Consider the following 142,396-nt stretch of genomic DNA (forward strand, 5'->3'; position numbering starts at 1 on the left):
CCGCCCTGGGAGCCTGATGGGGAGATGCTGGTGCCCAGGAAGACCAGTGCACAGGGAGCCGTCCAGGGAGGGCCAGAGGCTGGTGCTCGCTCTGTGGGGACACTCAACTCGAACACACGTGGCATGAAAGAATGGCAATGATGTTTTAAAAAATTAGGTTTATAAATATTTTCTCCATTGTACAAAGTTTTCCCAGCCCTGCCCACCCCATCACTGTTCACATTCCTCATGTTTTTTAAAATCCCAACTATATTTATTTTTTAAATCATAAAATATATTTTTTTCTTTGTTCATATTTAAAACTATTTACAGGGGGGCAGAGAGGCCAGGGTGGCCCGGCCAAGGTCAGGACGAGTCTGTGCAGGGGGACGGAGGGGGCGGAAAGAGGTGGAAATAGCTCCTCTCGGTGGCGGGTGAAGGGGGGCAGCTGTCCTCCGCCGACAGGTACTGGCTGTGGGGCGTGGGCGGGGGCGGGTAGGGGTCTGAGTCCGAGTTCAAATCCAGGTAGTACTTGCTGGCCTTCCAGCGGCTGGCGCTGTAGTCGCTGTCACACACGTCTGTGCTGCAGGGCGTCGTCGGGGGTGCCATGCCGCGGATGATGTAGGGCCTGGCGGGGACGAAGAATGGGAAAAGGGTCCTTGATTTAGAGTGGCCCACGTGCCTGTCCACCCATCAGGCTCTGGCGTGCCCCAGCTGTGCGGCCTCCCTGAGCCTCAACATCCCCACCTGTAAAGTGGGCACACCTGCACCTACCCTGCAAGGACTGCAGCCCCAGGCCAAGGTTGCCTTTATGGGGAACGAGGCCTCCACAGCCTACCTGGCTGATCTTGGGCAACTTCACCTCCCTGAGCTTCAGTTTCTCATGGTCAAAATGGGGAGGATGAAACATTATCCATTTCAAAAGGGGCTTATGAGGATTAATTCTGCATGGGAAGTGCTGGAAACAGTGCCTAACACCAGAAAGTGCTCAACAACCATTCCCCCTTCTCTTATTACTGTAATCACTGGAGACCAAGTGGCCTGGGATAGTCCCATCCTGAGTTAAAGAAACCTGATGCCCCAGGTGTCTCCCAACTGCCCCTCAAGATGAATCGCCTTTGGGCCTGAGTCCGAGGTGGGATCACAGTGTGCTGGAGCCATAGTGGGGCTCACAATGGGCAGGAAGGTGGAGTCAGCACCAAAGAGCCAGGGAGGGACACCTGCACTGAGGAAGCTGCAGCAGGAGCACACCTCCCGGAACCCTGGGAGCAAAAAGGGGGCCGGACAGACAGCACGGAGGGCAGAGGTTTTGGAGGTGAAAACAAATCAGGACAGAATGAGCAAAGCGTGAGGTAGACTGGAGGCCAAGGGGCCTGGCCTGGCTGGTGTGGATGTGACAGCCCTGGAGACAGACTGTGACACTGAGGCACTGGGGAGCCACGCAGTTTTCCTGAACAGGGCAGTGACCCAGTAAAGGGCCCAGCCCCTCTGGGATCGGCACAGCTGCCCTGCTCCCTTTCTAGGCCCTGGAGTTCCCAAACCAGCCACCAGATGGCAGGCGGCGCCGTTTGGAGGGTCCAGGGCTCCAGGAGGATGAAGGGCCCCAAGGCCCTGCTCCCCACGCAGCGGGCAGGCCTGGCAGGGACCCAGCCCCCACCTTCCCCATCAGGTAGCCCGCTTGGGGGCAAGGGACCCAGGGCACCTGGTGGGTGGGACCAGTTGGCCACGGCCACCAGGTTGAAGGGCCGCAGGTTCACCTCACCCACACCAGCTCTGACACAGCGGGATGCAGGCCAGGCACCCCACCCTGTTCACCCTCAACGCTCTCCAGGGGCCCCTCCCCACCAGGGAGGTGGGGCGTGCAACCCCAATATGGACAGCGTGGGGTGCTGAGCAGGCCTATGTGGTTTTTGGAGTCAAACAGGCCCTTGCAGTAAGGAGAGAGGATTGCCCCATCCAGGGCCCGCCTTGCTGCACCCCGCGGATGTGGATTTCATTCTTATGGGGACCGAGGAGTGGCGTCCCTGCCCGGGTCCCAGCATGGGATTCAAGCACAGGCAGGGCCCTGGGTCTGGGGCGGGGGGAGCCCTGGGGGCGTCCTTCAAGGGCACGACTGCCCTGGCTTCCAAAATACCACGGGGGCTACCTCCCGAGCCCCCTCCGCATGTGGGATCCCGGTGGTTTCCGAACTCAGGAGCAGGCTCTTTTTGGGAGGCAGCCAGGGTAGCCCGAGGGGCAGGAGGGCTGGGGAAGCAGGGTCCCCAGCGTAGAGCCTCCGGCGCTCCCCACCTCCCTGCTTTCTCCCCTAGGAAGCAGGGACCAGGCCCGGGTACCACAGGCGCCCGGCTCCGTACCTGTAGGGTCTGGCGGTGGCAGGAATGTTGGAAGAGTAAAACACGTCCACGTTGTACAAGGAGGGGTCCGTGGCGGGGGACGGCGGTGGGTTCAGGATCTGAGGGGAGCCAAGCAAGGTCACACTGAGCCTGCGGTCCCCGCCGCCCATCACCCCCTCCCAGTTTCCCCGCCCACAGGGTAGGGGTGCAGCTGGTGCCTCCCCGACCCCTCATGGTCCAGGAAGGGGAAGCAGCAGCTGGGCCCCTGAGGGTGGGCACGCGGAGGGGAGAGCAGGGTGGCCGCCAGGGCCCACCCACTGACCACTGGTGACCCCAGGCCTAGTTCTGGATACTTGGCTGTGGGCTCAGGGACCCCACCTCCGAGCAGGCCCTAGAGTGTCACCACCGTGCCACAGAGTGCCCTGCCAGTCTCCACTGGGACTTTTCTGCCGACTCCCCTTTTGGACTTTGTACTTCTCCATCCTCCCACGTGGTGCACAGTCTAATCCCTGTAATTCACTCCTTATTCTGAACACTCAGGGGACCTGTGCCAGGGGCTGCCATGCGGAGGGAGGGGCCCAGCCCTGCTGCCTGCCCTCCCCACCCTCTCAGCAAACCAGGAGAGGGTGCCCTTTTCTCAGTTCTATACTGCCCCAAAATGTGATAATAAATACACAACTCTAGCATGTGAACGTGCCTTCCAGAGCCAGGCCCCACAAAAGGGACAGAGTGACCTGGGGCCAAGGCACCCACCAAGTCTGCACTTTCCCCAGCAACCACTGCCACCAGCACCCCCACCTCCTCCAGCTGTCCCTGCAGGGGGCACCACCAGATTTCGCTTCTGGCACCCCTACAGCTGACAGAATAGGACTGTCCCATGTGCCCTGAAGGACTGAATTCCCCGAGGTCCCTAGGGCAGGGAGAAAGCATGGTGTGGATCCTGACAGGGGGCTGAGTCTTGTTTTATCACCTCCGTGGCAGCATGCCCCCTGCTGAGGGGCTTCACCTCTATAGGCCTCCGCATCCTCATCTCTAAGATGGGGCTAAGGAGACGGCTTCCCAAGGCTATCCTGACTCTTGGTGAGTAACATACACGAAGTGCCCACGCCTTCCTCCTGCCCCTTAGGAACTGGCATAGACTCCTCTCCTTATTCTGGGGGGGGGGGGTCCCTCTTTAGCACAAACAGCCAGCTTGGGGATTCCTCAGGATTTGACCCCAAGGTTGGGAGGGCACAATACTGGGGGGCGGGGTGCCGAGGGCGGTGTTCAGAGAGGGGAGCAGAAACCAGGCACAGAAGCCCAGCAGGAAGGGCCTCCCCCAGCTGCCCCTGTGCCCCAGCCTGTGGGGTCCCGTCTCTGCATCTGCCCATGAACTTGACTGGGTCTGGCTTCTCTTCACTTCTGCCTCCAAGGCGAGCTTGGGGATCCTGCCCAAATCCCTCCTCTGCAGCTGTCAGTGCCACTTCCCGCAGGGCACTGAGCAAGGCAAGGTCGAGGAGTCTTCCCATTACTGCAGTGGGCAGATTTCTAGCAAGTTCTGCTGGTACAGCACCTCAGCAACTTCTCAGTCATCTGGTGAGCAGCAGCTGGGGGCTCGTCCTCAGTCACTTCCTCTCAGCTGACCTGCCTTTCCTGTGTTCCAAAGAGTTCTCTTTACCTCTCATTGGCCAGTTCCCTGCAATTCCAATCCCTGCTAATAATTCTGTATATTAAACTTTCTCTGTTCGAATCACCATGTGGTTTCTGTCTCCTGATTGGACTTCGACTAATAAAGGCCACCTGGGGGAAGGGTATCGCTCACGTGGTAGAGTTTGTGCTTAGCATGCACCAGGTCCTGGGTTCAATCCCCAGGACCTCCATTAAAAAGTACACCTAATTACCTAATGAATAAACAAAATTATCTCCCCCGCAAAACAACAACAACAAACAAAAAAGTTGCTAAAAAAAAAAAAAGACTGCATTTAAAAAATGAATAAATAAAGGCTGCCTGGTAGCCATCAGCACAGAAATAAAGTTGGATGCCTCCCACCTCACCCAGTACACCTAACTGCATTCCAGGAGAATCAAAGTTCTCAATATAAACATGAAACCTTGAAAGCATTAAGAAAGAGGACATGGAAAGAAATTATTTCTTACAAGCAAATAAAGCCTTTCTGAGCATAACCAAAAAACCCCCAAATTCCCACGAAAGACTGATAGTTTCGTTGTATACACGGCAAAACACAACATAAACCAAACCAAAAGATAAAAAGTTTGGAAAAATATTTTCAACACATATCCCAGGCAATGGGCTGATGTTCTTACTATATCTCTCTCTATATACAAAAAACCCTTATGAATGAATTAAAAATACTGATAACCCAATAGAAAAAGGACATAAATTCACCATTCTGAGAAAATAAAACTACAGCGGTTATTAAACACACAAAAAGATATCTGATGCTACATGCAGTGAGAGAAGCATAAATTAAAATGACAGCACCACGCCATTTCTACCCTAAATTAGACCTGAAGAGAGTGTGTTTGGGAGGGACAGTCGTGCTGGTGTGGCCCTCTGCTGGCGGGAAGACGGACTATTCCCTCGCGAGGGCCACTTGGCAAGAGAGGTCAAGGTGACCAACACTCCGCCTCTGCAGCCAGCCTCTTCCTGCAGCCTCCCTTCAGGAGGGACATGAGGAAAGTGCAGGAGTCCCAGGCGGCCCTGGTGGAGTAACAAGATCCCGCCGGGGAGCGACCGGACACCCACTGGGGTGGCCCGGCTGCCCCAGCCAGCAAAGGGAGCTGCTTAGCCACCAAGCAAAAGAAACTTGAGGGTGCAGGAGAGGCATCGTAGGGAGTGGTCGGCTCCAACACAACCGCCTCAGGTGAGTAGTTACCACTCAGTTGCTTGGCCTCCTCATTTGCAAAATGGGACGGCGATGGCGCCCCCTTCTGGAGCCGGGGTGATGTAGCACAGGGAAAGTGGATTTTCTCAGTGGGGAGCCTCAGAAGTGCTAGGTCAATGCCAGCTTTTACTTATTGTTGGCAGCGAAAAGCAAAGCTCAGAAAGGAGCTACCATTACCTTCAGATGCTACCACGTGGGTTTTAAAAAGTTTATATGAAACTACTCTGTATGAGACTATAATGGATGGATATATGTCATCACACATTTGTCCAAACCCACACAATCATACACCACCACGGGCAAATTCCGATGTAAACTATAGACTCTGGGTGGTGATGACGTGTAGGTTCACGGACTGTCACAAATGTCTCACTCTGGTCAGGGATGTTGATCAAGGGGGGGAAATGGGTATTTGGGAAAATTTTTTAAAAAGCCAGCTTGAAAAAAAAAAGTGCAAATGTAAAACTGGTGAAATCTGAATAAAGCCGAAGGCTATCTTGTCAATGCCCTGATTAGGACACTGTACTCCTCCTGTAGACTGAACGTTTTGTGTCCCGCCCAAATTCATATGCTGAAACCTAATTCCCAACATGATGGTATTAGGAAGTGCAGCCTTTGGGAGGTGATTAGGTTCACAAGGGTGGAGCCCTGATGAATGGGATCAGTGCCCTTAAAGAAAAGAGACCCAGGGAGGGGGGGTATACCTCAGTGGTAAGGCACATGCTTAGCATGCACAAAGTCCTGGGTTCAATATCCAGTAAAAATAAATTAACAATAATAATAAATAATATAAAGAAAGAAAGAAAGAAACCTAATTACCTCCCCCCTCAAACATTTTTTTTAATCAATTAAAACAAGAGACCCCAGACAGCTCCCTCACCCCTTCCACCATTTACAGACAAGACAGCCACTATGAACTGGGAACCAGGCCTTCAACAGACATCAGTCGAACCTGCTAGAACCTTGATCTTGAATTTCCCAGCCTCCAGAACTGTGAGGAATAAATGCGTGTTTAAGCTGCCCAGGCTATGGTGTTTTGTTACAGCAGCACGAAGAGGCTAAGATAACCACCAGGGAAAACTGATGAAGGGGAGATGCAACCTCTCTGTATTATTTCTTACAACTGAATGTAAATCTACAATTTCTAGAAAAGTAAAAAGAAACAAAAATTCCTCTCTTTGCTGGGATAGTTAAGCCATTCTCTTGTATACCCGCTTATGCACAGATTTCCCTTGGGAGGACACACGGGAAACTCACCATAGGATGTGCCTCGGGGCAGGGGGGAGTCCTGACCGGGGTTGGGGGGGGGAGCTCTTTTCACTGTACGTTCTACTGCACCTTTTGAATTCTGCACCATGAACCTGTATTACTGATGCAAACCAATGTAGTTAATTTAAAAATAGCTGGCTCTGTGCAGGGTTTCTTTTGGGGATGATGAACATGTTCTAAAATTAACCGTGGTGCTGGCTGCATGACTCCAAATATACTAAAAACCACCGAATGGTACAATTCATGTGGGTGAACTGTATGGTATGTGAATTATATCTCAATAAAGCTGTTTCTAAAAATTGCTGGTCAGTGTCATCTCTTGCTGCCGAGTAGGGTTCCCCCAGCTCCCAGCAGGGGCTGGGGATGGAGAAGCCAGTTTCTCGAGTGTCCTCGTGGCAGCATGGGGGGCCCCAGGGGTCTGTCCTGAAGTAAGCTCGGTCTTACTCGGGGTCCTGGTGCTTCTAGCTGCTTACATGGGGCATCTGAGAGTCAGGAGACAGTAACAGCAGGGAGGAAGAGAGGAATGCCGGGGAGTATGGGGTTTTTTTGTGTGTGTATATGTGGTGTTGGGGATTGAACCCAGAACTTTGTGCATGCTAAGCATGTACTCTTCCACTAAGCTCTACCCCGACAACCCTGGCTGAGGAGAATTCTTAAACTCCAGGCTTCTGGTTCCTTGTGTCCTCTGTCTCCAAAGAACAGTCAAGCCCTGGAGCCTCCAGGAGACTCAGGTCCCATCCTGCAAACCCGAGATAATGACCCCTGCCGCCCGCTCCCTCCTAGGCCCTGCCAGCATCGGGAGCGCTAGGGAAGGACTACACCCTGGATGTGTAGACTACGCCCATAAGTACAGGAAGGCCCAGCCCTGGTGGCCCGAGAAAGCTCAAGGGGCTGTCTTCACTTTAGACAATCACACCATCACCAGAAGTCAGGTTTCAAAGAATTAAAAAGCACAGAAACACATGGAGACAGAACCTGACATTAACGTTTCCCCAGATTCACATCCATGCATCCAGCCTGCCCCAGTTACCCCACGGTCGTGCTTTTGGAAGTAGGGGTCTTTCCCAGCCAGCCCTGGGGAAAGGGTCCCCTCTTGGGATGCTGTGGTGTGGCTAGAACACTGGGGCTTCAGCATCTCATGCCCTGGACAAACATTTCATCCTAGAGTGCAGCTCGGCCAAGGGCCAGCCCTTCACCCCATGTGGGCTGCTGGAAGCTCCAGGGAGCAAGCATTTTCAGCCACGAAAGGCGCCCTGTGAGTGCCTGTCCTTGGAAAACAATCCAGCTGCTGTCTGGGAACAAGCAAGGCCTTGGGCAGGAAAATCGGGTGTTTCTAGTGGGGACGCTGAAGGGAAGCTGGCCCAGGCATCCCATCCAGACAGGCCCTGAGGATGGGGCAGCCTGTACAGGACAAAGACCGCCGCCCGGACACGAGAACGCCCAGCAGTAACACTGGGAGGTGGGAATTCTGGGTGAGACCTCCACTTTTTAGATATTTCTGTGGCTTCCAGATTATCCACAACAAATAGGGGAACTCTTTTCTAAGCAGACGATGATGTCATTAAAAGAGAAAACCTATAGGTCAGGCATTGCACCCACCATTCTAAGCAGTGGAACAGCTAATCTCTCCGGAAATCCTGAGGTCACGAGATATGCCCCCCAGCCAGGCCTCCTCCTGCCCCCACTCACCGGCGGGTACAGCGTGGCCTTGGTGCTGGACGAGCTGCTGGACGAGGCCCCAGTGACGTGGTTCCGGTCGTAGAGGGGCACCCCAGCCCGCCCCCCCATCAGGCTCACAGAGCTCATCATGGACTTGCTGCATGAAATGCCTGTGGGGGGAGGGGGACAGGGCAGGTCAGGGACCCGGTGCCCCACGAACACAGTGCACGTGCTCTGCTGCCCATGAGACCCAGATTCAGGTGAGGAAGTTCTATGTGAGATGTGTCCCCACCCAGCTCTCCCCAGCAGACAACTTGAGACACACCCCACGAGGACAGCTTCGGTCAAGTCCAAAGAGCACTCCTGACCCACTCACGCCACGTCCTGCCCAGGCTGCCACCCCCTCCTCTGCCCGGAGCCCTTGCACGTCTCAGGCTCCTACCTGGGAAGGGGCCATGCTGGGAGCCACCAGGGGCGATGAAGTTGAGGGGCACATGGGGGGTCCCACTGACATACTCATGCGGGAAGGGCCCATTGGCCCCTGCGTAGCGCTGACACACCACGCGCTGGCAGACGAAGTAGACCCCACCCATGACGAAGAGCGAGAGGATGATGCCAATGACCGGCCCGATGGCGCTGCTGTGGGCGGGGCTGTCATCCGAGGGCAGCTTGGTGATTTCTGCCAGAGGACGGGCAGGAAGAGATGGCGGGTGTGAACCAGAAAGGAGCAGACCCTCCTGCAGGGGGCCAGTCCTGTGTGCCCTGGAGGGACTGCTTCTGCCCTGCCAGGCACCCGCTGATGGAAGGCGGGAGGGATGGAGGCTGACATGAAGGTGCGAAAGTGCTTGGTGAGTCCCGTGGGGATCCATCCTTCTTCCCCACTCACTAGACTTCTCCATCCTGCAGTCAAAACTCTCAGCCCAGGTCCCTCTGCAGTGAATGAAGTGGCCATATCCCCACACACAGGGACATACTCCCACTTCCTGTCTGAATCAGACAGCCTTTCAAGAGCCACTATCTCCGGGAAGCCTTCCCTGACTGCCCTGGTTTCACATCCTCTGACCCCTGTATCCCTGAATATACAGGCCATGTCTCTCAAGGGGCATGCAGCATGTCCGTGTGTGTGTTTGCACGTGCGCATCACTCCTCCTCAGCCAGACAGCAGGCTGCCAGGGAAGGGGCCCACCCCCATTTCATTAGGGTGATCTTGCCTGACAGATGCCGAGTGAGGTCTCTGGGCAGAAGCACACTGCCCTACACGGCACAGTCAGTCCCACCAACCTATGCCTTCTCCAAAAGGGGCCTGTCTCTTTGCCTCTGTCCCAGCTGGAATGCCCCTCGGCTCATAGTCTCCCCTTCCCCTCCTCACAGCAGTCTCCAACTCCATGAAGTCTTCCCTGCCTCCCTGCCAAGGCTAAATACTCTCGACCTCCCAGCCTCCTCAGTACCCGCCATTTCCTCCCTCAAGACTGCACAGTCCCAGGCAGAACCCCAGCATGGGGTGACCCCCGCCCTGGTGAGCCCCCTGCAGAAGCCAGCTCACCACACAGGAGCTCATCGGAGCCGTCGATGCAGTCAGGAAAGGAATCGCACTGCTGTGTGATGAGGACGCACTGGCCGCTGGCGCACCGGAACTGGTTGGGCAGGCAGACGGCTGCAAGGAGGGGCCTTGCATTCAGAGAGGCTGGAGGGCATGACGCAGCCAGGAGCACTGAGCAGATAACCACAGACCAATGCTCCCTACCCTGCTCCCCGAGACCCAGCAACAAAGGTCTGGGCTCCGAATGCAGAGCAGACAAATGGGCCCTTTCTAGGACCAGGTTGGGGCACAGTCGCGGCAAATCCAGTCTTCACCCTCCCCTCGATGACCCCTGTTCCAAGGCCTGTGCACTGTTGGGGATGGGGCAGGGAAGAGATCTCAACGACCCAGGGAGGTATCCATTCACCAGGTTCCTACCATGGATCAGGCCCACACAGCACCAGGACTAACACCGCCCCTGCGCCCATGCTTTCCTGGGTTACAGGGAGGTGAGAGCCAATTAGAGGACCACCCACAAGGAGCCAGGCTCCCTAGATGGGGTGGGGCAGGGAATAGGTGATGTATCAGTGGGCTTTGAAGATCAGGAAGGCGGAGTAGAGCTCAAACGGGAAGGCAAAGACAGCCCCGCTAAGTAACCGGTGTAGCTCGCGGCCTTTGGGAGGAGGAGGAAGACTGGGTACTGATGGCTGCCTCTGCCTCCCTGCTCTGGAACGCTGACCTGGACAGGGCCATAGGCCATGAGGAAGGCTGTGGCCAGGTGGGTGGGGCTCAGCCATCACCTGGCCCCCAATACTTGCTGTCTAAGCTCCCTGCTGCTCTGCCCCAGGCACCTCGCTCTGGAAACTAGAGATAAGGGACCCTGTCCTTGCCGTGGGTGGGAAGATCTGCAGGAGAGGAGGGTGGAGCCCAGAGCCTGCACAAGGGCCTGCTGGCCTCCAGATGCTTCCTTTCACCAGGAGAAACATTCACAGTGGGAGGAGGAGGGGGTGGTTCCTATCTGGGCTCAGCAAACTTTTCTGTAAAGAGCCAGAGAGTAAGCATTTAGACCTTAAGGACCGAAAGTCTCTATTGTAACTACTCAACTCTGCTGTTTGAGGGCAAGATCAGCCACAGACAATATGTAAATGAATGAGCCTGGCTGTGTCCCAATAAAACTTTATCAAAACAGGTGGCAGTCTGGATTTGGCCATCAGGCCACACTGCGCTAATCCCTGGTCTACAGTCTCCATCAAATTCTCAAAGGGTCTGTGAGCTGGAAAGACTTAATGACTGCAGCTTTACAGAAATATCTGGGGAAATGACCCCTAAACAAGGCTGCTCATCACAAACAGGGTCAGTGGACAGTGATAAATAAACATCTGAATTATCCAAGAGCAGGACCCTGTGGGTAAGGGGGTGGCAGCTAGAACCACCCATTAACAGCTCAGTGTTAGTCATGGGGCCGTGGTGCTGATAATATGTCACAGGAACCAACTGAATAGGTCATTTACAAAAGGAAAATCCAGAGAGGGAACAGAGATACATGTTTCAACAGTCATGGTCTAAAGGGAAATCCGGCAGGTCAGAGTGGACCCAGGTAGACTAAGTAAATCTTTTTGCAACTCCTGGTTCAACGGGATGCTGGAAACCACCCAGGAGTGAGCATTATCCCACAGACTTCCCTTTGGATATGGCAATTACCCAGGGTGTAAACCAGGAAAATCCATCTGACTACTGGATTTCTGTAAAATTCTTGACTGAGTGAGGGAAGGCAAAATAGATTCTCACAGTCCACCTTCAAGCCAAATTGCTTGGTGGGCAGATGGCAGGGGTCCTCAGGGGCCTAAAACTAACATTTTTGCCTCCCAAGCTGAGGAGGCCTGGCAATTTCACTCCAGGCAAAGGTTCTACAGCGACCCTAACTGTGTGCGGCCAGATGGAGCCTAAGCTCCAGGGGCGATGAGCAAGTGTCTTGTGGGAATTGCTGGGCTCCCTAGAAGACCTGGGAGCCTAGGGGCGGGGCGGGGCCACACTGGGGCGGGGCCTGGGCAGGGAAGGGTGTGGCTGGGGAGGGGCCGAGGGCGGGGCCTCACCATCGCAGTCCGCCTCATCCGAGCGGTCCTGGCAGTCGGCCTCGCCATCACATCGCAGCCGCAGGTCCACGCACTGGCCCCGCGCACAGGGGAACTGGGCGGCCGAGCACACCGGGCAGCCCTCCTCGTCACTCTGGTCGTCACACTCTGGGAAGCCGTCGCAGCGCCAGGCCCCAGGGATGCAGTCGATCTCCCCAGTAGCACACGCGAACTGGTCGGGAGAGCACGTGGGAGGTTCTGAGGATGAGAGAAAAACCATCACAGGCCGGCCTGGCCAGGCAAAAGCTGGGTAAAGCACATCTGGGTTTCAAAACAAGAGACACACTCAATTCACCAGGAGAAACATGTACAGTGGGAGGAGAAGAGGGTGTACCCACAATGCTGTGCATCCTGTCTGCTGTCCCACCTCCAGCCCCCAGCATGTGACAAAGCTGTTAATCCAAAGCACAGGGACTGTGTACCTGGCCTGGCTACACCAGTGTCCACTGCACCCGCATCGGAAGTAGGAGGGTCAGAGAGCGAATGGTCAGCACCCACACTGTGACACATTAGGGGCAGCTGGAGCAGTGGAGCCAGCACTCTGTGGATGGCCAGCATACCCACAGGAACGCTGTGGGGGGGTGCTGGTAGCAGACCAGGCACCTTGCTGAGGAGTGAGCTGGGGAAAGCAGGCGGTGAGGATACCACAGGGGGAGCAGAGGGGGAGGGGCAGGGTTCCAAAGCTCCCTGGAGGAAGGAGTCCTGTGAGGGTGGTGAGCTGGGAGGGTGAAGGACAGGAGATCTGGGGCCGCCTTCTACCAGGTAGCCATGGCACATCACTCCACCCCTCAAGGTCAGCTTCCCCAGCGCAGGCCAGGTGGAGGCCAGACGCGCAGCATCGCTCAGTGAACAGCACTGTCCCAGGGGCCGGGACGTGGGCAGAGAGACACAGGAGGAGCCCCTCGGCCCCAGGCTGCCCCCACTGCCCAGGGGTCCTGTCATCATCTCTCCCCCGCATGGAAGGTCACAGAACACTAACCGTGGCCCAGAAACCCACTCAGACTTCGTTTTAATGTTTAAGGACAGTCCTCCACACCCTTGAACCCCAATTAAGGAAAAAAGTATGGACTTCACAGAAGTATCGATTTCCCTGTGCACTACGCCTTTCAGTATTTGGAGCCCAAAACTCCCAGGGTTCCACTGGGCTGAAGGGGGGTGTGGGTGGGCAAGGAGATGTGAGTAAAAATGAAAAGAGGGCTGGCTGTTCCCACTGGGCTCAGCCCCAGAGGCCACGCCAGGGACAAAGGAGCCCCGACACCCACAGTGTCTCACAGGAGCCAGTGATGGATGTGTACACACTGAGCCACCAACAAAGAACACGCGGACACTGGCCATGGAAAGGTGTGTGTGGACGACGGCCCACACCCTACTCTGCAATTCCAGCCCCAGAGGCCCTGGGTCTTTGTTCTTTCAACTGCCCGGCCTCCCACGGCCAAGCCAGGGAGAGGAGGGTCTGTGTGGGGCCACGCTCTGATTTTCCGCAGGCCCCAGTCCTGGAGAGTGAGGACAGGAGGGGTGGGTTGTACAGACCTGGGGTTGAACCCAGGCTCCCCCAGCAGCTGTGCAGCCTGAGGAACCCCCAGCCTCCCAGAGCCTCCACTTCCTCTTCCCTAAAACAGAAGTAGCCTCCCTCCATCGCAGGCTCCTCACAGGAGCAAAGGAGCAGCAGGGAAAACGCGCACGCGTGCGCGTGTGTGTCCACGTGCATGTGTACACCTTGGTGAGGCTCACACAGAACTGGCAGTGGTGCTGCTGAGAACGCTGAAGCATCTCAGGCTGCCCCCTGCCCATCTGGCTCCTGTCCCTGCATGAGGTACGAGGGTCCGTGTCACCTCCCGGGAGCCTCAGTGAGCCCTTATCCTTCTGGGGAGCAGAGGCCAGGGAAGAATGGAGACGGGGACAGTAGATACAGGCCTCTTGGGCTGTGAGGAAGGGCCTGGCAGCCGCAAGTCTGAGGGTCAGAGCCTGGGAGGGCAGGTGACAGAAGGGCATGCCCTCCTGTGGGGAGGCCCAGGGCTGGGGTCCGTGGGACAGCTGAGCGCTTTGTGCAGCCCCCTCTTCTCCAGGGCAGTGGGGGAGTCTGTGGGGGCTGCACAGTCACCCTCGGGCCATGAAGCCATAGGAGCCCTCTGGCTGGAACTCATAAAAAAACCACCAGGAAGCTCAGGAAGGTCAAGGCGGCCCCCACCAGAGGACAGTTATGAAATATCCCCTCTGTTTGTGGCCAAGCTCCCTGGGTTCACAGTGTGAGGTGGGGCTGGAGAAAGTTCCAGAAGGACAGGCTCACGGTCCTGCTCCCTGGGCTCCTGGGCACTGGCCACTCCAGGGGCAGGAAGAACGGCTGAGAACAGGTGTCATGCGCTGGTGGGCATGTGCTGAGCATCCGCTGGGGGTGGGACACGGCGTGGGGGTCATGGGAGTGCGGATGAGAAGGAAAGGTACAGGAGGAGGGGAGAAGAGAGCACAGAAACAACAGGGTCCAAGATCACCTGGGGGCCGGGGAAAGGAGAGGACGCGCCAGGGGCTGGGCTTCATTATGGTGATGACGACAATGATCGCTTTTTATTATGACTGCCATCCCCATGACTAAAAGCAGCTGGCATTCCCGTTAGGGACCATGCAGAGTGCTCTGTTACTTAATAACAACCCCATCAGGTAAGTGCTCTCAATTTCCCTATTTCGTAACGAAGGAAGTCGAGGCTCAGAGAGGCACATGACTAGCCCAAGGTCACTCAGCTGGGAAGTGGTTAAGCTGGGATTTGAACCCAGATCTCTTTGACCCTAAAGCTTACATTCTTGACCACTCCTAATGCAGCCTTAGGGAAGAAGAGGCTCAAGGGTAGAAGGAGGGGAAAAGACAGAACTATGAATAGACAAATCCACTATTGGAGACGTTAACACCTCTGTGAGTAACTGATGGCACAAGCAGACAGTCAGGAAGGATACAGACCACCTGAACAGCACATCTGTCAACTGGACCTTGCTGACATTTACAGAACACTCCACCCACCAACAAAAGAGGACACATTCTTCTTAAGCTCACGTGGAATATTCACCAAGGTAGACCACATGCTAGGCCATAAAACATACCTGAACAAAGTTAAAAAGATAGAAATCATACAAAGCATGGGCTCAAATCAGGCAAGGATGGAATTAAATTAGAAATCGGTAACAGAAAGATGGCTGGAAAATCCCCACCTATTTGGAAATTACACAACATACTTCTAAATAACACAAACACCAAAAAATTATCTCAAGAGAAATCTTAAAATATTTGAACTAACTGAAAGTGAAAATACAATTTATCAAAACTTATGGACTGCAGCAAAAGCAGTGCTTAGAGGGAAATTCATAGCCCCGAAGGACCCATATTAGAAAAGAGGACAAATAAAGAGACAGTCTGCTTTGGAGACTAGATGCCACAGGGACTACGTATTAATAGGATGCCAGGCAGCAACATGGCAGGCAGAGAATCAGGTCCCTGGTCAGTGTCCCAACAGAAAGTGCTGAGGTCACACCTACCACCACAGGTCAACAGGTTCTGCAGGAGCACGAGGTGGACTGGGCACGAGCACCGTGGCGTCCCATCACCCTTGGCAATGCAGATGTGGGAACAGCCACCATTATCCCGGGCACAAGGGTGGGCTGCTGTGGAGAGAAAAGGGGGAGGGGTTTGGGTTCTGTCTCCTACCTCAGGACTGCAGCCTAGAGGGTGGAGGGGATGAGGGCCAGGCAAGAATGCACAAGAACTGGCCCTCTTATAGGAGTGTAGTGGATCCTCACACTTAATTCTCAGGGCGGCCTATGGAGTCCATTTCTACTGACACTGCATTCTGCAGATGAGGAGACGGAGGCCAAAAGCATTTATAGAACCTTCCCGGCATCACACCCCAGCCCACCTACAGCAGCTGCTGCTGCGCCCACAGCCGTTACTGCAAGCTGCCCCTGTGTGTCTGTCTCTCATGGTGTAGAGGGCTGAGCGGTGGCCCCCAAAAAGATACGCCCACATCCTACCTGGAATCTGTGACTGTACTTGGAAAAAGGGTCTTTACAAATGTAATCACATGAAGGATCATGAGATGAGGTCAGTCATTCTGAATTATCTGGGTGGGCCCTAAATCTCCTGACAAAGTTCCTTATGAGGTGACATAAAAGGTGATGTCAGAGGCCATCCCAGTCACAAGGAGCGCCTGCAATCACAGGAAGTGGGCGGGGCAAAGAACCACCCCTCTCCCTGCCCGGCCCCAGCCTCCCGAGGGAGCGCAGCCCTGCCGACACCCTGACTTCAGACTTCTGGCCTCTAGAACTGTGAGAGGATACAATTCTGTTGCTTTAAGTCACCCAGCTTGTGGTAACCTGTTACAGCAGCTGCAGGAAACTAACACATGTGGGCATTAAAGTAACAAGGGTGCTGAGCCCCTGGGCAACTCGGATATTTCAATTCAACTAACCTCATGTGCCCAATGCCTGGGCAGCGGGAAGGACTAGGAAGGGTGGGTGACCTCCCTCAGGTGAGAGGAATGGCAGAAAGCCCTCTGCTCCTCACCCTGTCCCCAAGGACACATGACAGTTGCCTCTCCTCAACCTCAAGGATTAGGTAGTTTTAAAATGACAGGGTCAGGAAGGAAATAATCTTGACTTCATGGGCCAGGCCATCTGTCAGGACTCGGCAAGTCGGCCAGCTCAGTGCAAAGGCAGCCAGGATGACACAGTGACGGCCATGACCCACGGGCTGCAGGGTGTCACCTGGGTTTAGAGTTCAGCTGTGGGATCTTGTAGGGGAGCAGGCTGGGTGACCCACATCCCAGATAAACACAGCAGAGCTCACCCAAGGATTTCCTGCCCTCACCCGAAACCAGGAGCCTCTAGTGTCCACCTAGGCCCTACACGTTAGCGCTCACGGACACGTCCCAGTTTCCAACCTCACACCTGCTCACTGAACATTTCCTGCCCCTCCTGTCCCCTAGTTCCAAGGAGCCACCAGTCAGTGCACCTGGCTTTCTGCCAGTACCAGCAGGGAGAAGGTCTCAATATTCAGAGGCTCAGCGCCCACCATTCTGCCCTTCTGCTGGGACAACCAGGAACCCAAGGCTTTGCTGACAGTGTTGTAAAAGGCCAGGTAAACATAGGCATTCTTATTCACATGCATGGGGTGCCTCTGTTAACCAGAAGCTAGCTGACTGGTGACTGCCTTATCCAGGCCCCAGTTGAGGACACACAAGGACAGAAATTGCCACCTAGCAGCCATCACACAAGAGGCCAATTCATAGTGTCAGAGGTCCTGCCCCTGGTTCTGAGCAGGGAGCCCAACAGAAAAAAGTCCAGTGGCCAAAATGTGGGCTCTGGCTTCAAATCCAACCCCTATCTTGTTTATTGTCTGGGTGAGGGGGAAAATAATACCCTTTCTGGGACCTACTTCCCTCAGCTATAAATCAGAGTTACTGTGAAATAACATACAGTTCCAGTTGCAGACATCCCCCTCCCAGTCCTCTGGGCACAGCCAGGCTGTAGTAAGCAGAATCCTAAAATGCCCCCCAAATTTCCCACCCTACTTCCCAGCTGGGGAGGATGTGATGAGCCATCATGCTTGTGGTTTTGTTACTGTACTCGGCAGAAGGGAATTACAGATGAAATTAAGGTTACTAATCAGTTGGCTTGGAGTCAATCAAAAGGCAGACTAATCTAAAGGTGGGCAGAATCTAATCGCAGGCCCTTGGAAAGCAGAGTGGGTTCCAGCTGGAATAAGAGCACTCCAGAGAAGTTTGATCTGTTGCTGATGGAGGGGAGAACAGGGTGAGGACCTGAGGGTGGTCTCTGGGAGCCGAGAGTGGACCTGACCGACAGCCAGGAAGAAAACAGGCCTCAGTCCTCCATCTCTCACGTCGGCCCACCCTCCTGTCTTTCTCCAAGGGGGCCAGTTCAGAGGTCGCTGTGCTCTGTGCAGACACCCTCCCCTTGGCGACCCTGCACACACTGCTGCCCACCGCCCACCCCCTACGTACAGAACTCCTCCAGGCTGACATCCTCCACGGCGTGAATGCCGGTCAAGTGGGCGACACGGCCCTGGACTCGCATCCGCTCGGCCCCCATTGTCTTCTCCACGCGCTCAATCATCTGCTGCTGGCGGTCAATCCAGTAAAGGTGCCTGCCCAGCACCGTCAGGCCCACAGGCTGCACGATGTTGGCGTCCTCCAGGGTCAGGCGGTTGGCCCCTGCCAGGAGGGACGAGGACTCCCTGAGTCTGGCTGACCCCAAGAGCTCGGCCCACGCTCGACTTGGGAGAATGGAAGGCTGCCAGGGAGCCTGGGGGACTCTGGGCTCTGGCCAGGGCTGGGGGCTGGAATCAGGCAGATCTGAGACCAGCCCTCAGACAGTCCTGCTTCCACCAGGCTGGCCTCAGGACCAGAGCCATAGCCCCAGCCATGGGCCCCTGCAGTGGCTCCCTTGCCCCAGGCCACCCCATCTTCTGGAAGAAAAGCCCCTCTAAGCAATGACTCTCACCCCTCTCCAGCCCAGGGGCCTCCCGAACTAAGGCAGCCAAAGCAGCTGGGAGAGTGTGTTCTGGAGGTGGAGGCATCAGACTCCTGCTCTGCCCCACGCTGGGGGACCCTGGGCAGCTAGCACACCCTCGCTGAACCTCAGCTGCCTCTGCCACATAGGGATCATCTGGGACCTACTGCCTGGAACATAGCAGGGGACTCTGTGCTGGGTAAAGCCCCAGCACAGTGCCCGCTCGCAGTAGGTCTCCGACAGATGGGGCGGCTGCAACGCCATGACTGATGACAAGGAAGGCCAGGCATCCTGGCAGGTCAGACCTGGCAGCAGCAGAGGGACGGAACCCCAGGGAGGCCCCAGGGCGCATACCTGACAGGTCACAGCTTTCGATGCGCTTCAGGTCCGCGTCCACCCAGAAGAGCTTGCCCAGTGTGTTGTCCACCACGAGGGCCACAGGGCGGATGAGGCCCGTGGTGAAGAGGACCTCACGCTCGGTGCCGTCCAGGGCCGCGCGCTCGATTTTGGCAGCTCGGTCCTGCATGTTGGTGAAGTACAGGTACCTGCGGGAGGGCAGCAGGTGAAGGACAGGAGCTGTGTCCTGCCACCTCCCCAGCCAGGACCGAGCTTGCAAAACACCAGAGAGACCAGACCCCGGGCACCCAGAGGGGCTTTGGAAAGTGATCAGTCACACAGCCCTGGCCTCTAAGGACTAGCCCCCAAAGCTGAAAGGCCGTGCCCTGTAGGGGCTGGAGAGTGTCCCCCAAGACCTCCTATCTACCTGGGGCCTCGGAATGGACCTCATTGGGAAAGGTCTTTGCAGGTGTAATCAAGATGAGGCCACCTGGGTTGGGGTGGGTCTTAAACCAATGAGAGTGGCCTCAGAAGAAAGAGAAGAGGCCACACAGCCCAGAGAAGGAGCCAATGTGAAGGTGAAGGCAGAGTGAAGGGGTGTGGCATGAGTCAAAGAACCCCTGGGGCCAGAAGCTGAGAGGCAGGCAGGATCTAGAGAGATCCTAGCTGATCTAGGCAGGCAAGCCTAGAGCCTCCGGAGGGAGCGCGGCCCTGCCCACCCTTGATTTTGGCCCCTGGAACTGCGAGATGATAAACATCCACTGTTTTAAGCCCTCAGTTTGTGGTTACTGGTGGCAGTGGCCCCAGGGACTAGTACAGGCCTCCTCCTCTGGTTCCTGAAAACCCCTTACATAACTGAGCCCTCGTGTGCTGCAGGGCTGATACGCCTGCGGTCCTCACGAGGGAAATGAATCCCTGAGAAGGGAGGTCGCCTACCTGAGGCCACACAGGCAGTAAGGGATGGAGTCAGGATGTGAACTCGGGTCTGCCCAGCCATCCCACGCATGAGCTCCGGCACACAGCGCCTCGACGGGTCTGATTCCTGCCTTGAATGCCAGCCTTGCGGGGACCTGAGGTGGCACCGTGCTCCCGCCTCCTGCCCCCTGACCTTCAGGTGATTTGCTTTACTTCCACACCTCATGTCATGTGGCTTTGAAGCTCCCTCCCGCTCTGTCTTTCTTTCCCTTTGAGACCCTCCATGTCTGTCAACATATCCCAGGCACTCTCCCACCTTCCAGAGAACCTGAGGGCTGACTGTGTGAGCATCAGGGAGCTTCACGGGAGGAAGAAGCTCCCGGTTAGGCAGTGACCTCTCCATGGCAGAACACGTGCAACCGACATGACCCGCCACCACCTGAGATGCCGCGGGAGGGACGGCTGTATAGGGCTCGGGTGTGATGGGACAGTACGAAACCTATGAATCAGGACTCCATCCTGCCTGTGTCCCTCTGCAGAGCCCTCACACCTGCACTGGCTTTCAGTTAAGTCCATTCCTGGATGCCTCTGCTTCCCTGACCAGCAATGAGTTGGTGTTTCCTCGCCCTGCTTCAGCTGCGGTGGTGGGGGCCCCAGGGGAGCTCCCGATGGATGAGAAGACCCCTCCCAGCCCGAGAGGCTGGCATCCATGGGAGGGACGCCTGGCACGCCCCAGCCAGTGCAGCACCCCACCCCGCAGTGCCCGCTGCCCCTTTGGGCCCGCACCCTCGCTCGGCATTGACGACGATGGCCCTTGGCTTGTCGCGGTCCCCGCGGAGCACCACGCCCATGGCGTCCCCGTTCAGCCGGTGAACGTTGATGGTGTTGGTGGCCTCGCACGTCCAGAACAGTGTCCGGCTGTAGACGTCGATGCTGAGATCATGAGGCTGCCTGTCTGGGTTTTGGCTTTGGCTCGGAGAGGTCAAAACGAAGGGCTGTAAAAACAGTCAGGAGTGAGTACCGGCTACAGACTCAGGGAGGGCAGAGGCCTGAGTGCCCGAGTTCAGACCAAAAGTCAAAATCCCAGCCCTGCTTGAAGTACCTTCCTTTCAAACCAGCTCACCCACAAGTCCACCTGAGAGCGAAACTGATTCTTTCAACAGCCTCCAGAGAGCTCCCGCCCAGTAACTCAGATTCAGGCCCAGGTATCAGGGAATGCACTGCACCTGGCTGTCAGCAGCCCCACACAGACTGGCCGTCCTGGTCCCGCACATCCAGAAGGACTACCTGACGGCTGGACAGTCGGCCCAGGATCACAGCCCCCTCTCAAGACACTTTCTCTCTTCTTGTTTCCTTGGACTCAGGCTTTTGGATTAAGACCCTCAAATCTTACTGTTTGCTTTTTTTTTTTTAATGAGGATACTGGGGATTGAACCCAGAACCTCGTGCATGCTAAGCATAAGCTCTACCACTGACCTATACCCTCCCACCAAGTCTTATTGTCTTTTAAATTTAGGGTGTCAGGATAATAGGTGTCCAGGACAGAGGCCCACCTCTCACAGCCCTCTTCCCTGAGGGAGAGAGGCCAGGGGTACAAGGCCAGGTGAGGGTGCAGGGCTGCTCCACAGCACATCCTGGCAGCACCGGAGCCCACGTACCTCCCAGTGCCTGTTCTCCCTCCCACACTCCCTGCGGGTCTCCACCCCACAGCCTCCCCAGAGAGACTGGCCTGGCTCCGTGCCGCTCGCAATGTCTCCAGGTGAGCCCTGGCTTTCAGAGCCACCGACAGAGAATCTCTTCAAAGGGGACCCTGTTTCATTAACTGATGCAGGAGGAGGGAGCCCAGGTTCCCTCATCTCCCTCACAGGCCACAGCCTGTTTCCCTGGTGGATCTGGTTCTCTCAGGTTCTCAGGTGACCTTACCTGGCACAAAGGGGCTTCCCAAACACCTGGGCTGCCGCCACCAAATGTTTGGATAAGAGGTTCCTTTGTGTGAGAAGGGAATCATCTCAAAATGATGCTCTGATCACAGTTCCTTGCAGACTCTTTCTCTACCACCTTCCAGTGATTAATAAAACAAGAAGGCAGGCAAGAGGGGCTTTGCAGCCAAAAAGAAGCCCCCTTCCCCAGGCCCAGCCTCTCGGACCCAGCTGGAGAGGATTCCAGCCAGCCGGGGCCAGAGTCAGGCTCCTGATGTTGGGTGGTTATGTGGGAGCCGGGCACACAGTCCCCAGAACCACCAGCTGAGGGCGGGGCACGTGTAACGACACACTGCCAGCATCCCTCCCCAGGCGGACGAAAACGAGGAAGCAAACTACACGGCTGGCCAGCTTTATGGAACCCCAGCCCCATTTTAACCTAAGTCACAGTGCTCCAGCCAGTGTGAAATTTCGGAGCGGAATCCTACTCAGCATCACAACACCCCTCCTCCTCACCAGTACAGAGTGGTACTCGACCAAGTGGGAAAGTCTGCAGTAGCATACTCACAACGGCCCCAAGGTGGGTGCAACTCAGGTGGCCGCTGACGGATGGACGGATAAGCAAAACATACTCTGTACAGACAATGGACCGCTCTTCAGCCTTAAAGAGGATGAAAATTCTGACGCCTGCTATGATGTGGATGAACCGTGAGGACATAATGCTAAGTGAAGTAAGCCAGTCACGGAAAGACAAATACTGTGCAGTTCTACCCACATGAAGCACCTAAGAGCTGTCAAATTCAGAGAAACAGAAAGGAGGGTGATGGGTGCCAGGGACTGGGGGGCAGGGAATGGAGACGGGGTTTTTTTAAGTTTTTTTTTTTTAAATTGGAGGGCAGCAATAAGGTTTACTTATTTATCTTAATGGAGGTACTGGGGATTGAACCCAGGACTGCATGCATGCTAAGCACGCCCTCTACCACTGAGCTGGAGCGGAGAGTTAGTGTTTAATGGGGACAGAGTTTCATCTGGAGATGGAGGGTGATGATGGCCACACAACAATAGGAAAGTACTTGATGCCACTGAGCTGTACACTTTCAAATGTTTAAAATGGTAAAGTTTTATGTATATTTACCACAATAAAAGAATAAAAAAATTAAATAGGAAAAAACAACCAAGGAGATAATAATTAAGAACATTACCCTTGAGGCTGGTGTGGGGCCCCCAATCAAAGCCACCAAGGGATGGAGCTTAGCAGGGAGGGAAACGAACGTTTTCCAAATTAAGTGCTCCTGCAAGGGCTTTTTCTTCAAAGTCTTCCTCCCTCTTTTGCCAGATGCTATAAAAGAATGCAAAAAACGCCTCTCCGGGAGACTTAAAGGCAATTTGCGTCCAGCCATTTTCTCAGAGGGGAAGCCACGGTTCATCAATTATCACTTCCCATTCTCCAGAGGAGTGGAAGTGACTGTCACCTGCGCTGTAGGTGGGATGAAAGAAACCCATTTCCACCCTTTCCACCCGGCAGCTCTGCTCCCACAGAGAGGACGATCGCAGCCACCCAGGCATAGCCGGGACTTTTACCATCACCCAGGGACACGGAAGCCAAAGGATGACTTGTTAACTTTATGTCGTTGCTGGATGAAGGGCTCTGTCCAAAGTGAGGCCCAGCTGTACAGGCGGCACTAGCGCCCAGTTCAGGTTAGGGAACAGCAACAGCTATGTTATAGAAGAAAATCTCCACCAACGAGCATTCCTCTGAATCTCTGTTGTAACAGGATCAAGAATTCACCATGATGATATAAGCTGTTACACTGATCACTGGATTGAGAAAGAGACGTTTGGGTCCTGCAGCCTTTGTAAAAGGAGTCTTTAGAAACTGGCATGACCAGCCAGGCGTGTCCTCAAATTCTGTACTAATGGAATTCTGATCACTGTTCCCTGCCACACGGGTGGGTACCCTGGGTGCACCTCGAGGCTGCAGTCTCAATCTCCTTCCTGGAAAGGGTCACAAACACCTAACACAGAAAAGCAGTCAGTTCTGCTAGAACTCACATTTGGAAAACACGTATTTTTTCCAATGCAGGGCTGCCTCAGGGACAGTTTGAGCAGACCGCGGATTTCGTGTTTGCTGATGCACAGTTGCACCCGAGAGAACCACCAGGCAAGTGCAGAGCACGCACCCAGCACAGCGCGGGCAGGGGCACACGGCCGCGCACGCCCCTGACGGCCCCCAGCTCCCGCCGGTCAGGAGCCACGCCATCCACGCTGGAGTTACAGTACGTCCTGTCTCAGACAGTCCTCCTGTCCCTGTTCCATAAAAACCCACAAGCTGCAACCTTCCGAGCCCCACGTCCTCGGCCAACCTCAGATCTTTCCAAGGTCAAGCACCACATCCGCTGAAGCGTTTGTGTACCAAACCATTTAACACGTGCAGGAAGGTGCCCCTGTATCGCCCGGTTCCTCTCTTTCTTTTCAGTGTGTCACCGACGGGGTTTTGAGTGCTGCAGGCCGAGCCCCCCTTCTCCCACCAGCCTCACGGTCTGTACTGTGTGATGTTGCACAGCACTGTGATTTTCAGAAACATGTACATTGCATTATAGCAGAACTGACTCTACAACTCACGTGAAATAAAAGATAAATCTAGAATAACCAATAGCAACTAACCCTGCACAAAACCACTGTAGAAAGGAAAAAAATCCCATGGGGTCTGACATCCACCGCCACTACTTAAACAACTATCCGTTCCAGTTTCCGCATATAATCACACTCCAAGGGAGGCAAAGTGCTCAGGCTTACACCCACTGATGACAGAATCAGAGCCCAAATCATCGTTTACCCAAAACTGTGCTGTCAGCACCCCATCTACTAAGGGAGAGGGAGCCTGGAAACAGCCAGGGCGAGCTCCTCCTGGAAGTGCCCCGCCAAGCCCCCGCGCCCCCGACAGGCACACTTGCCTGGGTCCCATCGTCCTTGGCTCGTTTGATGTTCTGGCGCCCATCGACCCAGTAGATGAACTTGTCCAGTGGGTCATAGTCGATGGCCTTGACGTTCCTCAGCCCATGCAGGGGCAGGACAAGGTCTGGGCTGTGCTGGTCGTCCGGGATCATCCGGCTGATGGCACATTTCTGGCTGAACAGCAAGAAGGTGGTGGGCGCTGGAGTGAGGCAAACAGAGGAGGGGGCTGCAAGTCAGTGTCTGGGGGCCGAGGGGTGAGTGGGCAGGGAGGGCAGCACTCTATTTTACAGTAAAAAGTAGACTGGGGTGTATCTACTAGGTGTACATGGAAAAAGGCTGGGAAGACATAAAGCTGTTCTGTGGGGTGGACTACGGGGAACTGCATTCTCTATGTGACACGTGTCTCTATTGCTTCAATATTTTATAAGCGCATGTGTTATTCTAAAACTAGACATCCACAGAAAGGAAAATACCTATGATATCACTTATGTGTGGAATCTAAAAAAACAAAAGGATACAAATAAACTTATTTTACAAAACAGAAAAGGACTCACAGACATAGAAAACAAACTTAAGGTTACCAGCAGAGAAACAGAATGGAGAGGGATAAATTGGGGATTTGGGCTTTGTAAATATTAACTACTATATATAAAACAGACAAATGACAAGGCCCTCTTGTAGAGCACAGGGAACTATATCCAACACCTTGTAATAGCCTATAATGAAAAAGAACATGAAAAGGAATATATATATATGTATGTATGTATAATTGAATCACTTTGCTAAAAATACACAACACAATATTTCAGTTAAAAAAACTAGATGTCGGGGGAGGGTATAGCTCAAGTGGTAGAGCGCATGCTCAGCATGCATGAGGTCCTGGGTTCAATTCCCAGTCCCTCCTCTGAAAAAAAAACCAAAAAACTAGATGTCCATTTTGTTTTAGATTATCAAGACTTGAAACACAAGGAGGTAATGGCGGTGCACACCACACTCCCACCCACAAGTGTGTGCAATGCTTGAGTGGCTGTGGGATTTTCTGTGTGCTTCTAGGTGCTCCAGGGAACTGCTGAGAACCACACGAAGTGAACAGGGACCCCGGGTGGTGGGGATGCTCCTCAGAGCCGTCAGGGAGCAAAGCTGCCTAGGTTTAGACTGCACCACCCAGGATGTGTGAAGACACCTGCTGGAGTCACAGTTGGGCCATATGAATCCAAGTCATGGCCCCAGGTCCGCTGGCCGCAGGAGCTGGCACCCAAGTCACATCACTTCTGGGTGGTAGGTGACCTGCATCTCTGCCTGACCCTTCAAGGTTGTAACCCCTAGGGCAAGGCCAACAGGACCAAAGGGAGCCCAAGGGTAAGGAGTCCTAGGCTGTGGCCCCAGGCCTGTCACATACCAGCATGGGGCCGCGAACGAGCCTCTTAACCCTCTGAGGCCTCAGGTCCCTCAGCCACACAATGGGGCTAAGGGTGCCCAGTCCTCCTAATGCCCAGGGACGTGAGAGGCTCAGACAAGGCCCCGATGACAGGGAGCTCAATAAACTGCCTAGCGCTGCACAGAGGTTGAGTTATAACCAGCTCTCTGCTGAGGTCACAGGAGAAAATCCTGCCAACAGGACACAACTGTTCTCCCTGCGGGCCCGTGGGAAAGTCACTCTCAGGCTTCTGAACTACACTTTTCTTATTATTGAAATGAAAACAAAAAGGCCTATGTGATTTAGAGGGTCAGTGTGAGGGTTACGCAAGTGGACGTGAGGCCACACGGCAAGGGGTCAAGGGTGGGGATTCTAGGGCCAGACTGCCTGGATTCAAACCTGGTTCAAATCTTCCGAGCTGTGTGGCCTTGGGAGGGTCACTACAATTCTCTGTGCCCAGGGTCCCTGTCTGTGAAATGAGGACAGTGATACTCCCGACCCTGTAGGCTGGAGGATTAAGTGCTATCAAAAGCACAAGGAAAAAAAAAAAAGCACAAGGAACAGTGCCTGGCTCTAGAAGTGAGTGCTCACCCACAGAGACCATTTTTCACATCCAGAGAGGCCCCCAAGGAACGTGCTAGCTGAGGGCTTGGCCCACTGCTTGTGTCTTGATGAAGCAACAGGTCTTCCACCCAGCCTGAGCCTCCAGGTAACATTATGCAACATGTGCAGTGCACAACCTGCCCAACTGCCCATGTGCACCAAGGTGTCCCCAGATAGAAAGCTTCTTTCTCCCTTATCCACCACAGCTAACGTAGGAGGGAAGTGTTGGGAGAGAGTAAGGCACTTACGGCTGCAGTTGCGGCTGCTGGGGTCCAGGGTGTAGTGAGAGGCGCAGCTGCAGCGGTGGCCGCTGGGGACGGCGAGGCACAGCTGCCCACACTGCCCGTTGTTGTGCATGCAGTCGTTGAGGCCGTCCTGGCGGGACGAGTGGAACACCAGTATGTCCATCACGAAGTCCAGGTGACCCTGGATGAGGGTGCGGTTCCGGCCACTGGTCTTATCGGCCCGCTCGATGCTGTGCAGGTTCCAGTCTGTCCAGTAGATGTAATCGCTGTACTGAGTCAGGCCAAAGGGGTGCGGGAGGTCATCGGCAATCACGACCCGCTCCTGACCTACGTGGAGACACGTGGGTGTGGCGTCAGCAACGCACAGCCCGGGGCGGCCCGTTGGGTGACCCAGTTCGACCTGCAGCCTGGCAACCTGCGTCAGGTTCACAAAGTGTGTGACCACTTCGGGAAACCAGCAGGGTCCACTGAGGCTGGGTGCGCACTTACCCGGGGGGCACGCAATGCCCCTCCTAAAGTACAAGAGAAATGCATGCAGCGTCCACCCAGATAAAAGGCAGGAGGGAGCCCAGCAGCAACTGTTCGAAATAGCCACAAGCCGGCAACAACCCACATGTTCGTCAGTGGTCGGACGGATAGAAAAAGGGCAGGATCTTCATATGACAGGAATGACAGCAATGAGAAAGAATGACAATGTGGGGGACTCTCAGTCATTAGGCTGAGAAAAAGAAGCCGGACGCCGCATGGTCACACTGACAGAAAGTTCTAGAACAGCACAACCAGAACACGTAGCTTGAAGTCAGGGTTGCGATGCCCCCTGAGGAGGCTGACTCAGAGGCCGCGTAAGGGAACCTTCTGGGGCTGGAAGCGTCCTTGCTTTGATGTGTGCGGGAGCTCTGCAGGCTGCCCTTCTGTGAACACACACATCTCTGTGCATGAAAATTCCTCAACTCGTCCACTGAAGACTTTTGTACTTGACTGTATGTACATGTCAATAAAAATTCCAAATAAAACCTTCAGCCTAGCAGTCTACCACAGTGATTGGAGCCAGGCTCTGGGGTCGGACTGGGCACTCCCATCCCAATTCCTCCCCTGACCAGAATGTGACCTCAGGAAAGCTGTCTAAGCTCCCTGAACCTCAGTCTCCCCATCTGCAAAATGGGTATTCCTACAAGTGCCCTCAAGGGTATCCAGGATACTTAAATGTAATAAATTGTGATAAAACAATCAATGAGGTTTGTGATACCACTGTGATATTCAGTGAGATCACGCACGTAGAAGGGTCAAAATGCTGGCACAAAGTAAGTGCTTGGTAAAGGCTACATGCAGAATAACGTTCCCTCTCCCCCACCAGGAGGTCCACACCCAAACCTCCGGCATTCATGAATGTGCTACCTCTCGTGGCAAAAGGGGCTTTGCCAGTGTGGCTACAGGAAGGATTCTGAAACGGGCAGATTGGCCCAGATTATCCTGATAGACCCAGTGTAACACAAGAGTCCTTGTAAGACAGAGCAGGACCGTAAGAGAGGTTGGTAGATGCTTGTAACACTCCTGGCTTTGAGGATGGAGGGAGTGGTCACAAGTCAAGGATGTAGGAGGTCTCTAGAAGATGGAAAAGGCCAGGGAACAGATTCCCCTCTCGAGCCTCCAGATGGAAGGCAGCTCTGCTGCCACCTTGATTTTAGCCCATTTGAGACTTCTGGCCTCCAGACTGTGAGAGATTAAATGTGTGCTGTTAGAAGCCATTAGATTTCTGGTCAGGTGACACAGCAGCCCCAGGACAGGTGCACAAGCTGACAATGATCTGTGACACCCCAGCTCAGTCCTAGGGAAATCGGCCCAACAGGGCAGAGGCAGACATTGCACTCAGCATTGTCCCCGTGGAGCGCTGATGCCATTCCAACACCAGCAGCAAAGGACTTGTGAAATGAACTGTGGTCTGGTCACATGACCCATCGGGCAGCCAGGAGCAGAGCACACAGGCCTCTTGTAATTCACTGTGGGGCCGGGGTGGCAGTCTTGAAGACACATTCAAACCTTACTCTTGGCCTCATAAACCAGGGCAGTCACTGGGGTTCTCGCTCTGACTCTGTTTACATAGTACCTGGGATAAGCCATTCAGCCCACCTCTGCCTCAGTTTCCTCCTCTGGAAAATGAGTACAACCATGTGGCAGCAGCAGTGACTAGGAAGGAAGCTGAATTCTCTCAACTGCACAGGGCAGCCCCACCACCAGGCCTCACCCAAGAGACTTAGTATAACCACCTCCCTACCCCAGAAGCCCCAAGTCCAGAGTCACGTGTTCTAGGCTTAAATCCTGCCTTCACTGCTGGGTGACTTGGAGCAAAGGTTCTTTTTGCTTTTGTTTTCAACCTAGTCCCAGGGTGCTGAGCGTAGCCTATGAGTGGTCCCACAACAATGCTGTCTCCCAGTAGGTGTTCAGGGTCAGGTGGAGATGGAGCAAGTGTCCCCGGGGTCTGAGCAGAGCCCTGTGACGTTACACAGGTCCCATGACTTCCCTGGGCCTCGGTTTCTCCATCAATGAAAAGCTATGCTATGTGGTGTAAAGTCAAATTAGAATCCTGGCACAGGGTTAGCTGGGGCCCGGCTCTCAGTAGGTGTGTAGGAAATAGCTGTCATCGGGGCCTCTAGGGACACGTCTACAGCAACGACACCAGGGGCAGAAAGGAACAATCCCCGGAGAGGGTGAGGCTGGGTCAGCACCTGGGCGTGTCCACACCTCCTGTGGGCTTGGGCCTGGCAGGCCAAGGGCACAGAGCAGTGGGGGCCGAGGGTGGCCGTCGCCCCAGCAGGGATGCCCGTTCCCCACAGGCCCCTCTGTCCCTCACCCAGCATGTTGGATGACTCGATCATGTTGGTGTCCAGGTCCGTCCAGTAGAGACGCTGGTCAGCGTAGTCAATGGTCAGGTCGTTGGCCCGGCCCACCTTGTCCACCAGCGTGATACAGTTGGTCCCGTCCATGAAGGCCCGCACGATCCTGGGCCTGCCGCCCCACTCGGTCCAGTAGATGTAGCTGGAAGACACGGGAGAAGGGCAGGTCAGGGAACACGACTGCCGCCATCTCCCCGTCTCGGCCCCTCCCGCCCCGGAGAGCCGTGTCGATGACATCCCTTCAGGAAGCGGGGGCTCCACGGCCTTGCCCCCACCACCCCAGTGTCCCCCCAGGAGTGGTCACGGCGACCTCCTGCCTCTGGAAGTCCCACAGCAGCCGCCCTGCAAGCTAAGCGCTGATGTTCTCATTCACAGACACAAACCGGGACCGTGTAACAGGACGTCCAGGCTGGGACACTTTAGAGACAAACACTAAACTAGACAGGATGTGGGGTGATGGAGGAGCGGCAGGAGGAATGTGGGCAAATCAGGGCATACAGTCCCTTTATTCAAAGAAGGAAGAAAACGAGGCCCAGAGGCAAAGAGGCAATGGAATACCAGGATATGAACTTGGCTCTGCTGCCCCCACCAGCCGGTCCTCCTCCCTTGTCCTCAAGCAGTGGCTCCAGGGAAGGACTCCCCATTCTAGAATCATGTATGTTTCACTGGTCCTTTCTCTGTTCTGCCGTGCAGAAATATTTCCCTCCCTAACAGAGTACATGACAGGCAGAGTTTGGGGTGCTACAAAGACATCGCTGATGGTTTATGGGGTGAGCACTGTGTACAGAGGAAGACCCCACCCTGGCCCCTCTGGCCCCAGTGCAGGGCCCCCAGGCTGCCCGACAGAGAAAAGCATATGGATTTTAGACCTCAGCTAAGGGGCCTTCAAGAAGCCGGAGGGGAGAAGCCCAGGCCAGGAGCCTGGATGGAACTTCTCAGCCCAGCCCGGCTCCAACCAGTTAAGTGACCCTCAGTAAGTCACCTAACCTCTCTGAGCCTCAGTTTCTGCATCTGCAAAATCAGGTATAAAGATACCCACCCCCTGCAGCGCCCCAGCTGCCGAAATGAGATGACCCACCTGGAGCGCCCAGTGCAGTGCCTGATACAGGAGCTTCCCTTCCTGCCTTCTGCTCTGGGCCTCAGTTTCCCCTCTATGAAATGAACCAGATGACCTCCAAGGGTCCCGCCGGCCCCAGTCACCTGCCCTGGTCTAAGGCCATCACTGCCCTGGTTGGTGCAGAGACGTGATGGGGGACAGGGACATGCGTGCCAGACAAAAATGGCCCTTACCCTTTGGTGGGGTCTAGGGCCAGCGATCTCGGATTGTCTAAGTCCCTCCACACGAGGACCTGCCGGAACTGGCCATCCAGCCGGGCCACTTCGATCCTGTTGGTCCCGGTGTCCGCCCAGTAGAGGTTCTTGCCCATCCAGTCGACAGCCATGCCTTCCGGGTAGTCAAGGCCAAATTCAATCACGTGCTCCACAGAGCTCCCGTTCATGAAGGCTCGGCTGATGCTCTAGGAGCAGGTGAGGAGGAAAGGGCCACCGGTTAGAGACCAGAGTTTCTGCAGATGTCTAACCATGAGATCCTTGGCCTCCTGGCAACTGCTGACCACATTTGGGGCCAAACCACCAACATTCAAGTTTTTACTCTTTTTCTTTCTTTTCCAATTTAAACTTTTCCTCCAACCTCTGAGTTTTTAAATGAACAATTTGAAAAGCAGAAAATACAACCTTTTTAAAAGAAATGATTGGCTATATGTATGTTTTATTAAAATATGAAAAAATATATTTTATATAATAGAATATAATTATACCTGTTACAATGAGAAGTGAAAAAGCCCAGGATACAGAATTCTATGGAGCATGCGACTGTAATTATGAGAAACACTAATGGGAAAATTCAAAGGAAATACACTGAAATGTCAGCAAGGTTGGCTCAGGCTGGTGGAGTTAAAGAAGAACATTTCTATTTTCTTCTTTATACTTTTCCTGTTTATCTCTCTCTTTCTACAATGAACCTTACGTCTTTTAAAATCAGGAAAAAAAAAAAATAAAGAACCATGTAGTATCAATGGTAGAATAAAAGACAGATAATTAAACTGTTTCTGTTGGACCTGCCCGCCATAATCATTCAAGCTTACTGACTACACAGGATCACTAATATTTTATTGGCTTCAATCAAGTTACAATAAATATTATAGTTTTTTTAAAGTGCTGCTCCAATTTTACTGGACTTCTTTTTTTAATTTATTTTTCTTTTGGGGGGAGGAGGTAATTAGGTTTATTTATTATTACTTTTTTTTAAGAGGAGGTACTGGGGGTTGAACCCAGGATCTCATGCATGCTAGGCATATGCTTTACCACTTGAGCTATATCTTCCCCCAGTATTATAGTTCCTTTTTAAAAAACTTTTTATACACTGGAATACTATTCAGACATCAAAAAGAAGGAACTTCTGCCAATTGCAGCAACATGGATGGACTTGAAGGACACTCTGCTAAGTGAAGTAAGTCAGGCAGAGGACGACAAAGACTCTATGGTATCACTTCTATGTAGAAACTAAATACAGCAAAGTAGTAAATAAAACAAAAATGTAGCAGACTCACAGATTACGTAGAGAGCAAACTAGGGACAACCAGTGGGGAGAGGGCAGGGGAAATAAGCAGTACAGGGGTAAAGGATTGAGAGACACAAACTATCAAGTGTAAAATAAGCTATAAGGATATATTTTACCACATGAGGAATATAGCTCATATTTTATAATAACTATAAACGGAGTATAACCTTTAAAACCTGAATCACTGTATTGTATACCTTTAACATATAATATTGTACAAGCAACTATACTTCAGTTTTTAAAACCCTACAAAATAAAAAAATAAAGAAAAACTGAGGGTGAGGGTATATACAGCTCAGTGGTAGAGCACGTGCTTAGCATGCACAAGGTCCTGGGTCCTGGGTTCAATCCCCAGTGCCTCCATTAAAATAAGTAAATGAATAAACAAACCTAACTAACCATCCTCCCCTCAAATTTTTTTTAAATCAAGAAAAGCTTCTGTAAGCCTCTGAGGCGATACCGTGGCTGGCCAGGCGCAGGCAGCACAGGCGGGGACGTGCCGGGAGCACCCCCGGCCGCCGTACCTTCAGGCTGACGTCCGTCCAGTAGATGTGATTGTTGGACACGTCGAAGTCGAGAGCGGAGGCCTCCTTGACGCCCGTGAGCGGGATGGCCACGTCGTTGTTGCTGGTGTCCAGGGAGATCCTGTGGATGGCGGCCCTGCTGGTGAACACGAGGAAGGCCTCGGGGACGATGCAGGTCTTCATGTCGCTCAGCAGCTCCAGGCCGATGGGGCAGCCACACTTGGTCGCGCGCGGCGTGAAGAAGCACAGGTGGCTGCAGCCCCCGTTCCCGTCCGCGCAGGGGTTGGTTCCTGGACGGGAAGACAGGCTCTAGGCACTCGAGGCCCCGCACAGACGGGGGCCACCAGCCCAGTCGGGCACGGCTCCGTTTCCGCCCGGTGCCCACTGCGGGCTGCAGGTATGAATGACGGGGGCCAGGCGACTCCCCTGGTACAGGGGATGGACATGACAATGGCTGGTTCTGGGCCCAGGGTGTCCCCGTTCCATCCACGTGGCAACCTGGGGACAAGACGCACACCCCACACCCCCTCACCCCCTCGGCCGGGCCTGGACTCCCAGCCTGCCGACTGGACTGCAGCCCGAGACACCACCCAGACGGTCCCCCGGAGTCACCGACACTCTCAGCACCCTCAAAAACTCAGATTCACCCAGGACAGCCAAAGGCACCTCTTTTTTAGTACAGCAGACGGCCCGGCATCCGTATCTTTTTGGCCGGCCTGTGCATCTCACTCATCTGCTGGGGCGCTGTTAAAACTGGCTTTAACTTAGTGTTAAGGATTTCAGCTAAATAAGGAATCCTTTCCCCATCTTCCTCAGTAAATCCTGACGTGAGAGAGAGAGGAAGGGGGTGGGGAGGGAGGGGTCCAATTTCTTAACTTTAAATCACATCCCACAGATACATCATTTTCCTTATCTCTGGGGTTTTATTTTTTTGTTTTTCAAACACTCACTCACCGGTGGATCACCACCACGGTAGATAATGAAGCCGTTTTCATTGGTGGCTGGTAAACTAAGTTTGTTGATTCCATCATCTTCGTCTCAGGAGTGCAGGTCGTGACTGAAGGCCTCTCCCAGAGACAGAGATGTGCTAGCTACCCCCCAGGTCCTTCCACAGTCTCACCTCCAGGCCTTTGCTTAGCTGCCCGGCAAACCCTGTCCTCTACCTGCTCCCTAACCCCAAATGACCCCCCTCGTATTTTAAAGCCAGGCATCCCTCTAATGTCTCAACGACAGTCACCCACCTGGCAGCACAGCTAACACTGGGGTGTCACCCACAAGACTGTAAGCTCCTGGAGGGCAAGCCCTGGGGCGTCTCTGGTCCTTCCTTCCTCTCTCCCTCTTTCCTTCCAACAAAGGTTTGCTGAGAGTCTCTGATGTGCAGGTGCTGTACTAGGCGTTGGGGCCCCAGCTGGGATCAGAGTCCTGTTCCCCAATATGTCCCCCCACCACAGCCAGACACAACTCTCCCCAGCGTAGCTTGTCGACCTGCATTTGGAATCCTACTCATAAAAAGACAAGTCACTATGTTAAGTGAGCTTTGTGCGGATCCTGGCTTTCAGATAAAAGCTGTGGGCTGGAGGGTGCAGCCCGGTCACCATGGACAACAGTCACAGCCCAGGCCAGCAATGAGGTCGAGGGAGACCCAGGCCTGAGTCCTGATCTTGGCCTCCCTCTCCCTGGCGTTAATGGGGCGATACTATAATTAGCGTAGATGTTTACTCTGGGCGCTAAGGCACCCAGCCAGAGCCTAGCACACGGCAGGCACTCAACAAACGTTAGCCATTATTAGAACAGTTATTTCCAGCAGTGCTGGTCCGTCACCACTGCCAAGTCACCATACCTGGTCAGTAAGTCCCCCCAGAGCTGCCTGGCCTTAGCCAGATGTTCTTACCATCTCCTGTCCCATACAGCCTCAGAGTGGGAGCCCGAGCCGGACACTTACACCCACAGCTCCAGCTTCGGCCTCAGACGGGGCTGCCTGTGTACCACAAGGCAGCCACGAGCCAGGGCACAGCTGACCAGACTCACCGACGGCCTTGGCCACGTTCACAGCCTTGAGCCCCATCAGGTCGGGCAGCTGGTCGATGATGACGTCCCGGCTGGCCTTGACCTTATGCACGCGCTCGATGCTGCGCCGCTGCCAGTCGGTCCAATAGATGAAGTCCCCCAGCAGCGTGAAGCCGAAGATGTGCGGGAGCTTGTCCTCCAGGAGCGTCTGCCTCTTCGTCCCATCCATGTTGATCACCTGCAGGACGGCAGATGCCATTTAAGCAGGCCTCGGGCCTGAGCTGACTGCAACACGATGGGCCCAGCTCTGTCCACACCTAGCCAGGCCACTGCACAAAGCCGGGCACCATGGCCCATTGGGGCAGCCAAATGAAAGATGTTTCTGGTGATGGGGCAGCTCAGGGGCTCTTCCCTACCACCTCCCCACCTGGGTGTGGATGCTGTGCTAGGGGTGGTTTGGAACAGGCAAGGCAAACAGGTGTCCTCTCCCCGACCACTGCTGATCTACTGGCAGTGGCCGCCTGGAGTACCAAGGTGCGGGGCTCAGACCCGGGGTGGGCACGCTGACTAGCAACGTCTGCCCCAGATGCAACCCAAGGAGGCACCGGATCACAGCCTCAGTACGGGGCTGAGCTTCAAAAGGCTGGACGACTAATGCCCTGCAGACCCTGGGCAAGGCCTCCCGCTTGTCTGTGGACTAGTTTCTTGTTCGGTCAGGACCAGGGGAACTCTGAGGACGCTTCTGGTGCTAAGTCTTGAGCCAACAGCTCCAAGATGCTTTCCAACCCCAGACACACGAGTGGCCATTCACTGAGCTGTAAAAGCTTGATCTTTTTCCTGAAGCATCAGTGCTGATTAAAAGCATCAACCACAAAAGCCACAGACGAGAAAAATACTGTCAAACATAAAAATGCCTTAACCAACTGAAACACTCAGACAAACAGGATAAGACGTGATTCTGATGACAGATGATTTTGTAGAAGCTTATGTTAAAAGGAAGACGATAAAAATGCAACATCCAAAGTCTCGGGCTCTCAGGCCAAGATGAAAGAGACACGAGGAATTAAAGGCACGTCTTGACGGGCCTCCTACAGACAGACTGTATTTCCAGTTCATCAAAACAGCCACCAACCCTCTGTTTTGCAGGTGGCAAACACGTAAGACAGATCAGGTATGTGTTGAGCAGAAAAGATTTTGGTCCTCTGTTGCTGGATAGCACAGGACAACACTGGAGGGTCATCCAGGAGGGGCTGGCACCACCCCAGCTCTGTCCCACGGGCAAGTCCCTGCACCTCCATGGCCCTCCGTCTCTCCACCCGTAACTGAGCAGAGCAGCTAAAGTCACCCAGGGAACTTCGATCATTTCAAAGTATAAAAACCAAAAGCCAAATAGCCTGGACTGTGGGTTGGCCTGTGAGACTTCTGCTTATTCCATCCCTGGGTCAGAGCAACCCTGAGGGAAACAGCTGGGGGAGGAAGCTTTAGAAAGACAGCGCAAGTCCACAAAGGGCAAGGCCCATCCTTGTTCCTACTCAGTAATAGCTGTAACCAACGTCCAGGGACACGCCTGATCATGGTGTGTGCACAGGGGTGCCTACTTCAGGATTAATAATGGACATGGTAGGGGGCAGGAGGGTATGGCTCAGTGGTAGAGTGCATGCTCAGCGTGCACGAGGTCCTGGGTTCAACCCCCAGTACCTCCATTAAAAATAGTAATAATGGGCATGATTCCCCCTCTCCCCTAGAAACAGAAGGAAACAGACAGAGCACACACAAGTCAGTGAAAGGAGAAGGCAGGGCTTGAGAACAAACATGGCTGGAAAAGAGCTGAGGTGCTGTCGGGGGGACTTGAATGACCCCTGCCCACCCTCCGAGCCCCCAACCCCTCTCCTCTGCATCCCTCTAGAACATTGACCCTGACCAGGGCACGGTCTGCCCCTTACTGCTTTTCCAGCACAAGGCGCCATTCACAGAAAGCTGCAGAATGAATAGATGCTCGTGGAGGGGTAGGGAGGAGCTGGGGGAAGAAGGAGGCAGCGCAGCGCTATGATGTAACGCAAGTTCTGCTCAACGCAAGTTCTGCTCAGAGACGACCCATCCGGTAGCTGTGGGAAAGGGAAGTGCAAGAGGAAGGGCCCGACAAGGGAAGTGGGAGCTACAGAGTGTGGGGGAGGGAGAAGGAAGGAGAGGTCACTCCTGACACAGGCCTGGGGTGTCCCGACTGCCTGCCAGGAGGTCAGCATGGAGACCCCAATTCAAGCTCAGAGAGCTCTCATTTGCTCTGGGAGACGCGGTCGCTCACAGACGAGTGAGATGATGATGATGATGATGATGATGATAATTCCGGGGCTAAGTGAGAGCACAAGCCCAGGTGGATCTGGAAGGCCCTGCAGCTTCGGTCTTTAGGCAGGAACCAGGATGCCAACAGCTGTGAAGACTGTGCACTTGGCTGCAAGGAGGAGGCGAGCTGTCCGCATGCATGAGGCCTTAGTGGGTGGCTGGAGGTAACTCAGGCTTCCAAGGGCCAGGAGCGGCGGGCACATGGCTCAGGAAAGAGCTCTGGATGGAAGGAACGGCTTAGTGGGGACCCACGCTGAGCTGTCACAGGCCTGGCATCTGCCAAGAAGCACTGCCAGAGGGAGAGAAGGGAGTGCAGGGCCCGAGGGGACATCAATTAGAGACAGCTCAGGGAGACAGTGAGTCTCGGTTACTTTTACAAATAAAGCTGAATCTTGTGGCACAAGACCTAAGAGCTGTGGCAGGTCGGAGGAAGAAGGGACACGCTCTTGGGTCGGGAGCCCAGCTGTGGGAGGCGAAGGTGCAAACAAAGGGCGAGAGACAGGGTCCTGTGGGTGCGGCTGGAGTCACGGGAAAGGCTGAGCACCAGTGCGCAGGAACTTCAGCCCCACAGGCTCTAGACTCAGGAAGAGGGTTACGAGGCATCCCAGGGAACTCCGAGCCCAAGATGGGAAAACAAGGAACAGAGGCAGCTCTAGGGGTGTAGGGAGAGGGTAGGGGCTGCACCCACGCCCACCCACACGGCTCCAACCTGGGACTGGGCGGGGAGGGAAGCCCAGGGCCACCTCCCAGAGCGAGCCAGTGAGGGGGCAGCCAGAGCCCACACCCACGCCACCTTGGGAGCCACCCCGACTCCCATCTGTCACGATGGCAACGAGCTAATCATCTGAGGGGCTGCCACCTCCGCCTGCTTCCATCGGGATGGCTGTCCCAGACAGGGCAGCGGGAGGCCCCACCTGGAGGGGGAGCAGACCCGCCCGCAGTCTGGACTCAATTCCATAAACCCCATCTGTGTGCCATGAGTGCCACCCAGACCCTGGTTCTCCTCCCAGTCTGTCAGGGGCCCAGCTGCAGCTGCCCCGTGAAGCCCTCCCTGGGCATGGGCAGGAGGAGCTGGGGAGCCTGCGTGATGTCCTCTTCAAAGGGAAAGCCTGTCCACTACCAGGCGGCACTCCCTCCTGCCGGCGCCTCCGCTTGGCTCCCAGGCCGGGCCACGTGCACAGCCACCCTGAACACGATCCTTTCTCCCATCAAAGGCAACTCGGCAAGACATGCCCAAGAAATACGCTCGGGCTCCTTAGCATCTGGCCTGGCTGTTCCACTGTCTTGGGCATAACCTCTCAGGGACACCGCCACTGCGGAAAGCATGCCCCGTCGAGGTGGCAACCTGGCCGAGACCTCCCCTGACCGTCCCTCCCACCTGGAGTCCGACTGTGCCCTCAGGAAAGGAAACGCGGACCCTGACCTCAGCTGTTCCCCCTGAAACCCTCAGAATCCCCGGCAACCCCAGCAGGGACTTCTGCACCTGGACTGGTGGCCTGACCCAAAGGTTTGAGTAACGTGTCTGAGGGAGGCATACACGCCGAGGAGAGGCAGGAACGTCAGGGATAAATTTAACCACCATGTGGTCAAGAGCACCTCACAAAACACACCTGAGCACAAAAAGCAAGTTGCCAAAGAACACATACGGGACACCACTGTCATCGTGGGAGGTCACGCAGAACAAGCCTGCGTACCGCTCATGGTGACACCCACGTGGTGAAAGAAAACGTCTTTTAATGCAGGCGAATGAATTGCCAAATTGGGGATGGCGGTTACCTCTGGCATCAGCTTCATGGATAATGTTTTATTTCTTGAGCCAGGTGGTGATAAGCGTTATTTATTTCTTTTACTGGGACTTCGTATTTTGAAACAGGTTAAGACTCACAAGAAGTTGCACCAGTAGTTCAGAGGGTGCCAGTGTGCCCTGGGCAGCCCCACCGTGACAACATCCTACGTAACCACATGCATCCTAGTGCTATTAACTCAGCCACACACCTTCCGTGTGTCAGAAATGTATCTCAGGAAGTCTTTCCGGCCAAACAGCAGAGCCGGGCGTGCATCTGACGCTCCCCTGAGACGCAGGACTGGCTGCAGGGGCGGCCAGGCCCGGCCTCCTGGAGAAGCTCAGGGCCCAGGGACTGCCCGGCTGCGCCACCTGCACCGAACAGCTTCGCGAACTGTTGGGATGACTCACCTCGATTTTGTCTGTCTTGGCATCTCCCCAGTAGAGCTTTCCCTCCTGCAGGTCCAGAGCCAAGCCGTTGGGCCAGCCAAGGGAGGTGTTCACCAGGACATGCCGTTCCTGCCCGTCCAGGTTGGCGCACTCGATTTTGGGGTTTTCTCCCCAGTCTGTCCAGTACATGAGGCTGGAGAAGAAGCACACGTCTGTGACACTGTCCAACTGTCTTGTCCCAGCTGCATCCCCGGGACTGAGACCGGCGCCCTCCCCCGTCACACGGGAGGTGCTCGGGGAATGTGGGCCGATGGGATGATGAGCAACGAGCCCTGTGGGCAGGACCAGGGGCTCCACCAGAACAGAAGGGGCTTAACCACAGGAGGCCCCTGGACTCAAGACAGCAGACGCCCTGCCAAGGGAACCGGGGCTGGCGGGGCCGAGGGCACAGAGGGAGGAAGAGGCAGAGTAGAACCTCCTTCAAGTAGCTGAAGGGATCCCATGTGCAAAAAGCAAAGCGGGCTACGTGCCCTCTGCGGCCCCAAGGAGCAAAGTGAGATCCTGGGGGCGGGGGAGGGGGCGGGGAGGGTCGCTCCGGGCTGCGGCTTCAGCACTTTTCAGGGAGAGCTGCCAGAGCTGGGCCCTAAGCACAGTGAACACAGTGGCCACCCTCTCCTCTCTCACCCGCGGGCCTGACCCCACCCCACCTCCTGGGATTCTCACACTCGGGGCTGGGACGCCCCCCACGCAGGAAGGCGCTCAGCCACAACCCTCTGAGCTGCGGGGGGCCTCAGAGAGGCTCCTCCACTGACTGACAAGCTCCCAGTTTTCAGAGAATCCTAAGAAGGAAAGTTGGAACCACACTGCCAGGTCCAATCTCAGCCTCCCAGCTGTGTGACCTTGGGCAAGTCCCTTAACCTCTCTGGTCTTCAGCTTTCTCCAATGTACAACTGTACCCACCCCACAGGGTAAGAGGAGAAAAAGGAGCTTGCTGCATGGAGTGGGCTTGGCAGAGACCCAGCCCAGGTGTAGTAAGTGCACGGTGGCCATCACTCTTGTTACCACCGTGAGCCCAGAAATCACCCCAGTGGACAGCTCCCTCTTACAGGTGGGGAGATTGAAGCCCGGGGGGAAATGACTTATCCAAGGCCTCCAGGGTTTTCTATAGATGTAACCAAGCTCTGCGTCAGAGCTTCTCAAAGTCTGGTCCCCAGATGAGCACATCACTTGGGAGCTTGTTAGAAATGCAAGTTCTCCTGACCCAGAGCACTGAGAGCAGGGCCCAGCCACCTGCTTCATCCTGACGCAGGAGAAAGCCCCAGAACCACCAGCCCCTCTCACTCCTGTTCGGCCAGGTGGGGAGGCCCCCCACCCCAGCCTTACCCCATCACGGGGTGCAGCACGATGGCACGGGGCTCGTCCAGGTCCTCGGACACCAGGATCTTGCGAGAGGTGCCGTTGAGGCGCGTGACCTCGATGCGGTCGGTGCCCGTGTCCGTCCAGTAGAGGTTGCGGGCCACCCAGTCCACAGCGATGCCATCGGGGTCGTTGATCTCGGTGTTGACCAGCGTCTGCGCCCCTGACCCGTCCAGGTACGCCCTGCGGATGGCACGCACCTCGTCATCCGTCCAGTACACGTAGCCCTCCAGTGGGTCGTAGTCGATGGCGATGGCGTGCCGGATGTCGTCCACCTGCAGCACAATGTCGGTGAAGTCCGGCGTGTCCAGCGAGATCCTCCGCAGGTCTGTCCGCCGGGCCAGCAGCAGCACCTCCTCGGCCCCTGTGGACACGTGAGCAGTGGGGTCATGGCAGGAGGGGAGACTGGGCCCACGGTGGGCACGGCCAGGAGGGGCTTGGCCAGGTCCCTGGGGGCATCCTGGCAATCACAGGTGATGTTAGGTAATGTTGGACGAGACCTTCCTCCACAGTCACTAGTTCATTCTCCAAAGAGCTCCATGAGGCTGGAGCTATTTATGTCACCATCTTACATGCACACTAAGCAGGAACTCCACCAGCGAGCTATACCCCCCACCCCTGTTACTTCCTTATTGACTTATTAAGAGACATATCCTATCCGGTATTGGTTTGTGAACTATTATGGTTATAAAATTATAATTCCTACAGTGAGCCTGTTACATAAACCAATGGCAAAGGCCATTTCTGTCTCTGAGCATAATCTGCCCTGAGCAAGACACATTTGACTCTGTCCTGGATCTGCCCTGGGATTCATCAGAACTTCTAGCAGAAGGACCCACATGCAGGGACCCCGGGGGTGCTGGCTAGCCCTGACCTGAACACCTCTGGAGGCTGCCAGGGTCAGGGTGGGGTCCGCTCCCCCAGATCTGGGCAATCATCCACACCTTCATTCTGGCCTGTTCTGGTCTCGAGGACCCACAGAAGCAAGACGATCAGGCTCAGAGACCACCTCTGGCACTTTGGGGCTTCTGGTTTAATGAAAGGCAAACGGGGAAGGACCAATATGAAGTCGCACAGCAGTGAAGGATGGGGAACAGGATGGAACCGGCCCAGCATCTCCCTCGCGCCGAAGCCCCCAGGCCTGGACTCTGCAGCCAACTGCCCAGTCTCCTCAGTGCCTGGTTCAGCCACAGGCTTCACACAACAGAAGGTCTCCTGCATCCTGGGGCCAGCTTCTTGCCACCAGGGTGCAGCCTAGGAACCCGCTGTTTTGCAGAGTGGTTCCGGGGTCCCCTGCCCCACGTCTCAAGTAAAGGCAGGGACCTCCTGACACTCCTGCTCCAGGGCCCAGAGTTCACAGTCTGATTCCTCCACTAGAGGGCGCACTCGAACACCAGTGGCTTCTGGAGCCCAGGGCTGCGGAAACTGAGGCAGGCGGCAGGAAGGGAGGTGGCAGGCAGTGCTTGGAAGGTGCCCAAAGCACCTGGCTATATTGGAAACCTCCAAGATGCATATTCAGATTTAGTAAGAGGTGTTTGTGCAAGTCCTGATTTGGTTTGTGCTGGAGGCAGAGGAGGGGAATTCTGAATTTCAACTGAATGTCTTCCTCTGGGCTCCTGACAAAGTGTTCTAGTGACATCTGGCCCGTTTTTCAAGGCCCAGGTGACAGGCCTCCTCCTCCTCCACCTCCTCCTCCTCCTCCAGGAAGCTGTCCCTGCCTCCCCTCCCAAGTGTATGAACTGACCACACATGCACACACACACACAAGCTATCTGCCCCTCTGCTTGGGCACTGCCCTTACTGGTTCATTTTGGGATTCTAGCACATGCCTCTTTGATCTCCGCAGCCCCCAGCACAGGGCCAGGCCCAGTGCAGGTGCCAACGTCCCAGGACAAGCAGGGAGAATTCAGGGCAGAAACCTCGTGGCCCTCTACCCTGCTGTGTGACTTTGAGCCTGTCCCTAGCCCTCTCTGGGCCTTGGTTTCCTCCTCTATAGCAAAGAATCAGCCCAACCCAATGGTGCCTGAGTCCCCGTCTAGCTCTGACATCAAGGGGACCATAAACCAAACTCTATGGAAGGTCTTAATCTGTCACCATGGGGAGCCAGGGAGGGAGCCCCCAAGGGCATGGCCAGGAAAAGCTCTGTCTAAGACGGCACATGCAAAACTTTTTGAGGAGGCTGGGGGCAGCCTCACTGTGCAGGATGGAAGAGAGTATGTCAAACTTGATCTCAAGCAGTACTGGCACCACAAGTCCACAGAGAATGCTGGTTTCCGATGGAACCCAACATGCGGTCCCCAAACACACTGTGAACCTGTTTCACTCATCCCGGTTCCCATGATCCTCCAGGCACAATCACCCGAAACAGCATGATCATCACACCAACCCCTCAGGTATGAGCAGGCCCCCATTTACTGAGAAGGAGCCTGGTGCACAGAGAGGTTAACTCCCAACCCAGAGACACACAGCAGCAAGTAAGAAAATAAGGTACCATGAACACCTCATTCCCTGGAGCTGGCACACGCAGGGAGCCCAAGGTCGAGGAGCTGGCCCAACCGGCTCAGTTACCCCATCAGTATCTTTATGGGCAGCTGCTTTCAGCCAGGCCCTGGACCAGGTGCGGGTTGGACAGAACAGAGGTAAGAACTGGCCCCATGTTGCTCCTGGGGCCACAGGGCAGGGCCCTTCCGTGAGCAAGACTGTTCATAAATCAGAGCGAGGAAGCAAAGCTGGGGTTACAGTGCCCACGAAGGAGACTGGCTGAGACTGGGGGTCTGGCCTCCAGCTGCAAGAGCCTCTGGGAGTCACATGACTGTGACCACACAGATTCCAGTGGAGTGTGCCCAGTGGGCACAGAGCCACCAGGGTGAAGCACGCTAGGCCCCGGCGCTCTGGTAACCAGGGCAGTACAAAGCCTCGAGCACACCCCACCATCAGGGCACCCCATTATCAGCATCCCTCAGAGTCCCATCTCTAGCTGAGGCAGTAATTAAATGCTGGGATAAGTGTGTCCATGTTAATTGACCCCAAAGGGTGGGTCTCTGATACCCCCAAGGCTGAGAGCCTTTGAGGTTTTTACTTAAGCTTTGTTGAGAAAAACGCAGAGACCTGACCCCCGGGAGAGGGCCAGGGCCGGCCCGGCTGCCTGAAGGTCTGAGTAGGTGGTGCCCAGCAGGGGCCGTGGGGCACTCCGTCCAGGGCCAGGCCAGCGGGCACAGCCGCAGGGGTGTCGGTAACGAGCTCCAAGCGCAGCCTGGCCTCGGGTCATGCAGGGCCGTGACCGGAGAGGCCAACCCCCTCCCTGGGACCAGACACAGAGCCTGGAGAGAAGTTTGTTTAAACATCAGGGAAGTAAACTGTTTAGAAACTAACAGTTTGGTCAAATGGTTTTCTTTGGGGTTGTTTCAACAAATAGCCTGCCCCACAGTGCTGCCAAAGAAAAGTGAAACCTTCCCCCGCTGGCCAGGCAGCAGTCCCTGGAGCCTCCTCCAGGCGGGCTCCTGACCCCTCCCCTTCCCCCGCCGCGCACGCAGGAAAGAGGGGAGCATCCCTGCCTCAGGGCTGAGCGCAGGGCACGGGGCACAGCTTTCCTGGCAGAGTGCTCTCCCCAAAGCGGAAAAGCAGCCTGGAGGGATGGCCCAATGCCACGGACACATCCAGTTCAACACCCTCCCTCCCTCCCCACATCCATCCAGACCAAGCCACCGTCCATCACAGGGCAGCGTCCCTGTGCGAGGCCCACGAGCACACAGACAAGGAGACGCAGGAAAGCATCGCGTTGCAGGAACTCATCACCACAAACTAACTGGGTGGCTTGTATCAGCAGAGACTGATTCCCTCACTGTCCCGGAGGCCAGAAATCAGAAATCAAGGTGTGGGCAGGGCTGTGCTCTCTCTGAAGGCTCTGGGGAGAGCCTTTCCTGCCTCTCCCAGCTTCAGGTGGCTGCCGGCAATCCCTGCCATTCCTCGGTTTGTGGCTGCATCCATCCAATCTCTGCCTCCGTCTTCACACGACCTCCTCCCCTGCATGTCTGGACCAAATCTCCCTCTTGTAAGATGACCAGTCACTGGGCTTCGGGCCCATCCTAACCCAGCAGGACCTCATCTTAACTTGGTTACACCTGCAAAGACCCTACTTCCAAATAAGGTCACATTCACAGGTTCTCGTGGTTGGGACTTGAACATGTCTTTTGCAGGGAACACAATTCAACTCCCAACAGGTGGGGAGCAGAGGGCGAGGGGAAAGATGCCATAGAAGGACAGGTTCAAGGGAGGGAACTCCAGACAGAAGGGACTGCCCTGCAGCCCAGTGGGCAGGAACAGGGCTGACCCTCAACTGCCCCCTACCCCAGGGATCTGATCTGAGCTCAGAGGCTGGGTGCCCCCCGAAAGTTGGAGTTGTCCCGCAGGCCATGACTCTTCCCTGAAGACCTTCTGCGTGCAGGAAGCTGGGCAGCTGAGCCTACCTGCGTCTGACAGGCAGGGCCACCCAGGAACAAAAGCCAGCAGGAAACCCCTCACGTGAACGCCCACAGTGTTATCTCCGGATGATTCCAGCCTGCCTGCCAGTCTCCAGCAGGGGTCTGTGCGCTTTCTGTTAAGGGCTGGAGGGCAAATGCTCTAGGCTTTGCAGGCCATGGCCATTTCTCGCAATGCCTGGGCCCCACCATTGCAGCCTGAAAGCAAAGGTGTGCAAACCAAACATCATGTGTCGGGGGGAAGGTATAGCTCAGTGGTACAGCACATGCTTAGCATGCCCGAGGTCCTGGGTTCAGGCCCCAGTGCCTCCACTAAAATAAATCAATAAATAAGACCCTAATTACCTGCCCTCTTCAAGAAAAAACTCATGTGTGGCCACTGAAATCTGAATTTCCTATCATTTTCCCAGGTCACAATTTGATTTTCTTTCAAACAGGTGTAAGTGTAAAAACCATTTTTCGCCCTTGGCTGCACAAAAACAGGGCCACTTGGGCCATGGGTGGGGGTTCCAACCCTTGTATGGGAAGTACGTGTGACTTTTACAGTATTAGAAATAAATTCCAATGACAAGGGAACTGTGCCAGGAGGGAGGGTGGCTGCAGAGGGGCTCTCAGGACCCCCCAACTTTTCTATAAACCTAAAATCACTCTAAAAAATAAAGTCTGTTTAGTTTTTCAAAGTTAAAAGGTATATAAATCAATAAAAAAAACCCACCCAGATCGCAATAATAAACAGGCAAAGATCATAGAAACAAATTAACGGAAGAAAAAACAACCAATAAACATGAAAAACGCTTCGCTTCTTGGTAACATGCACGTCAGAGTGAGAGGCCTGTCACTAACGGCTCTGTCAAAAGACTGTTTGAAAAAAAATAATTAAAAAATTTAAATTAAAAAATCAAAAACCAAAACCAAAAAAAAACAGGACTGTTTGATGCTCAGCGTGGGGGCAGCACATCCCCACCTCCCAGGGGACTGCCCCAGCGTGAGCTTCCTCGACGGCACCATGTCGTGGCGCTGCCCTGTGATGTGCACAAATCACGCAAAAAGAGGGCTGGATGTGTGCACAGAAAAAAGTACAAGAAACACCTCAAAACATTAACAGTGGCTATATCTGGGTGACCAAATTACGGGTGCTTTTTATTTCCTCCAGCATTTTTTTTATGTTTGCCTTTCTACACTGAACACAAATCTTACTTCATAATAAGAAAAAAAATAAGGCTTTAAAAGATGGATGCATGGGTTTGTCCTTTGACAATCTCAGAGTCTAGGTGGGCATGTGGGTCTGGACTCTGGGGACCCACGGAATCTTTCTCACTGGGTGACCTGGGGGCAATGAACGACCTGGCCCCCCTGGTTGCCACCGAGGGCAATCTAATTAGCCTCCAGGTTCCAAGACATTTGGGTGGGAAGAAAACAGAAAGAAGGGATGGGGTAGAAGAACCCCTAGCCCCTGACAGCCCAGGAGGAAACCTGCTGGTGGTCACCCCAGGCTGGGGGCCGACCTGGAAGGACCTCATGGTCAACCCCCTCCACGGCCCAGTGTGGGGACAGGGCGTTTGCACAATGGACAATAGCAGCACATCTCAGAGCGTGGTTGGACCAGATCAGCACAGACGAAAGAGACAGGGCCCTTGAACCCACCAGACAGGTTAGACATCACAACCGTCCCCCACTGAGCCAGCTGCAGCTCCAAGGTCACGACCCTCCGTGGGAAGGACCAGCCCCCCCCTGCTGGGAGGCTCATGCCACAAGGTTCCCCCAAGGCCGGCGCCACCCCCTACCCCGGACGACTCCTTCTCATGCTGGGGACGGAAGAAAACAGCCTCCCTGGCGTGTCCTCAGCCCTGGTCCCAGCTCTGGGGTCTCCTGAGCCCATTCCCCTTGGCCGCCCCACAGGAGGCACAACCGACCTTGCTCCGGGCCCAGGCCTGGAGTCACGTGAGCAGAGTTGGGTCCTGGCACAGGCTGCTCTCCACTCTACAGTTCCCAAGGCCATAAATAGCACTCCAGCCGGCAGGCAGCCAGCTTATTTTTGTTTTTTAGCAACTGATTTTCCCCACTGGCCCCCTGGGGTGAGTGGTTGGACAAACATGGAGACCACAGCACGGCACCTTGGCCCAGGAAACCACGCCGAGTGACCACAGGGTCACAATGCACAGAGGAAGTGGCCGGGCCAGGCGCTGGCCCTGCTGGAAACCTGAGGCCCAGGCAGCTGTCCACCCACACGGCCTACCCCGTGCCTCCCAGCAAGGGCACAGGAGGGCTGGGCTGCAGCCTGCCAGGAACCACCAGGCAGGTGCCCCGGCCTGGAGTCTGGGCTGGTCTGCACAGCTCTAAAACGGGATGTCACTCTCCTCCCCTGAGGCCTGGGGCGGGCGGACAGTGGCAAGGTCAGGGTCAGCCTTGTGACCCCCCATTCCCTGCAGCCAGCCCCTTCTCTCCTGTCCCCAGGCCCCTCAGAGGCCGCCCACCACCCAGGTAGCACTACCCACTGGTCACACCCGACTTTGGCTCCCCAGTCCCATTTCCTCCCTGAGTGACCCTGAGCAGGTAACCCGACCTGTCTCCTCCCAGGGAGAACTCAGGTGTGGAGAAGGCCTCCAGCAAGGCTGAGAGGGTCCCATGACAAAGCCCCGAAGCTCAACGCCACAGCTCCAGAGCAAGTCCCTTTCCTGGTAGCGTTGAACACACACCCAGGGAACCATCCCTGGCTGAACTAGGAGCAGAGATGCGCCATGAAGACTCATGCCCCAGGCCAAGAGGTGGGGGGCAGAGAGAGACACAGACAGACACATAAAGTGCCCTCATCTGGGCAAATTCAAGGTGGGTGGCCAAGTCTCCTGAAAGGTAGGGGTGTAGGGGCGGCAGCTATCACACAGCTGGGGACTTGCATGAGGGGGGCTGCGTCCCTAGCTCAGTTCTTAAAAAGCCCACATGGAGTGCCTTTCTGAGCCCAGGTGGACCACCAGTATCCCATAAATGACCCCGATCCTTCGTGCCCAGGTTCCAGTCCCATCTCTGCCCCTTGTTCCGTGGCCTTGAGCTCTGACTGCTTGTGCTTTCGAGGCAGGGTGGCCCCCAACCCTCCCTTTGACAGCCCTGCGAGGCTCCAGTGAGCACAGGGCTCAGACGTGCACCTGCCTGGCAGCCCCCGAGAAATGTTACTGTCGCGAACACCCGCCCTGCCCTGGTCATGGAGGCCACAAGCACAGCGTAGGCTGACCCACGTGAAAAGGCCATCTCTGCAGCTCAAAAGTGGTTGAGGGTCACACAGTTCAAACCACCTCAAGTGCACAGCACCTTACAGTTTACAAGGCACTTTCAGAGACATGATCTTGTCCGATACTGCCAGGTCAATGAGGCACAAAGATCCTGCTTTTCATCAGGGTCATGGCCACATTGGATGCTCTGATTCCCACCAAACCAAGTCCCGGGGGGAGGGGGCAAGGAAGGGACATGGGGAGGCCCCTCTTGGCACCGTCACCAGAGTCATTCCTGGATCCAGAACAACCAATAACCCCAGCTCCTGCACAGCAAATGCTCTTGAAGGCAACGAACCAACTTTCCCAGCACTCTCCCTGGGCCTGACGATGGTCCCATGGGAAGCCAGAATCCCTCCTTCCCTCCCTGTGGAGGTGGGAACTGAGCATAACACACTCCCAGAGGGACCAGCAGTGTCTGAATGGAGGCCTGATGGGACATCAGGTCAGGAGCCACGGGGAGATGCCCCAGGCTGTGGGCACAGCACAGGCAAAGGCAGAGGCAGGTGCTCAGAAGGGGGGTTCTCAGAGGAGCTAACAGTGAAAAAGAGCCCTGGTCTCTGATGACAAGCCAGCAGCTCAAGGTGTCAGTCCAGCACACCCGGGGCCTCTGGTCACAGCCCCCAGGGCACATGGAGTTGGAGAAGTCACAGACACAAAGGTACGGTCAGTGGAACCCAGACAGGGCATCTGCAGTCATCACCAAAAGCCAGGATGAGCACAAAGGGCATGTGGCCAGGTGGGCTAGCACGGCAGGGCCTTTCTCTGGGCAGCATCAGTGGGGGCGGGTCCACTAGGGCCTGGACTATGAGAGCCCGGAATTTATCTCCAAAGAGCTCTGGGGCCGGCCTGGGGCCAGGTTGAAGCTGGGCTGCAGGAGCAAGGGGGACAGTGGACAGGCTGGGAGGGACAGGGCTAGTGCCGGGGGCTGACCACAGTCTCACTCTGCAGCCAGTGGACACGGGCATCCATGGAGCACACCGCGCCCAGAAGGCGCCGTCTGTCTTATGCCCCAGCCCCACAGCGACAGTTTTCTCTTTCTAAGAATATGGCATGCTCCCCTCTCCTCTTTTATTAAGATTTAAAACTTAGTCTTCAGTCAGACACAAAAGAACACATGCTGTGGGGTTCCACTTCTGTGATGTTCCAGAACAGGCAAAACTAATCCACGGTGATAGAAGTCAGGACGGCGGCTGCCCAGGGGGTGGGAGTGGGGGACAGTCCTGCCAGGGAGTTTTCCAGGTGGTGGAAGCACTCTAACCTGGAGTGAGTGGTGGTTATGCAGATGCACACAACTGTCAAAGCTAATCAGAACCTGTGCATTTCATTGTCTACGAGTTATACCTCAATTTCCCAAAGGAAAAAAGAGTTAGCGCTGGGGCCTGTTTCACCACTTCCTGGGACTGTGCAATCGGATTTTCTTGCTATTAAAAATTCACGGTCCATGGCTGAGAACAGCAGCTGCCTTCTGTTTGCAGAGTCAACGCCAATCACAGCCCGGGCGGCAGCAGCCTCGGCCACAAGGGCCTCCTTTCTTTTCCCTTCGACCTACTTCCCTGATAAGTGACAAGACAGCAAGACTGGGAACAAACGCACCCCTTATTCCTTGGCCCTGAGCCTCGGCTAATCCTCCTGGACAGACGGATGGATGTGAGGGGCCCAGTTGTCAGTCTGCCCATCAGACCCGACACTGGACGCCTCTGTTCCTCCCGCTGCCTCCACCGGCCACATCCCGCCGTCGTTTTGTTTCCTGTCCCTGCGAACATCTGTTAAAACTCCTTCTTGGCGAGGTGTGGCAGGCGGACCCATAAATCATTGAGCCCACGCCTCCCGCCCGTCCCGATGGGCAGCCTTGTCTGGAAAGGCCTGGGGGGAGGGCAGAGAAGGACACCCCAGCACGGCCCGGCCACCCCCGGGCCGGGAAGCCACACACCCTGGACACGGGCCCATGGGTCACCTGCCTGGGTTGGTCAGGCCCCGAGCCGGGGGCCACACTGTCCAGGAGCCCCCAGTGATGAGGACTGCCCAGGGACGAAAGTCAAAACGACAGGGCATGTCCCACCAAGGGCCGGCCACTGGAGGGGGCTGGGAGCGAGGGTAGCGGCAAGCCTCCTTGGACGGTGGTGGTAACTCCCAAACAAGGCCCCGCTGCTGCTGTTTTTAGCCCGTTCCACATAACTGGAAAAACATGGGGAAAACCAAAGCCAGCTGGGCACCTCGGTCTGTGCGGCTGCTCGGAGGGGGCAGGGAGGCTGCGCTGGAGGGCGAAGGGCACATGGGATCACAGCCTGGCTCTGGACAGGCTCCTGGCCCACTCACCTCCCGGGACCAGAGTCACCCAGCCCCCAGCAGAGCCTGGGCCGAGGAGAGGCTACTTGCTGTGACGGCCTGCTAAGTCTCAGAACCTACAGGACCCTCCCTGGGGCCACTTCAGGAGGGGTTGGGGGACCTGAGACAGTGCACTGCAGAGCCAGTGGGCGTCACCCCACCCATAGGGCCATGGTACATGACACCCATCAGCCCAAAGGCAGGGAGTCCCGAGTCTCCCATCCTGTCTGCGTGGACCCCCACAGGCACTGTGGAAAGCACTTAACACGCAGCCTCTCCTTTGACCCCCTCGACAAGTCTCACTAAGGGAGGACCCTCTGGTTTCCCCATTCCACAGGTGAGGAAACTGCAGCTCAGAGAGCTCCTGGCAGTGAGTGAATTCACCTGTTTCATCCTCCAATTCCCGGGGAACCCTTGCACAGGACATCGCAGGCCCCCATTTGTGGGGTCCAAGCATCACCCCGTCTCAGCCCCTTCGTTGGGGACAGCACTGACCCATGCACAAGGCTGGCTCTCATTCACTCAAAATCAGGAAAAGCTGGGATTCACACACGTCACAAAAACGTCTCCAGTTTCAACTCCATGAAGCAGAAAAGGTCAGACGCCTGGGATGAGCGCCCCAGGAATCTGCAAGTCATGCCTGAGGCCCTGGCTTCAAATCTTGAGATGTTTCCAGCTGTGCAGGTGGCTCCTGACCTGCTGCCCAGCAGCCTGCTGGGGGCACGTGTCCCGTGCAGACGCAGCCCCCACTTCCCACACCCTTCCCCATCGGGAAGACTCTGGTTTGCTGGGGCTGGGGAACCGGGATATGACATAGGGGTCAAGTAATTCTGACACAGGCAGCCCCTGCCCCTGCCCCAGAATGCCACCCAGCCCAACGCTGCTCTTCATCCCACAGAAAGGAGATCCCCACGCCCAGCATACCCAGGACACACACCTCACTCTCCTGCCCGTCTCCCACCAGCTCCCCATCAACCCTGCACCCACACCCAGCTCCTCTTGGCAACACCCAGCCTTGACACCTATTTCTGATTCCAAATATCCAGGAAAGAACTGATTTCCTGCCATCAGATCAGACTGCCTGCCTGGCTCCAAGTTCAAGTTCAAATTCAAGCACAGCTCGTATCTGCTGGGCCACCAGGCCTTCCTTTCAACAACCCCATGAGTTGGGTACTCTTATCATCCCTTTTTACAGATGAGGAAACTAACGCACAGAAAGGCTGAGTCATTTTCCCAAGATCACACGCCAGGACGTAAGTTAAGGTATCACAAAATGAAGATTGGACGTAGAAAGTCACTGCGTGATTGAAAATTGCTCTAAATCCTGGGTTTGCTTGAAACCGAATTTCTTCACCACCCAGAAGTCTCTGGCAGGCTCTCAGCCATGTTCTAGATAGTGAATGTCACCTCTGACACATTCCACCCTGGAATAGTAGAAGTCGCACCAGCATAGCCTTTCTCCAGCTCTGTCTTTCCTGAAGGCCTTTCCTCTAGCCCAGGGCCACCTCCTGAGCCCTCATCACGGGGCTTCGGCCCTTCACCACACCCCCACCCCCACCTCAGGACACTGGACCTCACCAATTCCATGGCCAAGAGATCCCCAAGTGATCCCAGGGTCTCCACAGCCAGCCCCTGAATTCCAACCTCCCACTGGACACGCTGGACTCAGAAGACTCTCCCGGGCGCTGGTGGCCCTCCATGGACACTGCTCCCTTCCAGCTGGCGAGGCGTCCTGCCCCAGGCCTCTGCTCACCAGGAACTCAGAGCTCTGCCAGTGACATTCAATAGAATTCAGTGTCTTGTTTCCTTCATTTTACCCTAGCGTTACCAACTACTATCTCCAGGCAGTTTTCACATTTGATACCCTGCACATTGTCAGCAGTCAAAATCCGCATTTCACGTATAATTTACATCAACCGGATGTAAAACTACACAATGACCTGGAAGGCCGCCCAAGGAAAGGAAATGGCTACCTTGCTCAGGTGACAGGTAAGACTATGTCTTTTCACCCCATGTTTTCCTTTAACACAATGTTTTGAGGCAGGGGATAGAACCTGGCGGGCGGGAGATCACATCCTAACGCCCCCGGTTTGCGCATGGAGTCATCACTTTCCCTGAAGTCTGGAGCCCTCGGCCCCATTTGGTCCTCACTCACGGTACCGTCTCTGACTCGCCAGGTCTGTCCCCGAACACAGAAAGGCCTCAGACAGAACCCATTTCTCACTCATGCCTGTATCCCACGGGATGAAGAAATACGCAGAGATGTTTGAGAACCACTCAAATTTCCAGAAAGTCATCTTGGTGGCAAACCCTTGAAATACTCTCAGAAGCTTCTGGGTTTCTTCTCAACTTCAACTACAACTTGTAGAAAACTGTTTACCTTTCCCACCCCAGCTGCCCCTGGACCACTTCAACTTCCAACGGGTCCAGGGCAGGAGCTCCAGAAGCTGCCATGAGCCCCAAGAACCAACCCGTGCATTCGTGGGAAGCAAATGGGGGTGGGAACCAGTCTCATAAAATGCCGGGGACCAGCCGTCACATTCTCATGTAAAACAAGAGTCCTGTCCCATCCCTTTTGTTTCTCTGGGGGCTGTTCCCACCTTCTGACCTAACAGCCTGGACAGGGCACCCAGAGCAAAAGCAGAAAGATGCAGGCTCAGTGTAAAGAGGCTCCCCCAACCCCACCTCTGTGCAGACCCCCACCCGGCCCCACACTCCCATCCAAGCAGGCCTTCGGAACGACAACGAAAATGTTTTTCTTCCTGGCACTTGGCATTCTCCAACTGAGTTATTTGTAAAAGTGTCCCTCAAAGCTGTGGGGCGAAAACAGTCCTTACAAGACCAGGAAAGGTGGTTCCAAGCAGCTGAATCACGGAGCATCTGCGGGCTGGCCACCCTCACTGAAGGGGCTGGGAACTGTGGTCCCCACCCCCACCCCCACCACCGACAGGAAGGGCAGCTTTGCTGCTAATCCGCCAGTTGCTCTGGTGGGTGTTGGTGTCAGCTCTCCACAGCAGAGCTTCCAGCCCCCAGTGCTGCCTCCTCCAGGAAGCCCTCCCACCCCAGGCTGCTTCTGATATGCCCTCCCCCTTCCTCTCCCCCCCCCCCCCGCAGTTAATGCCTGCAGATTGCTTAACCCCAGTGCTTGGAGGCTCTGGCTACTGGAAACTAGGAAGGAGCCTACAGCCCTGCTTCTACTGGTTGGAAAAGAACTCAGCCCTCCCCCAGGGGGCGGCAGGACCCTTGGACAACGGAGGCAAACCTAGCCCCTTGGGCCTGATGATGAGATGACAACAATGAGCATGGTGGACACCACTGCCATACACTGTGCACCTACTATGCACAGGGCATCCTGCACGGTGTTTTCAATTCCTGTTAATGCACAGGGTCCGCCACAGCTCCCCTGGCAGGGGGTGGTCTGTGACCACCCCCCCCCCATCTCGCAGATGAGGAAAGGAGGCACAGAGTGACAAGGCCCCAGGGACCACCCACCCCAGATGACCAATAGCTGTTTGTACCCCAGGGTAGCCTGGGCAAGTCCTTTCTGGAACTCCAGGCTTCTCCAGCTGCACAACTTCTCAGGACCATGACTCTGAGCTTCAGTTAAGAGTTCACACCCCATTTAGGCCCACACTCCATTCCTGGAACGCTGATGCATGAAGGAGCCCCACGGGGCCCCTTAACAAAAGCGGCTGCACAAGGTCTCTTGTCGGGGCAGGCGCTACTGCATGAGCCACCTTTTGGGGAGCTGTGCCCGTCCCTTCTCCTTCCCCAAGTGTCGACACACAGCCTGGCTCCAGACACCGACAGTGGGAAGGGACAGCAGTCATCCCTAAATCTAGCCACGCCCTCCCCTCCCAGAGCAGACATCACTGACCAGCCCAATACGGGGCTTGGCAGGCAGCACCCGACAGCCGATCCAGATCCCTCAAACTCCAGGGCCAGGCCCCAAGCAGGCCCTCTCATGGCACTAGCACTCAGAAATTGCAAAAACACAAGTAGAACAGACTTGCCCAACAGGGGAAAGATGGCTCAGAGGTATGCCCACTTGAGAAACTATTTTTCAGGCACTGAAACACATGTTTTGGAAGCAGACATACCTCACAGTTGCGAATGCACCTGCACCAACATCAGGCAAAGTGCACAGACGCGCGTGGTCAAACCGCAGGGAAAGACACACAGAAACACGTAGGCTGTTTCCAAACTTCCCTTTACTTTCTCCAATACACAAAGTGGAACCAGCTCCATAAACTACAGGGACCACTGCAAAATGAAAATGCAGGGCCCCTTGCTCAAAACTATCAAGCATTTCACGTTGACAACAGAGCTTTAAACCAAGCATGGGGCCCTTCTGAACTCAGAGCCCCCGATGACTGCACAGATCGGACGCCTGGGAGGTCAGTCCTGACACTAACTCGCTCCTGCCTCAGGGCCGCCATACAGGCTGTTCCTTCTCACTGTTCCTTCTCCCTCCACCCTGCTAATACTTTAAGTCTCAGCTTAAACAGTGTCTCCTGGGAAGGACCTTCTCCGACCTTCCATCTCAGGTAGCCAGTCCCCGCCTACTGCCAGGGCATTAGTCTCCATCTCAAACTTGTTAAAACTTTTTGTTTTAAACCAATATCCAAGTTCCGCTAATGCTCCCTCTCTTCTGCCCCCAGGACACCAGGGAAGCCCCCTGCCCCACTTCCTTTCCCCCAAGTGGGGTGAGCCCAGGGACGGCTGCTTCCTGCCATCTCTCACTTAAGGCCCCTCGCCGGTCAGGCCCAAGTCTGCCCCCGCACCACCTGGCTGTGCTGGGCCCTGGACATCCCCCCGGACGGGCTGCGCCCGGATGCACTTCATTTCCGGAGGAGCACACCCTGAACCCAAAACCAGGCAGTGAAGGCCCCTAGGCAGTACCACAGAGAAGGGAGACGCTTCATTCAAAATAACCAGAGCACGAGTCCTTGAAGCAGCAAGTGCCTAAAAATTAAGGGAGACAATAAAGAGGTGGGAAAATACCTAAAGCAAAGAAAAACACGTGTGGGTGGGGGGAGATCAACTGAAGTTCATGCCCGCTAAAGAAAACTCCCACTAAGACTGTATTCGCGACCTAGGTTTCCACGGAGTGGGGTTATCATGGTGTGAAGACTCCACGGGAGTGGGACGCAAGGACAAAAGTCAATTCTACATTCCATATCCACGTGGAAAACGCTCATGAAAAAGCAGAAAAGCAGAGACGCCTGGGCTGGCCGCGGGGCTGCAGCAGCAGGTGCACTCAGCAGGGGCGGGATGAGGACCGGAGAACGTGTCTGCCGGGCGCCCCGTCCCACCTTTTCTAACCCCACCATTCTGGAGACAGTAAATACAGCCTTGGTCTAATAGTTAAAAGACAGCCAACTTTTAGGATGCGTCCACACACGCCGGCAGCGTGCTGGGCACTTGGGGTCTCTGCCTGTCTGTCACGACCTCATCTTATAGACAAGAATCTGAGTAAGGAGGTCATCCGCCCATCGGGCATCAGAGCCCGGAACACATGGCACCCCCCACCAAGACAGCAGGCTGCGGGGCACCCACGCCGGCGGCCACCCCTCCTCACCTGCCTTGCACGTCTGGCCGTTGTCCTGAAGCCGCACGCCAGTGGGGCAGGCGCACGCGTAGAAAGGTTCCCTTGGGGACAGCAGGCACAGGTGGGAGCAGCCGCCGTTGTCCTCCTCACATCGTGTGTGGACTGGGGAGAACAGGGCAGCTGAGAGAAGGCTCCAGAACGGACCCTCCAGCCCCACACCCACCGCTCCCGGTGTGGGCATCCTCCCACCTGCCCCCTCCTCCCAACCTCCCACAGCAAGAAACCCCATCTTCTTCAGGGCCCCTTGAAGGACACCTCCTCTGTGGAGGCCGCCCCAGGCCTCCCCGGAAGGATCCCAGGACCTGCCCATGCAGCAATGGTGGGGCCCTGGGTCAGTCGGTTCCCAGAGCAGAGGCCCGTCTGATCTCTGCGACGCGCCCGAACCCACGGGCTCTGCACAGATGCTTGGTGGCCACACCTGGACGGTGGGCCGAGCCGCTCAGAACAGATGACAGTGTTCTCAGCCTCCCAAGCCCTTCTGCAACCAACATGCAGCCAAACTGACAGCCCCTCCAGGCATCTGTGCCCCAGGCAGCGAGGGGGCAGTACCCGTGAAATGCAAAGCACTGAACCCACCCGAGTTCCAGGACCACGATGTTCTCCCCAGAAAACATCTCCAGAGAGCCCCAACCCTGGGGCCCCACTTTTAACTTCAAAGTTTGAAACTTCAATAGCACCATGGCCAGAACCCCAGCTCCAGGGTCCCCATGGGAGCTGGTGGTGGTCCTTGAAGGAGCAGGTGAGCCCAAGGCCCTGGCCCTGCTGCCTGCCTATCACAGGGGCTTTTCCTCATCAGGGACCCCTGGCACACAGCTCCATGGGGACCCCAAGCTGAGAACTTTGGCTTGGAGCAGACTTTTCATTAATAAATATGTCACTTCCACTGGGCCCTGAAAACAGGGGAACCGTCCTTGGGAATCCCTTTGCCACTGAGGACCACTGGGGCAGAGCCCCACCCAAAGCAATCCCACACAGCTCTGCAGAGGGGTCCCGCCCAGCCTGCCCTGCACTCTGCACACACCTCCCTCCACGCTAGCAAGCACCCGCTTTGCTCCTCTGCTGCTCTGAGGTCAGCCTTCCCCAGACCACGGACTTTTGCTGGGGGAAGACGCCAGCCACCCCAACCCCACCCCAGCCCCCGACTTACAGTAAGGCTGCCGCTCTGGGCTGAGCACTTGAATGTCCATGGGTGAGTAGAGAGCGCTAAGGATCTCCTTCCTCTTCTCCCCAGTCCTCTTGTTACAGGCATGGATGGAACGGGTCTGCCAATCTGTCCAGTACAGAGTGTCTCCAGAGAGCGTCAGGGCAAAGGGGTGTGTCAGACTGCCCTCCACGACCTTCTGCCTGCAGGGGCAGAGGCGGAGGGAGAGGCCATTAGGGTGTCCCCACTGTCTCCTGGTTTTGAAAGCCCTCCATCGTCCCTGCTGGCAGGTCAACAGAGGACACAGGAGCTGTGATGGAGCAGCATGAGACCAGGGCAGAGTGTCCCAGGCCACCTCCCAGACCCAGCCAGCCTCCCACCACCCCTGACCGTGATGCAGGGGCCTCGGTCCACCCAGCCACTCCCCGTCCAGCCTGTTTCTAGAATGGTAGCTGCTGGCAAAGTGCCCTGCAGAGAGGAAAAAAGGGAGAAAAGTGGCAAGGGAGGAAGCCACACCTGGAGACAAGCTGATGACAAGCATACCTGTCCTGCCCCGATGCTTTAACTTAATAGAAATTGGACCCAGTGTACTTGCTCATTCCTGTAATGCCAATAATTTGTACCATCAAAGCAAATTAAACTTGTATCAACCTGAAAAAAAGCTATTCTCTTCCATGCATTTATAATGCCCAGCAAATGAGAACTTGTTTTAATGAGATTGCCTGGTAACAGAATTGCTAATTCACATAACTGGTTGCACGTGATTATCTGGCTTAATGACCCTCACCCCACTATCGGCTCCCTGAGGTGGAGGCTGCAGGTGGGTGGTCATCACCTGTGACCTCAGCCCCCCAGTACAGCACCTAGGAGAGAGTAATGCTCAAAAGGTGTTACTGAACAACTGAAAAACATACATACATGGTCTTTCTTGATCTGACCTTACATTAACTTTTCTCTGTTTTCTTGATGTCATTTTTAAAAACTGAGAACAAAGGATCATAAAAGAATATTATGAACAGTTACATATCAACAGATTAGACAACCTAGAGGAAGTGAATAAATTCCCAGAAACATACAATTTTTCAAGGCTGAATCATGAAGAAACGGAAAATCTGACAGACCAATAACTAGTAGCAAAATTGAATCAGTAATCAAAAACAAAAGTCCAGATCCAGATGGTTCCATCTGGTGAATTCTGCCACACATTTAAAGAAGAGTTAATATCTCTCCTTCTCAAATTATTCCAAAAAATGGAAGAGGAAGGAACACTTCCAAACTCATTTTGTGAAGCCAACATTACCCTGATACCTAAACCAGACAAAGACACCACAAAAAAAGAAAAATCAAAAGCTAATATCCCTGATATACATGGATGTAAAAAGCCTCAACAAAAGACAGCAAACCAAATTCAGCAACACATTACAAGAATCATATACCGTGATCAAATGAAATTCATTCCAGGGATGCAAGGATGGTTTAACATCCAGAAATCAATCAACATGATACCCCACATTAATACAACAAGGATAAAAATCATGATCATCTCAGTAGGTGCAGAAAAAGTATTTGATAAAACACAATATCCATTTATGATAAAAACTCTCAGCAAAGTGGGTATAGAGGGAATATACCACAATATAATGAAGTCTATGTATGACAAACCCACAGTTAACATCATACTCAATGGTGAAAAGCTGAAAGCTTTTCCTCTAAGGTCAAGAACAAGACAAGCATGCCTACTCTCACCACTTTTATTCAACATAGTATTGGAAGTCCTAGCCTCAGTAATAAGGCAAGAAAAATAAATAAAAGGAATCCAAATTGGAAAGGAAGAAGTAAAATTGTCATTGCTTGCAGATGGCATATTACATATAGAAAACCCCAAAGATGCTACCAAAAAACTACTAGAACTAATAAATTCAGTGAAGTTGCAGGATACAAAATTAATATACAGAAACCTGTTGTGTTTCTATACACTAATAACAAACTACCAGAAAGAGAAATAAAGAAAACAACCCCATTTACAATTACATCAAAAAGAAGAAAATACCTAGAAGTAAATTTAACCAAGTAAGTGAAAGGCCCATGCTCAGAAACCTGTAGGATGTAGAGGAGAGGAACTGAAGATGACACATAAATGGAAAGATACACTGTGTTCTTGGATTGGAAGAATTAGTATTTTTAAAATGACCATACTCCCCAAGGCAATCTACAGACTCAATGCAATCTCTTTCAAAATACCAATGGCATTTTTTGAACTAGAACAAATAATCTTAAAATTTGTATGGGAACACAACAGCCCTCAAATAGCCAAAACAATCCTGAGAAAGAACAATAAAGCTGGAGGTATTATATTCACTCAGAAATGAATCTACACTACAAAGCTATAGTAATCAAAACAGTATGGTACTGGCACCAAAAGAGACATAGATCAATGCAACAGCAGAGTCCAGAAATAAACCAATGCTTGTATGGTCAGTTAATCTACCACAAAGGAGGAGGAAAAGACAGTCTCTTCAATAACTGGTGTTGGGAAAATTGGAGAGTTACATGCAAAAGAATGAAACTACACCACTTTCTTACACCACATACAAAAATAAACTCAGAATGAATTAATGACTTACATGTAAGGCCCGAAATAATAAAACTCCTAGAAGAAAATATAGGCAATATACTCTTTGACATCAGTTTTAGAAATATCTTCTTAAATACGTCTCCTCAGGCAAAAGAAAATGAAAGCAAAAATGAACAAATGGGACTATATCAAACTAAAAAGCTTTTGCACAGCAAAGGAAACCACCAATAAAACAAAAAGGGAACCTGCTGAATGGAAGAAGACACTTGCAAACGATATATCTAGTAAGGGGGTCATATCCAAAATATATAAAGAACTCATACAACTCAGTATCAAAAAAACAAACAATCTGATTAAACCAGATTGAAAATAAGCAGAGGGACCTGAATGGACATTTTTCCAAAGACATTCAGATGGCCAACAGGAACATGAAAAGATGCTCAACGTCACTCGTCTCTTGCACTGTTGGTGGCAATGTAAATTGGTGCAGCTACTAAGGGAAACAGTATTTTTAGTCATAAAACCACCGTATGATCCAGCAATTCCACTTCTAAGCATTTTTCCAAAGAAAATGAAAACACAAACTTGAAAAGCTATGTGTACCCCCTACATTCACTGCAGCACTATTTACAATAATCAAGGTAGGGAAGCAACCTAAGTGTCATCGATAGATAAATGGATAAAGAAGATGTGATACACACACACACACACACACACACACACTGGACTATGACTCTGCCACAAAAAAAAGAATGAAATCTTGCCATTTGTGGCAACATGGATGGACCTGGAGGGTATTATGTTAAGTGAAAAAGGTCAGACAGAGGAAAAACAAATACCATATGATTTCACTTATATGTGAAATCTAAGAAACAAAACAAATGAACAAAACAAAACAGAGACAGACTTAGATACAGAGAACAAACAGGTGGTTGACAGAGCAGAGCCGGTGGCAGGTACAGATGAAACAGGTGAAGGGGGTCAGAGGTACAAACTTCCTGCTACAAGATAAAGAAATCATGGGGATGTATGCAATGGACACAAAGGAAATAAAGTCAGCACGGCTGTAATAACTTTGTAGGTGATGGATAGTTAAGTGACCTTCATGACCATTTCATAATCCAACCACTAAGTTTTACACCAGAACCTAATATAATTCTACTGTATGTTACTTAATTATAATTCAATTTCAAAAAAATTTAAAAACCCGAACTCACTGATTCAGAGAACAGACGAGGTTGCCGGGGGTGGGGGGGTGAAAGGGTGTCAAAAGGTACCAGTTTCTAGTTGTAAGATAAGTAAGTCCTGGGGGTGTAACACTCAGCATGGCAACTATGCTTAACAACATTGTATTGTATATTTAAAAGTCGCCAAGAGAGTAGATCTTAAAAGTTCCCATCACAAGGAAAAAAAAACGTAGCTAGGTAGGGCGATGGATGTTAACTAAACTTCTTAGGGGATTCATTTCACAATATACACGTAGAACAAATCATAATGCCCTACACCTGAAACTAACACAAGGTTACATGTCAACTGTAACTTAATAAACAACCAAAAATAAATAAGAAGCTATATGGAGGCGAAATTCATCTAACACAAAATTAACCATTTCAAAGTGTGTAATTCCTCCAGGTATTTCCCGAAAATTCCCATCTCCATAGGAAAACTCCAAACACAGGAAGCAGTTACTCTTCCCCTCCGCCCCCCCAGCCCCCGGTAACACCAGGCTGCCTCCTGTCCCGGACACTTCACATCAACGAAGCCATACGGTACGTGGCCTCTCGTGTCTGGCTTCTTTCACTCAGCAGCACATTTTGGGGGCCCGTCTGTGGTGTGGTATCTCTCAGTGCCTCACTCCTTTTTACAGCTGAACAACCCTCCCTTGTGTGGACCATCCACGTCTTGTTTATCCATCCATCCTTCACTCATTGGTGGGCGTGTGGATTGTTTCCACCTTTGGGACATTATGGAGAGTCCTGCTGTGAACATTCGTGTACAAGTAGTTGTTTTTACCAACTTTCAGTTCTTTGGGGGTGTGCACCTAGGAGTAGAACTGCTGGGTCCTATGTTGACTCAAGGTTTCCCATGACGTCCTGTTCTGATCAGAGAAGCCCGAGGCCCATCATTCCTCAGGCCGTTCCTCCTCCCTGAGCCCTGCTTCGGCCACAGGCCCCACGGGAAGCTAGTGCCAGGCCTCGGCTCGCCTTGCCCACCCCCTTCCTCCTCTCAGGACGCCCCTCCCCTTGGGATGCAGCTCCAGCCATGCCCCTCTGCCTCCCTCCCGTTCGCTCTGGGAACACCCCAACACACAAGCCTTCACTGAGCGCTTCCTGTGTCCAGACATGTGCACCCAGCTTTATGCACGTTGCCCCATTGGACCCTGTGAATACCTCCAGAAAGTATAATTCCTATCTCCAATTCACATTCAAGGCCCCAAGGCTCAGAGCAGTGAAGCAACCCAGCCATGGCCACAGCCGAGACGGGCCCAGCAGGTCCATCTGGCCCCAGTGCTCACCCTCCTGACCAGCAGATTGTGTTCCATTTTGGACAGCCCCGGGCACATCCCTAAAGAGCCACCTGCAGAGCCAGAAGAATCTGGTGGTCAGGCAGGCAGAAGAGGGGCTGAGGGTGGGCCCTGGAGCCACAGTGCCCCCCTTTCAGCCTTGGCTCTGACCAGCCCTGTAGCCTTGAGCGAGTGCACGTGCCTCTCTGTGCATCATCATAACAGAGGATCAAAATAGCAAATACTTCATAGGGTTGGTATGAGCATGAAATGAACTGACAAATGTTCTGGCAAATAGCAAGTGTCATGGAAAGGTTAGCTACCATCATATCATCATGTCACCACCACCACTGCCATCTTCATCAATATCATCATTACCACCATTACTAATACCACCACCACTACTATTGTTACCACACCACCACCACCAGCACCACCACCAGCACCAGCACCACCAGCACCACCGCCATCATCCCCACCACCAGTACCATCCCCACCACCAGTATCATCCCCACCAGCAGTATCATCACCACCACCATCATCATTACCACCACTATCACTACCACCACCATTACCATGCTTTAAATGCCACCATTATCCTCACTGTCCCCTGTCACAATCCCTTGACCAGGGCACTCCTGGCCTGCAGCCTTTCTAGACTCTAATATCCACCTGTCATAACTTCCAGGGTCACTCAGCTCTCCAAGGACCACAGTTCCCCAGGTTGCCACACTTTTCAAATCTCAAACCAGGCCCCGGGCCAGTCTGTGCTCTCAGGGACAATGGGACAGAATGGTTCTGATCAGCCGGGGTACACAGCTCAGCTCTAAGAAGTCCAACAAGAACTGAGGCCTCCTGGCCACCAGCCATGAGATGGACATTAGAAGTGGATCCTCCAGCCTCAGTCAGGCCTTCAGTGACCAAAGTCCCAGCCAGGAGCTTGGCTATAACTTTGGAACACACTCAGAGCCAGAACCACCCAGTTAAGCCACTCCTAATTCCTGATGCCCCACTACAAAAGTCTGTTTGCTGGTTCAGGCTGCCAAGGTTTACGGTACTTTGTTACACAGCAATAGACGACCACTGCACACGGCCTGGACAAAAGGTAGCAAACCTGTCGCATCCTCACGTCTGCTCCAGTGGGTGTCCGCCTGTGTCTACAGGATCCAGCCACTGAGTTCTTCCCACGCAGTGCCACCACCGCCCTCAGCACCGGCACCCATCTGCTACCCCTGGTCCAGGAGCCCCGCCAGTGCAGGAACGGGGTCTGTCCTCCCAGGAGTATCCCCAAGACCTGGCACAGAGCCAGCAGGCAGCACTCGGTCAGTGAATAAACTGCCCCTCACCTGTTCCTGCAGGGGACGTTCCCACAGGTAAAGCATCATGGCAGCGGGGGGGGGGTGTGCTGTTAAGCTGCCCAGAGAGCTCTGAAAGCAATTACCAACAAGGAAAAACTGCTTTCCATCCATTCATTCATTCAGCCTATTTTACTGAGCACCTACTACGTGTGAGGCCCTCTGGCAAGCTGGGAATGCTGTGAACACATGCCTGGCCCTGCACCTGCCTCCCGGACACAGAGCTGCATAAGGACAGGGAGCAGAGAATAATCCATAGCCCCGTCAGCACCTTGGGTCTTAGGTCCACAAGCCCTTATCTGCAGTTGTAAAACCCAAAACACTCTGTTACTCATTGTGTGGCAACACTTGGACGCCAAGGTGGGGCCCTTTCCAGCCGTTTCCATCCCACGTAGAGTGAACAGTCTACATCTCCCTATAAAATAGATGCAGGTGCCACCCCAAACCCTGCCCAGGTGTGACATCAGATGTGGCCTGTGCACTCTGCTACTGATCTCAGCTCTGAAAAGTCCTGAATGCCTCAAGCCCCAGGGTTACAGGTACGAGACCACAGGTCTGAGTTAAGAAGGATCCTCCAAGGCCCCGCTGGGACTGGCCCAGATCCCAGAAGGGTGGCACTTACCGGAGCGAGCCATCCAGGTTGGCACGGTGGATGAAGCTGAGCTTGGCGTCGGCCCAGTAGAGCTTCTGCTCCTCCAGGTCGATGGTCAGCCCGTTGGGCCAGTAAATGTCCGAGTCCACGATGATTTTCCGGGTGCTGCCGTCCATCCCCGCCCGCTCGATCCGGGGTGTCTCACCCCAATCTGTCCAGTACATGTACCTAGGAAAGGGGGCAGAGGCATGAGGACAGAAGCTAGCACAGATCTGCTTTTTGGTTTGTTTTCTGCCTATACAAATGCAAGTGTTTGAAACAGATACCATGAATTTGCCCTAAAACCTCCCTGCAGAGACAACCACCATGCCTGGGATGTTGTTACTTCTGATTTGCTAAGCAGTTAGTAATATACTAATTTTCAAAGTTGGATAATCAAATATGCTGTTTCAACCTGTTCTCATTTAGCGATATAGTCTGGGTACCTGCTTCTTTTTACTGATAGAAATCTTCCTTGTTCCTTTAATAGCAATAGAGTACTGTAAATAATTTAAGTGATTCCACGTTGGACGTCTGAGTTGCTTCCGAAATTTTTGCTACCATGCAAATGCTGTAAATGAACTTCTAAAAGTCAATTAAAGCATGTAGAATCAAATATTACTCAGTGCTAAAAAGAAATTAACTATTATACCATGAAAAGACAGGGAGGAATATTAAATGCATATTAAATTACTAAGTGAAAGAAGCCAACGTGAAAAGGCTACATACTGTGATTCCGGGGTATGATGCCCTGTTGAAGGTAAAACTACGGAGACAGTAACAAGGCTGGGGGAGGCCAGGGGAGGGGAGGGAGGAGGCGGTGGAGCACAAAGGATTTGTAGGGCAGTGAAATGATTCTGCAGGCTACTAGAATGGTGGGTACATGACATTAAATCTTTGTCAGAAGTCACCAATTAAACATGGGCATATGGGAACTCTCTGTACATTCCCCTCCATTTTGCTGTGAACCTAAAGCTGCTTAAAAAAAAAAAAGTCTATTAAAAACAACACGTCGGTGAGGTATACACTGAAACGTAAGTTACTCCTGAGTGGGTTTGTGGGTGATTCAGCTCTGTTTAACCATGTTCTCAGAGTTTCCAGTGAGAAACCACCACCTCCTTAGAGGCTTCCTTATTTGACATCCCACCATGTGAGCAGAGACAATACACAGTATCATCAGGCATCCAGGGTGACGGGTTCAAACCCTACTGGTGCCAGCTCTCCAGGAGGGGCCCCTGCACGGTGTCCCTAGAGTCTGGGTGTGGCTCTCCAGTGGAAGAGGGGGTACCTCACTAGCCTGGAGGATCCGAGCCCCTAGGGTTCCCATCCCAGCAGCTGTGGACAAGTCACAGGACACCAGTGTCTCTCCGCAAAGAAGGGGGACAGTGCCTGGATTTACCTTTGAGGACCACCTTCCCAACTCAAAGTTCATGAAACTCTTCAGGTGTGTGGTCACCCCGACTCCCATCTCCTGGGGTGGGCAAGGATCAGCCTTGAACAATCAGCAAATCCCATTACCCTTAGCCTCGGTGACTGCTTTAAAGACAGGCAGCCAGTTCACGCTGGGCCAGTGGGAGTTGGCCCAGAACTCCGACGGGGAGGGAGCCACCTATGCCACGGTGGGCAGGCCTGCCGGGAGCACAGACAGTAGAGGCAGGGCCATAGACATCATGTGAGTGAGAACAGTGTCACTTCTCAGAAGTCCTGGATTCGTGGGCCCTCAAGCTGCTTGTATTCCCGGTCAACTCTCCCCACCCACACCTCCCCCTCCCCCGCTCTTGGCCTCCACATCTTCAGAGGCTCATCCCTTTCAGCAAACCCTGAGCTGCCATCCATCAGAGATCAGCGGAGCCATCAGGGACACGGGAGAACAAGCTCAGCCTCGCCCATGGGGGGTCTCTGTTCAGCGGGAGAGGGAAAGTGATACACACACAGCTGCCACTCCCCCCCGACGGGAGCACTGTGGCCCAGGAGCTGCGGGTACCCAAGGGCCACCCCAAGTTGTGGGGCCATGCAGCCTTCCCGGGGGGTGTCACTTGGAGCTGGTGCCATGGCCACTTGCTGGAGGGGCTGTGACAAGATGAATGAGAATGAGTTTGTGCGGGGATGGGGGGGTCCGAGGGGCCAACCATACCCAGCTGTTGTCACCATGCTCCCCTCTCAGCCCCTGTGGGACAGAGAAGAGAGCACAGTTCATCGGAACACCTCTCCAAAAAGCCTCTTAACCGCTCCTTTTCATCTAGTGACAACGCAGGGAAAGCGGGAATCACTATCCCCATCGGACAGGTGAGAAAACCGAAGCTCAGAAGGACTGTGCTGCCCCAGGTCACATGTTCGGGGGCACAGCCTGGTTCTCCACTTGAGGCCAGAGTCTGGCCACCCTCTGACTCACCTCTTGGCCAGGAGGCCTGGGTGCTAGTGGGTTTCCCAGCAGCCCGAGGCTCGCAGGTGCTGTGGGCCAGCTCGGCAAAGGCTCCCGCCCGCCTGGTGCAGACGCCTTTTTCCCTGTGCTTTTCCCACCCCCGGTGGCCTGGAAACAGCCCAGCCCTCCTGCCGGCTGCCCAGAAGGTATCAGGAGAATAAATCTCAGAGCCATCTAATCATGCCCTCCCCGAATGCTCCACTGTGGCCAACAGGGAAGGCTGGAGAGTGTGAAGGCTCAGGACCTCCACGAGGAGCATAATTCAAATTCCTTCCCCCGGGTTTCATAACAGAGGCCGGCTGGTTTCCTTAAATGGGGAATTTGTGAGCTGCCCCGTTCCCAGAGCCCAGCTGGCGTGAAGGAGCTCGTGCAGAGCCTTGAACACTGCCACAGGCCCGGCCAAATTCCACGGAGGAAAATCAACTTCAAAGGAAAAGCCCTGCAACCTGGTGTCCACGCGGAGGGCAGAGGCTGCGGCTGCAGCTGTGTGTTATTTTAGGGAAGGGCCATTCTACATTTTAAAGAGGGGGCTGGGTTTCAGCCTGTCTTTAACTTGAGACCCAGGAGCCACTGCTGCCCCTCGTGGGCTGGTGCAGGCCTGGGTCACCCCACCCCTGCCCCGCCAGTGCTGGTTGGATGTCTTCCTGGCCCCAGGTCCTCTGGGTCTGAGGGTCCTTCCCAGGGCCCACTCTGCCCCCAACGAGTGTACCTGGTGCTGGGAGCGGAGGGGCCCCCCCAGCCTGGCCTGGACACCTGCTCTTTGCCACCCACATGGCTGAAACTGACCAGGTCCAGTCCCTGGGGTCCATGGGCCCTCCCAGCTGTGGGGCTCCTGGTCATGTGTACACTGAGGTGGACATTCAGGCTGAGAACCTTCCCCCCGAAGACATCTGGGGCAGTAACCTCCCATCCGAGGGAGCCCAGTCATGATGCAGAAAGGCTGCATCACAAGAAGACGCGAGGAGCCAGCAGAGGCTCCACTGGGGCCGGGAGGATGCACTGCTGCTGCTCGCAGCCTTGTGTCTGTGGCCAGGACAGACTATGAAAAGCACTGTCTCTGCTTTCAGGACAGCAGTCCTGCCCCCAGGACTCACTCAAACTTCTGCCAGGGGCCACTATTCAGGCCAGTATTTGGCGAGAGGGGGATGCTGCCCATGGCCCCTGTGCACTGGCCTGGAGCCCCTGACCTGAGCAACATGGGGACAGAGCAGGCACTGCTAACTTCAACCACACTCACAAACTCAGGACCCCAGTCTAGCTCTCACCTGCATCCTGTCTGGGAGTGGGACACTCACCACCACCATTCTCCCTCCATCACACTTCAGATCATTACTGGGGAAGGGGGCTTGTGGGGAGGGGCTGGGGCCTCAGAAACCCTGCCCAGGGCACCAACACCAAAGTCAACTCTGCCCCGGGGGCAGGGGTGTGATCCCAGCAAGATCTGGGGGGAGAATTCAGAGGAAAGATCGGAAAAGATTTCAAACATTTAATACGAAAAGCCAGGGACTGATGAACTCTTTTGGATGGGAAAGTCAACCTAGATGCAAGCACCAAGCCCCTCCCAACCAAGCACCAAGTACCTCTCAACCAAGCACCTCCCAAATACCTCCCAGCCAAGCACCTCCTGAGTACCTCCCAACCAAGTGCCAAGTTCCTCCTAACCAACATGGCAAAAGGCCATGAGGAAGAAAAAAGAGTCATCAGAGCAGGGATGTAGAGCCCACAGTTCAGGTGGAGGCGGCATTTTTCATACAACAACAGCTAACATTTATTGAAGCCACTGACTAGTCTTGGTGTTTTCTGCATGACATGTGACATGGTCACAACCCTGTACAGATGGGGACACTGAGGCACAGAGCAGCACTGTGCCGTCCTTGCTTCTAGTCTTTCTCCCCAACCCACATCCAAGTACCAGCAAATCCAGGTGGTTCCACCTTCAAAACAGATGCCAAGTCTACTCACCCTCAGCCTGCCTGTTCCTCCCCCCGACCCAGGTGCCCACTGTCTACTGCCAGGATCACAGTAAGAGCGGCCCACAGAGCTCCCAGCTCCCGCCCCAAAGTCTACTCTCACTCCAACAGCCAGAGACCCCCTAAGCATGAGTCAGACCCAGCGACGACTCCACTCCAAGCCCGCCTGCCCCTCCACCACTCCGTTCTGCCCACCCCCTCACTCCACTCCCACTCCTGCAACAGCCCAGAGCCTTCACGTGGGCTGTGCCCTCTGCCTGGAACACTCTTCCTCCAGGTGGCCATGTGGCTCTTGCCCACCTCTGCTTCAGGTCCCTGTCCAAACAACACCAAGAGACATTCCCAGGCTCCCGACCTGCAGCAGGAAGCCCCTGGCCTTGCCCTCCCTGTGCCGGGGTCTGTTTTATCCTCCTCTGGGGCACACACCGCTCTCGTTCATGGTCTTCTCCCCACAGTGCATCTCAGGGGGTTTCCCTCAGCCTCTCCCACTGCTGACATATGCCCCTCTTAGCCAGCAGGACTCAGCCACATCAGGAAGACGTGGACCTCCTGGAAGATGGTTAGTGATCCACTGCGGCCGGCGTGGCAGAGGCCTGAGAGAGGGACAGGCCCACCGGCAGCACAGGGACCCTCCTGGAAGGTCAGCCTGGCCCTCCGCAGCTGAGGCTGCTCAGCCCTCTTGGAGGTAGGTAAGGAGGGCCTACAGATAAGCCACTGCCTGGCAGGATCCCCCCAGGACGCAAGGGCTGGGGTGCTCCTCAGTGGTGGGGGCACCAGGCTCATCTGGCCTGACCTCAGCAAGTCAGCTCCTGGGGCAGTAAATTCCATCCATCCACCCCTAGTGCGTGTGTAACAGGCACAACATGAGTACGCACAGGTGCACACACAGGCACACTGGAACACACACACACATACGCATGCACACACACACGCCCACAACCTCCCAGCCCCACACCTTCCTGCACACGCGCACGCGCACACACACACACGCGCGTGCTCAATCCAGGAGCTCCGGAAAGCACCAGCTCTTCCCCCGACACCAAACGCCGGGCTAGCGCACCTTCTCAGCATGCCAAGAAGCCACACATAAGGAGGCTCACTCCACCACCAGAGCGCCCCCTTCACCCAGCCTGCTCCCCGAGCCACCCATAAACAGCCCTGGCCCTCATCCCACCCACCCCGGGGCGGGCTGACAGGACCCCTCAGCCCGGCTGCAGGCCGCACAGCCAGTGTCACCCCCGAAGGCAGGGGAGGGCACTGCCAGGGGCAACAGCAAGTTGTGGCATCAGGACCGGAACCCAGGGTCCTACTGTGTTTCTGTTCAAGATGCCTGACAGCCGCTAAGAGTGTGTCGTTCCCGGGCTGCGGGAGGAGGGGCTGAAGGGCTGAGGGGTGACTGAGCCAACAGCTCTCACACTCAGAAAAGTCTGCAGTGAGCCTGGCCTGGCTGGCTGGGCAGTGATGCCGGCCCTCACCCCGCCATCGCTCCATCCCAGCCTTCCACTGTGCAAATTTTCTCAGCGTTACCGCCACTCATGAAACCCCACCTGGAACTCGTGGTGGGCCCTGTGTCTTCGTGGGTCACGGCCAGCTCAGCCAGACTGGGAAGCAGAGAGGGGCAGAGGGCTTCCGCAAGAGACCAGAGAAACAATCCCACAGCAAGGTCTATTTCTGGACAAGGAGTTCCACTTTCTCCACCCGTTTTCAGCTAACACAGTCATCAAGGAGGTGAAAGGTGCACATTTGAACCGTCAGAGTGCCTGCACCTCCTTGGACACCGTCCCACACACAACCGAGATGTTTAACGAATGAAATCCACAGCCAAGCACATCTGTTGCCTCAGATGCCACAAATTCAAAAAAGAAACATGACTTCAGGGTATCAAGGGGCAATTGTTCCCAAAAACAAATGTGAAAGGTGAATTCATTTTACGATTCCCGAGTTGTCTCTGAAAAAGGAACTTGGGCTCAAGTAAATTCAAGAGTGAAACCAGGACCCCACCCACCCCTACCCAGGAGGAAAGGCACCGGGTTTACCCGTGAGCGGGGTCCAGGGCGATGGCCCGTGGCTGGTCGAGGTCCTGCCAGAAAAGGACTTTTCGGGACGTGCCATTGAGATTGGCCACCTCGATGCGATTGGTCTCCGAGTCTGTCCAGTACAGCTTCTTGCCGACCCAGTCGCAGGCCAGGCCGTCAGGCGACACCAGGCCCGAAATAACCACGTTCTGCACAGCAGCCCCCGTCTGGTTCAGGTAGGTCTGCTTGATGGCCTCCTCGCTCACATCCGTCCAGTACACGGCTCCCTTGGAGAACTGGAAATCCACGGCGGCTGCGTCCTCCAGGCCGCTGACCACGATGGTGGACTCCAACTTGACTCCACCGGCGTCCACCAGCCGCACGTCCCGGCGGTTGGCAAACAGGAGGAGCGGCGAGGCTGTGGGAGCAGAAGAAAACCGTGAGCCACAGGCCACACAGCCCAGGATGGGGGCTGTGAGCACGGATCACTCCCAGCACCCACCTGGCTTCTGGCTCCTTCCTCCCACTGCCCAGCCACCACAGGAAGGGCACTCAGGCAGGTCCCAGCCACCCATTTAGAGGCTCTTCCAATGCAGCAGACAGTGCTGTTGTTAGAAATCACTGAGGGCTACTGTTGGTCCCACCCAGGCCCAAGTGACTCCTCCTGCCATGCCTACCACCTTGCCCACGGATGCCAAGACGAGGCCGCACTGGTCCTCCAGGGCTGCAGAGGGGTTGTATCCACTTTGTCAGCCTGAGGAGGTCTCGAGGACACAGCCCTGGCCATGCTGCCTGGCAGAGGCCCAGCTGGGACGTGAAGCCCACACCAGAGAAAGTTCAGGATTCCTTTATAATCCGTGGACCACTGCCTGAGCTCAGGCCCCTTTCGGGGACCATGCCCTCCGTTTCCCACTCTGGGACACCATCACTCAGCTCAAACCTCTTCAGCAGCTCCTTGTGTGGCTCAGAGTAAGGCAGATGGCCAGGGCGCATGCCTGGCTCAAATCCCGGCCCCTCCTCTGCAGGATGGGAGGACACATGGGGAGTCGAGGTCAGGACCATCCACGGTCCACCCCTCCCAACTTGGCCATCAGTACATTGGGTCTACAATTATTTGTGGCAGGAAGGGACACTGTAAAAATCAAACAATGGGATGTTACAGTTACATCTGAGTTGGCATTCTGACCTCTTGCAAGGAGGAAATGGCCACTAAAGAACACCTGTCCTAGACTCTCACCCCTCCCTGTCCTAAGCATCATCACAGGCTGACAGCTCTCTGCAGGTCACACACAGCACACGGAGCTGGGTGGGCTCCTCTCTGAGCCTCCTGGGCCTTCTGCACACAGGCCTGGGCTGTGATGACAGTATGCCTATTTTACAGAAGGGAGGACAAGGCCTCAAAAGGAACTGAGTTCAACAGCACACCAGAGGCCTCCACACTCTGGAAAACTTATAGTTTGTAAAAATGTCACTTTTCTGTGTATACATTTCAATTAAAAGTTTTTTATTAAAAATAGAAGTTTCCCCATTTTCCCAACTGCTACAGTATGTTGAGGGCCCCAGGGAGCCTGGCACTCCAGGAGGGTTCACCAGCCCATCTAAGGAGGCCCTGGCCCGCCCAGGGCCCACACATGGCAGCTGCTCCATAAATGCACTTCATGCTCCTCACCCAGCCTATAGCACCTCAACCTCAAGACAGTGAGTTACCTCTGCCCTGCAAGAGCTGAGAAGGAAAGGGGGAAGCTGCCCAGAAGGGTAGGGGTCTCACCGCCAGCCAGAGGCTCTGGAGACAGTGACACCCACCTCCAGAGACCTGGCCAGCAGTCAGGTGACATCTGAGGGCTGGACGCCAGCCGGTAGGAGAGGACAGTGGGAGGCGGGTGATGCTCAGGATCAGGGAGGGTGCAGACTTTGGAGGAAAATTTGTGAGGACCACAGGCCTTCCCAGGAAGAGTTGCGTGTGAGATCTGGAGGCCCGCAAAACACGGCAGCAGAGCCACCGCAAACGGACACCCCACGGCACATGCGAGGCCACGGGTGCTCCCAGAGCACATGCCTGTTCACGGTCGCCAGGGCCTCCGGGCCACCGGCGCAGGGACAACCAGTCATGCCACCCTGCCTGTGAGGGATCCGGTGCCCAGGCTCCTGAGATTCCCCTTGGCAAGGTGGCCTAGCACATACCCCCTCGTCCAGCGAAGGCAGGACCCACCAGGTGTTCCTAACCTCCCGGGGGTCACAGCCCTCTGAAAAGCTGACCGATCCTCTCCCCAGAAACAGACACAGGTGCACACACCAAGGCCCTGTGACATCCCCCTACCAGGGTGGGCCTGCCTTCAGCCTGGGAACCCCTGCCAAGGCCAGCAGGGCGGACACTGACTTCACTCGCTACTCTAAATTGGCATCTCTGGGCGACGATGCAAGGGACCACCTCAGGAGCGGGCAAGTGCACCCCTGCCATGGGTATTCAAGTGGCAGCTGGTGACCGCAGTGAGGGACCAAACTCACCTGGCATGAGCATCAACATGTAGACGGCCCCACGGACAAGGAGTCTTGGATGCGAGGCTTTCCAGCCCCGAGGGGAAGCACTTTGGAGGGAGGTCTCCAGGGTCGAGTTATCAGCCCCAACTGTTGGCCAGAAACCCAGTGAACCTCTCCCAGCAGCAAAAATCCCAGGGGGCCGGGGCACCCGGGCTGGGGAGAGACGGGGGAGGCTCGTGGAAGCTGCCCCAGGCACAAAAAATCCTACTTCTGCTCTGTTCTTTCTCCCCGAACTGGAAAGACCACATTTTCACCAGTTTACACTCTGGGCAGTTCAGGTGCACCCTTCAAAGGCTGCAGATGAGGAGGGAAGATTTCAACTTCCTGTGCTTTTCCCAAAGGGCGGGCACAGCCGGGGCGGGCAGGCTCTCCCCGGGAGGAGCCGCTTCTGCTTCGAAGACCTTTAGAAGCCACCACACACTCCATCCCCAAGTTTTTCCAGGCACTCATTTCACTCTCCCATCACCTGGGGAACTCGTAATGAGGGGGGAGCCTCTCAGGGTGAGGGCTGCCTGACTGATGTGGCCCCAAGCCTACCAGGGTCCCAGGTGCCCTGGCTTATCCAGGAGATGTGGCCTTCTCGGGGCCCAGGGTGTTCCACGGGGAGGGGAGAGGCTGGGGGATGCAAGCAGGAGCAGAGGAGCCAGGTGAGGGACAGGCAGGCAGAGAGGTGCGCCGGGCTGAGACCCGGGCAGGACTGGCCAGTGGGCAGGTGGCAGGGTGCCATGCAGCACATGCCAGCCTGGCTGGGACCTGCGACCAGAGCAAGAACTCACCCTCATGTCCTGTAACACGAGGGGGAAAAGACAATAAGCAACACACATGATGGGTAAGGTGGTGCAGTCAGTGCCTTGGAACATCAGTGCTGTGGTTTGGAAAAACAGAGCCGGGTAAAGGGTTTGGGAGTGAGGCTGCAGTTTCACATAAGATGGTCAGGAAGGTCTCACTGAAAAAGTGACACTTCGGCAAAGACCTGAATGGGGCGAGAGAGGGCAGGAGGGAGGGCATCCATGGCAGTGAATAGCCTGTGCAAAGGTCCTGGGGTGAAGCATGCAGGAGGCAGCAGATGCTGGTCCCATGTGCTCCTTCCCCAGGGGACGTGCCCATGTGCTCAAGACCCTGAAGGTCAGAGTCTCAGCTGTATAGGGAGGAGACTGCAGCTCTTGGAAAGGTGCCTTGACCTGCCCCAGGTCACTCCAGGGGTGATCTCTTGACAGGTGGCCCAAGCTTTTGAGGCAGTGAGAAGAAGGAACAAGGCAGAGGAGGAAGAGGAGCAGAGGACAGGCTGAGAGCTGGCCCATTGGCCCGGCCACCACCACATTCCAGGACCCCTGCGAGGGGTCACCTGGCAGCCACAGATGCAAGAACAACCCTTTCAGAAAATTCTGTGGCATCTGGTATTAAGGACCATAAAACGTTCAAACCTTCCTCGGGGATCAGCCTCCCAGGACTTTATCCCAAGGAACACCTGAAGGAAGGAAAAGGTCCTAGACACAATATTTGCTGCAGCCTTCCTTACAATAAGAAAAAATAAACAAAGCATCTCCAACGTCAGGGTAACTAGACTGCTCTCTCAGGAGGAAGTTGTGCCCATTAAAGCAATAAGAAATGACGAAAATGACCACAGCAACATCAGAAAATGCATCAGACGTGTCAAGTCAACCCCCCCACACACAATGCACTTTAAATCCTGACTTGTGCTGGAGTTGCAGGCATGAGAAATTGTCAGGTGGGACAAAGGTTGAAAAGAAGACCAGACAATGAAAGATGACTTAGTTGAGTCTCTGGATAAATACAATTTAAATATTTTAACCTCAAATTCCATTTACATTGTTACGACATTATGTGTGCAAGTATTTTTTTTCAGAACCACGTAGGGCACACAGACCAGAGTGGCCCTCCAAGTGAGAGCCCCAGAGCCAGCCCCGGGGACCAGGGCCTCCCTGACCTCACAATGTCCTGTCTGTGAAATGGGGGTAATCTCTGCACCCCGACATCGGAGACTGCGAGCCTTAAACAGAGCAGTTCATACAAAGCCCCAGGCCAGCAGCAGCACATTTTAGGCAGGCAGTCAACACCAGCCAGGGCAGTAATTAATTACATGTTTCCTTCATCCAGTCCTGGGCCAGCTCTGAGTCCTGAACTCAGACTTGGAGGCCTGGTCTCCAGTTGTGAGATTTGGGGCAAGACTTTTCATCTCCACTCTGAGCCTGTTTCCTCATCTGTCCAGAGGGAAAGGGTAACAAGTTAAAAGGCACTGCTGGCTGCTGTGGGCTGCTGTGCAGAGCAGGCCGGCAGATCCTCAAAAAGTCACACATCTAGCTGTCATGTGACCAAGCAATTCCACTCCGAGGCACGTACCCCAAAGAACTGAAAACAGGGACTCAAATAAATCCTTGTCCACGCGTGTTCACAGCGGTATTTTTGTCACAATTGCCAAACAGGTAGAGTCAGCCAAAATGTCTATCAACAGATAAATGGGTTAACACAATGTGCTCTGTCCACACAGTGAAGTATTATTCAGCCGTATAGAGGAGCGAAGCACTGACGCCCACCACAACGTGGGAGCGCCTTGAAAACATGCTCAGTTAAAGAAGCCAGACACAAAGGGCCACAGAGCACAGGATTCCAGTCCCATGAAGTGTCCCAAGTAGGCGAATCCATAAAGATAGACAGACAACAGATCAGTGGTGGCCAGGGGCTGGAGGGAGGGAACAAGGCGGAACATTCCAATGGGGGCAGGGTTTCCCATAGGATGTTGGAATGTTCTGGAACTAGACAGTGGTGGCTACACAACATTGTGAATATACTAAAGGCCGCTGGATTATTCACTTTAAAATGGTTAATTTTATGTTCTGTGAATTTCACGTCAATAACAAATAATTTTTTAAAGGCACTGCTGCGCCCAAGCCCGCTGAATTCCCCCGGTGACATTCTCCCTTCACTTGGCTTCCCAGGGGCTTCCGCGGGTGCGGACAAGCCTCTCTGTGACCCTGGTGCGTGCAGCCCCTTCTCAGCACGGCGCTCCAGACACACACAGGTCCTGTGGGTTCTCCGCAGCTCCCTGCCTGGGGAGGGCGAGCAGACCACTCCCACCGCCCTTGGCCCACCAGTGTCAGGAAAAGGCCACTCTTTCCCCCTCCTGGCTTGGGTACCAGGACCTGTGATTAACGTGCAACCCCCACCACAGTAGAACCAGGAGCCTGAAAATCCCAGCGCCAACAATCCCATTTTAACCCATGTAAGCACATCCAGTATTTATATATAGAATTCAGAGCAGATGTCTGGGCTTCCATTCCCATAGTCTGTATTTTACACCGTTCACATGGTTACACTAAACACAACCCAGCTCCCGGTAATCCAATCCTCCGCCACCACCCCAAAATAAGCAGCGTTTTCAGTACGTGCCTTATTGATATTCACCAAGCGTTACATGGCTCATTGGAGCGGGCTGGGGCCTGGGCACAAACTGTGGACTTATCAGTCAGGAACGGTTCTTTGTCCCATGCCAGCCCCACGGGGAAGACCAAGAAACGGAAGACAACATGGGGCCACGTTCAAGGAGCCTACGGTGCAGTTGGGCAGGACACACATTATACACAACGCACACACGTGCACTTAAACAACTATCTAAGCAAGAAGAAAAGGCAGATGACTGACATGGACAGGAGGTGTCTGGAGCCTGGAGGAGCATGAGCTGTCGGGTAAACCTGGCAGGCTTCCTGGAAGAGGAAAAGCTGGCTGTGGGTGGCCCTGGCAGGCTTCCTGGAGGAGGGAGACCAGGGACTTGAAGGATGAACACGACTTAGCGAATGCCAAGCATGCTGAGGCCTGACACCAAGATGCAGCTTTGCGCTCAAGTTAATTAATTCTGCCCACAACTTTCCTGACACCAAACGGCTCTGCCTGCCTGAGCGTCTCAAACTGGGTACTCACTACCCTCCTGTGTACCTCTCATACCCGCGTCCCCAGGGACAGGAGTTCCTCCTCGCCACCCTGGCCAGGTGCTACCCCTCCGCCATGCCTGGTCTGCTCCCGAGTACCCACTGTTACCTACCTGTCCAGCCCTGCACCACACTCCGGGCCTGAGCAGCCCGACTGCTGACTCCTAATTCACATCTTTCAGGATGCCCTGGACCCACTACGTCCCCTTACACCTTTTACAGCCAGCTCCCCAAGTTCCACAAGATCTGCTGGGGTTTTTTATGGCATTCTTTTTAAAGTTTTTACAATATGAAAAAAGCGAAAATGTCGAAGCTTAGCTGGCAGGACAGAGAGCTGTACAATGGTGCTCACTGCTCTATTATGGTGCAAAAGCCTGGTTTTACTGGTGCATTAAATTATGGTGGGAGATGGACGGAGGGGACGGCTGCACAAATAATGAGAATGGACTTCATGCTATTGAACTGGACACTTTAAAGTGGTCGGGATGGTAAATTTTAAGTTACGTGTATTTTCAACACAATTCAAAATAATACTATAAATAAGCAAAACTGACGGTGTAGTGATGCTGTACAATATTGTAAGCCACTGGAATGACCCGGGACTAAGCTATAGCCTTCACTCGTGATTTTGATTTTAAATGTTGGCTGGTCATTAAAGCATGTCTGCTACACTCTGCTTATGCATTCATTGAAGCCAGCATAGACTCATCTATTCCTGTTTCTTAAAATAGGTTAAGAGCTAATATTCGCACTTACTTCAATGTCCAAATGTTCCCTAGGTCTGGCCAGTGAGAATCCCTTTACACTGGCTCTTGTGTCCTCTTGGCACATACTCTCTGTCCCTTAAGGATTTCTCTACTTTCTTTCTGGGACATCGGAGTTCCAGGCTCTTGTGTATTTCTCCCTGTCCCAGCCTGAGAATCGGCCTTTTCTCAAAGAGCCCTGGTTCCTTTCAGTGGAGAGTGATCCTTAGAAGCCAAGACCTGGGTGCTGGGTGTGCTCAGTGCTCCTGGGAGTCACTGCTTCTGAGCTGCCTCAGCAGACAGAGCTGGGAAACAGGAACACAGTGTATCCTCCTCATTCAGATTCCACCTGGAGAGTCGCCCACTTGCTCAACGCTCAGGAGTTCCGTGATCATTCCCGGACACACACATGCATAGAGTGGCGGGGAAACGGAGTCACCCAACACATCGGTTCCCAGCCGAGGCAGAACTGGCCAGCTCTGCCTTCCTGTCTCAGCTCACACTGTGAACGAGTGTCCTCTCCAAGGTCTAGTTAGCGCTGCAATGTTCACATTTCTTTGCTTTTCACGGGTGATTTCCCTGTTGGAAACAGCCCCGGGAACAGGGCTGAGGTGCTACTAGTGCTCAGACGGCAGTGCTGCGGCGTGTGTACGGAGGAAATGTATGTTACATGAGCTGAAGGCACCGCTGGTTGTGGGTTCAGTGTGAATGAATCAACAATACGTATTAAAGTAGGCATCTTTAAACAGAAACATCGGGGGGAGGGCATAGCTCAAGTGGCAGAGCTCATGCCCAGCATGCACGAGGTCCTGGGTTCAATCCCCAGCACTTCCACTAAAAATAGATAAACAGATAGCACCCCCGCAAAAAAAAAAAAAAAAAAGAACAGAAACATCAAACAAGGTTGTGTATTGATTGGTAGATGAAAATGTGACCAAAGGCTCCAGGGAATCCAACTCTGTATCTTCCCGAGGACCAGTGTTCAGTCTTTGCTCATTTGGTGTATGTGGTGAGTTGACAGGACGGGACTCCTGTAAATTAAGAATATCCACTATGTGTATATACATACACACTTATACACACACATCCACCATATTTCTCTATTTCTGTGTGTGTGTGTGTGCACGTGGTAAAAATCCACGAGTTCACAGAACTTGCAATGTTAAACATTTTCTCAGGGTACCTTCTAATCTCCACTCTTTCTATGTTTGTCAGTACCTTCTTCAAAGTGGAAACACGGCTTTTGTGATGGTCAATATATTTACGTATTCACTCAGTATCACCAACTCCCAACCACTCCTGTAGCCTCTGTTGGCCTGCCCCCTGCCACCCCACCTCCCCCAGGCCGTGCTCCCACTGGCAGGCACCTCCTCATGGCACACCACCATCACCTCACCTCCGTGGATGCCAGGCACCATCACGTCTGCACCAGGAAAAGGAAGGGGAAAACAATACTGGGGATCATGCTGAATCTACAGGTCATCTGGGGGGACCGTCCCGATGAGACTGTCTTCCTATCCATCAACATTTATTTAGGTCTTCTTAAGTGTCTCCACAAATTTGTATTTATTTTTGCACACAATCTTGCCCATTGTTTCCTAGATACAATCTCAGGTGCTCCAAATAAAATGCAAACCATTAAAAAAAATAAACTACCATGACAATAACAGAGAGAGATTGCAAAGTTCCCATGAATCTTATGATGAAACAGGAAACATCACAGACACTTGGGTTTGGAGTGGAGCAAAGCCTCCCCCAACCCTCAGGCAGGAAGGTTCTATTTCCCCTCAACAGGAAAATGGGTGAGAAGTGCTGATCTGGCTGAAATGATGGGGACCGAGGAGAAACCTGTGCGGTCCCCTAAAGTGCAAGAGAACTAGCCTCCCCAGCTCTGACTTCAGAATCATTCAGCCCCTCCTCCCCAAGTGCCACATGAGAACCCCATGCTGGTCTGCCCAGAATGAAGCTCAGACACCTTAAATGTCTGGACACGGTCATTGCTGGTTTAGCAGCATTCTCAGCAGTCACACATCAGCTCCTCATGGAACTTTCCTAATTAAGGCAGAAGAAATATTCAACACCCAGGCTCACTTTTATGTGGGCAGTTCCTCGAAGCCAGGGGCCTCCCTGCCCCACATTTCCATCCCTGGCACTCGGCTCACCAAGGCCTTTGCATCCTGTGCCCACGTGAACCCTCGTGCAAAGACAAGGACCACAATTCCAGCCAGAGAACCCTGTGTTTTATGGCTGGCTTCTACCCAGCTAAGACAGGCTCAACTGGGGGACACCATCGTGCTGTCTAAACCTCTACAGGAGAGACGACGTTTACAACAGTAATAAAGTCTTAGGTTTCCTTTAACTAAACAGATGTTCTGCCTGAGAAAGCTGAGCCCAAGTGGAATCCTTGATACCACCTCTGGATGCCCAAGAATGAGTCTACTTCCTGGCTCTCACCTTGGCTGAATTATCATAACCCCCTCCAAAGACTCCCCCATCCATCCATCTATCTATCCGTCCATCCATCCACCCATCTCAGGACCCACTGAGCCAGGGAACACCCTCAAATTCCTCTGTTGGTTCTTTCAACCTGGCATCAGGCCCCGAGGCTCGCCTGCACAGACCAACTCCCACCAGAGCAGACCCCACCCTCTCCACCCTCATGCCTTTAGCTGTTCCCTCTCCCCAAACCCTCCCAGGTCACTACACCTGGCCCAGGTGAAAACCTGGGTCCTCCAAAGCCCGCCCAGTTTGCTCCACTTTCCCTTAGTGTGTTGTCTGGACCCTGACCAGGAGGGGCCCACACCCTACTCCCCAGGGTGGGGTGGGGGTGCCACCCACAGGGCCCCACGCAGAGCACAGCCAGCCGCCGAAGGGGCTGCTGTCAGAGGGCCCCCCTCCGCCTTCCCCACTCCGGGCACTGTCACAATGATCAACTAACTGAGCGCGAGTTGCTGATACTTGCATAAAAATAATGAACACACACCACACTGTGCTTCAGTCTGTCACAGACGTAGCCACGGTTGGCAGATGACTGTAAGCCATCCTGAAGGACAGCCTGCCTCTTTCCAAAGCAAGGCTGCTCAGGTTATAAAGAGCTTTTACACGACCACGAGGGTGGGGGCGTTCAGAAGAGACAAAACTATAATGTGCCTCCTGGGGTGGGTGGGGGGGCACAGGTGAAGGCTGGGAAGTGGCTGGAGGAAACTTCCGGAACACTGGAAGTTCTCTGCCTGACCTGGGCTAACACGCGGAGCTGTGGACATTCATCAGACTGCTTTCCCGAGGTTTGAGCACATCGCTGGGTGCAGAGCAAAGGCCATCACTGCTCATCCCCCCTTCCCTGTCCCAGCCCAGCCACGTGGTTGGCACCCTGCTCCCCACACTCACCCTGCACCTGCCCGGCTCCCGGGGCCTCTCCACCTGCTGCCCCCATCCACACACTCCCCCCGGGACCTTCAGCCGGGCCTGGGCTCCCAACACAGCTGGGAAAGCATCCTCTCCCTTCCACCTCGGTCACACACACGCGCACGCACCGCACGCACGCACGCTCCAAGCACAGCCCTATAGGAAGGTGGTAATTAACCCCGGGGCCCAGGCAAGCTTCCTGAGCAGTGACCACATTTCAAAGGTCAGGGAAGCAGGTGAACGGGAGATGCTCAGGGGTAGGTTCTTGGCGGGGGGTGGAGCAGGAAAGAAGAAATCAGTTGCAAAAGATAAAAAGAAAATAAGATAGCTTATTTTAGATACCTTAGAGCACAAAGAAACTTAGGACATGGGCCTCCCGATAAACAGAGAGATGGGCTGGAGAGGGCCTGCTGTCCCCTGCATGGGGGGCTAGGGCCCTGACGCAGGCCACTAAGGTCCTGCCTGGGGCACGTGGGAGGACACTCTGGCCGTGCCGAGGACCGGACTGAACCTCCATCCCAGGAAGAGCCCAGGCTCGGCCGCTCTGGAAGGCCTAGGGAACGACCGAAGGCCCAGGACTTGACCCAGGCCCGGTGCCTGCCAGAGGGGCCCCTGGGCGCCAATGAGGGCAGCCCACCGCTCCCAAGGGCCATTCCAAAGGTCCTGACCCTGACCCAGCTGACCTGGGCCTGTTCCAGGAATGACTGTGTGGCCCTAATTTTCACCCAGCAGAGGGTCACCCCCAGCCCAGGACATCACATTGTCACTGAATCCCCATCTTGCAATGCTGACACCCAGTGCCCAGTCCCCAGCAGAACACCCAAGGGGGACAGCAGACCCCAGGGGGCCAGGCAGAGGGAGGAAGCAGCATTTACTGCCGCAGGCGTGCTCACCACCCTCCACCTCTGCCCAGCTTAGCCTCTAGACCTGCTGCTGAGGGAGGGGCGAGCTTATCTTTTTTTTTAAGCAGATAAGGCATCTGAGGCTCGGACCATCACCAAGGCCGCGCAGAAAGCAAGTGGCAGGGGTCGGGGGAGCCCTGAGCCTGAGCTGGGCTTTTCCCTCCACTGCCTCCCACTGTGCCACATCACCCTGCGGGCTCTAGCCTCTGAATCTATTTGAGGGGACAAATCCCAAAAGCAATCGAGTACCTCAAAGAACGTAAAAGTCGACAAATCCTACCAAATCCCCTGATGAGAGTGGCCGGGGGCTTTCTCTGACCTTGTGCCGGCTCAGCCCACACACTCAGGGGAGAGTGAGGACCACTGCCCAGAGGTGACAACTTGAAGAAGCCACATCAAAGTGAGGGTGACAATAAAGAACAGTGCTGGAGATGTCATGTGTCACTTTGGGCACAACCCGGCTCATGCAACAGTCATCACCCTCTCTTCCCAACCTGTAAAGGGTGCCCAGGTTGAGGGGGACACAGCCAGGCACGTGACCACCATTCTAAAGGCTCTGAGAAGTCCTGCAGTGAGGAAACTAGTTCTCTTCCTACATCCCAGGATTTGTTGTCTGATGTATCTGATCATGAACATTTTTCAGTCTTGACCCAGAGGACACATTTGGAAAAACCCTAGATCCTGGAATCTCAGCTCAGCACCCTGGCTTCCAGCCCCCGCCAGCCGCCTCCCAGCCCCCGCCAGCCACCTCCCCCACCCCTCACACACAAGGAGACTGATGTCCACCGAGGCCCAGGCTCCCTGGGGCCTCTATGTCCCCCTCTCCCCACACACGCAGCTGCTGCAGAGACCCCTCCGGCCGTGGCCAGTGGCTGCCAGCCTCTATGGGGGCTCTTTGTCCATCTGAGGAAATCATTTAGAACAAACCACTCGAGACACAGATGACCCAGCAGTCTCCAAGGCACTGGCCCACACCCCATAGCCAACAGTGTAGAACAAGTGACCCAGCTGACCAGGACCCCCAGGCCGGTGGTCATGTCTGGCCCAGAAGCTCACTGAGCCCCCAGGGCTGCTTCACAACCAGCGTCTGGCGTCCAGTCCAAACAGCAGTGAGGGGAGGACACATCCCGTGCTGGGGCCGGTCACCAGTGACAAATGGCCTCTTCCAAAACCCAGCTGGTTACCGGAGCCCACTGGTGGTGGACGCCACGGTCTAGTTAGGGAACTGTGTACAGTGGACATTTTCCTGGGAGGGAAAGTACCTCCCTCTGAAAGCCATTTCCCCCGTAATTATGTTTTAATTGCGCAAATACTCCACCGCAGTGGCCCTGCAGGTGCTGACGGGGGTTGGGGGGCTGGAAGCAGAGGCCCAGGAGCCTGAGAAAGAAGGAAACAGGCAGCGAGGGCTCACCAATGGGCACCTCTGTCCCTCCCTCCCGCTCCCGCACACGCACACACCCACACACGCACACACGCATGCACATGCACTCACTCTGCAAGCTCTAATCTAGCGGCTGTGGAATGTTACCCACTCGGTGATACCTAGGACAAATTTTTAGGGAATATGACATTTGATTTATGTCTGCAAATGTGCGTCTTCACTAATTAGAAGGTTTAGGGCAGAGCAAGGGAAAAATATGTATTTCAGAGTCCCAGTTTGACTTGCCAGAAACCAGCCCATTACTAACATTCTTATTTTCGACAAAATATAGCATTCTGATTACATACCATTTTGGTTCCATGGCTCCTGGCCTGCCAGGCTTCCAGAAGTGGCCCAAGGCCACGGCAAAGATGGAGAGACGGTCCCGGGATGGGGACTGACTTGGGCCCTGGGGCTGCATCTGCCTGTCCATTCAGGTGGTTTCAACCGAAGTCCCAAGGCCCCAGCTTTAACAGGCGCCAGGTGGCCACCCCTAGGTTCATGCAGGAGGGGGGATCTGAGGGCGCCGCCCTCTTCAGGCCTCAGTTTCCTCGTCTGTTATATGAGGAGAGTGAGGTCTGGGCCGAGGGCTCCGCGCTATGCTTATTTAAATGCACTGGAGGCTCTTCAGTCAACTTCCTTTGCAGAGGAAAAGAAAACACTTTTGTAATTCGAATAGCAATTAAGAGGTAGGCACTGGAGCCTCAGCCCACCCACCTTAGTCCCTGCGAGATCCCCAGCAAGTTCCTCAGCCCCCCAGCCTCAGCTCCCTCATCTGTATAACGGGGGTCACGGTAGTACCCAGCCCCCAGAGAGGCCGGAAGAGTTAAATGAATCAATGAGCATCTCTCAGAACCTGTCTGGTACTCTGTGAACATGCAATTAGGGTTAGCTATTTTTATCTGTTAAGTCTAGAGATTTGTATCTCAGGTGATCTAAGGCAGGATACATCAATCAAAAAATAAAGATTTTCAGTAAATGCACACCCCGAATGAAGTGATCCCACAGAGATGGCTTTTAATGGAAACCAGTACCAGAAATGCCCTGGGTGCAAGCTTTCAGGGTCTCTTAGCTGTCCTTGAAAAGCAACCAGGGAGGCACTTCTGAGGGTTCTGTGAGTGGGGGGTGTGGGGGGATGTGGGGGGTGTGGGGGGTGTGCGCATGTGCGTGCGTGGGTGTACGTGGTTCACAGCTCCCCCGAGAAGCACACACACACCTTGGGTCTCAAGTAACGAAGTGACAGGCCAAGCAGCCAAGGAGCACCTGAGGTCCCCTGGGCTCTGGTGATGTCCACCAGGTTCTACCTGGCTCTCCAGCCGACTCTGCACATGCTCTGTGCCCTGGAGACCCACCCTTGGCGCGGGACCAGTCGGTATATGATGCAAGAAAGACAAAAGGAAGAAGAAAGGGGTCGGATCAACTCCTGGGGACAGAAAGGGCACCAAGTCCCAGGGTGCACAACCACGACGCAGACACCAGAACCGAGCACCAGGCCACTCAGCAAACTCAAGGACTGGGGACGAAGGTGCAGGCTGCAGGGCCTCTAAGTCACAACCCTCAAGTCACCCCCCAGGGCAACCAGGCTGCCAGGCCCCCGACAGTCAGCCAGGGCCCCTCACCAGGTTGGCACTGAGGTGGGGGAAGGGGGGCCCTCTCCCGCTCCCCCCTGCCCACTGGCGAGGAAGGCGGTGTCCCCCGTGTGGTTACAGAGACCTCATTGTTCTGCCCTGCAGAGAGGAAACTGGAGAGCTGAGCTCAGGATGCATTTTGGAATTGGCAGAAAAGAACATCTGGAAAAGGAAACGCGCTTCAGAAACAAACACACCTTCCTTTGTACCGGCTCTTACTTTCTTTGAGTAGCTGCAAAATCATAATCATAACCAAGATGTGCCAAACTGACCATCACTCTACAAAATCTCCTTTTTATGGTGCAAAATGGGGAGGCTCTGTTTTCAAATGATCTGCTGTTCCTGGAAAAAAGCAGTCACCGGGCTGCCGAGGCCCACAGGCCGCCCTAGGAGCCAAACAGGGCCCTCGGGCCCAGGACATCTCTGTCCCGGAAGGAAGGGGACAGACGGAAACCATCAGATGAAAGAAAACTCCAACCTCTTGTTGCCCTCAACCCCACCCTGGTCCCTGCTGAAGCCTCTCAGGGCACTGACATTCTCGGAGGAGCTGGCGGGTCCCAGTTCCAAATAGCTATGCACATTTGGGGGCCCCCTATAAAGTTCAGCCCCGAGCGTCCACACTGATTACCTTGGGAACCAAGCTAAGCATCAGGTGTGAGGGGTCATAAACGTGGAGAAGCCCACAGCGAGGGCTTTTCAGGGCTCCCGCAGAGCTCTTCCAGCGTGCTGGGGACCCTGCAGACAGGTACATAAAGATGAAAAGGAATTCGCCAGATAGAAAACCTGGAAAAGGCAACCTGGCCTCTCTCTCTCAGTCACTGCTCTTGGATGCCACCTGTCTCCCCACGTCAGACCACCCTTTCTGAGTCACATCATGTGTACCCGATATCCCTTAGTCCTCCCAGGAGGTGGGGCTGCTGTCACCCCATTTTACAGGCAAAGAGACTGAGGCACGAGGGGACCAGGTAACCGGACCAAAGTCACCCTCAGCCAATCAGTGATGAGAGATCAAAGATCTCAGGTCCTCTCCACAGCACCTGAAATTCATTCATTTTACCTAACAGGGTAATCAAATGACCCCAGAGCTCTCTGCGAAAGGGCTGGAATCTGGAACAGCATCCAGACAGGGGCGGACCACCCCCCGAAGGGCTGCCGTGACCCTTCCAGGAGGAGCGTGGCCCCTCGGCCTCTGTCTGGGTCCCCTCTGGACTGTGGCCTCGTGAGTTCCAGGACGAACCCTCTGTCTTCAGGCAGCAGACGCACACCACAGCCTGGCGGTCCTGGCGGCTTCTTCCTGGGCAGAGAGCAGGGCCCAGGAAGCAGGACCCTGCTCTGGAGGGGTAGCCCAGCCAGGCTGGGAGTCACAGTCCCTCCTGCTCATCTCTGGGGCTCCCACCCCTGGTACCCACCTGCCAGGCGGGGCAGGGAAGAGAACCATCCCCGTGCCTCCACCTACGGGATGGGACCTACCATGCGCTGAGGCCATGTAGTAACCCAAGAGCCCAGCTCCATGCTCCCCTGGGGACCCTCCTCACAGGGACACTGTGGGCTCTGTGGGGGCCTCAGGGCTTCTAAGTGTGGAGCTACAGGTCTCCGGTCTGATGGAGCCCGATGCTCCTGTCACACACTGAGCCTTGAGTCTGGGGGTGGAGGGAGGGAGCGCCTGCTCCTCCCTGGGTCACTCCACAAACTCATGTCTCCACTCTGAGCCTCAGCAGTGACCACGAGATGAGGCTGGCCTCCCTGCCTCCAGGGCTGGTTAAAGGAGTGGAGGAATAACCCTCCAGAAGGCAAACACTTCTGGAAGAGAAGCCAGCATGCTTTCCCGAGAGAGGGACTGATCCAGAGGAAGCCAGAGCCGAGGCAGCACCCCCGGGCAGCAGGCACAGCCCTCTCCTCCCGTACAGCTGCTGCTGGCCGACAATCAGGTCTCTGGACCGGCCTGGGCCAGCTGTGAGGATGCAGCCCCATCTGCCTGTGCTCATCCTACTCCAGGGGCCTGGTTCTGTGCTGTGTGCACAGGAATAAGTCCACACACACCTGCCAGAGGCTTAAATTACTCCTGGGCCAGAGGCAACAATGGGGTCAGGAGAACCTGGACCCTTCCTGGCCAAGGAGGCAGGTCCCACTTGGGCAGGTGCAGAGAGCAGGTGCGGAGGGAGGGCCGGGAGCTCGGGGCGGCAGGCTCCACTCCCATCCTGCGGGCTGCAGCGGACAGAGAGGTGGGCTCCACCCTCCATGGTACAGACGCAGGATCTGCAGAGCAGCACCTCAGTAAAATGTGGAGTTCCTGCTGGGCACAGGACCCGGTCAGCCGCCAGGGGAAAGGCGCTGCCCATTCGTGTCCCAGAGCAGAAAGCTGCAGGGAGCGGGGACCTCAGTCTGAGGGTGAAGAGCCGGCATGCAGGCTCCCTCCTCTGCCTCCAGTGGGGAAGCTGTGGGGTAGGAAGGCGAAGGGCGGGCCAGCGATGCCAGAGGGCTGGAGGAGGGCGGGCAGCTGCTCAGCCCACCGGAGAGGAGGCCCTGTGAGTCAGCCAGGCTGGTTCCTTCTCAGGGCAGAAGAAAGGCAACAGCGAAAGAAAGAAGCAGGGACCCCAACAGTGTCCTCTGAGGAGGGAGAGGAGGGAGCTGAGCCAGCCACACCTCTGACAAAGCAGAGGCCCCAGACAACTGCTCCTACCCCCTCAGCCCCAGGGCTCCTGGAGCCCACCCCACCAGGCTTCCAGCTACAAAATACATGCTGGCTTGACCTTGGCAAGGAAGCAAATCTGGCACCAGAGACATCAGGCCACATGGGGCAATTAACACAGCTCAGTCCTCACCTTCTAATGTGGCCCGAGCTGAGGTTCCCACCAAGCCGCTTTTCAGCTGGAGCTGAACCTGATTGCAGAATCCCTGGAGGGCTCTCTCCCCAGAGAATAACAATTATCATTGCCATAATAATCCTAATGGCTAATAATTATGGAGGACTCACCAGAGTCACCCCATGCTGAGCACTTCACAGCCTCACTTCACTGGATCCTCCAGCGTGTCTATGCAGGGGCACTACGATTAACCCCCCAGCTGACAGGCAGGGAAACTGAGGCACAGCGTAGTTAGCTCGCTTGGCCAAGGCTGCAGAGCTGGGAGTGGGGCCAGGAATGTGAGCTGAGCCCAAACAGGTGGGAGGGGGCCTGCATGTGCCCGGGGATTCCAGGTCTGGGAGGCTGGGCGGACTGCCCCCCGGGGCCCCCAGGCTCACTACCTGGGATTCCTCCGGCAGCCCCCTCAGCTGTTCACAGCAAACCTGGGGGAGGCAGGAACAGCACACTGGGGGCTCAGTGTGTCCTCAGGCCAGGGGTGCCTGAGACAGCTGATCTGCTCAGAGGCTGGCACTGGACACAGCTTCCGGAGAGGAGCCCACACCATGCCACACTGACCACAATGGGGTGGCCTCCTGGAGTGGCCACTGGTGACCAACCTGGCCTTAGGTACTGCGTACAGGCAAGAACGGAACAAGGCCCACCTATCCTCTTCACGCCTACAGAGAGTGGGAGCTGTGTGTCCACCAAATGTGTCCCTTGGTGCTACGGGAACCCACTGATCACAGATCAGAGTGTGTTCCTAACTCAGCACCCGCATCTGCATCACGGTCCTGCGCTGCTGATATGAGCTGATGAAGCTTGAAAAACCCCGAACCTCTCAGTTTCCCCATCAGAAACACAACATCCCCCAAGATCCCAGCCATCCAGAAGAGACCTTAACCTTATTGTGTAAGATCAGATTAGTGATCACACGACCAACCGGAGAGCCTGGAAAACTCCGCCCACAGGCCCTAACATGACCCTTTAGGCGTCCAGGGATAGGGGGGTCCCATCTTCAGGCACACCATCCTGCCAGGATGGGGAACTGGGTACACAGTGGAGAAGCAACAGAAAGGCCAGTGATCTCAAGCCCTGGGCCCTGCAGGGAAACAGAGCCCAGGGGAAGAAAAGCTTGCCTGGCGGAGAGCTGTGAGCGCATCCTCCAGCACCCTCACAGGCGGTGCAGAGCAAGGGGGCTGCCTGGAGCCCAGCACCCACCTTGTGGCCAGAGCTGCCTGGATCCTGAAGCAGATCCCGCTTCACCCTGGGAATCAGTTATTCCCAGTCCAGGTCCACAGCCCAAGGGGCCACAAGGTGGGTTGGCTCCAAGAGGGGCTTTCCTGGCTGAAAAGCCCGATGGAAACTCCCCGGTGAGGGGCTCGTGGAAACCCTGCAAGCCTCTGCTTCTGACAGGGCTTCTGGAACCCCGACCAGCTCTACTTGGCGACTGTGCACGTCTGGGCTTAATGAGCAGGGAAGGTTACTACTTCACAAATGTACTTTCCTTGGAAGGAAAAAGTCTTTCAAAACAGAGGGAAAATTTTGTTAAAAACTAGACACGGTAGCCAAAAGGATGGAAACTGCTCTTTGGCTCGGAGCAATCCTCCGTTAGTGCCTTCTGAAAGGAGATGGGGAGGAGCTGCCTCGAGGGGAGACCACTGCCCACACTGAGGTGACCAGGACCACGCTCTCCGGGCAGGGTGCACGCACGGCTCCCCTGCACTGGGGCTTCCCCGGCAGGGCTAGAGAGCCAGCATCCCAGCCCTGTGAACTGACACTCCGCTTGGAGAGAACTCTGTGCAAACACAGGTGACACTGTGAAAGCCAGCAGAGATTCCCCCCTCCCTTGCGGCGCCCTGAGCAGGCAGCCAGCAGCTCGTGGGTCCTGGCCAGCCTAAGAGCTGCAGCAGGGAGCCAGGCAAGGACCAGGGCTGCAGTGGCCATCACCAGCATGGTGAGCCTCTTGAGGGAGAGGCGGCAGCAGGGCAGGCCCGCAGCAGCCAGGCTTGGGACCTGGGCACTGCCTGCTAGCCCGAGATGCAGCACAGGCCCCGGGAATCAATCGGTGCTGAGCAAACTCATGCAGAGACATGAGCAGTGAAAACGTGACTGGAACAAGCATCAGATGCTCAGAGAGGCAACCTTGAAGGGGCAATGCTCTCTCAATGCTTAAACTCCTGAAAGCACATTCAAAATATCTCTCATCCAGTTACCTCCTCTGTAGTTAAAACCCCAAAACACCAAAACTACCTTTTTTAGCATAAAAATTCTTGTGCCACTCTTTCCACGTGTTTGCATGATTGAAAACATTCATAAAGGTTTTAGAAAAATGATAAAAATCACAGGTGCAGGACACAGGTGCACAGGTGCCAAGCCCCTCATGACACCTCAGTCTGAGTTGCGGTAGGCAGGGAAGTATTACGTGGACCCAGGGCTTCACGGTCACAGACATTTGGGATGCACTGGGTTTCTCGAAGTCAAATAAAGGCCAGTGTTATTTGTAGCAGGTCTCCTCAGAATGCACATCTTGGAAATATGGGCACTAACTAGGAGAGGGGGCCCCACACCAGCCCTAGAAGCTTTCTGTCACATTGCAGGACTAGGGAACACAGCGGGCTGGAGCTGCGGGTTGGGTGCAGGAGCTCTCAGGCAGGAGATTGAGGGGCCAGAGGAAGTAAGGTTGGGGAAGACCTGTTTCCTGGACAGATGAGGCCTTGGGAACCCTCGGGACAGCTACATGGAGTGTGTGCTCCGCACCAGACACCAGACCAGGGACAGAAGGATGGGGATGAAGACACTCTGTTCCCAGGCCTTCTCAGGCTGGGTGGACCTTGGAAGGTTCTGGACTCCAAGGAGCCAGACCTGCCCAGAGAAGCGCTCACCCCGGGGAGCACAGGAGAGGGCCAACACCAGCTCAGGAGCAGGACAAAACACCGGGCCAGAAAGCTTCAACTTTAGATGCCGAGACGCCAGTGCAGTTTTTCTTTGAAGGGGAAGGACATGATGAAACTAGTTTTAGAAAAACTAATCTGGCCAGAGAGAAAGATAAATGGGCAAGGGGAAAGTTCGAGAAAGCAGAAACCAATCAGACACTGGCGGAATCCTCCACTCAGAATCTAGTCTCCCATGGGATACAGCCGGGCCGGAGGTGTGGGGGAGGCCTCGGAGTATGGAGGGTCTGGGTGCAGGAGGAAGGAACCCCACAGGCTTCCTGACATGCATCCAGGGAGCAGAGCAAGAGCAGGCATCCAAGTCGGCTCCGCGCTCCCAGCCTGAGTCAGGAGGGATCCGATACACCCTGGTGCCACCCACTCCGTCTCCTGCGGGGAACCAAATCCCCTCCGGGGGAAGTTCAGAGAAACGCCCTCCCCCTCACAAAAGCAAGCTCGGGAGCACACCTTGCTCTGAAACCACCTTGCAGTGAGACATCCTTTGGGCTCCCATCTCGGAGGACGCCTGCTCCCTCAGGGCAGAATCCGCGGTGGCAGCTGCCCACAAGCAGCACGTCTGGAAGGCACCCAGGCAGCTGGGCTCACGGGTCCTGGCCGGGGGCCACGCACTCAGGCCACGCATTGCCCACGGAGCAATTTCCTGAGAGTTCTGCTAGGCAGGTAACTGCCTCCCCACCCCAGTTAATAGAGGGGTACAGCCCAGGGAAGAAATTAGAGTTGCTCACATTTTGTTCTGGAATGAACAAGGGGAGGGGAGCAATTATTCAAGCAGTAATTACACTTGCCTCCGGGTTGGCGCTGGAGTCAGCTGCACTCAAGCTTGTTCCCCGAGCGGACCGCGGCAGGAGCGTCCCGGGCAACCCAGCCCCCACGTCACCTCTGAAGTCCTCCATGTGCTAACACAGACCGAAAATGGGAAGACCAGCTCCATGGCAGTGGCAGATGGCTTTATTTCCATAGCCGGAGACCCGCCTGCTTGTCAGAGACCATGTTACAGTCCAGCCCTGACACCTGTTGAATGTCACCATTTACTGCCCCCGGATCAAGAGACCAAAGGGTCATACCTCAGAGGCTGACTCTGAAGTCTGTCGCAAAACAGTAAATGCACAAGAAGAGTCAACACAATTTTTTGAGAACAATGAAGGGGTAACGGCACAATCCATCTCAAACTATGCTATGGTGCTACGGAGATCAAAACAGCAGGCGACTGGTACAGAAAGACACCCACAGGTCAACAGTGCAGGACAGAAGTTTCCAGAATGAGGTGCCAAACACCACAGACACTGGACGTGGAAGAGTGGCGTTTTAAATGAATGAGCACAGGATGAGCCATGCCATCAGGGTGTTGGGACTGCCCCCTGTCCACTTACTGGGGGGATCAGTTCAGACCCCTACCTCATATCATAGCCCTCACCGCAAAAAATCAGACAGAACGTATGAATATACAACAACGCAACAGTAACAGTCCTGGGGGAAAATAAAGGAAGATGTACTTACAAACTAGTGGTAAAGAAACAAGGCACGGAACCCAGAACCCATTAAGAAAAGACTGAGTTTTGTCAGATGAAACTTTCTAATGTCTTTGGAAAAACAGACCACCAAAAACAAGGATGAAGGACCAGCTACAGACCAGAAGAAAAACCTGGGTATAACAAAGAATGAATGTCCACACCAAATAAAGAGTTCCTACAAATCAGTAAGAAAAAGAGAAGCAGCGATTCAATGGGAAAATGGGCTCAGGATTTAAGAACATTGCTAACAAGCCAGTAATGAGGGACGTGCAAAGCAGAATGTTACCATTTTTAACCAAATTGAGTTTTTAAAAAATTGAATCTGGTAATTCCCAGCACTGGAGGGGAGAGGGGAAGGCGTGTACTCTCACAGACACCTGGCAGGGTAGAAACTGATGTAGCCTTTTTGGAGGAATCTGTCAATATTCTTAAAATTTTATAAATGACCGTACTCTCTGATGAGGGATAACTTAAAAAAATGTCTGAACACACGTGCACAGATAAATGTAAACGCAAGCCACGCGGTTCACTGTCATGCACTGTAATAGCAATAAAGCCTGGAAAAACTTAAATGCTTTTCAGCTGGGCAAAAGCCACAAAGCGGGATGCAGCCATGCTGCGGAATACTACTTCGCTTTTAAAAAGGAATCAAAATCTAAAAAGCAAGGATACAGAAAACGTTTACGGTACCTCAGCAAGTGAAAAGGATGGGCTGTAGAATGACAGGGAGAGAGCGACCGGATTTACATAAAAAATATGAGGATGTTTCCAAAGCAATACAACACGTTCAACTATGTGTTGAAGACGTGGTCATCTCCGAGGAGAGAAATAAAATAGGCTGTAAAAGACACTCATCTTCACAGAAAGAGGGACCATGCTGTGAAGGGTTGAGGCTGTTTATATGTATTCCTGTGTATTGTGCAGTTAATAATACACATCTATTAAAAAAGTGGCCACCAGGCCCCTGTAAAGATGCTCAACGTCATTAGCCACCAGGAAAACCAAGTCGAAACCACAAGGTGGTACCACTTCACACCTACTAGGAGGGTGAGAACCAAAAAGAAGGAAAATCACCAGCACAGGCAGGAAGGGGAGAGGCTGGAGCCCCTGCACAGTGCTGGGGGTGAGCGCCAGGTGCTGTAGCTGCTACAGAAGGCAGCTTCCTGGTTCCTCAAAAATTAAACAGCGTGACCGTGTGATTCCACAGTTCCACTCCCTGGTGTAAACCCCAAAAGTGAGAGTGGGGTCTCATATAGGTACTTGCACGCCCGTGTTCACAGGCAGCATTATTCACAGTCACCAGAGGGGGAAAAACCCAAGTGTCCATCAACAGGTGAGCCAATAAAAGTGTACTCCATCCACACAACAGAATGTCATTCAGCCATAAAAAGGATGGGGTTCTGATAAGATGGATGAACCTTGAAAACATTTTGCTAAATAAAATAAGCCAGACACAAAAGGACAAACAGCATATGATTCCACAAACATGAACTGCCCAGAACAGGCAGATTCACAGATACAGGAAAGCAGCATAGAGGCTCCCAGGGGCCGGGGGATGACTGCTTACTGGGCACAATTCCTGTCTGGGGTAACAGAAAAACTTTTTGTAACTAGATAGTGGTGACAGTTGTGCAACATTGAGAATAAATTAGTGCCACTAAATTGTATACTTACAATTAAAGTGGGAAAAAACAGGCTGGAACGGCAGAGCTGGGGACTGCCACGGTCTCGGGAGGCCACACTCCAGACCTGATGGGGCAGGACCTCGGAGGCTTAAGGGTGGAGCCAGGTGGCTTCAGGGAAGCCACACAACCCGGCAGAGCAGGGACAGCGGGACCAGGGAGGATGACAGATGAGGCCCTTTCTTGCTTCAGTTTAACCACTGGAAAAATTGTATCAAGGTAAACTGAAAGCACTGAAAAAAATCCACACTGAATCAAATACTAATCAAGAAAGCAAATAAGAAGACACCAGAAGGTGCAGTATCTCCCACCACTGGAAAAAGGCTCAGAGGTGACGTCACCATGACAATTTCCTGGGGGGTCCTAGGCAAGAGAAATCTCAAGCTAGAAGGACAGAGGACAGCAGATGTGTGATTCTGGGCACACATGCCATCAGGACCTGCAGTTCCAGCACCACACGGCTGCCACCGCTGCCACCAGAGCCTGAGGTCCACACGCAGCCGGCAGGCAACCCGTGGCTGGGCCAGCAGAGGGTAACTGGCCCTGACCTGGTTACAGGCAAAGGCAGGCCTAGGAGGGCTGCTCGGAGCTGGAGAATGGGAAGAATGGACTTGGGCAAGGGGCACACAGCCCCCCACTTACCCGAGAGGGTCAGCAGCCAGGTTTGCTCCCGGCTGGAGCCCACCCCTTGGGGGCAAAGCAGCTCCAAGCAGAGCCCTCAACACCTCTCCTCTCCTTCCAGCCTCACACTGGAAGTCAGTGTTTGGGACTCTGACCCTTGGTCTCTTTCACAAGGAAATGGACAGATACACACATTGCTATATAGAAAATAAACAACAAAGACCTACTGTATAGCACAGGGAACTATATTCAGTATCTTATAATCACTGATAATGAAAAAGAATCTGAAAAAATATATATGTAACTGAATCACTTTGCTGTATACCTAAAACTAACACAACATCATAAATCAACTATACTTCAATAAAATAAAATCTTAAAAAAAAAAAAGGAAACGGGACACCTAGGGTGGGATTCCTCTTGCCACTGCATCCTTCCCACGATGGCCCATCTGGAGGGCAGGGCCTCCAGATTCCTACTCACAGATGCCGCCTCACTGAACCCCAGCCAGCACCCCACAAGGCACAAGCCAACATCCACATTTTGAGGATGAGGAAGCTGAGGCTGAGAGCTAGTAAACCACCTTCCAGAGCTGAAGAGAAGACAGAGAGCAGCCTGAGGCAGCAGGCGGGACCTGGGGACCAGCTCTTTGTGCCACCACCTGCACACAGCCACCGGCTCCTCTTCAGAGCAGACACGCCACCACTTCCTGAGCAAATGTGTCCCAGGCCCAGGCGGGGAAGGGGCTAGACAGGGCCCCTTACTCCCATCAGAGCCTCCCCATTTTGACAGCGTGTTATGTGTCCAAAAGGCCACATAAACCACAAATGTCCAGTTTCTCTCAGGGCTTCTATACTATTGAACATGGCACTAAGTCCACATCCCAGCACCCCTTCTTCCTGAGGGCCACCACTGGTCTTAGAGTGTCCCCTGGCTCAGCTCCCTTCACCATCAGCTCTCCCATCTCTGAAGCAAATCAGCCAATGTCCAGCCCAGCTTTAAACAGCATCCGCTATCCAAACCCCACTAGGGCAACCAGCTCCTAGCCCATGCCTGCTGAGAGAGGTACCCAACCAAGGTCAACCCATCAGCGGATGGATGGATGGATGGATAAGCAAATGTGCTCTATCCATAGGACAGAAAACCGTTCAGCCTTGAAAAGGAGTGGAGCACTGACACATGTCACAACGTGGACGCACCTCGAAAGCATTACACCCAATAAGAAGCCAGATGCAAAGGACAACACACCCCATGACTCCCTGTATATGAAGTGTCCGGAACAGGAAATTCCATAGAGACAGAAAGCAGACTGGTGACTGCCACAGGCTGGGCAGTGGGTGGGATGGGAAGTTACTGTTTAATCGGTATGGGGTTTAATTTTGTGGCCATTGAAATGTTCTGTATCTTAACAGAAGTGATGGTTGCACAACATTGTGAATGTACTAAATGTCATTGAATTGTATACGTTAGAATGGTTAGTTTCACATTACGTGATTTTTCGCCTCAATTTAAAAAAAAAAAGACCAATTCAATACCTTTCTCCTAGGACTGACCTGACTCCAGCCTGCGATGCCTTTCCCTCTCCCCAAACTCAAGTCTCCGGAAGCTTCCATCACCTTCTGGATCACATCCAGACTCTGCAGTGTGATCTGGCCTCTTTCAGCAGAGCCCACCCAGTCCTTGAGGACAGGGCTCCGGGATTGTGAGGGAGGGGCCCCTGGGCCCACCTCTCCCATAGCTGCACAGTCAGCTGCTATTTGCCTTCCCCTCAACCGGACACCCTGACAGCAAAGGCCTGGGCCTCCTCCACCATTCTATCCAGTTCTATCCCCCGCTCCACACAGTTCCAGGCACTGAGAGTAACAGCAACAATAGTAAGAGCTGATCCAGTGCCACGAGTGGGTCAGCTCACTGAACTAGTGGAAGGAAGTACGACAATGCCCATTTTACAGAAGAGGAAACTGAGGCACACAAAGGTGGAGTTGGCTGCCCAAGGTCCCCCTACCCTAAGCAAGACTGGGACCAGACCTGGGCACTCAGGATCTGCCCACACTGTTAACCACCGCAAGACACCTCACCCAGTGTTGCAGCGATAAATGAGCCAGACAGTGGACTCAATGTCCAAGGTCCCAGGCAGGCGAAAAATCCAGACTGTGTGGTAACAGCTTTTAGACCTTCCGGGCCAGAAAGATCAAGGATCCCATTACACAACAGGCACCACAGTTCTGCCACCACTGGTCCCAGGATGGTGCTAAGGGTTTCACACACAGCATCTAGGGCTCCCCATCATGTTGGGTGGGGGGTGGGGGGGACCAGGTGAGGACACTGGACACAGAGAAGCTAAGTAAGCTGTCCAAAATCAAACAGCTACCGCGCACGGAGACCCTCGCGGTCCGCCCCTAAAGCCCCCGCCCCGACCCGGCAAGCCCGAACTGCACGGCCGGAAGCCGTGCTGAGAACCTCACCTAGCTGCAAGCGCCTCCCCCTGCCCCGTGTGCAAATTCTGCTAAATGCCTGAGTGGTGACACAGTGCAGCTGAAATTAAACAGGTTCCAAATAGGACGGGATCTCCACAGCAAATGCTGGATCACGCGGGTGGACTTAGAACTGAACGGGAGGGTTAAAGGTAGGTGGGCCCTGCTTTGAGAAGCAGAGGGTCCTTTGGGGGAACTCTCAGTGGACTCTACACAGCATTCCATTAACTCAGTACCCACCTGTCGGGCCCTCCCAGTGGGTATCTGCAGTAACCACCCTGGGGGCGGTTCTGGAGCAAGCGCTGTGGGGCCAAAGGGGAGAGGCCTGGACCATGGAGCTGGAGCAGGCCGTTCCCAGCACCGGGACCACTAGAATAAAGCACTTTTGTGGGCTTACAGCTTCAAATTGCAACAGGAAGCAATCAGGAAAAATAATTAGCTACCAACTTACTGGCTCCACTCCGTCCTGAGGCATAAATCTAACACAGAAATCAGAGACATGACATACCAAGAACAGTCAAAATAGTTCTGCAGAAAGATCCCTCCTTTTCCTTCCATTTTAGGACCAGATTACCACATTAGCCAGCACTCTAAAAACCTTGTGTTGACATGCTTCCTAATGTTAAAATAATCAGCTCTATTTTTGCCTCCCACACAACTGAACTCCACAGATGTGTGATTCCGTCTCCTTAGGGGCTCGAACCGCACGACAGGCATTCAGCTCCAACAACGTTACCCCAAAAGCTACAGGAAATCCAAACTGCAACGAAGTGAGAAGCAACACAGCCGGCTGAGAAACCCCACCTTTAAAACAAACATCTCCCCCCCCCCACAAAAAAACCTTTTGCCTCCGTGATCCAGGCATTTCCGGAAAGAGAAGCGCTGGCCTGAACTACCCAGATACTGTCATTGTTTCGTCGTCACCTTGTTTTGCTTGTATCAGACAGGGCCAAGAATATAAACTCACTCCCGAGGGAGGCAAATTTGGGGTGAAACCACCAACAGCCTCCCGGAGGCAAGAGGACTGGAGGAAACTACCCCCTCTCCGCGCCCCAAACCTCAGTGGAGGGGCCGCAGGGCTAGGAGTGTGACCACAGAGCCAGGCCAGGACACCTCCCCGCAGTGTCCGCACTGGAAATATTTAGGGAGACAGCTGTTTGCCTTAAAGAGGCCCAGACAAAGGGATCCGAGCCCCCCTCCTCCCCCCACTGCCACCAGCAGAACAGCAGCCTGGAGAGCACAGGACTCCCGTGCCCACTTGGCCCGCCACACTCCAGAAAAACAAAACACTCAGGTCGGAAGAGAATGATTTAGGTAGCAAGAGGCTTGCTTCAAAAACCACATGGCAATCTCCAAATTAAAAGAACATGTGTAGCTTTTCACAAGGCGCTTAGTTTCCTGAGTCCTCCTGACCTCAACTCCACCCTCCGGACAAGGCAAAAGTTGGAGAGAAAGGTCCCCGGTCACCGCTCTCCCGAAGGGTGTGTACAACGGAGGCCCCACGCCGCGCTCTGGGACACTTCGCCCCGCGCGGCGGCCCCACGCAGCCGGCCCCCGGGGCTAGGCGTCACTGTTTAGGGCCCCAGGGGCCAGACCGGTCGCCCGGGCACCTGGCAGGTGTCAGTACATTTGGAAACAGTCAGCAAGGCAAATGAAAGGGGCAGCGCCACAGGCCAGGCGGCCGGGCTCCCGGTTCAGAACTTTCTCTGCAACTTAAATCAGTTCCCAGAGCTCGCAGGCCGGCCGCGCGGCCATCGGAAACAGGGTCGGGAAGGAGTTCCCGACACAGGGCGGCGAGGCCTGCCTCTGGGCCGACAGTCCCCGCTCTGTGCCTGCCCGCCGGCCGGGGTCCACACGGTCCCCGCACGGCCTCGCCCGGCCGGCTTGAGGCGGGCGCACTTCTGAGCGCGCCCCGGGGCCCGGGCAGGTGAGGACCCGCCCGCGCCGCACCTGGCGGGGTGGGTGCCGCCCGCGCGCCCTCCTCGCCCGCCCGGGACGCGGACGGGCCCCGGCGTCCCCGGGAGGAGCCCGGGCGGGCGAGACAAAGGGTCCGCGCGCGGCCCCCGGGCGGCGGGCGCGGCGGGGACCCGCGGCGCGCGCCCCAACTCGCCCCCAACTTGCAAAGTCGCTTCCGAGGCGGCGCCGCGCACTTGGCCTCGGGGCGGCCCGGGTGCCCGGGCCATTGTCCCTCCGGCCCGCGCCCACCTACCCGCGGCGGGGGCCAGGCTGCAGCAGAGCGCGAGCAACAGCAGCAGCAGCAGCGGCGGCGGCGGCGGCGGCGGCGGCGGCGGCCGGGGCGGCGCCGCCTCCATGTTGTCCGGAGCCGGACGGGCCCGCGCCGCGCTCACTCGGGCTCCATGGCGCGGCGGCGGCGGCGGTGGCGGCTCCTCGCGCAGCTCCCGGCGCCTGCCGCCTCCCCCCTCGGGCGCCGCGGACCAGGACGACGGGGGGAGGAGGGAGGAGGCGCGGGAGCGGAAGCCGCGCCGCGTCCCCGCCCCCCGCCGCCGCGGCCGCCCGCCCGCGCCCCCCGCGCCGGCCGCGCCCTCCCGCGGGCGCCCCTCGGAGCCCGCCCGCGGCTAGGCGGCCGCTGCGCGCGGTCCCCGCGGCTCTGCCCGCGCCCCCCGCCCCCTGGGACCTGTCACCCGGGCTCCGCGGGGGCGCGGGGTCGGGCGCCGGGTTCCCACCCCGCTGGGCCCGGGGGCAGATCGAGACCCGGAAGCAGGTGTGTCACCTGTGGAGCTGCCGGGATCGGGCTTGAAGGATGGGGAAACTGAGGCAGGGGGCGGGGCATGCGAAGAGGGTTGCCCGAGGGCACACGGTGAAACAGTTTCGAGGCTGGAAGCCTGGGGCCCCGGGCCAGGTCTACGCGCTTTCCCGCAGCAGGGTCCCGTCGGGGCGGCCCCGCGACACCTGTTCTCACTGTTGAGGGCGCCGGGGAGCACAAAGGAGGGCGACCGCGAGTCCGTGCCGGGGCAGGGACCGAAGCGGATGATGGAGAGAGGCGGGGGCTGCTCGGGCTGGGAGTAGGAGTGGGTTTGAGGTTTTATTTTTAAACTAATGTACACCCTCTACATTAATTACGGTACACGAAGACTGAGCTGTAGACACGCTGTTCTTCCAAATGTGCTTGTAGGCCGCCTTAGGGAGAAAGCCCCTCTAGGATGGCAGACCTCACCTGTGATTCATTCAACAAGCAAGCACTGAGCCCCGCCCCCCACCCCCCTTTTCGCTGCTCTGTGCCATCCTGAGCAGCAAGCTCAGCCACAGATCTCTCGGGGAACAAGAAGGGCTGGGAAGGACCATCACGAGCTCTGGAACCCAGAGGCCCAAGTTCAAACTCTAATTCTGCTGCTTCCTAGAACCAGGTGTGCCCTTGAGTGGGTCCAAATATAACCTTTCCTTGGACACCTTCTGCCCTTATAACACAGGGAGATCAATGCTTGCCTTGCAGGTGCCAAGAACTAGCTGCAGCTCACATGCACAACCAGGTACACATGGATATGGGCATTTTTCATATATTTGTGACAACGTTACAAAGCTAGTGTTCAGGCAGAATGTCTCTGTCCTACAGGGTTTATATTCTAGGGAAGGAGATAAAGAAAAACAAGAAGATAGATCAATTTAAAAACCAAAGCAAACAAACAAACTGAAACACCATTAACCGAGAGAGGGATGCCATGAAAAATGAAGTGTCCTGGGCTGCAAGATCTAGGGAAATTCTGATTTAGGGAGGTAGAGACATTCGAGCTACCACCAAAGAGCCAGCAGAGGCAAATGGAGCAGTAGGACAAGCCAGCTGGGGCTGGGGCACATCAGAGCTGGAGAAGGAGTCAAAAATTTATCCCAAGACAATGGGAAGCCAGTTAGGGGTTTAAGGAGCAAAATCCTTGCTGATTCCTCTCTTACACCCTCTGCCCAACCCCTGTTACACATCCTGTTGGCTCTACTTTTAAAACAGAGGCAGACTGTCAACACTTCTCACATCTCCACTACCACCATCCCAGTTTGGGTCATGTCCCACCCCTGCTGGGTCTCCCTTGTCCAGCCTTGACCCTCTTCAGCCTAATCTCACAGCAGCTGTCAAAACAAGTCAGCTCACATCCCTCCTCTGCTCAAGAACCTGCTATGGCTCCCACACCAGTCAGAATAGAAGCCAAAAAGCCTTATGGCACCTAAGGGGACTGATCTAGCCACATTTCTCCCTTTATCTCTCTAGCCTCTTATGCACTCTCCTTCCTCTCTCTCACCCTGCTCTGGCCACATGGCCTCCTTGCTGGTTCTCAAACACAGGAGGCACACTCCTGCCTCAGGGCCTTTGCACTTGTTGGTCTCTCTGCTGGAACTCTTTCGTCCCTGTTACCCACATGGTTCATGACCTCACGTCTTCAGCTCCTCAGCCAGACCTTCCCTGACCTCCTTTGGAAATTGTAAACCACAGCCCCTCCACTGCCCACCCTTTGCCAGCACTCCCTGCTCCATTTCTCTGCTTAACATTTCCCCTTTGCACTGACCATCAGCCAACCCACTTGTGTTTACTTTTCTTCCCTCCATTAGAATGGAAGTGCCCCAAGAACAGAGACATCCACTTGATTTGTTCCATGTGGGCCCCCCAAGCCTACACCAGGGACTGGCACATAGTAGGTTCTCAATAAATGTTTGTTGAATGACTGATTGAAGGGAAAAGATCTAATTTACATTTATAAAAGGAGCAAGCTGGCTGCTGAGTGGGGACAAGACTGTCTGGAGAAAAGAGGGGATGCAGGAGACTGGTCAGCAGGTGTGTACCATAGCAGCAGCCAGGAGAGATGGCAGCTCTGACGGGCAGTGGGTGGGGGGCTTACGAATTGCGAGAAGACTCTGGATTCAGGATGTTTTAGGAAGAGCTAATGGGACTCACTAAGGGTGCTGGCTGTGGGAATGAGAGGTTGGGCACCTGGGGTGGCCCACCGTAAGGGCTCTGCTAGTGGACATTTATTACAACAGCTGGGCCAAAGTTCAAGTCGAAGTTCTACATCTGATACAGAGAAGATGAAGACCCTGTGCTCAGTTATGCAAATGATGAAAAGGAAAATGAACCAAGAATATAAACAGATATTGAAATTCTTTATTCTCAGGGAGGGAGACAGCTTAACTCTCAGAGTGGGAGAATTCAGTGAATATAGAAGAGGTCACTTAAGTCAGGGGATGGCAGAGGCTGGCAGTAGCTCCTGGGGTGCCCTGGGGTTTCCTGTGCCAACTTGTGGGGTATCAACTGTGGAGGGGCCGTCAGAGACCCCCTGAGAGGGAAAGGACTGTGCCTCAGGTCTCAAGGCAGAACTCTGATCAGAACTTTGAGAAAAGTTGTTTGCAAAGAACAATGAGAACTAGTCACTATTTAACTCTGCAGAATTCCAGCATCATGAGGGCAGTAATTTTTAGACTCTTCACTAATGTCAGAAGCAACCAGAGAATGTGCTAAGCTTCCACTTCCCCAGAAGGCTGCCTGTCACAGCTCATCACGCCACCGAACTTTTCTTAGGCCTTGCTTTTGAAAGAGTTTTCTCTCAAGTTATTGCTCAGATGCAGGTTCCATCCCCATGAAGTAACAGGGGCTCAGCACCTGTCAGATCTAATTGTTTCTGGACACCAGGGCTCAGCCGGGGTCCATGTAGGGCCCATCACAGGGTGACATCTCAGCCCACGACACGTGGGGAATAATGACTTTCTGGTTTCCCTCCCAAGCTGGAACATGCTGACTCTGGAGAGTTATTCTGGGCACGCGAGCCCTCCCTCCTGGCAGGCCTGGCCACTGTGGTCAGAGGTGTGCCTTGGGCTCCAGCATTTCCGGGCTCTCTGAGCCTCAAGCATCCTCCTGAGGACAACTTGGTGGAGGCACACGGGGGAGAACATCCGCTAACTGGCCATCCTTTGGATCCCCTCGGGCCTCTCCCCTGCCTCAGCACCACCCCCAGCATCTGGCACTGGGAGCAGGCAAGGGAGGGTGGCCACCGGTGCGCGGTGGTGGGCAGTCCGGGCTTGGTTGGTAGCGGGCCATGGTCTCTGCAGAGACAGCTGGGGTGTGAGGGACACAGGCTGAACTTCACCTCTCCAAGCCTCGGTTTCCTCATGCATAAAATGGGAATACTATTGGCTTGACTTCTTATCTTTCAGAGCCGATGTGAGCCTTAGATGAGAGACGACTTGCAGACGTGTTCTTTACGCTGGGAAGCCCTGTGTCAGTGCGATCTGTGATTAACCAGAGCCCACGACAGGGCGTGAGGGTGGATGTGCCAGGCACCCCAACTTGTCCTCTCTTCCAATAGTCGCCATCCGTCCCTTAGTTTCTGCAGCCCTGAGCTTTAGCCCTCCCGAGGGTTTGGCTTGCATGTAACTCGTGTCCTGGGGAGAACGCCAGGGGCGGCCACGGGAGCATCTGGTCCACTTGGCAATTTTGTTTGTTTATTTGGTTTTGGGGGGGTAATTAGGTTCATTTATTTATGTATATCTATTTTTATATATTTATTTGCATTCCTTTTTTATTGAAGTGTAGTCAGTTGACAATATTGTATCAATTTCTGGCATACAGCCTAATGTTTCAGTCGTACATATGCATACATATATTCGTTTCCATATTATCTAATTTTTTAATGGAGGTACTGGGGATTGAACTCAGGACCTTGCACTGGCTAAACACATGCTCTACTGATGAGCTCTACCCTCTCCACACAGTTTTCTATAACAGTTTCATTTTATTTAACAGTTTTATTTTCACTACAGATCAAGGAATTGACATTCAGGTTTCATTTTCCTTTTTAAGCACTTTAAAGACACCTGCAGTAGGTTGAAGAGTGGTTCCCCCCACATATACTAATGTGGATTAGTATATCCACATCCTAATCTTGGGAACCTATGAATATTAACTGATTTGGGAAAAGAGTCTTGGCAGGTATAATCAAGGATCTTGAGCTGACGAGTTCATCCTGGACTATCCAGGTGGTCCCTAAATCCAATGACAAGTGTCCTGATAATAGGAGAGGAGGAGAAAGAAGTGGAGATGGAAGCAAAGATCAGAGAGATGTGGCCACAAGCCAAGGAACACCTGGAGTGCCCAGAAGCTGGAAGCAGTGAGGAAGGCTTCTCCCCTAGAGCATTTGGAGGGAGCGAGGCTCTGCTGACACCTCGATTTCAGACTTCTGGCCTCCAGACTGTAGGAGCATACGTTTCTGCTGTTTTAAGCTGTCCAGTTCATGATGATTTGTCACAGCAGCCACAGTAATCTAACATAGTCCTTAATCTTCACAAACCCATTTTACAGGGAAGGAAACTGAGGTCAGAGAAGTGAGGATCTGTCCAGGGTATCATCTCCAACTTACTTTATACCCCAGTGGCAAAGGTGAAGAGGCCCAACTGAGGCCATGTGGCCTGCAGAGCCTAAAAGATTTGCCTCCTGGCCCTTTGCAGAAGTGTTTGCCCACCTGCTATAGGGGGCCCGATGGTGACACCTGTTCCAGAATAAATAAAGCAGGGCAAGAGGGTCAAGAGGGGAGGCAGGCCTCACTAGAAAGGTGATTTTTGTACAGGGACCTGGAAGAAGGGAAGGCCAGTGCAAAGACCCTGAGGTACAGTGAGGGGGCCGGAGGAGCTGATACAGAGACAGCCAAGGTCAGAGAGGAGCAGAGACCTGGAGACCACCTCCTCTGAGTGAGATGGGGGATCATCAGAAGGCCAGGAGCAAGGGAGCATGGGCTTTGATTTCCATTTTATAGACTCTGCCTGCTCCTGAGTGGGAAAGAGGCTGAGGGGGCAGACTTGCCCACTGGACCTCGCAGGCAGCCAGTCGTCTGTGACCTTGAGGAGCTGTTTGGATTCACGTGGTGGCTTGCATGCACCTGGCTTTGGCTGAGGGCCGGGGGCACCACACACACTTAGTTGAACAGCAGGACTCCACAGACCGAGTCAGGGAGCATCTTTCCCTGCACCCAGCTGGAAACCTCAGGTGGCTGCCACACCTCCCTGTGGTCACTCTCAGGTGCAGTGAAGCCCTTGGGTCACTTCTAGTCCCAGGAATAGTGTCAGCTCAGGAAATGCCATTCCAGTTCTGGTTTCATGATCAAAACGAAGGTTTATTCAGAGTCACAGTTTCTCCCCTCCTCCAGCTCAGCTGCAGCGGGGAGGGCCAGCCCCATCTCTGCTCTCCTCCGTGAGCCTGGAGCTGGCCATGGAGGGAGGATCGGGACCCTGTAGCTTTGGGGGATTCCCAATGTTGATCCTTCTCTTTTGGGCTCTTTGTGAAACCTTAGATATTTCTCAGATGGCGCCTGACCCCCGCGACACATGCCTTTGCCCAGTCATCCAGGAAGCACAGCCTCCATGCAGTTCCTCAGTGGCCGGGCAGCTACAGTGATGGCCTTGGCCTTAAATGTATCAGGCTCGGAGCGCACAGCAGAGCCACGCATTGTCCTCCAGCCAGACAACGGCTTCAGGAGACACACGTCCACTTGGTTCCTTGAAGCCCCTCTTGCTAGTCTCAGGATGAAGGGGACTCTTCTATACTCTCAAGGTGGACGGTGGACTAATTAGGGTGACCAACCATCTCAGTTTGCCTAGAACTGAGGGGTTTGCGGGACACAGGACGTTCAGGGCTAAAACTGGAAGGTCCAGGCAAACAGGGGTGAGTCGGTCGCCCTCCGGCTGGTGGAATCAGGCTCCCGTCTGCAGGACCCTCACCCCAAGCATGTGGGGGTCGGGACGAAAGTCTAGGCCTGCCACTTAAAATTATCAATCACTCTCAACATATCAATGCTATTTTTAAAAAAAAGGTGGAGGGATTTTTCTGGATAAAAAGAGACAAAAGAAATAGCCTGACTGATTAGATCCTGTTTAAAAAATAACTGATGATATTAAAAATACTTGTTTGTCTTTTTTTGTTTTTTGGGGTTCTTTTTTTTTTTTTTTTTTTTTTTTTGGTTAAGGGAGGTACTGGGGATTGAACCCAGGACTTTGTGCATGCTAAGCATGCACTCTACCACTGAGCTATACTCCCCACCCCCGTGAGGTTTTTTTTTTAAGATGTTAGAAAACTATTTTGTTAATGTCGGGGAATGTTCTTAGGAGATCTCTCCCAAACTATTTAATGGAGACACATCATACTGTCTGTGACATACTTTAAATATTTCTCCTTTTGGCAAATGTGGCAAAACCCTTAACCAATTTTGAACCTCAGTCATAAAATTATGGGTGGTGGCTGTAAAAAACAAAAAAAGTGATAAATCAGACCATAGACCATGGAGTAAAAAGAATGTTCTTCCTCCCTGGCTGGACAAATACACAGTCATTAACACCAGGAAGTTAGCGCTATGTAGAACTTTTCGGACTCCTCTGTGTTGGAGCGAGGTGACCAGAGACCTAGCCCAGGACCTCCCTGGACTTTCGCCCCAGGGGAGGTCTGTGGTGGGACTACAGGTCTGGGGGGGCACCCACACAGCCTGGACTTGGGTTCTGTGCTGTTTGGGCAGGGACTTGGGGGTCCCAGTGCCTGGGGCAAGGTGAGTGGTGGTGGGCACCAGGGAGCATGTCTCCTGTGGGTGATGGGCAGGCTGGAGGGGCAGAGTGGGGGCCCCCTAAAGCTTGGAGCCCCCAGCAAAATGACACTTATTATTTTGTTTTAGGCCTTCAGTCTCAGATGAAGTGGAGCCAGAAAGTCCCATCTTAAACTCTACCCCAAAAGAGAGAGAGACCAGGCTCAGAACAGGCGTGGCACCTGCCCAAGGTCAGGCAGGTGGAAAGCGGCCAGGCTGGAATTTGAACTCAGTCTCCCAGCTCCTCCATGGTGCTCCTCCATGTCCCTCCTCCGTAGGGCTAATCCCCTCCCTTGCACTGACTGCCTCTCCTTTCCCAGGTCCTGGCCCCCCTGCAGGGCCCCTCCTGCCTGGCCAGTGGCCAGCTCATGCCCCCTCTTTAGGCTCCACCCACTCAGCTTGTATACAAGAGCAAGATTCTCTTTTCTTAACGTATAACAAAAACTCACCCTTCCCCTTCATTCTCCCCTCTCTGCCCCCTCAGCCGCCAAGCCCCTACAACCCACCGTCTACACTCACTGCCTCCTGGCCTCACCACCTGCTCATCCAGTCCTGCCCCTGTGATGACCTCCCCACTACCAGCTCCAAGGGCCATTCCTGGTGCATCTCACGACTAGATTCTGCTCCTCCTCCACCCACGCCTCCCTCCCTGTCGGTCCCAGCCTCTGTCCCTCCTGCTCACACACTCTCCCCTGCTTCAGGCATGGCCCTCCTAGGGGCCACTTTTCTCCATCTCCACAGCTAGCTTCAGGCCCCCTCAGCCCTCCCCACTGTGGTCTGTCCCTCAGCGCAGCCAGCATGATGGTCCTAAAATGCCCATCTGACAGTGGCCCTACCTTCACACAAATCCTCTATGGCTCCCCAGTGCCCCGTGGCCCCTACTACTGCCGGGTTCCAGGATCAGAGCCTCCTCTCCCGCTGGCATCTCCTCCCTCCCCGAGGCCGGGCACAGTTCCTCTGGGCCACTGGGTCTCTGGGTCTAGCTGTCAAGCCTCTGCTGCAGTTATTAGGGTCACCTTTCACCCAGTGAGGTGGGGGCAGAGGAGAGAGGGTAGCTGCTGCAGAAACTCACGGGGAGGGGGTCCCTTCTAGCCGATGTGGGGGGCCAAGTAGGTGAACTGGGCCTTCACAAAGGGTCAGCTTCCTACTGTACAGCACAGGGAACTATATTCAATATCTTGTAACAGCCTCTAATGGAAAAGAATAGGAAAAGGAATATATGTATGTGTGTATAACTGAATCACTATGCTGTACACCAGAAACTAACACAACTTTGTAAATTGACTATACTTCAATTCTTTTTTTAATTTAAAAATTAGAAAATTGGAAAAACAAAGCGTCAGCTTGAATAGGCAGCCACAGAGGTGCTGGGCACTCCCCCTGGGAGGCAGGCGTGTGTTTGGAACAGTGACTCCCAAGACCGGGGCCACGAGCAGCTAGATTGTGGGGTGTGGGAGGGGAAGGGGACCATTAGGTGGGCAGGCTGTTGGGGCAAGACGGTGGGTGCCCCAAATGAGGGCTCCACCCTGGTGGAACTTCGTGCAGTTTCCTCTTAGGGATATTCCTGGAGCTGAGTCTGGGGGGATCTGACCATCCCCAGTAGCTGTGATTCTAAATTCTAGGTTCTAGAAAGAAGTCATGGGAGGCCCCCAGGACAGGAGGCTTTGCCTGAAGGTGACAAAGGAGGGTGCAGGTCTCAGGGCTGTGGCTGAGGATACCTGGCAGTCTTGGCTCCCTGCTAGTCCCACAAAGGGCCCTTCTCCCTGCTGGGCTCTTAGAAGCAGCAGCTGCCCCCAGGCCCTGTTGGGAGTGAGGGGGCTTCTCTGGCCTTGTAGGTCCAGCAGGACAGCTGGGGCTGGCATTGAGTCTGATGATGCTCACGCTGGGGCATCGGGCAGCAAGGACATGAACCCTCGCAAAGCAGGGAGCAGACCCTGGGCCTCTCAGGGCCTCGTCCATCTGCCCCCACCAGGTTCAGCAGGCAAGGCTGAGAGCTGGTGCTGGGGGTACCTGGCAGTGGGGGACGTGCCTCCTGCCAGGGCCCCTCCCAGACCAGGATCACATGTCCTTCCCTGCTTGTCGGTAATTCTCTGACCAAAGATCACAGCGGGCCGGGCAGGCGGCGCCTTTGATGTGCAGCCCCCACCTCCCAGCCAACAGAGCTCTGCAGACTTTGTACCAAGACTGTTTCCTCCCTGCAAGAAATGGGCATGCCCTGGGCTTCCCGCTGCTCTAGCTGGGCTGGAGGCTGCAGGAAGAGTCCTCCAGGCCCTGTTTTCTATTTCCCCAGGAGCATCACTGGGCCCCTGCTCACTCACGGGATCGGGATCCTCCTAAGAGCTCTTCGGGGAAGATCTCACTTATGCTCATTCTACAGAGGGGAAAACTGAGGCCAGGGCAGGTTGGGTGACTTGACTGAATTCCCTCAGGGAGTCAGGAATGGAGCTGAAGACCTTGTTATTTCTCCTCCCCACTGCGCCCTGGGAGCCGGAGGAGGTGGGGGAGCCGGAAAGAGGAATGAGGCCCTGGGCAGCCAGGGTGGCTCAGGCACTTTCTGGGCCCGGTGTTCCTGGCTCGGGCCTGCAGTGATTCATATGGCCACGAGGGGGCAGCAGCACCCCGCCCTGTCCAGCTCTTCCTGGCGCTCCAGGAATCAGCAAAGAAACCTCATCAGAAGGGAGGGTACAGCTCAAGTGATAGAGTGCGTGCTTAGCGAGCACGACGTCCTGGGTTCAATCCCCAGTCCTTCCTCCAAATATAAATGAATAAAGGTAATTACCTCCCCCTCATAAAACAAACAAGGGAGGGGCACCGGCAACAACAAGGAGGGACCTAGAGACTCTCATACTAAGTGAAGTCAAGTCAGACAGAGAAAGATAAATAGCATACGATGTTACTTACATGTGGGATCTGCAAAATAATACAAATGAACTTCTTTACACAGACATAGAAAGCAAATTTACGGCTACCATAGGGGAAAGGGCAGGAGGAATAAGCTGGGAGTTTGGAATTAGCAGATACAAACTACACAAAACAGATAAAGAACAAGGTCCCACCGTAGAGCACAGGGGACATTTTCAATAGCCTGTAATAACCTATAATGAAAAAGAATATATGCGTACAACAGAATCACCACACTGTGCACCAGAAACTAACACAACACTGTGAATCACCTACACTTCTATACAACTAATTTTTTAAAACGCAAAAAACCCAAAAACAAAAGCAAAAAGGGAGGAGTGCCAGGAAATAGGACCTCACCTGAGACACGACTGCACACACCTGATACTGTCAAGATAAAAGGAGAGAATTCGGCTCCCAGAAGAGGGGACAGAGTCAAGTCCCTGCTGCAGGAGTCTGGGCAAGTTGTGGAATCCCTGGGGACCTCTGTTTCCTAATCTGTGCCAGTGGAGAAAGTCGTTGTCTGGTTGGGCTGTCCTGGGGATTAAGAACACCAGGCAGCAAATATAAAATGTTGCTACCAGGGCACAGAAGGCTTCCTGGCATGTGCCTGGAGGAGGGAGCCTAGGCATTGAAGCTCAAACCTCATAACATCTGGGTAGGTCCCCCTCAAGGGAGCCGCTCTGAGCCTCCCTGGTCTGCCCATGACTTTCACACTTTCAGGTCTACAGACCCGGGCTGGCCACTGAGCACTCGTGATGCCCCAGCGGGGAGACTCTAGTATCATCCCCATTTTGTGACAAGGAAACTGAGGCTCAGAGAGCCTGAGTACCTGGCCTAAGGCCACGACCTGGGCCAGTCTCAGAGCTGTGATTTGCACCCAGGGCTCTGCCCTCTCCATCCCACCCAAACCTGCACAAACTACTGCCTGAGTCACTTGTGCAGGGTCAGAGGTGTTGACTTTTTCCCAGATGCCCTTCATCAAGGTGGGGGCTGCTGTGAACATTTTGACAGCTGTTTCCCCCACCTCTTCTCCTGTCATGTTTGCCAGATCACATGGGAAGAAAAGCTCTAGGCAGATTTCCACTGCCAGCCTGTCCTGACCCTCCCCAGAGGCTCAGGACCCTCAGCTGCGGGCAAGCTGATCGGCAGGCAGGGGGGATGCAGTCAGGATTCTCCCCTACTCGCCCCTTGCCAACCCCAATAGTCTGGTGAAGAGTCCAGGGAATGTGCAAGTGGCCTGGGGCAGCCCTGTGCTAGAGGAAGTTTGATGTCAGTGAGGCTGAAAGTTGGAGAAGGGCTGGGATTAGGTGGCAGTTCTTATGGTTTTAATTAGATTCCCTGGATTTATTTCATATTTGATATTCTGATTATAAAATTAATTTATGGTCATTGCAGAAAAGTTGGAAAATATAGGAAAGGATAAAGAAGGGAACAAAAATCAAATCTCATTTCATGGTTGAGATCTGACTACTGTTAGCATTTTTATGTATTCCCTCGCAGTCTTTTTTTTTCTAGGCACATACTCAAAAGCCAAGTCATGGTGAGGAGCTTGTTTCTGGCAAAATAACCGACTGGATACCCAGAGGATGCCACCTGGTACAAAACACATAAAAATATCACAAGCAATCTTAATTTAAAACATTTTTTAATGCGTGGTAGAGTTGTCAGGAAAGTAGGGGGCATCATTAAGACCAAAAATAGTAAGAAAATAAGAAAAATAAGAAAGCAATCTCATATTTGTGAGGCAACTGAGGATTTGAACACTGATTACAGCAGAAAACTGAACACTGATGATATTAGGAAATTATTATTTAAAATCTTAGGTGTGAGTACAGATATTGTGGCTATGTTTTTAAGACAGTTCTCATCTCTGGAAAACGCACACTGAAGTATTTTCAGATGAAATAGTATGATGTCTGGAATTTGCTTCAGAAGCATAATTTTGGGTGGTGGGCTTTGAGATTGGCCATGGGCTGATGGTTTTTAACAATGTGTGATGAGTCTGTTGGTGTCCTTGTACTATTCTTGGCATGTTTATAGATATTTGAAATTTGAAATTCTCCTTTTATAAACATAAATATAAAATATAAAATTTATATTTATTTGTATTTGTATATTATGTTTATATATAAATATAAATTTATACTTATTTTTATTTATATATGTGTATAAAATATATTTATTTATATATTATACATTTATATATATAATATCTTTATATTTACATATCAGTCAGGGCAGACTGCAGCTGGCCTTGCCCTGGGGGCTCCTCTCTGCTCCCAGGAACCTCAGAGCTGGGTTTAACAGCACATTGGAGGCAGGAACGGAGGTCAGGTCCTGAGCAAGGTGGAAGGTCAGATCAGAAACCGCCCAAAATCTGAGAATCTTCTGAAAAAGGACATTTCCAGTGAGTGAACAACAAGAAAAACCTGCCCCACGGGGTGTCTTGGGGATGGGAGGGAGGAAGAAGATGTCCCTGTGTTGGCCTTCGTTCTGAGCAGAACAGAAGAAGTGAAAAGGAGAGAAAAAAATCTCCGTGAGTGTCTCAGCATAGCGCTATTGTCCCAGGGCTTCAGAGCCAGAAGCCACCTCAAGACCCACCCTGAGGATGGGAGCTAAAATGGTCCCTCTTGGTAGAGTGCCCTGGAGCCTGGCAAAGCAGAGGCAACTCTGGAGCAAATGCACTTCAGATCCAGTCCTCAAAGAGTTCCCACTAATAAAGCTACAAAACTCACTGAGCCCAGCAGGAAAGAACCACCATGAGCAAGAGTCAGCAGGAAAAGCAAACTGTAGCCTCAAAGCCATAAAAACTGCAGACTCTCAAACTGTCGGTTTGAAATCTTCTTCAAACATTTAAAGAGAGAAAAGGGGAAATTCAAAGTATGACAAAGAGGCAAGGAATCACCAGATTTGCAGGCATGTTGGAGAAAAGGGCTAAAGACCAATTCCAGAAATAAAAATTATAATTGAAATTAGGATCGGAATGACTAGGTTAGACACCTGGCGAGACGTGAGAGTGTGCTGGAGAGGGGCGGCTGCGCCGCGCCGCACCGAGGGAAGCACGGAGAGAGGAACAAATTGAAAGGAAGCGGACTCACCCGTTCCTCGGGAATGTGAAATGGTGCAGCCGCTCTGGAAACAGCCTGGAAGCTCCTTGGAGGAGTTCAGCACAGAGTTCCCTTGTGACTCAGCAGTTCCACTCCTAGGAGGCCACTCAAGAGAAACAGGCATAAACTCACACAAAAACTTGAATGCTGATAGCAGCTTTACTCGTAGTAACCAAAAGGTGGAAATAATCCAACGGTCCATCAACAGATGAACAAAATGTGATATGCCCATACAATGGACTATTACTCATCCAAAAAAGGAATGAAGTTCCAATAATACATGACGAATCTTGAAAACATCATGCTAAGTGAAAGAAGCCAGGCATTTTAATTATTATGATTCCATTTCCTTGAAATGTCCAGAACAGGCAAATCCGTAGAGACAGACAGTAGGTGCGTGGTTGCCAGAGGCAGAGGGCTGGGGAGGGGAGGCTGGGAAGTGACTGCTAATGGGTGTGGGTTTGTTTTTTGTTTTTTTTTTTCTGGCGGGGGAGTGATGAAAATGTCCTAACATTGTGGTGATGGTTGCACAACTCGGTGAATATACTAAAAACTATTGTATTGTACACTTTAAATTGTGCAGCATGCTCAATGAAGTTTTCTTTAGGGAGATGAGGACCTCTGGAAGATGGAGAGAGAAGATCTAACAGACAAAATCAATGCTCTAGAGGGAAAAATCAAAGAGGGGGATAGAGGCAACATTCAACGTTATGGTGGTTGAAAGTTTTACAGAAGTGATGGAGTTACCAAGACTTCAGCCTCAGAAAGCTCGGTGAATTCCAAGCAGGAGTTTAAAAAGAAAAAGAAGAAAGAAATCCACACCTGGACACGTCATAGGTGTATCATTCAGGGTCTGATCAGGAGACAGGAACCACACAGTCACTGGACAGGGAAAGTTTATTCTAAAGCGTTATTAACTATGGCAGGGGATGGAGTAATGGGGGGGTTGGGTAGCAAGAGATAAAGACAAGTGTGAAGGATGCAGGAATAGTGTGTGTAAGGAGCACCCAGCCCCAAGCCTGAGACAGAGACCCATGGGAGGAGGTCCCGGGCAGAGACCGGACCTCACTGAGGGTGGCAGGAGGGGGTCAGGAAGTCCACGGGTGTGCCCGCAGCACCCACTGGAAACCCAGCCCCAGGGGGACCACGGAGCCCTTTCACAGTGACGCCGCTCGCTGGTGACCCTCTGCTAGGAAGCAGCCAGTGCCCGAGGGGAGGAGCACATGGAAACAGGGTGACAGCCCCTCCACCTCTGCTGTCCCCCCAGCATCTTTCAGCCCCATGAGAGGTGGGATTGGGGCCGAGAGGCAGTAAATTAATAGCAAGCGTAGCAGGAAAGCAGAACACCAAAGAGAAAGTTCTTAAAACCAGCCGGAGAAAATGGCCGAGTGCCGAGGAAGAAATGCCAGTTAGACCGACAGTGCCCAGCAGGGAATGAGAAGTCTCAACCTGGCGTCCTAAACTCAGAAAAAGTGTCTCAGAGAATGAGGGGCAAGTAAAGACTTTTTTCCAGGCAAACAAAACTAAGAGAGTTTACAGACAAACCCTCAGTGGAGAAGCAGCTTGAGAATGTCCTTCAGTGGGAAACCAGGTCTGAGTTACACCAAGGAAGGATGAGTAAAGAAAATGATAATTGGGTTAAACTGAAACGAATTGCTGTACAAAATGATAGAAACATCCAACTGGTGGGAGGGAGGGAACGACGTGGGCCCAAGAAACTAGGTAACAGCTTCCTCCCCGTTGATTCACTTTTCCAGTTACTTACACGAACATGGACTCATGGGTGCTGGTTTTACTCTCTGGGTTATAACTGCACACGATTGTCATTTATTTTGTTATTTCAGTTGCGCATTTTATATGTAATTTTTATCTTGCCCTTTTTTCAACTAATGCTACGTCCTGAGCATTTCCCAATATTATTAATGATTCTTTAAAAGCACTATTTTAATAGCTGTTTTAAAATTCCTCTCACGGGCATACTGCACTTTATTTAAGCATGCCAAATAGTTTTTAGCCATCGTCCAGCCGTTTAGTGTCAGACCTCATGCTGTAATGAACACCCCTGCCCGCACACCTTTGGGTCCCTCCAGTTACAGCCTCGTACGTATGGGAGTCACCCTGGGTCAGACTTTATTCAGACTCCAGGTTCCGCAGCTGTGGCATCGAGCTGGAAGCTGAAAAAGGTTCAGGGATGAGGGCTCCAATCAGATCCGAGACAAAGGGTGGGACGTAACATTGCAGCTCCTGTGTGCTCTGTGGGTGCAGATTTGGATGAATGTTTCTCCTTTTATATCAACCTGACATTTATTCATCATTTATTCACTCCACCAATATTTATTGAACACCTACTATGGTCCGGGCCAGTGCCTTGGATACCAAACAAAGACCCCTGCCGTCATGGGGCTTACACTTTAGAGGCAGGGGAGGCAGAATAACTAACAAGTGTAATTGTGTAATATGTTTGAAGTACTATAAAAACTAAAATGTGGAACAGGGGTGGGGGATCGGGAGAACACAGGATGGTCAGGAAAGAGCTCATGGAGAAGGCAGACCAAGAAGCAAAGACGAGAAGGAAGGGAGGATGGGTCAAGAGGACATCTGGAGGAAGAACATTCCAGACGGAGGGTACAGCCAATGCCAAGTTCTCGGGCTGAGAATGTGCCTGCTGTTTTTTTTTTTTTTTCTCAAGAGCCTTTAATTACAAGAACATTTTTCCATCTCATTAAATGTTACAAAACTGTTTTCTGATCTCCATGAAGAACAAGTAAGCCTCACACTCTCCCCGCCGCCCCAGATAATGAGGGAGTAACTCTCTCTCGCCCACAATGCTCTCTGTGTGCCCTGGGCGGTGTGGCAGGTCCTGTGAGGGCTGCGAGGTGTCCATGCCAATCCCGGCACTGGTGGCCAGATGCCAAATAAACGAAAGTCAATTCTTGGCTTTTGAGTTTCAAAACAGACCCTTGAAACTCACAGCAAAGGCAATAGATGTAGGGAAGTCAGGGGCGAGGGTGAGCTTGACCACAGAGGAGGGTCAGACCCTGAGGAACAGGAGCGTTTACAGGAGCGCTGGGCCCCACACGTCGTGGTCTCAGGACTCCTTTACACTCATGGTTTTTTGAGGGTCTTGAAGAGCTCTGTAAGGGTTTGATCTGCTCTTTACCACAATAGAAATTAAAACTGAGAAATCTGTAAATTATCTCTTCATTTAAAAACAACAAGCACCCTTGCATGCTGACACAAATACCTCTTTTTAATGAAAAATGGTTCTATTTACCAAATCAGAAACTAGTGAGAAGACGGCATCATTTAAACTTTTGCAGATCTCTTTCATGTCTGGCTCCTCGTATTGGTTTCCACATTCGGTTTATTGCAAAATGTTACTCAGGTTCAAGCATATGAAGAAAATGTGACCTCATGCAGTTATGCAGTCGGAAAGGAGAGAGCCTCCCGGTACTTGCCACACAATTGTGGACAGTGTCCTTGTCGCCTCGCCAGAGCCTACCTAGTGGTCAGGGTGGACTAAACTTTTGGAACTTTGCAACATTAAAGTCCAATTGGATTAAGCTACCGTTATAGCAGATGGTACTGTCCTAATATCAAAATTAGGATTAGAAGTGGGGTACTGTAATTTGGTGCAGCCATTATGGAAATTCCCCAAAAGACTGAAAATAGATTTACCCTATGATCCAGCAATCCCACTCCTGGACATACACAGGGAGGAAACTCTAATTCAAAAAGACACCTGCCCCAATGTTCACAGCAGCACTATTGACAACAGCCAAGACATGGAAGCCACCTAAAAGTCCACCGATAGATGACTGGACAAAGAGGTTGTGATGTATATATATATACGACGGAATACTCCTCAGCCATACCAAAAAGAATAAAATAATGCCATTTGCAGCAACATGGGTGGACCTGGAGATCGTCATTCTAAGTGAACTAAGCCAGAAAGAAAAAAAAAATACCATATGATGTCACATATATGTGGAATCTAAAAAAAGACAGAAATGAACTTTTTTACAAAAAAAAAAAAGACTTGCAGACAGAAAACAAAATTATAGTTACCAGGGAGGAAAGGGGGCATGGGGAAGGATAAACTGAGAGTTCAGGATTTGTAGATACACACTACTACATATAAAACAGATAAACAACAAGGTCCTACTGTACAGCACAGGGAACTACACTCAATATCTTGTAATAAGCTGTAATGAAAAGAATATGAAAAGGATATATATGTATGTATGTGTAACCGAATCACTATGCTGTACACCAGAAAACACACATTGTAAATCGACTATACTTCAATTAAAAAAAAGAAGGGGGTGCTACTGTTGCAAAAATAAAACGGAAGCAAACATTAAAATGTGTGGCAATGTGGAAGGTACTATCAGACAGACTTCTGTGATGCAGAGGCAAAACACCAGGTTCAACGTCTCCTGTGATGACTGGGGAGCTCACCCGCCTTCCTCCGGTGCTTGCAGACTTAGGGGAAGACGGCAGACGGGAAACTAACACTAGTTACATTTGGCCAAGTGTTAGGAGAAATAGACAGGCTCCAGCAAACTGGACCCATTTTCAAGCAAAGTGAAAAGGAACGTAAGAGTACAGAAATTTGAGACCTTATGGATTAAGAAAATCCAAGTGCTCGTAGACACCAGGTAACAGGAAGCCAGACCGTCCAACGTGGTGACCGGCAAAGACCCTTCAACTCTCAACTGGGTAACGCGGGGAGGGGAGGGCTGTGGTGGTGAGAAGGCAAAGAAATCAAAGCAAGGTTGAGACCTGTGCTTAGGAAAGGATGGGGGTGTGGTACTCGCACATGCAGACAGGCTGGAAACCTCTGAAGTCTGATCATCCTTTGAGCGAACTGCATGGCCAGAGAAGTCAGGAAGCCAGACTTTTAAATGCTATGCTGTTTGGGTGTTGAAACCAAAGTGACCTGCAGGCCCCCGAGCTTGCACAGCCTGGAAGCAGGCTCCTGAAGCCGGACATCCCCCGAGGAGAACATGATGGCCGACACACACCTCAGACGTGGCGCAGGGGACAGCGGGCAGGGAAGGACCTCCCGGAGGTGGGGACAGCGCTTTGCTGTTTCTTCAGTTACTCCCCCTTCTTCTTCTGGAAGATCCATCGTTCAAGTCTCAAGTCCTCTGGGTCTGACTCCCAGATCTCTTACTTCGCGTCTTGGTTTCCATTTTCATGGTCATTTTGCGCCATGTTGTCAGTTTTGCCATCTGATCTTTCAGAAGGTTCTCAGCAGGGACCACCATTTTTCTCACTTCCTCTTTTGAACTTTTAATTTTGCAAGTGATGTCTTTTTCTTTTCAGAAGGCTGCCTGTCACCTGTCTGTATCTCCTTTGGGTTCCTGTTATTCTCTCTCAGAGGCTCCTGTGTGAGTCCTGGTCTCACCCACCGAGGCTGTCACTGTTTTCTCTGCTGATGCAGACGTGCGGTAACTTCCCTTGGCTTCTGAGTAGGTTGGGCTTTGGGGTTTTCTGTGGTGGACACCGATGGGTTGGTCAGACCCCACACCCCTCCTCCGGGACTGAAGCACAGGGACAGTGAAAGCTGCCTCTTCAAGATCGTGACCCTAGGAGGAGGGAGGGTGTAGCTAGTGGTAGAGTGCGTGCCTAGCATGCACATCCTGGCATGCACAAGGTCCTAGGTTCAATCCTCAGCACCTCCACTAAAAAATAAATAAATAAAACCCTAAATACCTCCCCCACAAAAAAAAAATTTTTGTTTTTAATGATCATGGCCCCTTCTTGGAGCAGCCGCATTCAATACCTGGTCCGCGTGGGTGGATAAAGGCCCAGGTCCCTCGTCCCAGCTCCAGAGTTCCCTGTAAGATACGCGGAGGCCTTGCTGTGACCACGTCTCATCTCAACGCCTTCCTTCATCCAGTTTTGCTTCCTCCACTTCTCCGCAGGTGCTGACCCCTGGAACCCTCCCTGGGCGACCACCCGCACGTGAACCCCAGCGTCTCAGAGGCTGACTCCAGAGAGCCCGACCTGCAGACGTGTCCCTTGGCCAGTGGAGAACCCGCAGGCGGCGGAAAACAAGGAGTCTTCGTTCTCAGGCCTGTGAGGAGGCGCCTGGCAAGCTGGGGCGGCCGCACAGGCGTGCGGGCGGGGCCGTCTTCTCTCGGGTGCCAGCAGAGACAAGCATAGCATGCAGTGGACGGGAAGGCTCTGCGGCCCCCAAAGGGGGTTGCTTCTGTTGTAGGCAAAGAGGTGATGGAAAGTGAGGAAATAAACAAAGATTACCCAAATGAGAGCAAGCAAAGCTTACCGACTCAGAGCTGGCTGTAGCAAGGGGGTCGGCCACCGTCGCGTGCACCTGGCAGAGGCTCAAGAGCAAGTAGAGGAGAGAAAACACTTCATGGGGGGGGCCCTCCGGTGTGCCCTGATTGGAGGCTACTGGCCTGGGGAACTGGAAGTGGGCTGACTAGAAGTGGGGTGTCCTGTGTGATTGGTTAGGGGGGCATATTTGGCTTTCTCTTGTTGGTCCTAAATCAGAAACAGGGACAAAAGGGAAGCTGGCCGTTCATAAACAAATCCTGGCCACACTGGGCTGACTGTTACCGAAGTTATCATTTATCTTCCTGCATTGTTACTAGAGATGTCAGCATGGTTTCCTGCAAGTCGGAGAGCAGGCTGGCTTCCTGGGCTGTTCATCATGGATAAGGGGGTTGGTTTCCTGGGCAGATTGTGGGTTAGAGTTCTATTTTCATATATGGTCTGGCTATTGTCCATTTGTACGTTCAGTCTCTCAGAAAAGATCCCGGACAAGGGGCTCCTCCTTTAGGAGGAAATGAAGTTCTCACCAATGGCAAAGGGAGCTCACACTCCCTGCCCAGCAGGCTTTCATCACTGCGATGGACCACCAACTCCTGCGTATCTTTCATCATTCCCTTTTGGAACAGAACTCTTCATTGCAATGTACTTTTCCTGCTACACCGTTGTGAATTAGAGGAAGCAGGCCAGGGAGGAGCAGAAAAAAGAAAAAGAAATTCACTCTGAGATACAGCATAGTACAAAGACAATGAGAACATTCCTAAAAGCTGCAAGAAGTAGCAGCATCTGAAGTCAGATGGAGAAAGACAAATGTCGTATGGTATCACTTATATGTGGAATCTAAAAAAGTGATACAAATGAACTTACCTACAAAACAGAAAGAGACTCGCAGACATAGGAAACAAATGTATGGTTACCAAAGGGGAAAGGGAGGGGGAAGAATAAACTGGGAGTTTTGGATTAGCAGATACCAACTATTATATACAGAATAGATAAACAACGAAGTCCTACTGTACAGCACAGGGAACTATATCCAATAACTTGTAATAATCTACAATGAAAAAGAATATATATGCATAATGAATCACTATGCTGTACACCAGAAACTAACACAACATTGTAAATCAACTATACTTCAATTTAAAAAAAATAGTGCAGGAGAAATCTAGACATTTTCAGGCAAAAAACCTGAGAGAATTCACAAACAGCAGCTCCTTATTAAGTAAAGCTGTTTAGGCAGAAGGAGAGTGACCTTGGATGGGAAACTGGGGAAATGGGAAGGAATTAAAAGAAAAGAAAGCAGTAAACATGTGGGTAAATGGAAATAAACACTGTCTGACAGAATATTTTTAAAACATCAAATTAAAATATATGACAATGATAATATAAATCAGGAGTGGAATAAATGGAGTTATAAGTTCTGAGAGTCTCAGATCGACTGGGATTAGGAGTAAATGTACTAAGTGTAAACATTGATATGACAGGTTACCAATGTTTTAATTTAGGTTAATCACTGACAGAATAGCAACAGTGCATAACTTATAAATTAGCAGAGGGGAGAAGTAGAATAATTTTTTTAAACTATTAAATTAAAATTTTTTTAATTTTTTAAATTAATGTCTGACAAGGTAGACTCTGAGCTAATCCTTAATCAATCCAAAAGAAATCATGAAAGGAGACAAAAAAACACACAAGTGGGACATATAGAAAGTACAAAATAAAGTAGTACATATAAATTCATAGTTGCTTTAAACATAACATAATTACATTACATGCAAATCCATAATTATATTAAATGTTTGAATATTCCAGTTAAAAGACAAATATTGTCAGACTGAATTTTTTAAAAATCTAATTGCATTTTTTTTAAAAGAGACATATCTAAAACATGGTAGTGAAATTTTGAAAGTAAATAGGTAGGAAAAGATATATATAGATATAGATATAGATATACACAAAAACATTAAACAAATGAAAGATGGTTTATATATTAATGTCTGACAAGGTAGACTCTGAGCTAATCCTTAAAAATAAAGATTACATCATAAAGAAAAATATTCAGTTCCAGAGAAAAAAATAGTAGTTCAAAACTGATAAGCACCTAATAACATAACCTCAAAACAAGTAAAGCAAAAATTGATAGAACATCAAGGAGAAAGAGACAATCTACATTCAACAGAAAGTTTTAACACTTCTCTCTCAATAACTGATGGAACAAGTAGACAAAAACTCAGTAAGGATATAGAAGATTTGGACAATGTAATAAACAAAAGACTTGATTTACACATATACAGCACTGCAGAACACACATTCTTTTCAAACGCATTCCAAACATTTACACAAAGTGACTATACACTGATTGATTAAGCAATTTCAACACACTTCAGAGTACTAAAATAGTACAGAACATATTTTCCAAAGACAGTGAAATTAATCTAGAAATTGAGAACAAACAAAAAACTGGAAAATTCCTACTTATTTGGAAATTAAGAAACATACATTTAAATAACAAACAGATCAAGGAATAATTCAGATGAGACTTCAGAAATATTTTGAACTGACAAATAATGAGAGTACTATATCCTTAAACCATGGGGTACAGCTAAAGCAGTACAGAGAAGAAATTTACAGTCTTATATGCATATCTTAGGAAAAAAGAAAAAGTTGAAAGTTAATGGGATGAACTTTCATCTCAAGAAGTTAGAAAAGTGCCTGAGAGTGTTTCACTGTTGAAGGGATGATGCCAGCGGAAGCAGGGTGGGAGCACACTCAGGAGGGGAGCACTCAACCAGTGGGACAAGGGTCTTAGTGAGACAGTGGGGGACTGAATCCCCCCACCCAGGTGAGGAGATAATCCTTTACGAGACAGAAAAAGATGGATGCAGATTCAGGTCCGACGCAGCCAGAGACCTGGGAGTTGAGAGGGTTCCCATCACTTTCTCTTTGAAGAAAGAGGCAAGACCTTCTGCTGAAAGTGAGAGGGGGTTTGGTGGAAGGGGTGGCAGTGAGCCCTAACCAGGAAATCACGGGATTTCTGGCAGCACACAGGGCCTGCTTAAGGCAGGAGACCGTGCAACTTCCTCAGTGCCCAGAGGCAGGTGTGAAAAAGGTGGACAGCTGATTCATGCAGGGAAGTGTCGCCAAGTGGGTGCACTGGGAGGACAAGGGAGAAGAGGATACTCCACTGGCAAGAGAGAGAAACTTACTTATTGGATGACAGAATCCAAGCTGGAGGAGGAAGGAAGGAACAGCAGGACAAAGCGCGAAAAGCAGAGTGGGGAGGGGGCTGAAGGAATTATCTCTGAGATGGAGCCTCTCCACCTCAACAAGGCGGGGTTCTGAGTGTGGCTTGGGGGTGGGAGGCTGAAGTAGAGAAGGCATGAAGATCACTGGGACCAGGACAAAGAGTGTCAGAGCACACAAAGGACGGAGTCCCCCTGGAGGATGTCCGACTGGGGGTGGGGAGACACAGGTCTGGTGCCATCGGAGGTGGGATGTAGGCGTTGGCAGAAGGCAGCGCCCAGGAGCGGTGGAGGGTGGCCTGGGCTCCCTGAATTCGAGAAACAGAAGCACGTCTGTGTGTATTTTTCAAGGCATGGAAAGGTTTCCCCAGCACTATCTCCCGGGCTGCCTTTCTGGAAACATGAGGTGGAAATTCTAAAGCGGCTTTTAGGACAGTCAGATGTCTCCAAAATGTGTGAAATCCACAGAAGACAAAATCTTGAGGATAGGAATATTTGTGTGTGTGCGTGCGTGTGTGATCGGTGAAACCCATAAGTGCCACAGGGAAACTAGAAATTTAAAGGAGAGGAAGTGTGGTATTTCCCCCTGGGGTCCTGGTTAGGGTTCACTGTGGTGCTCCTTTGGACTTGGGTTATAACTGGAAACAGTGAGTGAGGTTTAGTGTTCCGAAACCATCAAATGCACCTGGGCCTTCCGACCCCTTTGGCCGGAAATAGACAAATGACTGCACAGAACACAGATGACACGCTAGGGCTTACGGCGGTGAAAATCTCAAGGACAGAAAGCAGCCTTTCTTCATCTCCCAAGTGCACTATCAAACCAGTGACACTTACTGCTTGTTTGCTCGGTCACACAGACAGCTGATCAACATCATTCCTGGAAAAATCGTTCAGGTTCTGCAAGACTGTAACTGGGTGGTTTCTTTGTTGTTTTTTTCCTCTAAGCAAAACAGCATCAGATCATGTCACATCACATCAAATCTTCTTCTCAAAGAATTCTTTTTCCATTCCTTTGTCAGTCTTTTTAAGTGGAGTGACTTGAACTCTAACCATAATCTAATAAGGACTGGAGAGACCCAGAGACTCGAGAGAGCTCTGTGTCTCAGCGGTTACACGCTATACTGTTTTTAAATGTGTATTGGGCTTAATTGTCTTTTGTTGTTGCTACAGAACATTTTTCCTTAAAAAATGTTTTTATAATGGAAAGCTTTTTTTTAACTATGAAAATAATACACATTTTATAGAAATTTTGAGAAATACAGAAAGGCAAGATAGTTTCTTTGTTATTTTTACCATTTACTCTTAAAGATGAATGTTAGTTATTTTCTCAAGTTCCAAAAGAATACAAAATGAGTTTTTGATTAGAATTGTATTAAATCCATAAATTAATTTGAGGAAATTTACAGGATTTTATTTTCTCATCCAGAAACATGCTATACCTCTTCATGTATTCAAGTTTATTTTTAAGTCCTCCAGACAAAGAGCATTCTAAAACTTGACTAAGTCCTGAATGTTTCTCAATAATATATCCCTAGGTATTTTATATTTTTGTTATCAGAGTAACAGACAATTTTAAAGCTGTTTTTTATTGTTGGATACAAGAAATCTACTGACATATACTCATTTTGCATGGACAGATTACTAACTTATAAATATTAGTTGATTTTAAGGTGATTCTCTGAGACACTCTAGGTAATTGATCATATCTTATATAAATAATGAAAAGTTGTCTTTAAAATATATACTCTATTTGTTCATCTCTCATTCCTTTGACTAGAACAAAGTTCATCAGGATCTTGTTTCTGATCTTTCTAGGGATGCCTCTAATTTTTTTTTAAATCACTAACTATGAAGTAGGATAATAGTTTGAAATAATTATTATTTATCATATTGAGTAAATATTCTTCTATTCCTAGTTTACCGTGAGCTTTAATCCGGCTACATTGGCCCTTTCCCACTAAATTTGCATTAGAGATTCCTATCACTTCTTCTCCACCCACGTCGTATACAGTGAATAGCAGGGACCATACAGAATTCCTGACCAAGATTTTTTTAATGAAAACCTCTTCAAAACTTTGGTAATCATGATATACAAGACATGTCATTTGCATAAGGAGGAAATAAACATTTACAACCAATTTTTTTAAACAACAATTTCTGACAAGAGTCCCTGCTTGGCCTCAAAGTCCCTCCACCAATTTTCCATTTCTGGGACCCTGAGCCATGTTCCTTGGACTCTTGGAATACGAACACCTCCAGCAGCACCACTACCCTTGTCCAAGAAGGCAGCAGCGGGCTCTGCAGCTGATGCTGAAAGAGACGCCACGTGACAGCCCTTCAGATTCGTTCAGAGCTGTATTTGCTGCCGGGGTCCCCAAGTTTGCCATCAGACATTTCTCTGCTTAGCCACTCTCCACAGTACCCTGGACAAGGGGGCTCAGTGGGGTCAACCCAAGGGCTGAAGGGGAGCCAAGTCACACAGGTTGTAGTGTTATCTTCAAATTTGTTATGCATATTCTTAATCCTTTTCCCCAGGACATCCAATAAAGCTATCGATTATTCAGTTATTAGCTGGTATGATCTATGTATGTCCATGAGGCCAGGGTTTGTTAGTTATGTCATTCAAGGCTTTAATAATATTACTGTTTTTTTTTTTTTGGTTGATTTGTTCTATACATCACTAAAAGCAGCATATTAAAATCTCTGCCTATGTTGGGGATTTTTTTCCATTTCTTCTCTGCCAATTTTGCTTTACATATTTTAAGGTCTTATTATTTATTGGGTATATTCCAATTCAGAATATTTAGAATTATTCATCTTCTTGGTGTGTTGAATTTTGTACCATTATGAAATGAGTCTCTTTATTCCTAGTAAAACTTTGCAAAAAAATCAATTTTATTGGGGTATATTTTATACACAAAATGCATTCATTTTAAGTGTTTGGCTCTACACACACACACACACACACACACACACAAGCACTTATGTAACTACCATCACGAGCCTTTCTTTACAGCACTGTTTGTTTTTTAGTTAAATGTACTGTAGCATAATTTACATTCAGTAAAATTTACTTTCCATGAGTTGTGATAAATGTATACAGTTGTATAACCATCACCACAAGCAAGATAGAGAATACCTCCATCAAAAAGTTCCCCCATGCCCCTTTGCTGGGGTGGCCAGATTTAGCTAAGCAACCTGTATTTTATCTGGCAACCCTAAGACAATTCCTCTTCCCACAACCCACTCCCTGGTGGCCTCTGATTTGTCTCTACACTATTGTCTTTTCATGAGCATCATATAAATGAAATTATACTGTACAAAGCCTGTCTGCTTTCTTTCTCTTAGCATAGTGCTTTTGTGACTCATCAGTGTTGGTGAACGTACCAGTAACTCATGCTTTTCTACGGCCGAGTAGCAGTCCGTTGTATAGACACACCACAATTTGTATATCCATCCACTCACTGATTCATTTGCGTGTTTCCAGCCTTTGGCAACTATGAACAAAGTTGCTATAGACATTTTCACACAGGCCTTTGTGTGGACTGTTGTTCACTTCCCTGGGGCGAATACCTAGAAGCGGGATTGCTGGATGGTACAGTTGGCGTGTGTATGTTTAATTTTATAAGAGACGGCCAAACTGTTTGCCAAAGCGGCTGTACCATTTTGCATTCCCATCAGCAATGTGTAAGAGTTCAGACTTCTCTAGTTCTTTGCAGATACTTGGTATTTCTGTTTGGGGCCTGGAAGGAGGACATGGGGGTCCCCAGGGCGCTGGTATGCCCTTGCTTGTCTGAGTGCTGATTACACAGGGGGGTTCTGTTGCTGAAAATTCATCAAGCTACAAACTTACATGTACACTTCTCTGTATGCATACTAATTCCTCAATAAAAAGGGTTTTAAACCATACCAAAAAACCTTTGAATAATTCCACTAAATTAACTAAAAATGTGTTGAAATGAAGAACATACTTTTTAAAAAACTGAAAAACCTCTGTGTAAATCCATAGCAGCCTGCTTTCATAATCTCTTAAGAATTTTTTCCCAACTATTCATAGCAAATATCTGAAAGGCAAATTAATATTTCTGAACATTACAAGTGACAGGTCAGGAGGATCAACCCAATAATGCATATATAATTATATGCCTGTCCTCATCAATTATCCATTTTTATTCTAAAGATTCTCTAATTTTAATGTCCTTAGTTTTGTGTTCAGAGTGGAAAGATGAATCTTCGATTAATAAAGACCAGAAAGGGTAGAGCGTGAGGGGAAGTACTGGGCTCGTTTTCTTCCCTGGGTTCAGTATTCACTACGTCGGCATTCACGGAGACTTTGTTAAACAAAACTACCAGGAGTCATGGGAATCGACTGTAGGATGAACTGAGGAACAGAGTTCATCCTTTGTGTCTAAGCCTCTTGCCTGCTGTCACTCAGCTCAAAAGTGAAGGAGCCAGGATTTGAAGCCTGGCAGTGTTCCTCCAGAGCCCTAACTTCCACGCGTGGCACCTAGCATGGCCTTACATTCAAATAACATTGTAAGTCAACAACTAAGAGGCCCAAGCCGAGTTTGTTATTTAGTTCCTTCCGCATAGGAAGCATGAGAGGATCTGTGCCCAGAGACACAGCTTGAGGATTTAAGTGGATCCTCCTCTGTCTTCAGTTCATCCACTGCTATCAGAGCAGCTCACCTGGCCTGCTTTACTCTTCACAACACTCCGCAGAGAAGCAGCTATGCAGTTCCCAGAGCTGTGCTCAATGGACGTCAGGTGTCACATGACCCCCATCCACCACAGGTTGCTAGATTCCCCTAGGAGAGAATGAGTTTCCCCGTATTCTGGATCATCTCAGCGAGATATCTCCACTGCTGTCCAAAACCCATTTTCCAGCAACACCCTAGACTGGGGGTTTGCAAGCATTTTCTGTAAAGGACCAGGCAGTAAATATTTTAAGTTTTGTGAGCCATACAGTCTCTGCTCCAACTATTCGACTCTGCCCTCGCAATGCAAAAGCAGCCAGATAATATCTAACAGAGGCGTAACTGCATTCCAATAAAACTTTATTACAAAAGCAGATGGAGGGACAGCAGACACCTCCTATGAGCTCCTTGAGAAGGAGAGCTACGTCTTATCTTTGTAATTTCAGCCCAAGCAGCAAAAACTGTCCTGATTTTACCAAAGAGGAAATAAAAACACAGGATCACATAAAGTGATTTTGGGGAGGGCAAGCACAGAAATAAAACTGGCCGTTTGAGTGGAGGATATAGCTCAGTGATAGAATGAGTGCTTAGCATGCACGAGGTCCTGGGTTCAATCCCCAGTACCTCCATTAAAAAAAAACTAAACCTAATTATGTCCCCCCAAAGCAAAACAAGTTTAAAAAATTGGCTTTTGGGGTGTATTTTCACTTGCGAATTGAACACAGATAACTGCACTTCTCATGCTAGACCTGAGCTAGTTGGGGAAGTTAAAGCAAACACAAAAGGATCTTGTCTTCACAAACCCTTCCAATCTGCCTGTCTCAGCAAATCTGTCTTTGCACGGTAAGTTTTACACAACGTGAAACCACGAGATTGAACTGGATGGTGACATTCGGGTGCTCCCAGAGCTCAGAGCTGGCGAGCTGATCCTGTCTTTGCCCACCCTCAGTTTTCTGTGTCTGGTTTAGTTTCCTAGCCCAGGGCCCCAAGGCAGGTTATAAAACTGAAATTAAAGCCTTCTGGCTTATTCCCATGGAGATCGTCTTTCACAGACAGGCTTTGGTTTGGACTTGGGGGGACTTGAGGGCTTACACAGATTAGGATACAGTCACAAAACCAGTAACTTACAAAGTCTATTTCTAACGAAGGTCAAGTCCCACAAGCTTTCCTCTGCACTCCGTTTTGCCCCACTGTTACTGAGTCTCATAATTACAAAACGTTTTATGAATGAATCTCAGTTTCAGTGTCTGTAAGACGGGGGCGAAGCGCCTCGCAGTACTACTGCAGAATTAAATTAGTGAAACTACAGGTAAATCACTGAACCAAGCACAGGGCTTGGCCCGTCGTAAGCGCTCAAAACACGCTGGCTGCCACCCTGACTATTGCTTCCTCCCAGGATCCCCTAGGTCCGGCCCCCAGGGGCTCGGTAAAGTCTGAGGGAGAAGGGCGAGTAGGTGGCAAAGTCGGGGTAGGTCTCAGCTCACCCTGCCCCAGCCGCGGCACCTGGGTCGCTACAGGCGGTGCTCACAGCCCGACAGTCGAACCACAGGAACCACCACTTCCCCCAAAGACAAGTCCGAAATAGCCGCTTCCGGCAGCGCGTGAGACACAGCCGGAGCCCCCCGCGGTGGGCGGGCCCGGTTGTAGCCACGCCCCCACTTCCGGCTCTCTCCCTGCAGCCCCCGGCGTTGCCGGGCCGCTCCCAGCTCTGGCCGAGGCTGCCCCGCCCTCCGGGGCCCCGCCCCGTTACGTCATCTCCGGGGCGGCTCGGGCGGGGCCCGAGCTGGGGCGGCTACCCTGAGCAGTCCCCGCTGGCATCCGCGCGCCTGCACTGCCCGCCACGTCCCCACGCCGGACCGCGGGCGCGCCCGAGGGCCACCGGGCCGCCGCCGGCCTGCCGCGCCCGGGTAAGGGGCCCTCATTACGGTCCGGGGAGCTGTTGTCACGACTGCCTGAACTGGCTTGGGGCTGAGAGAGGGAAGTGGGGGACAGGAGGAGGGATGCATGGGGGCGCGAGAGGCAGAGGAAGGTCCATGGGGGCACGAGGGGTGGAGGAGGGTTCATGGGGGCGCGAGAGGCAGAGGAGGGGGCAAGAGGAAAGATGAATGGGGACACAAGTGCAAGATGATGAGAATTGGAGGTGAGGGATAGGAGAGGAAGGAGTCAACTGGGGACCGAGACTCGGAAGGAGCATGATTGGGAGCCCAAGAGGCAGAAGGCAGGAGGAGGGCTTAAGAGGATCCCAAACCAGAGAAGAAGAGGCCCAGGTTAGTCCAGTTAGGGAGCGGAGGAGGGGAAAGTTGGGACACTCCCGTCTGGCTGGGGAGCTAAAAGGTCTTGCCGGGCCAAGGCTGGGCCCCAGGAAGTGTTACCCTCAAAGAAAGAGTTAGCCCTTTAGGCGGCCCAGGCCTCCCCCAGGCCCTCTCTCCCTGGGAGGGGGTTGTGCATTTCCATCTACCTGCCTACCTCCCCCATGTGAGTCTAGGTGGCTACTTAGTGTGTGCCATGAGGTGTTAGGCTAATATGAGGAGTCAGCATCCACACAGTGCCACGATATAAATATCTACTTAGAAATCTGCTTTTAATCACTTTTTTTTTCTCCCTGAAAGAAGCATCTCTAAAATCTCAACACAGATTTCCTGATTATACGGCAGACTTGCTAATGGACAGAGGTATCACATTTACCCACGTTGCCAGCAAGACCTAGGCTTTTAACCTGGTACAAAAACTTCCAGAAACCTGGAAGCAAGCAATGTAATTAAGATGCTATCTAGTGCTCCAGGTTCCCATCTGCCACAAAGACACATCCTTTGGACCACAGGACAATGTCTATATACACAGAACCACAAGCATGTGTTCCTTGGGTTCTGATATCAAAGTTCAGCCAGGTGACGTGTCAGAACAAGTATCTGTGGTTTGCCCTGTATTTATTTCCACAGTCCCTACTCCTTGGTATGTATAGTTCCTCCAGCTTGGGGTAAGGACTTACTGAGCACGTTGCTGCTGATCAATAAATGTTGCTAGTGTGATGAAATGTGGGGGCTAACCCTTGTGTTGGACCCAGGAACCTGTGTAATCCAGGAAAAAATAAGCAATTTGGAGTCTGAGTTCATGTAACTTGCATACAGCACCCTGCATATAACAGTTTCATAAAAGAGTTAACAATCAAGCCAATGTTGGGGACACAAGAAATTGGAGACAGGGGGTGTTAAGAGGCATCACAAAGTCAAGGACCAGAAAAGGATCATGAAATTGGTGCCCAGAGTTACAATATGAGGGTGCCTTTCTAACAGAGTGTTGCCTGACTCGGGGGTGCTGCCCCTTCCCTGGAGAACTTTTGGGGAGCTGACCCCTGACAAAGGGGAACTCCCAGCAGCAGTCTAACCTCCTGTTTTTCCATCTGCCCTCCCACTTGCTACTAACTTAATCCTTCTTGCTTATACCCTTTTGCCCCAAGGGTCCCTTTCCTTTTCACCGACTATAGTCTGAGAATTTGATTTGCCCAGTCTCCCTGCACCAGATGAGAATAACTGGCCAGACCCTCATTTTAGGCTCATGAAAGTGTTTGCAAGGGAAACTATTACTCTCTAAGTCTTGTTAATGGTCTGTCCATTGTGTGCCAACTTAGAAAGATTAGCACAGGTCTCCACATGGAATCTTGGCATATAGACAACGCTGTTGGAAAGTGGAGGCAGGACCATACCAGAGTGATGATGTCACAGTGCAAGGGCCTGTTCTTGACTCTACACGGTGGCCAATTCCTGGTTCTATAGGAGTGATCACCGGCCCCACTGGCTGAGTGAATAAGCAATCATGGAATCCAGCAGACGTCTCCTGAGATAGCTCTAGAGAGATGTTCCATGTGCACACTCATCTCATGTATGTAACTGTGTATGTGATTGTACACATACGTGGCAGAGTGCATGTATGTGCAGTAGTGTGCATGTGTGTGTGGCTGTGCATGTATGCATGTGTGGCTGTGTGTGCATGTGGGTGTCTGTGATAGAGAGCAGGCTGGTGGTGGTCCTCAGGCATCACCACCTGCTAATACCTGCCACTCTAGGAGGTGATGGGTTTCTTTAATCTCCTGGGCTTACATTAGATATTCATCAATGAGAGAGTCATTTGTGCTGGTTAATATCTTTATATTACAACTGTATTCCTGAACTCTTCCAAAGTTTTGCTTGGCTCCTAGAAAAATACATCTCCTGGTATGTCAATCATGCAGTTTCTCTAAATTATTCATCCCTACCTGTAAAACTATCGAGTGAGATGCCTCTGTGCCTTTCTTCCTGCTAGTTCAAAGTACTTAAACATCAGACATTGTTTTCTTTCATTGGAACCTTTGAGAAGCGTTTTCCAAAAGTGATACATGCTTGTTAAAAAAAAGTGATACGAGGTAGAAAATGGAAATCATCAGTCAATTCCTTCTCCTGGGATTACCATTATTCATGTTCTGATGTAAATCTTTCCAAACCCGTCGATGAATGTTTATAAATAAAGCTAGGATCATGGTGTGGATGCTGCTCTGCAACCTGCTTTTTTCACTTAGTGATGCATGCTGCGCCTCCTCCCATGTCAATATGTGAACGTTGGTATATTTTTCAACAGCTGCCATAGCATTTTACATATGGATGAGACCATATTTTATGTAACCATTCCAACTTTCTACTGTTATGATGGTGATGAATACCATTGTAGGTCTGCATTTTTGGGCATCCATCCAATTGGTTCTTTAGAAGAAGTCCCAGCAGTAGAAAGTGGGGCATCAGAAGTCTTGACATTGAAAATCTTGATACACATTGTCATTTTCCCAGTATTATGATCTAGTGAATGCTGTCATTTCGTGCCTCCTTCCCACTGGATTTCCACCCCTCCACTGCTTTTCCTCAAGAGTGTTTACTCTTTTTCAAACCCTAGATGCATCTGTTAGCAGAGTGGAGCATCTGCCTGCGTCCCATATGTGCCACAAAGCGTGCCATGGCCAGGGAGTGCCCCTCAAAGCTGCCCTCGCCTCCTGCAAAGCCAGACCTCGCCCGGCGAGCACACGGTGCCAAGCCCACAGCTCTCCAAGGAAGATGGCCCAGCCTGGGGGTGCGCCCTGAGCACCTGCCTCTGGTGAGTGTCCAAGGCCCTGCGGGCAGAGCCGCCTGCCCAGTAACAGGACAGTGAGCCTGGAGAGAGACCAGAGGGGGCTTTGCAGGGTCAGGGTGACAAAGGAAAGACAGTGGAGATCAAAGGGCTGAGCCTTCCAGGGACCAGGAGAGCCTGGTCTGTGGCATTTCACTGTCAGAGGTTCTGCCTTCTCTGGTGGACTGGTGGCAGGGGGGAACCATGTGGTCCTCCAGGCCCTCTTCTGTTTCTGTGAGGTTCTCTCTGGGCCTCATGTCGTGACACTATGGGAGCCCTTGCTGCACAGGCTGGGGTGCTGCATCTCACGGATGCAGGGGGCGGAGGGGGTGCCTCATAGCAGAAGGCGCCCCAGGGGGAAACTGACTAGAAGCTGTTCCAGGACTGGGAATGAGACAGTCTGTGTCTGCTCCAGGGCGAGGAAGAAGGAAACCCATTTGGTGCCTTGAATCAGTTCCTCCTGCCTTAGCTGGAGCATCAGCTCCGAGGTTTGCTAAAGCCCAGAGGAGGGGCTGGCAGACTACGGCCTGTGGACCAAGTCCCGCCTGCTGCCCATCTCTGTAAATAAAGTTTTATCAGGACAGCCACACCCATCATGTGCCTGTGGTCCAGAGCTGTTTTTGCAGACTTGAGTAGCTGGGGCAGAGACCATCTGGCTCACAAACTCTAAAATATCTGCTATCTAGCTCTTTACAGAACAAAGTTTGCTGACCCTGGCCTAGGGGTTTTAGTGAGGGGTCAGCGGAAGGCCCTAAGGCCTGGGGTGCATTCAGGAAGCCCCATCCCATCCCCAACCCGCAGCAGACCCCGGAACCAGAGCTCAAACTCAGGGAGCACGCTGGGCTCAGTGGTGGTGGCATTTTAAATGCGTTCAGTCAACGTGACTGGCCCGAGAAAGAGCATTTAAATCCATGTATTGACTGAGCGCCCAGCTGCGTGAGCCTCAGCTGATGTGGGGAGCGCGTGCTCTTGGTGCCAGAACCTCCCGTTTGAGTCCTTCCCTCTCATGAGATTGGTCTGTTTCTTCTCTCCCCACCCCACCCCCACTTGTTTCTGTCAGGACAAAGAATGCCTTTTGCACTTGAGAAAACAGACGCAAATCTGGTCTGTAGGGCCAAGGAAAGACACCGGGGTCCTTACGGGCAGCGTGGGAGGAAAGGGGAGCTGAGGCTGAACTAGAGTTAGTGACTCTCGGAGAAGGATCAGAGCACTGGGGAGGCCGCCAGCCTCCAGCAGAGCTTGTGCCCAAAGGGGTTTTCCAATCTCGGGGCCCTTTACAGCAGTCCCTGCTGCTCACAGGAGGCCAACAGCCACCCTTAGATGTCCCTTTAGGCTGCGCGGGGGCTTTGGGGTCGCTCCCAGCAGGCCTGGAGGCGCTCCTGGTGGGGTGGGGGTGCTGAGGCTGAGCCGGGTGCCAGGCTGGGAGCTGCTGGGATTTCACAGGTCCAGCGGAAAGGGGCTGGGAGCATCGGGGAGAGGCCGGTGGGGTCGGATTGTGAAAGCCGCCTCGGCCACGTTAAGGAGCTTTGGAGTCACCCTGGGACAGTGAGGGGTTTAAGCAGTGGAAGCAGGCTCAGCTTTGCAGGTTACAAAGACCTTTCTGGCAGCCGTGGGGTGGCAGATGGAGCAGGACCAGGATGGGAGTGCTTGAAGGTGACCCTCAGGGCTGGGAAGCCAGCAAGCCGGCCCTGGTCAGCGGGAGCCAGCCTGGTGGCAGGGCCGTGGAGGGCAGCGGTTAGTGTCCATGCCGGGGAAGGAGCCGGTCAGGGCGGTTCATTCAGAGCCACTTGAAGGCTCCCTTCCAAGACGTCCCATGGAACTCAAGAGCTTCTCAATGAGGGCAGGTGGAAACACCGAGGGCCTCGGTGTCTTCAGGAAGGACTGATTCTGGAGGCACCTCGGAAGCCCCATCTTGTCGCCTGCCCTCAAGCTGCCAGTGTGCCTGGGGAGCTTGGTCACGGATCGCGAGTGTTTAGGGTGGGTCGTTGTTCAGGGAGGGCCTGGGCCCCACAGGTGGGGCTGAGGACAGGATCAGGGCACACCCAGGACCAGCAGGGCATGAAGTGATGGGACACTTGAGGCCACCTGGCCCCGCGGCTCCCCTGTGGCAAGGGCCCCCAGCCTGCCGGCATGTGGCAGACACCCAGGGTCCGTGTGGGGAGACCCCTGTGCACTTGGGAGGCCAGTTTTGGCTGGACCCAGGCCTCATCCTGGTGAGGCTCCGCTGTGGTGGCATCTCTGGAAGTTTCTGCAGTCACACTGTCACTCTCAGAGACAGCAGGGCTTCTGTGATCAGGTCCTCTCAGCTCGCCCTCTGTCTCTCTGTGTGACCCACTTTCTAAGTCTCTCAGCCTCCTGGGGCCTTGTCCCCTCCTGCCTGTGTCACCCCCCAGCTGCCTCCTCACTGGGCCCCTCATGCCGGCCCCCTCGCTGGAACACCTTCATGCACTTGTCACAGTTCTGCCTCGGGCCTGGAGGGGCTCCCATCCCCACCACCAAAATCCAGCTGCCCCTTGGCAGCCCGCCTCTCTCTGATTTAATCCCAGTTCTCTCCACACTGGCTCCTGGCCCTGCTGCTGTCGTCTGCTGCTCTCTCCTTCTGGCCTCCCCACCCCCTTCCCCACCAGGTAGACCCCATCCATCTGTCAGAATGCAGCCCAGGAACCATCCCTGGCACCCCACCTCCAACCGCCCGTCAGCTGAATTCAGTGCCTCATCTGGGCCCCTGCAGCACCCTGTCATCTCCCACCCACCTTTGGGGCCTCCTCACAGAGGACCAGCCTCCAGCTTACCCTCAAGGCCTGCCCAGATGCCATCTCCCCCGGCTTCCCAGCACTGAGTCATGCCTCGGCTCAGCGCTTACACTGGCTGCAGTGACCTCTTTTCTGCGTCTCCCGCTGGATGCAGGCTCCCCGGGGGAGGGAGCTGTGTGGCTTTCATCTTCTCGTCCTAAGTGCGCTGCGTGGCACATGAGCAGGCACTCGGGGAGCGCTGGATGAGCGGGTGGTGGCTGGGTGCTGGGTGCTGGGTGTTGGGTGGATGGGGGTGGATCAGGGATGGCGAGGCTGGCGGGCTTAGCGGCACCTCTCCACGTGGTGGCGGGCTCAGTGGCACCTCTCCACGTGGTCAGCCATCACAGGGTGCAGAGAAGTGCACTGGGCCTGGTTGGGTCCTGCAGGCCCCGGGAGAAGTTAAGGAGGAAGACTTGGCAGATCTCGGTGATTGGAAGGCCGTGGCCTCGTGAATGCGGCCAAGTCTTGGCCCTCCCTCTGCTTCTCTTTCAAACTCTGAACTCTGGGGTGGGATAGTGAGATGCGTGGTAAAATTGGGTCAGGCACTGGGCGGATCACAGGACACGTAGCTGAGATGTGTTGGGCTGTTCCTGAGCGCCAGGTCCCGGTGGAAACGCTTGGCTTGGTTTGCACCCTGGGCCCTGCGAGAGCTCTCCAAATCCGGTACAGTGCTCCAGACGGGGCCGTGTGTTATTGACCAAACGCCTTCTTGATCACAGATCCCTCGGCCAAGTAGCAGGGAACCGTTATCAGCCTGAGGACCGGCCGGCTGGGAGCCTCGGGGACTGCCCAGCCCTGCTCCGGGCTCACCTGCAAGATGTGGACAGCCCTCGTGCTCCTTTGGATTTCCTCCTGGCCCTTATCTGAAAGTCAGGTGGCGCCCCCGCAGCCCCGTAAGTAAGAAGGCTGTGTGACTGCTGGACAGGCCTGCAGGAGCCCTGGCGCTCCCGGCTGCAGGGCTGGGAGGGGCTGTGAGGCCAAGCTCCTCCAGGGCCACCAGGGACTCGGCCTCTGAGCCCCGAGAGGGTGCTTGTTTGGCCCTGCCAAGTTTCATTTCTCCCATGAACCTAATCTTCACTGTGGAGCTTGTCCATTCATACGTCAGGTATTTAATTGCACTTCTACTCAGTGCCAGGCAGTGTCCATCTGCAGGAATCCTGCTGTGAGCCCCTTCCTAAAGCCAAGAATTCTTGTACGGTGTGAATATCTGGGCAACGATTTATCTGCTTTGTAAACCTGGGCGTGTGGTTGGCGGCTTCTTTTAATGGTGAATCACACCTGTAATGTGAGACTTTGTCTGATGTTTTGGGAATTGGATCAAAGAGTGAAGCTCTTAAGCCTTCAATGGGCTTGGGGTTCAGAAAGGGCAGAGGAGTTTTTAAATCAGAGTGCCAAGTGCCTCTCGGAGGGGCTGCAGACCAGACGTGTGCAGTGAGGAGATGAGAGGGGAGCGTGTTCTCCCATCACCCCCTTTATTCTCGCTGGGCTGAGAAGAACGGCCCCACACAGCTGCCCAGGCCAGCCCCATGGGCCGCAAAGTAAGACGATCTCTGAGTAATCCACCTGCACAGGATGGAAAGTGAGCGTTTCTTTTTCTCCCTTTTCTGACTCTAAGGGCACTCAGTCCCCAACGAGACCCGGAATAATTCAGTGAAAACTTCATCCAAGGAAATGATTACAAGAGTCTTTGATAAAACGACTGAAAGAATGACTTTGGTGACATCGTCTCCCACATTGACCAGAGGGACTTGGGTAGGTGACCCCACCTCTGCCGTGGTCACAGCAGGGAGAACACACAGGACAGACACGGCCACTTCAGCAGCAATGAGAAAGACCCCGGACGGAGCCTCCTCCAGGCCACCCACGCCACCCGCTCTGGCGTCGCAGACCCCAACCTCCAGTGACGCCCACAGCACACCCCACACTTGGGCACCCGGCGGCAGCATGTTGCCAAGCACATCGCCAACTTCCACAACGCCCACACCGACCACGGGTGCTCAAACCACTGCTTCGACCTTGGCAAGTGCAAGCACCCCTCTGAGCACGGAGAGTCCTGGGCACACACCCGGCCGCTCCACAGCCAGCCCTGCACCCCCGAGTCCCCAAGCACTTAATGTGTCCACACAAGGGCCCACTGTCCAGATGCCCACGGCCCAGACTGGGGCTGACCCAGGAGTTAGGCCTGCACCCACCCTCCCAAATGCAACCCCAGAGCCCACCTCCCCTTCCTTGGCTTCTGGGTCCACGACAGCGGGGGCCACCACCAAGGCGCCCAAGCCAGCTGCCAGCACAGCGCCAGCACCTGCATCTCACACCAGCCTGGCCCCCGAGGTAGAGGCCACGACCCCCACGACACAGCCAAGCCCTGCTGGAACCACGCCGGGGCCCAGGGAGCCAGGCACGACTCAGACCCCGGAGCAGGTCGAGCCAGAAACCACACCTGGTACTGCTTCCCTGGGGCCGACCCCCGGGAGCTCAGGGGACTCCAAGGTGTCAGCCACCGATGTGGGCCCGCTCAGCACACAAGGCCGGTACCTGGTGGTCTCCACCGAGCCCCTGGCCCAGTCCTTGGTGAACAAAAGTTTTCTCCTGGCGGTGCTCTTGCTCGGGGTCACACTCTTCATCACGGTCCTGGTTCTCTTTGCCCTGCAAGCCTACGAGAGCTACAGGAAGAAGGACTACACGCAGGTGGACTATCTCATCAATGGCATGTACGCCGACTCGGAGATGTGAGGCCGGGGCCGAGCCCTTCCCCTCCTTCCATTTTGCCTCTGAGACCAAACCAAGTGCTTCCAGATTCTTTTGGTGCAATTTAGGAGACGTGCCAGATGCTTAAACACATTTAATTGCTGTCAGATTAATTCCACGATCCCTAAAGAGTTGCCGCTTTTTTCATATTTATTTTTGTAACGATCGTGTCGACGAGCAGGCAGGGATTCTGCCATGGAGTGGAGAGGGGGCGTGGGTCCTGACCTGAATTAAAGCAATGACTCTTTCTGCTCAGCCTGTGTCTCCCCATTTGTGTGGGCGCAACCCTCATCGCACCCAGGGGTGCCTTTTCAAGATGCATGTCCCAGGGTGTGTTTTCATAAACGTTTACTTTAACAGGAGGCGCAGGAGGTCTGCCACTCTCCTGGGTTCTGCTCTTAGGCCCAAACCTGCTGGACGCTGGGCAGGAGGAGCTCCAGCCTTTGAGGGGCTCTGGCACCATGTGGAGAAGGGGCCCTTTCCTCTAAGCCTCCTTTTTCTGGACTAGTAGGTGGCTAACGCGGGAGCCTGGTTTGGACACGAGAGAGCGAACACAGCCTGTAAACCACTCACGTGGGCTGCACGGCGTAGCCAGGTCGCCGGGATCTGCCCGGACCAGGCTCGTAGGGACCCCGCACACCTCACTTTGTGCACTGGCCTCGTGCGTGCGGTAGGACACTCATCACTAGCACCTTGCCCCAGGTCACCTGGAACCCGGGGGAGCCCCAAGGCCGAGTGAGCCCAGGGACCCCTCCTCAGCAGGACGATTGCCCCACGTTCTAGGCCTCACATCCCCAGCAGCCCTCAAAGCTGACACCACGTGCTTGTCCCGTGCCAGACGCTGTCTTTGGCGCTTAACGCACATAACTCATTCAGCCCCCCAACCCCCGACCCCAGTAGATCAGTGGTGGTGACCCAACTTTAAAAGCGGGGCCACTGAGACACGTAGGAGACTCCCACTGAGGGCCAGAGTCAGGGTTAAACCCAGTTCTGGAGTTCAGCTCTCGCTTTAACCACTGTCTTTTAAACCACCCCGCCTGAGGCTGGGTTCTCAGGCCAGGTCTGCGGCATCGAACTGTGGGGCCTGGAACAAGTGCGGACTGTTCTGGACTCAGCCTCTTCACCGGTGGAATGGGGAGACAGAATCACATGTGTCGTGGCCCTGGGGGGTGCGGTGCCTGGCCTGATTGGGGGAGGGAGCTGACTCTTACTTCTCAACTGCTCCGAACCCCAAGGAGGAGACCGTTGTGCCTGGAGTCCCCAGTTTCCCCACTGCAGATGTCCAGGTTCTATTTAAATTCGGCCTCCAAAAAAGGATTTCAAATGGCTTGTAATAAAAAACAAAGTAAACTCCCAAACCGGTCGAAATAACATGAGTCAAGAGTGGAGAAACATACAGAGTAGGGAGCAGAGAACAGTCCTCACCCATCTTCCAGCTCCGTGTGGGGTCCCCGGCCCATCTTTTCTCACTGGTCGGCCCAGTGGGCCCAGCAGCCCCCCTTTCCCTGCCCGAAAACCTCTACCTGTCTCTGAGCTGTGCTGTGCATCCTGACAGCTGGGCTTCAACCAGACTGTGCACCTGTGTTTCTCCCTTCCCTTGCGGACCCGTCGCACACCTGAGCCCCTCTGCTGTGTGACCACAGGTGCTGGTGCTGACCGTGGCTGGGAAGGTGTCAGTCTCACTGATCTGAGCTCCAGGCCAGCCTGCAGCTCTGTCCTGGAGTCTGAGAAGCCACCTGCTGCCAGGCAGCTCTGCACATCAGGGCAGAGAATTTGGAGGCTTTAAGGAATGCCTTTCCTCTGCCTGCATCACCCCAACGACCTGTCAAAGACAGGCTCCCCAACAGAGGCAGAGCCCAGGCCCACGTGAGCCACAGCACACTGGGTGCCTTGTTCCTTTCCAGGGACATAGGACAAGGGGCAACCCACAGGGCTGGCTTTCATCCTTAGCCTGTGACCAGGGGCCTCTGCCTGGCACCCCTACCTCCAAGGAATGAGGGCAGGGTGTCACAGGGCCTGCCTGTCGCTCTGCCTCAGCCAGGACTCCCAAGTCCTTTCGTCCCTAGGATTGGTTGTGCCCTCCCTCCCTCCCTCCTTGAGGGTCCTGTTCCAACCATCCACCATCATTTTGTCTCCATTGGGGGCCACAGATTTGTGACATGCAAGGCCAAATGGGCCCCTAGGAATGTGTTTGGTCCTCGGGGTTCTTCCTAAAACCAAAGGCATCGCTGCTTATCTAAGCCAGAAGTTGGTGCATCATCCTTGAGTCCAACTGACCATCCTAACTATTCCTATTAGTGAGCCTCCCCCCAGCATGGACCCCCTTCCCTGCCACCCTGCCTGGGGCCTTGCCACCAACTGCCAGCTCCAGCCCAGCTGTGCTCCACCCTGCAGCCAGGGCCCCTCCGAATACAAACATGACCACACCTTTCCCTGCCAACGGCCTGTCCGAGGATAAAGAACAAACTGCTCCTCCCAGCATTCTAGGCCAGGGCAAACCTTTTAGAGGATCCCGGCTGAGCAGAGCTGGAGGGAAGGAGCCAGTCTCAAGAAACTCGCAGGAGTTGGAGACCACGGAGGGCCCCTCCCAGCAGGCCTGGGCGAGTCTAGGAGGGCGACATGTCTGAGCCCCAGGCCCTCCCGGCCTTGGAGGCCACCAGGCTGCAGGGGGCCAGGCGGGTGGGCCCCAGCTCAGCAGGCCCATTCAGTGCCCACTGATTGTCAACCAGTTGGGGATTCAGAGATGAAGCTGCCCCCCAACAGCTCACTGGGTGTGGGTGAGAGCAAGAAGCAATGAGGAAGTGAGAGGGTGCACAGGGGAGGCACCTGACCTGCTGGGATGCTCAGGCGAGGCTGCGGCAGAGGGGACTCAGCCTCCTTCTCCAGCGGCAGGGGCTGTGGCAGGTTCAGTGCAGAGTGACACCAGCACGCAGGAGGGGCAGGTCCCTGCTGCAAGGAGGAGAGTCTGAGGGGAAAGTGCCAGAGGCCAAGGTGAACAGAGAGCCAAATTCTGGGCTTGGCTCCAAAAGAGGCTTTCTTCCCTTCACAGTGAGGAACCCGAGGCACCGGAAGTCCAAGTCACTTGCCCAAGGTCACTGTCCAAGCAAGTTTTTCTCCTGGGGCAGCCCTGCATCCTCAGACCGGCAAAGTCCAAGGGCTCCCCCTGGTGGCCAAGTCTTCCTCCTTCGCCCTGGGTGCTGGCCCTGGCCAGAGACATTGGATGCCTTCCTCCCTTCACCAGCCCCCCAACTTTTGCCCCGGGGCAAGGGGACCCCCCCCCCAGCCCAGCAACCCTAGCACCCGGACACCTTTCAGACCACTGCACACCAGAGGAATTCGCCCACTCACTGCGCCTAGACCGGTCTCTACTGTGGGAAGGAATGCTCTCCCTGGAATTATGTCATTTGTGCCTGTAACCGTCCCCCCACAGAGGGAAGCCAGGAGTTCAGGGAGCAAGCAGTAAACGCCCATATGCACCCGTGGGCTTCCATCCCGGAACCCCTCCAGCTGGGTTGCCTGGGGCAAGCGTGCTTACACTCAACATTTTTATGCTGACAACTTTGCTTAAAAAAAGGGACCAAGATTTTTCCAGCACAGGGACTGATAATAGCTAATAGTTTTTGAGCATTTACTCACTTATCAGTTATCACTTACTCACTTATCAGGTCTGAGTGCCTTGTAACTCTTATCTTATTTAACTGTCCTGCCGCCACCCAACTCATCCCCCCACAGAAGCCAGGCCATGACACGCCCCAGCCTGGATCCCCTCCACTGGCTTCTCACCGTTATTAGGGAAAAAATCCAAACAGGTGAACTGAGAACACACGTGGCCAGTGGGAGGCATTCATGAAAAGTCAGGGAAATGGGGGACCCAGGCAGACAGAGAGCAGAGCCCCAGGACAAGGAACAGAAGGCGGGCAAGGGGAGGTGGAGTGGGAGGGGACAGGTCAGGGTCAGGGTCAGGCAGAGGAGGTAGAGGCCCAGGAAGGTTTCTTAACAGAGGAATAATGTCATCTGAATGGGCTTAAAAATTACTCTGTTGACTGGAGTATTTGGACATGAGGTGATGTGCTGTGTGGGGTGCACGGGGGAGTGGGGGGCAGACACACTACAGTATTGCTGAAAATGGAAGATGGTTGCTGGGCTCATCACCTGTCATTCTCCTCTCTGTGTTTGTGTGTGCCTGGGAGTGTCCATAATAAAAAGTTAGAAGGAGAGAAAGGAAAGGAGAGGTAGAGTTTGATTTAAGTCTCTCAAGCGAAAGATCGTTCTGGTTGGAGAGTGACTTGGGGGCAGCGCACATGGGAGGCTGGGGGGC

General features: G+C 53.2%; 2 protein-coding genes across 6 annotated transcripts; one reads left to right on the forward strand and one right to left on the reverse strand.

The window, feature by feature from the left end:
* Positions 1-200: 200 nt before the first annotated feature.
* LRP5 (LDL receptor related protein 5) lies at positions 201-113,393 on the reverse strand. Of its 4 annotated transcripts, none has more exons than XM_031447921.2 (23): positions 113,161-113,393; positions 70,961-71,357; positions 64,524-64,721; positions 57,475-57,671; positions 56,298-56,429; positions 40,615-41,011; positions 39,253-39,424; positions 34,740-34,956; positions 32,712-33,001; positions 30,858-31,084; positions 29,525-29,709; positions 26,680-27,003; positions 24,411-24,610; positions 20,324-20,532; positions 18,641-18,831; positions 17,779-17,988; positions 15,299-15,424; positions 11,738-11,974; positions 9,669-9,809; positions 8,568-8,804; positions 8,156-8,295; positions 2,334-2,431; positions 201-607 (listed from the first exon to the last, which is right to left on the reverse strand). In XM_031447921.2, the coding sequence occupies exons 1-23, from the start codon at positions 113,369-113,371 to the stop codon at positions 346-348; spliced, it is 4,998 nt and encodes a 1,665-aa protein (XP_031303781.2). In that variant the 5' UTR covers positions 113,372-113,393; the 3' UTR covers positions 201-345. The 4 variants fall into 4 exon arrangements, with proteins under 4 accessions (XP_031303781.2, XP_031303782.2, XP_064348120.1 ...); XM_031447922.2 differs by having other exon boundaries at positions 9,669-9,779; positions 113,161-113,392; XM_064492050.1 differs by lacking the exon at positions 113,161-113,393 and adding an exon at positions 99,811-99,928 and having other exon boundaries at positions 9,669-9,779.
* A 15,792-nt stretch (positions 113,394-129,185) lies between these two features.
* C12H11orf24 (chromosome 12 C11orf24 homolog) lies at positions 129,186-138,333 on the forward strand. Of its 2 annotated transcripts, none has more exons than XM_010998106.3 (4): positions 129,186-129,315; positions 132,329-132,526; positions 136,050-136,223; positions 136,946-138,333. In XM_010998106.3, the coding sequence occupies exons 3-4, from the start codon at positions 136,148-136,150 to the stop codon at positions 138,061-138,063; spliced, it is 1,194 nt and encodes a 397-aa protein (XP_010996408.2). In that variant the 5' UTR covers positions 129,186-129,315; positions 132,329-132,526; positions 136,050-136,147; the 3' UTR covers positions 138,064-138,333. The 2 variants fall into 2 exon arrangements, with proteins under 2 accessions (XP_010996408.2, XP_064348121.1); XM_064492051.1 differs by lacking the exon at positions 129,186-129,315 and adding an exon at positions 130,011-131,287.
* Positions 138,334-142,396: the final 4,063 nt, after the last annotated feature.

The sequence above is a fragment of the Camelus dromedarius genome, chromosome 12, assembly GCF_036321535.1.
Source record: "Camelus dromedarius isolate mCamDro1 chromosome 12, mCamDro1.pat, whole genome shotgun sequence".
Taxonomy (NCBI): domain Eukaryota; kingdom Metazoa; phylum Chordata; class Mammalia; order Artiodactyla; family Camelidae; genus Camelus; species Camelus dromedarius.

Excerpts from the sequence above, each read along its gene's own strand:
- LRP5 (XM_031447921.2), bottom strand. The coding sequence starts at position 113,371 with ATGGACCGTTGGATTATTTCCACCTTTTGGTTACTACGAGTAAAGCTG. Across the intron at positions 27,004-29,524 it reads CGAGTCATCCAACATGCTGG|GTCAGGAGCGGGTCGTGATT; the intron begins GTGAGGGACAGA and ends GTCTCCACGTAG. Across the intron at positions 17,989-18,640 it reads CGAAAGCTGTGACCTGTCAG|GGGCCAACCGCCTGACCCTG; the intron begins GTATGCGCCCTG and ends CCCTCCTGGCAG.
- C12H11orf24 (XM_010998106.3), top strand. The coding sequence starts at position 136,148 with ATGTGGACAGCCCTCGTGCTCCTTTGGATTTCCTCCTGGCCCTTATCT. Across the intron at positions 136,224-136,945 it reads GGTGGCGCCCCCGCAGCCCC|GGCACTCAGTCCCCAACGAG; the intron begins GTAAGTAAGAAG and ends TCTGACTCTAAG.